Source organism: Mesocricetus auratus, unplaced genomic scaffold (assembly GCF_017639785.1).
Source record: "Mesocricetus auratus isolate SY011 unplaced genomic scaffold, BCM_Maur_2.0 Super-Scaffold_100020, whole genome shotgun sequence".
Classification (NCBI taxonomy): domain Eukaryota; kingdom Metazoa; phylum Chordata; class Mammalia; order Rodentia; family Cricetidae; genus Mesocricetus; species Mesocricetus auratus.
Window position 1 is genome coordinate 25339967 of NW_024429201.1, and position 130050 is coordinate 25470016.

Here is a 130050-nt window from a genome sequence, read left to right on the forward strand (position 1 = left end):
AGACGCTAGATATACCACTTAGCCCAGGCTTTACATGTTGGTTTGTTTGTTTGTGTGATTTTTTATTAATTGGGGTTGGTTTCACTATGTAGCCCAGGGTAGTCTCTATCCTTCAAGCCTCCTGCCTCAGACTCCCAAGTGCTAAGATTAACAGCATGCATTGGTACGTCTGGTTCATTTTAAAAAATACTCCTTTATTTTGAGATTATAACATATAATTACATCTTCACTTTGCTCCCTCCAAGCCTTCCCCATATCCCTCCATGCTCTCTTTCAAATTCGTGCCCTCTTTTTTTATTAAATGTTGTTATGTATGTATGTGTGTGTATGTGATATATATATCACATATGTGTTATATGTGTGTCATAATATATATGTGTTTATATATATAAATACATACACACAAACATATATATTCCTAAATACATAAATACAATTGTTACTTGTATACAATTGTCTAAAAACATACGCACAATTGGATAGCCAATTGGTGTGCTCTTCCCTTGGAAGACTGTTTCTCCTGCTGTCAGCATCCCCAGTTGCTGATAGCTTCCTGAGTTTCCCCCATCCATTTTGGCATGTCTATTGTCCTTTGTCAGCTATGCTTAGGTGACCACACTGGCGAGACATCATGGGTGTAGCTTCTGACATTCTTAGGAGACAGTGTCTCACAGCAACCCCCTTGTTGCCATAAGAAAAGAAGCTACAGACCCTGTCTCTTAAAACCAAAAAAAGAAAAAGAAAAGAAGCTACAGTAATTCTCAAATTTAACACCTATGACTATAAAATCTCTAACATGTAGCAAAGTATAATTTTCATAAGAGTAAGTTGGGATATGTATATGTATTTGGCTATATACACATCTATCATTTCTCAGACAAGCTTAATGTCAACTCCCTTTGGAATCATGTTGGCTTCTGTTAAAGATTGACTTGAATCTTACACAGACATGATAGAAAGGAATTTTTGCTTTGAAAGACCTCAATGAGTTCCTTCTTTTAGTCTCCAGTGCTATAAACTTACTCTGAGCATTTTCAGACTAAGCTGATCTTTCAATATTTATGTAATGTATGTAAATAACACATGGCTCTTCAGGCAATGATGCTAACATTCCAACAAAGCAAGGACTCCAAGGACCTAGTGTTGTCACTGGTGTCTCAAGGCTTCGGGTTCAAGTTACCCAGTGACTGTGGGCACCACCCTCATCCTATTGGATTCCTTATGAATAACACAAGCATAAAGACTCTTATAATTAGCTACAGTCAAACAACCCTCTTTGAAGTTCCCAAGAGCCAACTGTTCTGGGTGCTTATCCACAATTGTTTATTAGTTGGTCAGATTACAAAGCATATCTTAATTTACTCAAAGCAAAGCAGCATTCTTTCATGTTTTAAGTCTAAGTCACAGTATCTCTAACTTAAACATAGAACATGCACATAGACTCTGTTTCCATGGGAAACAGCACCATCAATAGATTTGAACATGTAACTACTTTTGTTTTTAAGAATGGCTACTAACATTGGGAATGGTCAAGTCCCACCAAAGGAAAAGATATTTTCCTTGTAAGGTATACCGTGCATTTAGGTGATGGTGACTCAGTACTCAAAGCAAACTGCTGATCTTAAAATGGTGGGGAAGGAATATGGGGTACACCTGTAATTCCAGCACTTAGGAGGTTGAGGGAGTTGTTGGTCAGTGTTATCCTCAGCTACACAGAGCATCTAAGACCACTCAGGCTACATGTGACTGTCTCAAAACAAAACAACAACATAAAGTTGAGTAAGAGTGATCTGGGGACGCTGCCATCTAAATTCAGCTTTGCTGGCTACTCCTCCTCCCCCACTGCATCAAGTCTTAAGCTCCTTCTTTTGTTTTGAAAGTCTTTGTCTGGGGCTTCGTAGTGACTCTATATCCCAGTTTGTTTGGGTTTTTCCCTCAATATATGTTTTTATTTAAATTAGAAACATGCTTGCTTCACATGTCAATCCCAGCTCCATCTCCCACCCCTCCTCCCTTGTCCCTCCACCAGCCCCCCCACCCAATCCCCACACCATTCCCCATATAGGGTGAGGCCCTCCATGGGAGGATCTCCAGAGTCTGTCATTTCATCCAGGGCAGGACTTAAGCCCTTCCTATGTGTCCAGGCTGAGAGAGCATCCCTTCATGTGGAGTGGATTCCCAAAGTTCATTCGTATGCCATAATAAACACTGATCTACTACCCAAGGCCCCAGAGATTTCTGTGGCCTCCTCACTGACACTACATTCAGGGAGTCTGGATCAGTCCCCTGTTGGCCTCTCAGCCATCAGTCTGGGGTTAAGAGCTCCCCCTTGTCCGGTCAGCTGTCTTTGTGGGTTTCACCAGCACGGTCTTGACCCCTTTGCTCATCACTCCTCCCTCTCTGTCACTGGGTTCCAGGAGTTCAGTTCAATGTTTAGCTGTGGATATCTGGCCCTGCTTCCATCAGGTTCTAGGATAGCATGTAAGGTAGTCATCAATCTTATAATCAGGGAGGGGCTATTAAGGTAGTCTCTCCGCTATCGCTTAGTTTGCCAGTTGGTGTTATCCTTGTAGATCTCTGGAAATCTCACTAGTGTCAGCTCTCTCCTCAAACCTATAATGGCTCCATCTATTATGGTATCTCTCATCGTTCTCTCCTCTATTCTTACCCTGACTCAACCTTCCTGCTCCCCTATGTCTTCTTCTACTCTCCTCTTATCCCCCTCTCTTTTTCCTGGTTCCCTCTCCCCTCCCGCAATGTTCCCAATCTGCTCAGGAAATCTTGCCTCATTCCACTTGTCTGGGGTATCATGCATCTCTCTTGGGAACCTCCCTGTTTCCCAGATTCACTGGCACTGGGACTGTAGGCTGACATTCCTCTGTATATCCCACTTTTTTAAAGATACATTTTAGTTTTAGTTTTGTGCCCTTGTGTGTATCAGAGAGGGCTAAGTGTACGTAAATACAGATACCGTCAGAGACCAGATGAAGGCATCAAATCCCTGAACCTGGAGTTACAGGTAATTATTACTCCACCCTCTGCAAAGGTAGTACAGGATTTTACCCCTGAGCTATCTCTCCAGACTCTACATCCTATTTTTATATAAGAAATTTGATATAAGAAAAAAATTCCATGCTTATTTTCATCTATCACCATAGTAACTACACATCAACAGCCCTGTAAAACATTAGACCAAGACAAAAGTATATAACCAAGAAGCAGGTATTTTCTGAGCATTGACTCTCTGAGCCATTCTGATGCATGTGATGGCCAAGCACAGTCTCCACTCACAGTAGTGGAATCGACTGTACCATTCCCTCAGTCCTTGAGAGACAATATGAAGTCTGTGTGGAACTGTGCACTATCCCAGAAACAAAATTAGGGCCAAAGAGATGGCTTGGTCAGTAAAGTGCTTGTCACACAAGCACAAGGACCTGAGTTCAGATCCTAAGTTCCCACCAAGGTATAGTGGCCACATCTGTACTCCCACCCCTAGGAAAGCAGAGGCAAGAGAAGGGGCATTCCTGGGGCTTACGGCCAGCCAGCCTAACAGAACTGATGAGCTCCAGGTTCGGTGAGAACCCTGTCTCAAACAAGAAAAAACAGGGATGGAAAAATAGCTCAACAGGAAAAGGTACTTGTGGCCAAACCTGACGACCTGGATTTGATCCCCAGAAGTCCAGTGGTGGGAGGAGAGAACGGACTCCCTCAAGTTGTCCTGTGACCTCCAGGTGACTCGTGTGCAGCTTCTGCACCCTCTCCAGTGCGCCCGCCAACAAAATAAATATGTATATTTTTAAAAATAAAGTAAGCTGGGTAGGGTGACCCACACCTTTAATTCCAGATTTAGGACTCAGGGACATGTGGAGCTTGGTGAATTCTAGGCAGCCTGGTCTGCACAGCAAGTTCCAGGACAGCTTGGTCTACACAGCAAGTTCCAGGACAGCCAGGGTTACATGGTTACATAAAGAGACTATCTCAAAAAAAAAAAGTGAGTAAAAATACATGAATAAAAATGAAGGTGGGAGGGGTGAAGAGATGGCTCAGCAGTTAAAGCACTTTTTGCTCTTGCGGAGGACCTGGGTTTAATTCCCAGCATCCATATGGTGACTCCTAACCACCCAGAACTCCAGTGCCACGGGATCTGACACCCTCTTCTAACCTGAGTGCCAGGTGCATATGTGGTACACCTACATTTTTGCAGGCAAAACACTCACACAAAGTAAAACAAATGACTCCTTGGAAGGTATTAGTGTACAATCATAATTAGGTGGAAAGCAGTTGAGGAAGACAGCAGACAGCCCCTCCGGCAGCCACACGCACATACACTGGCGGGCACCTGGACCGAGAGCCAAAGGGAAGATACACTTTGCTATCGGGTGTGTCATAAGTGGCTTCCCAACATTTAAGGACAGCTATTAGTTCCATCGAGGGAGCCATTCCCCCTCTGCAGCAGGAAAGTCACTGGAACTCCCATGAATCACTCGTTGACATGAATGTGACATCAGCTGGCATCCGCAGTTCAATCCCATAATTTTTCCATGTGCTCTTAAAAGTCAGAAGGGATGATCCCGTGTGCTGCGCATTCCTCAGATAAAGATGACAGACTTTACAATGTTATGCAGCTGAGCAGCAGTCATCCAGGGGCTGGCTCTCTGCCTGACAGGGCAGATCACAGTGGCACAGCCTAGTCACTACTGCATTTATTGTGCTCCAGTCTCCCCACCCACCCTCAGAATGTTCAGGTGTTATAACACCTCGGCTGTTACAACATGCAGATTGACAAAGGTTTATGCAAATGACGAAGCCATGTTCTCATTGACAAATGCTTCAGATAATTAAAATAAAAATAACAGTGGTGAAGTTAGTAAGCGGAACCTAACAATAAGGAAAACAAAGGTTTACAGTGTAGAGAACAAAGGGGCCAGGCCTAGAGTCATAGAATCCTACAGATAGACATCGTGTTATAGGATATCTAGTTTAACCAGCCATCTGATAAAGATACCTTTTTCTTCTTCTTTTTTGTTGTTTTTTTTAAGACGGGGTTTCTCAGACCAGGCTGGCCTTGAAGTCAGAGGTCCACCTGTTTCTGCCTCCCCAGTGCTGAGATTAAAGGTGTGTGCCACATGTCTCTCTCTCTCTCTCTCTCTCTCTCTCTCTCTCTCTCTCTCTCTCTCTCTCTCTGTGTGTGTGTGTGTGTGTGTGAGAGAGAGAGAGAGAGAGAGAGAGAGAGAGAGAGAGAGAGAGGGAGGGAGGGAGGGAGGGAGGGAGAGAGGGAGGGAGGGAAGGAGGGAGGGAGATCTTCTGGAGCAGCCCGATGTGAGTCCCAGAACAACACTTTGATACTCTGCCAAAGCTGCAAGTGCTCTGAGGGGCTGAGCTATCTCCCCAGTCCAGGCACCTTTTCCAATACTCTCCTTGACAACAGGCCACTTGGCCTCTCCTTGGCCCTGTGTGAAGAACACACCACCGGCATCAGGTCAAATTCCACTTTGCTGAGTCTTCCTCTCACCAGCTGTTCCCACCCTCCCTACAGCAGTTAAGTTGTTTTTGGTGTGTTTGTTTTATAAAGTGCATCATGGTGGCATCCGTCCCCTGCTGTCCCGGATAGAATCTTACCCCAGCCACTGGTTTTTACTTTCCTGATTTCTGTGACTCCCAGTTACATAATCACATCTGAAGAGCAGACACAAAAATAAAGATTCTGAGCTAGGATCCATAAATAAGCAAGAACGTGGTGTTTGCCTTTCTGGGTCTAGGTTATCTCACTCAGGATAACATTTCTAGTTCTATCCATTTCCCGGGAAACTATCTTTTTGCAGTTAAATAGTGTAATGGTTACATACCACACATTCACTATCCACTCGTTAGTTTGAAATGACCCGCATGAGACATTTGTTGAAACCACACTGATTAAGCCTCACTGTTTCAAGTCCTTTGTATTGATGGCCAGACCAAGAGATGTGCCTCTTAGTGCCCAGCTCAGGGATGCAGAGTTTCAAAGACAAAACCACTAAGACCATAATTTACATCAAAGTTAAATGAGGGTCAGCATAACCTTGAACTGTTCATTCCTGGCAGAGCATGGTAGTTATTTTAGACATAACTTGTCAATTATTTTTGACTTATATCTTTTCTTGTTATTTCATTTTTCTTAATGATTTTGGTTAATACATCTGGACCATGGTCAAGGCCATGGAAACCCCAAATGTGTTGCCAAGGCAGCCGTGACTGCTGAGGGAGGCAGGGTAGAGGGCTGAGAAGTGTCTAAGCACACAAAATGGAGTCAGAACAAGGTGACACTGCTTTAGTCATTTCAGGTCACAGGACATTTAGGTTGTTTCCACTTCCTAGCTATTGTGACTAGAGTGTCAGTGAGCATGGTGAGAATTGTCTGTGGAGTAGGATGTGTAGTCCTTGGGCATATGCCAAGGGGTGGCATAGGTGGGTCATATGGTGGATCTACTTTTAGCTTTGTGAGAATTCTCCACATGATCTCCATGGTGGCCACAACCGTCTGCAGTTCCATCAATAGTGAACGGGTTCTCCTCCCCACGTCCTTGCCAGCTTGTTGTCAACTGTTCCTTTAGCTGCTGGCTGGGGTGAGAGGAGATCTCAGGATACTTTTAATTTGCATTTACCTAATTATTAAGGTGTTATGAGAAGCTTTCCTTGAGAGAAGCCGTCCCGCCCGCCTGGTTCCAGATCCGCATCAGTCCCAAATAAACACACAGGAGGCTATATTCATTATGAAGCTGTTGGCCTTGCTTGTCTCTTACTGGCTAGCTCTGCTTTAAGTAATTACCCCATAATTGTTAATCTAAGTATGTCTCTTACCGGAGAATAGTTCCGGGGTCCTACCTCATGGTGTTACATCTCGACTCTCTTGTGTTTCTCCTTCCCAGAATCCTCCTGGACTCCTAGCCCCACCTATCTAGATTCCTATAGGCTCAACAGTACTTTATTGACAAATAACAGGACTTCCCCCAACATCTCCTCTTTTCTGTTTAAACAAAAAGAAAGGTCTTAACTTTAACACAGTCAAATTGTATATAATAGAACAGTTATCAAGTAAGAACACAGTTACAACATTTTGTCTATTAACATTTAGCAAGATTTAAAGAAAATATCCATCCCATTCTTGTGAGTCCAAAGTTCTATATGTAGCTTATCTTTTATCATAACTAAGGAAAACTATAATTATAACTATCTGTCTTCAACTCCATCAAAGACCACAGAAGGATAATACATAAACACTAGAAATGACAGAGACCTCTTACTGCCTGGACAGTCACTCGAAGTTTCTCTGTAATGTTGGGGCATCCATCTTCAGCCCATAGGCCACAATGTGTCTGGAACACTTCTCAGCAAAGCAGGAAATTTCAAACTGTCCATCTGCATTGGCAGTCTGTCAGTCATTTTTCTTTGTCCTGCAGAAAGTCTCGTAGACTCTTCATGAAGCAGGAACCCTGTAAGACTGAGTTCAGTAGTCACTTTCCTGTGGGTCCTGCATGTCCAGTTTATACAGCAACAGTCAGTCTAGGCAAGAGCAGTTTCTTGCCCAAATGGCTAATCTTGCCATGTTGAAAGTAAACTCCATAACAAGTTTCTTCGATGCCCATCTTCCTCTCAAACATAATTGGTGCTGCCAGGAGCAGACATTTCTCATTGTCAAGAAAAACCCTAAGCCATTTTAAATGCCATGTTCTGAAGGTCTTTGAAAGGTTTGAAGACTATCTGTCTGTCTCAAATACATCTCTATATATCTAGAAAACCTAACTTACCTAACTATAAATTCTGACTATTATAAGTAACTATCTATTGTCTGTATTTAATTATGTATTACATTTTAAAAGAACAGTATAAGTACAATACTTAGTCAAGAGGAGAAATATACTTATCACAAAATTGACCTTGAATTTGTATCAATAAATGAAAAACAATACCCATACCATACTTTATTGACAACAGGACTTCCCCCAACATTAAGGAGGTGCTAAGAGAGAGGACAAAAGAAAAACGGGGGGCAGTCTTTAAATTGGGGAGAGGGAGTGAGGGCTATACAGAGGAAGGGAAGAGGGGTAAATGGCACTAAGGTTGTTTGAAAATCCATAAGGAAACATTTCATGTTTAATATATATATATATATATATAATTCTGTATAAATATACATTTAAATTATATATTAAAACATTGTACAAGTTGTTTGACTTTTTTGTCCTCAGTTCCTCAACTGTCTAAAAGGGGGCAGGAGCAACCATAACGTCTGCCTACTAGAGCTGAGGAGACTGAATGCCAGCATGTGTGATGTACTTAAAACTGTATCTAGTGTAGCCATTTTGCCTGACATGGTGGGACACACTTTTAATCACAGCACTTGGGAAGTAGAGGCAGGTAGATCTCTGTGAGTTCAAGACCAGCCTGGTCTACAGAGTGAGTTCCATCCAAGCCACAGCTACACACTGATACCTTATCCCAAACAAACACACAAACCACACACACACACACACACACAAACAGCATGTAACACATGAATAAGCAGCCAGCAATGTTACCATTATTTATTTAGTTATTTCTCTTTCTCCCCACTTCTCCATCTCTCTATCTCTGTCTCTCTCCAAATACTGGAATTAAGCCTGGGGCTTTGCACAAGCAAGACAAAAATTGCCACTGTCTTCGTGAGGGTTTCTAGTGCTATGAAGAGACACCATGACCACAGCAACTCTTATAGAGAATATTTAACTGGGGTGGTGTTGTGGGATATTTGTACACCGTGAAGAGGTGTTGCTGTGACTGATTTAATAAAGAGCTGAATGGTCAATAGCTAGGCAGGAGAGACTGGCGGGACTTCCAGGCAGAGAGAGGAAGAGAATAATCGAGGTGTGCATGACACCATGGAACAAATCAGACACACAGAATGGGAGAAAGGTAAAGGCCATGTGGTAAAACATGGATTAATAAAAATACCGGTCAATTTAAGTTATATGAGCTAGTTGGACAAGCCTAAATTAAGGCCAAACTTTTATAATTAGTAAGTCGCTGGGCTGTTATTTGCAGGCTGGTGGCCCAATGGAAAAATATACAACCACAGGCTAGCTCACTTAGTTTCAGAGGTTCAGTCCATTATCATCATGGCAGGGAGCGTGGCAGGCAGATGTGGGTGCTGGCTACATCTTGGCTTGCAGGAATCAGGAAGGCACTGAATGATATCCTGAGCATAGGAAACCTCAAAGTCTGCCTCCACAATGACACACTCCCTCCAACAACACCACACCCACTCCAACAAAGCCACACTTCCTAATAGTGCCACTCCCTATGAGATTACGGGGGCCAATTATATTAAACCACCACAGCCACCAAGATGCAAATTCAGCCATTATTTCTATAGTATGTGTATATTCATGTGTGTGTGCACATGTGTGCAGGTGTAAGGACACAGTGTGTGTGTGTGTGTGTGTGTGTGTGTGTGTGTGTGTGTGTGTGTGTATGTGTGTGTAGAAACCAGAGATCAGTGATGGAAATTTAATTTTTATCCATCTTATTCTTTTTGTTGAAACAGGCCTCTTATTGGGTGCTGGGTCTCACCAATTAGCATAGGCTGAGTGGTTAGTGAGCCCCAGGTATTCTATTCCCTCTACCTGCCTGGCATTGGAATTACAGGCAAAGGCCACCATGCCCAGCTGTTTCCATGGATGCTGACACTCACTTTGTGCTTGCCAGACAAGCATTTTCCCTCCTGTGCCATCTCACTCCAGCCTTTGGCCATCGTTTCTATTGTGCCCCAGTCTGGCAGATGAGGACACTGCAGTGAAGACATTGGGTGACCTAAGTATGGTAGTGTCAATTATTGTCAAATTACTACAAGAATCAGCATTTTACCTCAAGCCTTTACTATTTCTTACATATTTGCTGTTCAGTTAGTTTTTCATGCTAGCTTTGCATATTGGTCTATTTTAAAATAGATTCCATTCCAGAATTCCTTTCAGTGTCTGGTGTATTCTGAGTTTGGAACCAAAACTATGGCTTCTTCCTAAGAAATGCTCCTACTAGTATAGTATACCACTAAATAAAATTATCTACTATTAACCCAAAGATGGCAAAAGTATATTTGGAAAATAGTGTCTTATAAAAATGCACCAAAATTCATACAACTGTGCTAGGTCTGCTGAAGAATTCTTGTAATCTTAATGTTCAGGAGACTGAAGCAGGAACATCACAAGTTTGAGGCTAGCATGAGCTACATAGTGAGTTCCAGCACAGCCTGGGCTACTCATCAAGGCTCTGTTTCAAAAAGTAAAATAAAATTAGCCTTTAACATTGATATATTGGTTTAGCAATAACAATATAAGCTAAAAATGCATCTATGCCATGGAGTCTCTACTTGACTTACAAATTAGAGAGCCCCATGGCTCTCCAAGCAAACAACAGCACAGAGAACCTGGCGTGTGCATTATGCAAGAGAGGAAACCGAGCCCAAAAGGAGCAGGGAAACAGTACTATTTAGATTGTTACACCAGCAGCAACTCAACCGAAAATGACACCCCCGCAGTATTGTTTTCTCCAGAGAGTGAGTTTCACAAGCCCTCTGTGTACAGCGCCGTGTCTGCACTTGTGGATGCCTCCTCCTCTGCCCCTTTCCGACTCTAACAAAGGAAAGGAGAGAGAAGCCCATCTGTTGGCGCGCTTGTCAGATTTCCATGGTGCCGAGCCAGCGGATACAGTGGCAGGACCGCTCTAAGAGCAAGTAAGGAAGAGAATCACCTGTCTTCAGAGGCCAGGGCTCTGAAGATGGCTTTGAAGTCGTGGGCAGACGCCAAGGAGGCTGCAGTGGCCCGTGCCTCACACTGGTTAGAAGAGAAGGCACAGGGTCCTGCAGCCGGTCCCTCCACCCACGAGCTAGCTTTGGGCCCTCAGAGGCTATCCTCTTGGGCGCTTGCCCACGGACTTCGGTCTTCATGTTTACGCTCCAAGTTTTCTTCAGAAATCAGAATATAGAGACACACTTAGGAAGAGAAAGAAATATGAGGGGTTTGGGGGTTTTTGAAACCAAGTTTTGCTTTGTAGCTTAGGCTATCCTGAAACTCACTATGTAGCCCAGGTTGGCCTCCAGCCCACACTGGCCAGCCTGACTCAGCCTTCCAATTGTGGATTACAGGCATGAACTGCCACACCTGGTCAAACAAATCTTTTCCTGGAGGTGGGGAAGCCAGGGTCTCACGGTGTAGTCCCTGGTTGGCCTTGAATTTGCTTCCATCCCCTGCCTATGCTTCCAGAGTGCTAGGATTACAGGTATGTGCCACCACACTCAGCAAGAAGTCCCTTACAGCAGAAAATAATAAAACACAGTAGACTGTATATTTTGCATATATACTGTGCATTATATGTATGTACATATACATATACATATACATACATACCTACACCAGGCGATGGTGGCGCACACCTTTAATCCCAGCACTCAGGAGGTGGAGGCAGGCAGATCTCTGTAAGTTGGAGGCCAGCCTGGTCTACAAAGTGAGTTCTAGGACAGTCTCCAAAGCTACACAGAGAAACCCTATCTGGAAAACCAAATAAAAAATTATACATACCTCCATATACATACATGAATACACACACACACATACACACACACACACACACACACACATATATATATATATATATATATATATATATATAATATGGGTACTTTTATAGAACACAGAGACACTCTCCTTTACACAGAGAAACAGTAGCTCCCAGTTCTACTGTGGACTGAAGTTTCTCATGGGCAGAACCTGTAATTTCAGACAGGCATTCAATTATTTGTGTTGGTGAACTGAGAAGTCCGTGATCACAGCATGCCAGGCAGTAGCAATATTTTTATGAAGGGCCTGAGAAATCCCATGTCACAAAGCTTAGCCACAGAATGATGGAGAGAGGAGAAGGAGCATACAGAATGAAGACAGCATTGCTGACATTCAGGTTAATAAAGGACCAGGCCTGGCTGTGAGGCACATGCCTTTAATTGCAGTAGTCAGGAGGCAGAGGCAGGGGGATCCCTACTAGTTAAAGGCTACCTGGTTTACATAGTGAGTTCCAGGACAACCAGGACTATACTGAGAAACCCTGTCTTAAAAAAACAAAACAAACAATCAAAAAAAGAACCAAAATGTGTAGACCTTTGTTCTTGGGTATTGATGAAACCTAGGGTCTTGTGTTTGCCAGGGAAGCAGCCTGCCTCTAAACCTCCCAGCCCTCAACTGTTCAGTTCTGACAGTACAGTAAAATATTCAGACTATGGGGGAGACTAAAGAAAGCCTTGTTCATAAATAGCGATTTCCTTTCCCCAGGAGCTTTTTTTTGGGGGGGTCAACAGTCAGCTCCTTTAGCCCCTTTGTGAGAAGACTCATTGGAGAAAAGACCACTGCACACCGCCTAGAGCAGAGGAGCAGTGAATTCTGAGGCATCACAGATTGTGTAATGTAAACAAACGTGGGCAGAAATGGGGAGGGTAAGAAATGCCACACTGCTACCGTGCCCATCTCATCCCAGAGCCAGAAACAAAAGATGAGAAGAAAGCTCCCTTCCAAGAATCATTTTGATATTAATTAAATTGGCAGATACACTCAAAAGCAACAAACAAAAGTAAAACACAGCTATTTGAGCTTTACTGAAAAGGCAGGGCTTGCCAGATAGAAAAGACCTCAGTCAAAGCAGGAAGATGGTGCTCAGCCTGTCAAAGGATGCCGTCATGATGTCTGAAGCCAAATTTCCGCTCCACAGAGCAACATGAAGAAAGGATTTGTGGTTCTAGTAAACACTGTAGTCATTTGGAAAGGGAAAAAATAGGTATTTTTTAATGGCTCATGCATGCTAGTGATTTTCTGAAACGATACGGGAAAACATCTAACAAAAATGTATCTTAAACTCGGTCACTGGGGCAATGACTGAACAAGACTGCAAAAGCTTATGCAGCCTCGTGTCTCCAGAGGCCAAGACCAGTCGGACCAGTTTGCAGACAGAAATAAACATAAGTGAGAAAGAACAGATCAGAGGACAAGCACTGTATAGAGCTCGTAGAGCCTGTCAGCAGGGAAAATGGATAATTCGCAACGCAGGAGAAGCAAGTACATCCTCCTTTTAAAAAGAAGTCAACTAAAAACTCCTTAAAGCAGACAAATTAAACAAGCCCACTATCAACCAAGGGTCAGCATAGACCTCTTGGGCCGGTCACTCCACATTAGAAAGAGAACAGCTCCTGCATGTGAGTTCCATATGAAGATGTAAAAGACGTTATTTCATTAACTTAATACCACGGTGAAGAATTAAGGGGGGGAGGGCAAGAGGGAATAGGTGGGCAGCAGCTGAAGGACAGGCACAGGTGACAATGACTCTAGAGCTGATGACCTAAGCACTTCATCTGAATATGACCGAGCCAAAATTGGGAGAATAAGTTGGTGAAAAGAAGGAAAATAATGAGTGCTTTATCAGAGGTAAACATATGCATTCTAGAATACTGTTTCCTAAATTCGGTCAAAGGCTATGTTCAAGTTGTCTTCACTTGTGGAACTGAACACATCCGTGGTGTTTTTTTGTTTTTTTGTTTTTTTTTGAGACAGGGTCTGCGTAGCTCTGGCTGTCCAGGAACTCATTATTTAGATCAGCTAGCCTGTAAATGGCAGAGATCTAATCCCTGCCTCTGGATTAAAGGTGTGTGCCATCATGCCTAGCTCTTGAATATATCTCCTACATAATCATTACAGTGTAGACTTTTTTTTTTGAAACAGGAGCTCTGTATAGCCCATCTTGGCCTTGAATTCAACATTCCCCTTCCTCTGCCTCCCAGAGCTGAGATCACAGTCATACACCACCAAGCCACAGTGGAAGTCCCCTTTTGATATCTCACCCCCACAGTGTCACGGTTATCAGTGGGGACTTCACCCTAGTGATTGTACCTGTGATATCCCACACACACACACACACACAGTGTCACGGTTATCAGTGGGGATGTCATCCTAGTGATGGTACCTGTGATATCCCCCCCCACACACACACAGTGTCACGGTTATCAGTGGGGATGTCATCCTAGTGATGGTACCTATGAATTCAGATTTCTGTTATTTGTGTTAGTCTTTGCTTATATTTCGTTTTGAGACAGTCCTCCTCCCTAACCTTCTCTGCTATCTTGATTCATTAATAACTTTAATTGTGGCTGGGGAGGGGCAGTAACCATACCCTTTCATTGCCATCATTTCCGAAAGAAAATGTTTTACAAGGTCCACTTCCATGCCAAAACTCTACAGACAGTATTGTTCATTGTTTACAAATGCTTCTTTTCCAGACACTGGGTTGAACAGGGGAATATTTCTGAGGATGGACCCTGCCCAGACCTCCAGCTTCATCGTGACAGGATCATGCCTTTGGGCTGAGGGGCAGAGGGTTGGGTCAGAAACCGAATTCTGATTTCTCAGAGTTTTAAGAATGGAAGGACCTTAAGAAGAATACAAGATACAGACATTCCCAATACTCCAAACCTTGCAAAGCTAGAACTAAAACCATAGTAAATTCCCACAGCGTGCCTTTCAGAAATAATGGTTAGCAATTATTGAGCACCAAAAACCATAAATGTTTCCAGATACAGACTTCAATAAGACCAGTTCCCCTCTGGCAGAGCAGGACACTGTCAGCGTGTCCACATGACTTCATGGTGACACAGCTTCCCAAGACCAGATGCTGTAGGTGGAGAAGATGGGATCTGACCTTGTAGGTCCTGACCCAGACTCTGCCTAACACCATGCCGCTCCATCACTTGTCTTCACATTCTAGGACCTCTGCAATGGAGTAAGTACTGTGGAAGGGACCTTCTCTGTGATCTACTGAAAAATTCACCTCAGAATCCTGGATTAGCCCTGTGAACAAGGACACATGTCTTAGCATGACCCCTTCCAGTCCCCAGGTCCCCTCCCCTCTAAAAAGCATTGACAGGAATCATACCACAAGGACATTTGCTCAACTATGTTCATAGCAGCATTATTTTTAATATCCAGAACCTGGAAACAACTTAGACGTCCCCAACCAAAGAATGGGCAAAGAAAACGTGGTTCATTTGCACAATGGAGTACTATTCAACTATAAAAAATGTTATCAGAATTTTTCAGGCAAATGGATGGAACTAGAAAAAAATCATATTGAATCATATTGAGTGAGGTAACTCAGACTTAGAAAGACAAATACAGTATGCACTCACTCATAAGTGGATACTAGATGTAAAGCAAAGGATAGCCAGACCATAATCTACAGCCCCAGAGAACCTAGGTGACAAGGAGGACCCTAAGAGGGACACACATGGATTGCCATATGAAGGGGAAATAGATGAGATCTCCTGGGTAAACTGGGGGTGGAGGCAGGGGAGAGGATGGAGGATAAGAACATGAGAGCATGGGATAGCTGAGTTGGGGGAGAAATGGAGAGGGAGAGCAATGAAAGAGACATCTTGATAGAGGGAACCATTATTGGGTTAAGAAGAAACATGGCACTAGGGAAAATCCACAAGGATGACCCCAGCTAAGAGTCCTAGGAATAGTGGAGAGGGTACCTGAACCAACCTTCTGTAATCAGATTGGTGACTACCCTGATTGTCATCACAGAACCTTCATCCAGTAACTGATGGGAGCAGTTGTGGAGATCTACAGCCAATCACTGGGCTGAGCTCCTGGGGTCCAGTCGAAGAGAGGGAGGAGGGATTATATGAGCAAGGGGTCTCAAGATCATTGTTTTTTATTCTATCCCTATGTTGGAACACCAAAATGTTGTTGTTGGTTTCTATATTCTTTACTCTTTGGTTCTGGGGGGGGGGCATCACCCAGCTCCAAATAAATCACACACAGAGTCTTATTCTTATAAATGTACAGCCTTAGCTTAGCTTGTTTCTTGCCAGCTTTTCTTAATGTATATTATCCCCATTTTCCTTTTGCCTCCAGGCTTTTTCCTTTTCTTACTTCTATATATCTTACTTTTGCTCTTATTCCACAGCTGGCTGGCTGGCTGGGTCGGCCTGGGTGGCTGACCTCTGGTGTTCTCCTCTCCTTGTTCTCTTTCTCCCCAGATTTCTCCTATTTATTCTGCCAGCCCCGCCTGTCCTTTCTCCTGCCTTGCTATTGACCATCAGGCTCTTTATTAGACCACCAGGTGTTTTAGACAGGCAAAGAATCACAGAGCCACAGTTGAGCAATTTGTATTGCTTTACAAATACAGCATAGACTAAAGCAACACATCTTTACAACATTAAGCAAATGTCCCAGATCATAAACAAATGTAACAACCTTAAAGTAATATTCTACAGCACATCATGATGGGGAGACGCACAGAGACAGCTGACCTGAGCTAGTGGGAGCTCATGAACTCTGGATTGACAACTGGAGAGCCTGCATGGGACTGAAGTAGGCCTTCTGAATGTGTGTGATAGTTATGTGGCTTGGTCTGTTTGCAAGACCAGGATTTATGCCTGACGCAGGAACTGACTTTTTGAAGCCCACTCTCTATGGTGGGTTATCTTGTTCAGCTTTGATGCAAATGGGAGGGACTTGGTCCTGCCTCAACCCTATATGCAAGGCTTAGTAGACTCCCATGGGAGGCCTTACCCTCTCTGAGGAGTGGATAGGGGATGGGGGGAGAGGGGAGGGGGGATCAAGAGGGGGGGAACTGTGGTTGGTATGTAAAATGAATAGAAAAGCAATTTGCTGGCAAAAAGGATGGGGGGAAACACCCTGAGCAAACCATGGGGAGCATGTCAGTCAGCAGCACTCCTCTGTGGCCTCTGGATCAGTCAGCCTCTGCATCCAGGTCTCCACTTGAGTTTCTGTTCTGATTTCCTGCAGTGATGGGAATGAGACCTTAGGCTTGTAAGCTGAAATAAACCATTTCCTACCCCTCCCCAAAAGCTGGCATGAAACTGAAGAATCACAAAGTCAGACCAGGCTTAGTCACACCTGTGACTCCAGGACTTGATAGGCTAAGGCAGGAGGATTTTGAGTTCAAAGGCAAGACTATACAACAAGTTCAAGGCCTTGAACGTATACAAGCCCAGTGTGGTAGTGTTTGCTCGTCGAGTTCAAAGGCAACCTGGCCTACAGAGTGAGTTCCAGGCCAGATGGGGCTACTTAGTAAGACCCTGTCTCCAAAGGAAAAAAAAAAGAAAAAAGAAAAAAGAAAAAAATCATTTTAAGCATACATTCTAAACTAAAGAGTATGTTACAACTTAGTTGTTAACAGTTTTATGTGTACAGGTATCTTGCCTACACGAGTGTCTCTGTACCACTTGCTTGCCTACCCATGGAGTCCAGAGAGGGCATTAGATCTGGAGTTACAGACAGTTGTGGGCCACCATGTGGGTGCGGGGAAATTAAACCTGGGTTATTTGGAAGACTGGTCGGAGCTCTTACCCATGAGCCACCTCTCCCGCCTCTTAAATTACAATTCTTAGCCCATAATGCCCCTACTTTTGTACCTTATAAAAAAGGTTTAGGATTTTTTTAACTCTCATGCAGCCTTTACAAAAAGAGTCTAGTGTTAATCCCACTGGTTGAGAATAAGACCACTTCCACAGGTGGACTCTGGCTAGGTCCATATCCCGGTTCCCAGGAAATGGCCCTGAAATCGCAGTTTACAACAGCTTAAAGTATTTCCCATCAGGTCCAATTTGGGACAAGAATACATTCTGATATATGTCCTACCCGTGAACCCACACACACACATGCAATCAAGCACATCTGCTGCAGATGGGTCAAACAAACTTGTTTAGGGGGATGGAAACATGTGGCTTGTTATCTCCCATAAACAATAGCCTCCATCATTTCAGAAACTATCTCTCCTTGGGCAAGGGGCTTGCAGGTCAGAGGCATTTTTGTTTCATGATCTCTTAGCATAGTGATTAAAACTTAAAATGTAACTTTGACTCTCATACTAGCTGTGATAATGCCTTGTATTCATTAGGCACTGGTGGAAGCCAGGCAGAGACAGGAACTTCCTGCAGTGGTCTCAGGACACCTCCCTTGGCACAATGGCCTACAGATGGGGGACAGTGTTGCTAGCACTGGAGAGTAGTGGAGACAGAATTCAAGAGAGTGAAGGGTGGGGCAGAGCCGAGGGAGGGACACTCCCAGCTGCCTGGGATTTTAGCAGCAATGGCTTTGCATAAAGGAGACACACCTTTACATGTTACCCTCTAAGTGGTTCCTGACACACAACTGTACTAGCCTGCTCAGCCCTACCCCTCTTTCTTCTTTGCTTGTCCTGCCTGACTCTTGCCTCTACCTGCTTGAATCCCTGGGCATTTGTTGTAAGTTTCCTTGGGAAGCTACTACACAGTCCAGTGAGTCCACAACAGACCAAAGCACAGACATCACGGAAGTCCAACTTTGTGAGCAATGAGTTTTATTGTGGTCACTTACAAGAGAGTGAGGGGTTCTTAGAGGAACAAAGATGACCCAGAGACAGCTGCATCACCAAAGCCCACTCAGCATGGCTGACCGCTTGCTCTCAAAGCTGGGCACCTGGAGCACACTGTACAGCCAGCAGGTAGCTCAACAGGTTCGGAGCGTGCCTCTTCCCGGTGCCTCGGTTGGTTTCTGCTTCTCCCAGGCAGCAGGGCTGGTCTTAGAACCCTCCTTGCTGCTTGGCCTCTCTCAGAGTGACTCTCAGCCACTTGCCTTGTTTACTTTTGGAGAAAAAAAAAGGGCATAGTGAATCTGGTTGGTTTCAAGGAGTTCCTGAAACTATTTTGAATTGTTTACTTTACAGCTTATGAAGCTTCCCTGAAGGATGGGTTGTTCTAATCTTGGCGTAAATGCTGTTGTTACACAAAAATTGAAAGGCTCCTTGGACAAGAACAGGAACAAAATGGAGTTACAAAAAAACCAAAAAACAAACAAAAAAAACCCAACTACCCTCCCCACTTATATTGGGATATGTAAGAACTTTGAGCAATAAACTTAGTGTGGGTCACAGTATTCACTGGATACTCTCCCAACTCTAAAAACAAAGCAAAAAATTGACCTTTTAAAAACTTATTTATTTATGTGCACAGCTACTTAGCTTGAATGTATACATGTATACCACATGTGTGCCTAGTTTTCACAAAGGCCAGAAGAAGGCATCAGATCTCCCAGACTGGATTACAGGTGTTTAAGAGCCATCACCTGGGCGTTGGGAATCAAAGTCAGGCCCTCTACAAGAATGAGCACTCTGAACCACTGAGCCATCTCTCCAGCCCTGGAATTCTGAAAGAATAAGAACTAGGACCCAAGGTGCATTGGCAGCTCTAAATATTCTGTGTGTGAAACTGAACGTTGGAATTATACATAGAGAGATACCAGAAGCTAACATTTAGCCAAACCTGGTGGCACATACTTGTAGTCTCAACACTCAGGAGACTGAGGCAGAAGGATCACAAGTTTGAGGCCACCTTGGCCTATAAGGAAGATCCTGTCTCAAAAATCAAAACAAAACAAAGTGAAACAATAAAAGCTAACATTGCCAAGCACTTACTAACTGCTGGGCTCTGTTCTACAATATCCTGTGAATTTATGGTATCTATCTATCTCATAGGTGTGTGAAGTAGGGATTTTTAACTCAGGTGAGGAACGGACATGATGACAAGGTCGTATTCCACAAGGCTCAAGGGAGAAATGAGATACAAGCTCATTGAGTGGTCTGGTTTCAGAATCAAACAGCTCCTCACTGTCAACCTCTCGGTCTCAATGTGCAGATTATTCTCTGAAACTCAAATTCCATCTCACAGATGGGGAGCCTGAAGACCAGAAATATTGACACCCGCCCACATCCAGACAGCTGCACAATAGCCGAAAAACCCCATCTCTTCGAATCCATTAGAAATTCTTCCACCTTTTGCTGACCCTGACTCAGACTCAGACAGAGGACCTGAAGGGGTAAAGTTCTCATTTTCTTGTTCCAGGTCCTTGACAGTTCTGTGGCTCTTCTCTGTATGATTCTGGCTTTCCTGTGATGGGGAACCTAGAACATTCTATAGTTGAATATCTGCATTAGTCTAGGTCTAAGGAAAGGTCCTTTATCCCGCCTAAAACAGTTGCTAGCAGCGATGTCAGAAGCTCGCAATGACTGTAAATCCAGCTCCAGAGGATCTGACACCCTCTCTTGGTCTCTGGGCAACTGCGTGCACACACACAGAAAACACACACACACACACACACACACACCACATACATATGGGATCCTGAGGCAGACCACACAGGACTACATATCAGCTCTATCAACTATCACTGAAAAGTTACCTAACTTTTCCATGCCCTGGTTTCTGCCTTACTGAAGATTATTGGCTGCATGGGATCATTGAGCAAACTGTCCTGAATCAAACATAACAAACACGCAATGCTAACTGTTGTTAGAGACAACACATATTAACCCCCCTTGAGAGACGGTTTGTAAATGTGAGAAACTTCTCAAGTCCGATCACTGTGTGGCAATGACACATCTGACAGCTTAGGGCAGTGAGCTTCAAGCTTCCAAGAATGGAGCCGCTCTGCATTGGACTCAGTGTAGTCCAAAGACATCTCTTCTGAAGCATCATGGGGTGTGTAATGTGAAAAGTAGCACACAGAGAGGATATCTTTTAAAGATAAACAATGATTTTAGAGGCAGAACACACACAGAAATGTATAGTAAGACAGCACAATAGTCCACGTGTAAGATGACTTGCAGAGACTCAGCTCCCCTTGGAGATGGCATATCATATTATCACTTAGCCGTATTCCCGTATGTTTACTGACCTAGTTCCAAGCTTCTAAACAAACCCAGCTTATCATCTACAAGCATACTAAACAACAACAAATCTGAACTCTTAGTTTCTTCTAGATTCTACAGCAGCATACCTCTCGTGTCCTATGTTAGTTTCTGCAAAGGAATGATCGCAAACATGAGGACGCAATGCAGTGGCCGGTGCCAAGGAGTCGGGGGGGGGGGGCAGGGGTGAAAGAGCAGTCTAGAGGTCTATTAATAGCAATGTATTTGAGCACCCTTAACTTTTTTCTGTATGTTTTGCTTTAATCAAATGAGACATTTACATGTCACCATTTTCCTGTGTATTGCTTGATATATTAGTGTAGTCATAAAATATGCCAAATAAAATAAAAAGATGTTGATTCAGAAGTGATTAAATCTCTCAGTGAACTCACAACTATTTATTTGAACTGCTTCATTTTCCTGATTAAACAGCAGAAATAATTTAATAAATTATCTGAGCAAATCACTGCTTGAAATGAATAGTGCAGGTCTTCTAAAACTGAATCTAGGTTTATTTGTGAGTGGAGAGCAATAAGATGGCTAAATTAAAGAAGAGAAACGAAGCTGAAGTCAAACTTATTATGTTCCCCCCTCCCTTTCTGAGTGGTAATATAAATTTAAATAAATTTTACTTAAATTAATTCCATCTAAATTGCCTGTATCAGTGCAATCATCTTGAATGGTAGATGGAGCAGAATGGAAAACACACACACACACACACACACACACACACACACTCAGAGATTCTTAGGATGAAGAGTAAAAAACAAACCATCATCTTGTTCTAATTAGAAGAAACATCAAGGATAAAGTAACCATTTAGGGAATGTACGATATCAAAAACAACTCTATGACCCCATAAAAGAGACACCATAGGAAAAGATCCTTGAAACTACTGTTTGTCCAAACCACCCAATCAGACTCCCTGGACTCTGTGTATCGGCTATTGATACTTATCAACTAAAATCCATGAAAAGATTATATATGGAAAGTGTAAAGATAAAAACTCTGAGAAGTTAAGAGGATTGTCAATCCGCACGCTAAAATCTCACCTTGTTCCCACCTCGTCAGCCTCCCACATTTAAAATCCATACTTACCCTACCATATATGGCAGCCTTTTATTCTAATGCCATATCATCCAAATCACTAACCTGTGTGAAATAGTCACATGAAGGTCTAACTCACAGGACACGTTTGTAGAGTGGCTGATGGAGGCTCACAGACGTATAATCCCAGAACGTGGGAGGTGGAGGCAGGAGAAATCCAGAGTCTGGGATACATAAGTTCCTGTCTACAAAGAAGAGAGGGAGAGAGGAGAGGAGATGGGGAAAGAGGGAGGGGAAGGGAGAGAGACACACACAGAGACAAAGAGACAGAGAGATTCCTGGTGAAACGGCTTGGGCGTAAAGAAGCCACCACTCTCTTTGGAGGTAAAAGAAGTTCAGATTCCTGCTCTGTCATAATTGCAGATAGCACGGGTATTTATAAAGCTAAGATAATACGATGCCATTTTTTTAATCATCAGCACCAGAACCTCATTTCATTGAGTTTATTTCCATTCTCCTGCTGGCCTGTGACCCTCATGGCTCTGTGATGGTAGGCTCCTTTGTTTGCTCTGGGCGTGGTCTGACACTGGAGCAGAGCAGAGCAGGATGCAGGTGGATGACAGGAATGCTGGCTGGTTTACAGGTGTCCTACCCAGTGGTGTTTCATGTGAATTTCCTGTGATCTGGTGCTTTCGGTCTGAACTGTCCCCCTGCTTTAGCCAGCGGCTGGAGATAATACGGGCCATGATCACCAATGAGTCAGTCTCACCCTCCAGAGGCCACTGTGCACATTGTCAACAGCATTCAGAACAGAAGTCAAGTCAGCCTCCATGGACGGGTTGTTTGGTAAAGAAATGTGTTTTCTTCAGTGAGACCGCTGCAATGATAGCTCATCCAGGGACTTTATTGGAAAATTGTGTTTTTTAGGGGTATGGGGACAGGTTATCAGTATGTAGCCCAGGCTGGAATAAAACTTTGGATTCTCTAGCTTCAGCCTCCCAAGTACTGATGCTACAAGGTGTGTACCACCACACCAGGCTAGAAAGGCAGCCCTGAGCCCCACACCCCAGCTATCGACTCAGAAACTCCCAGAGGCCCAGCAACTTGAGTATGAACAAACCCCAGTGATTCCAACATACACTAAAGTTTAAGAACCACTGGGCTCTCAATGCTCTAGTTTATTTTGTGTGTGGGAAAGACTTGATTCTATCACAATGCCGTCGAAGCCTCAGCTTCATGCGTGTATTACTGTGTGTCAAACACGCCTGTGAAAACTTAGGGGGAGTGAGCTGTAGGGAAGATTTGTAGGACAAAAAAGGAGCACATCTAACAACCAACACTGTGATTCTAGGCAAGGAGTCTTCATGGACCAGGATACGAGCCTTTCCGACACAGCTTGCTGAGAAAGAACAGCTTTCTGACGTTCCACAATCATCTTATGGGACTTCTTATTGTCACTGCTGTCTAAATACCAAGACAGTTGCATGTCACGTAAGGTCCTGAGTCCCAGGTGCAGGTTCACAACCTTCTAGGTCTGTGGGATGCCTGTCCCTTCCCGTGCTAGAATCTAGGTCTCTCCTCCTCACCGTGGCCAGGCCCTAAAGCCAGAACTGCAGCCAAGGAGCAACACACACCCTCCCGCCTTTCCCTTCTACCCTTTTCAAATGTTCCAACTTCTTCCTCTGCCCAGCCTCCAAGCTCCTATCTCCTTCTGGGCTTTCAGAGCCTGAAGCAAGACAGAGGTGGGCAGGGCCGGGTGAGCACAGCACAGTCTCTCTCCAGGCCTTCTCCAGTGTTACAACCTGCTCCCTCTCATTCTCCACTGCCCGCTTCCATGTCTCTCCTCAGACAAGGAGCCTGAGTGTGGGGCCTCAGAGACCACGGCTAGCTGCCGGCCTGCAACTCTCTAGGTTCTCTAGAACTGGCTTTGGTAGCCTGCAGCCTCCAGCTCACTTCTCCAGGGCCTTCCTGGCTCTCCTGCCCCTGTTCCCCACTCCTCTCGCACTCTCCCCCTCTCTCTGCCCATCAGCAGCTTCTAGAAGTTGGGGTTGCTCTGTGCTTCACGTTGGAGTCTAGGCTAAAGGTGACCGTCACGACCAGCAGCAGGGCTGGATATAGGGGAAAACACATTGAGTTTCTTGCCTTTGTAGATGTATTCTGGGCTCAGCTTAGCTCTCATGTGGGGGGGGGGCACATCAACGGCTTCAGGACTGTTCCTCTGTGAGGGATTTGAATTTAGGGATCTCGGTTTTGGTGAGGTAAAGTTTCCAAGGGTAATGTTTGTCTCAATTTTTCTGTAATCACCTTTCTGCCTCCTACTCTCACAAGCAAAAGGCTGCTTTGAACTTTCCCATCATCCAAAGAGAGCTGAACAGGATGAGTCCCAACCAGGACTTCCTGTTGAGCAATTCATGCATTTGGGCCTTTGAATACACCTCCAAGTCCCTTCCAGCAGTATCTAAACTCATATGTGATTGCTTCCATGAAAGAGGATGTGTCCAGCTCCCACTGGGACAGGAATCACAAAGGGTTCTGAGTCCCCAGGTCCTACCTGCAGAACAAGTTTGTGGAGTCTACAAATAGCAATCACAACCTCTGGATTTCTTTTCTATGGCTGGGCATGGTGGTACGTGTAATCCCAGCACTCTAAATTCAGAACTCTGAATGAAGCCAAAGGATCTAAAATAGGTGAGCCTGGGCTACAAACAAGTCAGCCAGCTGCACAGCGATGATGCCCTGCTTAAAAACAAACAAACAAACAAACACCAGAGTGGAGGACAAAGCCACATGTTATGTGACTGATCCCTGACTGGGAAACCGTTTTCTTCTGCCTGGAGTTAGAATAATTCTGGCATTAAGGCAACAGTGAAACTGTATTCAGTTTTCCCAAGCGAGACTACGGATGTAGTTCAGGGGCTGAGCCCCTGAAGTGTGCTTTATGTGGGTGCTGAAGGCCCTCACTTAGGTCTTCACGCTTGTCACTTTACCCACAGAGTCATTCCCCAGCGCTGTGAACTGAGATAGTCCCTCATTAAGCAGCCTCGGCTAGCCTGGAACTCACCATGAAGGCCAGGCTGGCTTTGAACTCACAAAGATTCTGCTGCCTCTACTTCCTCAGTGCTGTGATTAAAGGTGTGTGCCCCCAAGTGACCCTAAAAACATGTTTTTTGTTTTGTTTTGTATTGTTTTTTGAGACAGGGTCTCTCTATGCAGCCCTGGCCATCCTGAAACTCGCTATGTAGACAAAGTTGGCCTTGAATTCACAGAGAACCACTTGCTTCTGCCTCCCTCCCAAGATCTGGGATTAGACACATGTGCCATCATACACAAGCCCTAAAAAAAAAATCTGATCCAAAAGCATTTAGAAGGTAGACTTACTGTATTCTTGGGGCTACTGGATATGTCCCAAAGAATATGTTTTTTTGTTTTATAGGAAAAGAATAAAATTTTATGTTTTATAGGGTTTTATAGTTGGCTCTATCAAGGACATTTTATATAGATATAGATATAGGTATAGGTATAGATACAGATACAGATATAAATATAAATATATGGATGTATATGGGCCTAGAGGAGCAGAACTGTAATTCCAGCTAATCTGGAGAGCAAGGTGGGAAGATCATAGGTTCTAAGACTGCCTGGGATACAGAATAAGTTAAAGGCTGGCCTAGGTAATCTAGAAAGCCTCTACCCCCTCAAAAGAAAAAGTAAAAATGGGAGGAAGGGGAGGGTTATGTCTCTCAGTGACAGAGCTTGCATGTGGTTCGAGATTTGATCCCTAGCACTGGAACCAAAAGCATATACATTATTCATCCTTACAATGTCGGGATTAGGTGACTGAGGAAGGATACCAATGGATCTAGAGTGGGGACAAAAAAAGAATCCATTTGTGCCTCCTTTATACCCAAGCTGAAGAAGTTGGATCTGAAAGCGACCATTAGGAAGTTGGGTGTCAAGACCAGCAAGGATTTTATATTTTTGCTTTGTTTCTATTTTGAGATGGGGTTATTTTGTGATGTTACCCAGGCTGCTCTCCAAATCTAGATCCTCCTGCCCCTGAGTAGCTGGGATTAAGATGAATCTCCATGCCCAACCAGAATGGGTCTTTCAACTAACTCTTTCACCATTACTCTTAGAGCCAGGCTAAAGTTCTTAGTCTGCCCCAGAATTAGAGAAAACGAATCAACTAGAGAAGTAGCACCATTGTAGCTCTGGGGGAAGAAAGCTGATGTGTAAATACAGCTATGAGCCCGTGGGGCTGTGCAGAAGGGAATTGGTGAGGCAGCTGGCCCTCGGTCAAATGGCCTCACTCCCAGAGACAGGCCCAACCCGAACCCTTCAGTCAGCCTCTGTCCTCTGGCCCTGCTTACCCCGATCTCTCCAAACGGAAAATCAGGCAGTGGGCTTTGCCAGTCTCGTGTAGGATCATGGTGAGGCGTGATTAGCGCTTCAAAGCATTGCCCTCCCAGATTGGTTTCCGCGTTTTCTCGGGATGAAAGCCAGGTCATGGTGGAGTGCTAGGGGCTAAGGATTGTCGATGTCACTTGAGATGCACTGCATGGAGAGGGAACCATGAAACATCAAACTGCGGGGCTGCTGGAGACGTCAAGAAGAACCACAGCACCAAACAAGCCGCAGAGCTCCCCAAAGTGGGGGAGGAGGCCTCAAACGTCTGCAAAGCCCAAACCAGAAAAGTCATGTGTGTTTGGACTCTGCGAGGGAGGGCAGAGGGTGACCCACAAGCAAGGAACACTGACAAGCTGTGAAAGGCAAATGCCGTTAGCGCAGCACACCACCCGCCAACATCTGTAAAACAAGCTCCCGGGAGTAGAGCGGAAGCAATTGGCTGAGGAGGGTCCACGGGTTTGAGCGCTGATGGCAGAGAAGTACAGTGACACACGGGCCTTCCTGACTGACGAGGACAAGCAAACAGATGCACAGCCACCCCCTCCCAAATACACACACCAAGTGTCATAGCTTTTTACTTTTGTTTATTTATTTGGTTTTTCCAGACAGGGTTTCTCTGTGTAGCTCCTTTCTCTTGTAGACCAAACTGACCTTGAACTCACAGAGCTCTGTCTGACTCTGCCTCCCAAGTACTGGGGTTAAAGTTGTGTGTCACCACCGCCTGGCAAAATGTCATAGCTTTACGGCAAGATCTCCATGGAGTCCTTGGATGGCTACTAAGCTAAATCTTATGTCTGGATTCTAACTGAGACATGTGTGCTCATTTACTAACATTTAAAACTGGAGAAATACAGCTAATAGCTCAGCTTCTCCAACCTTCCCCATTCCCAGCAACTACAGTATAATTGCTGTGACAGATGGACATATTTGCAAGAGATTTCTATTATTGTCCCCAATTACAGGTAATGAAACAGAAGACTGGGAACACCCAACCCAGGCTTTCAGGAAACGAGCAAAGCTCCTGCATGTTGCACCCAGCCCTGCACACGCCTCACACCACCAGTTGCCAGTGTACCCAGTACCAGGGCACATCAGGACCAGAACCTCTAGAGCCAGCTGTACAAACAGGTTTCCTATCCAAAGTCAGATTACACGGGAAGCCAGAAAGACTGCAGTCACTACGAGACCCACTCATTTGAGCACTGCACACCCCACCATCAAGCAGTTATTGAGATGATTGTCACTGAAGTCTGGGTACCATCAAGCAACTATGGGGACTGAGGAGTGGGGAGCAAGAGCGTCCTGGTGTGACTGTTTTTCCTGGTTGTCAACGTGACTATATCTAGAATGAACATGAATCCAGGAATGGAGGGCACACTTACGATCTGGATCTTGAGGCAAGAAGACAACATGACTTTGATCTAGATCTTGAGTCTGGATGACACAAGCCTTTAATCCAGACCTTGAGGCAGGAAGGCACACCTTTGATCTGTGTCACACCTTCTGCTGGAAGGACAATGGAAGAAGGAAAGGGGAGTATTCCTTCTTGCCTGCTTGCCAGTGCCTTGTCAGCACATCCTTTTACTTTGCTACCTCATTGGGATGGATCGGGCTTCTTTTGATGTGGATCGGGCTAATTTCTGTCAGCCCTTCACCTGTAGTCAGATGGCCTTGGCCAGTAGGATCATGGGGTCTTGTGTGCATGTGTGTGCTGCAGTAGGCATTATGAGAGTTTGATCCCACAATGCCACATCGGACTTCCACGGTAGACTGTGGTGCCTGGCAGAGAGGATTGCTTGGAACAGCTAAAATCAACTTGGTTCTCCCTTAACTCTGGCCTATAAGGGCTGAATCCTAAAACAAGTGTGGAGCTGGGCACTAGAGCAGCCTTGGCTCTTTGCAAAGCTGAATTCAGATATTCTGGGATCGTGGTCGCTTTAATGTTCCAGGTTTGCCATAACCCAGCCTGAATGGCGCCTTCTCATTCCCTAGGCCTCTCCCTGGCTGCTTCTATCCCCCACCCCATCTTGCTGAGGAAAGACACTATGAGTACGTCAGTCAACTGAAAAGATTTCAAAGATCAGGGAATAAATAACTACCACATGCATGCCCTATCACTGAGAAGGAGGAGAAATTCAAGGTGCGACCTGACACTGTAAGGTGACTTCAGAACATAGCTTCCGAACAGGAATCAAAATACCTTAAAGCACACAGGAAAAGAACTGTATCCCACCCACCTGATGCTGACCACAGGCCTCAGGGTGATGAACTAGAGCAGAGCCAGATTGGGGCATCAAGAGAAAAGAAACTGTGAAAGACCCTTCCCAGGAAAGTGTTGAAAAAAGAGATGGAGGTCAGGCAGCAGTGGCACTCGCCATTAATCCCAGCCATCAGAAAGCAGAGGCAGGCAGATCTTTGTGAGTTTGGGGCCAGCCTGGTCTACAGAGTGAGTTCTAGGATAGCTTGGACTGTTTCACAGTGAAGCCTTAGAATGGAAAGGACAATCACAGCACCTCAGCACCTGGCTTTTCAATGCCGGGGCCAAGAGAGTGGACGTAGGGGAGTGACTGGACAGTGACAATCAGCAGTATATGCCAATTACAGAAGCAGACTGTGAGGCTAGTCTTATTGGGGACCAAAGGTAGGATGTGTCAAAGCAGTATATGTCAATTACAGAAGCAGACTGTGAAGCTAGTCTTATTGGGGACCAAAGGTAGGATGTGTCAAACAGAAGCAGACTGTGAAGCTAGTCTTATTGGGGACCAAAGGTAGGATGTGTCAAAGCAGTATATGTCAATTACAGAAGCAGACTGTGAAGCTAGTCTTATTGGGGACCAAAGGTAGGATGTGTCAAGGCTTCAGAGAGGATCAACAGGCTGGGTATGGTGACACAGGCCTTGGAAGGCTGGTGAGTCTCTGTAGTGTGGTGTACATGGTGAGGTTTTTTAAAAAATAATTTATTTCTCTTTATTTTATGTGCATTGGTGTTTTGCCTGTATGTATATCTGTGTCCAATCTCCAAATACAGAGAGTTGTGAGCTACCATGTGTGTGCTGGGAATTAAACCCAGGTCCTATGTAAGAACAGTCAGTGCTTTTTTTTATTTAAATTAGAAACAAGCTTGTTCTACATGTCAATCACAGTTCCCTCTCCCTCCCCTCTACCCTGACCCCAACAGCCCCCTATCCCATCTCCTTTCTGCTCCCCAGGGAGGTTGAGGCCTTCCATGGGGGATCATCAAAGTCTGTCATATCACTTGGAGCAGGACCTGCTCCTCTGTATGTCTAGGCTGAGAGAGTATCCCTCTATGTGGAGTGGACTCCTAAAGTCCATTCGCATACTAAGGATAAATACTGATCCCCTACCAGAGGGCCCATAGATCACCCAGACCTCCTAATTGACACCCATGTTCAGGGGATCTGGATCAGTCCTATGCTGGTTTCCCAGCTATCAGTCTGGGGTCCATGAACTCTGCCTTTTTCAGGTCAGCTGTTTCTGTGGGTTTCCCAGTGTGATCTTGACCCCTTTGCTCATCACTCCTCCCTCTCTTCAACTGGATTCCAGGAGTTCTGCTCAGTGTTCAGCTGTGGGTATCTGCCTCTGCTTCCATCAGCTACTGGATGAAGGCTCTAGGATGGCATATAAGATAGTCATCAATCTCTTTATAGAGAAAGGGCATTTAAGGTAGCCTCTCCACTATTGCTTAGATTCTTAGTTGGGGTCAATGTTGTAGATCTCTGGACATTTCCCTAGTGCCAGCTTTCTCTTTAAACCTATAAAGACTCTCTCTATTATGGTATCTCTTTTCTTGTTCTCCTCTATTCTTCACCTGACTCAATCTTCCTGCTCCCTCATGTCCTCCTCTCCCATCTTCTTCTCCATTCTCTTTCTCCTAACTCCTTCTCCCCTTCCCCTGGGAACCAAGAATGTCTCTCTTAGGGTCCTCCTTGTTTCCTAGCTTCTCTGGTTGTGAGGATTGTAGGCTGGTAATCCTTTGATCTATGTCTAAAATCTATATATGAGTGAGTACATAGCATGTTTGTCTTTTGGTGATTGGGTTACCTCATTCAGGATGGTTTCTTCTTGTGCCATCCATTTGCCTGAAAATTTCAAGATTCCATTGTTTTTTCCACTGAATAGTACTCCATTGTGTAAATGTACCATATTTTCTTTATCTACTCTTCATTTGAGGGGCATCTAGGTTGCTTTCAGGATCTGGCTATTACAAATAATGCTGCTATGAACATAGTTGAACAAATGTTCTTGCTATATGAATTGCATCTTTTGGGTACATGCCTAAGAGTGGAATTGCTGGATCTTGTGGTAGACTGATTCCTATTTTCCTGAGGAGCCACCATACTAATTTCCAAAGTGGCTGTATGAGCTGGCACTCCCACCAGCAGTGAAGGAGTGTTCTCCTTTCTCCACATCCTCTCCAGCATAAACTGTCATTGGTGTTTTTTATTTTAGTCATTCTGAAAGGTGTAAGATGATATCTCAAAGTTGTTTTGATTTGCTTTTCCCTGATGGCTAAGGATATTGAGCACTTTCTTAAGTGTCTTTCAGTCATTTTAGATTCCTCTATTGAGAATTCTCTGTTTAGTTCTGTACCTCACTTTTTAATTGGATTATTTGGTGTTTTGGTGACTAGCTTCTTGAGTTCTTTGTATATTTTGGAAATAGCCCTGTCAGATGTGGGATTGGTGAATATGTTATACCATTCTATGGGCTGCCTTTTTGTCTTGCTGACTGTGTCCTTTGCCTTACAGAAGCTTCTCAGTTTCAGGAGGTTATTGTCAATCTCAGTGTCTGTCTGTGCTACAGGTGTTATATTCAGGAAGCTGCCTTCTGCACCAATTCGTTCAAAAGTACCTCTTACTTTCTCTTCTAAGAGTTTCAGTGTGGCTGGATTTATGTTGAGGTCTTTGATCCATTTGGACTTAAGTTTTGTGCATGTCGATAGAAATGGATCTATCTGCAGTGTTCTACATGCCAGCATCCTGTTATGCCAGCACCACAGTCTGTGCTTTAAACCACTGTGCCATCTTTTCACACCCTACATAGTGAGTTCTAACCCAGCCAGGACTGTGATTGTACAGTGAGATGTAAATGAAGTAGATCATAGATAGTCACCTATAACAGTCAAAACTTATAGTTATGTTAGTTAGGGTTTCTAGATATACAGAGATGTGTTTCAAATAGATAGGTATTCTTCAAAATCTTTCAAAGACCTATAGACTATGGTATATAAAATGGTTCACTAGGATTTTTCAAGACAGTAAGACACATCTTCTGGCAGCACTAATTATGTCAGAGAGGAAGGTGGGCATTGAAGAAACTCATTATAGAGTTTGCTTTCAATATAGCAGGGATAGCCATTTGGGCAAGAAGTTTCTCTTGCCTGGACGGTTTGATAGCATGCCGTCCAAACTGGACAAGCAGATTACAAAGAAAATTGATTGCTGAACTTGCCAAGGGACAGGGTGGTCTGTCAAGGTTCCTGCTTCATCAAAAAATCTGACAGACATTATGGGCCTATAGACTGAAGAGGGATGCCCCAATATTACAGAAGAACTTTGGGTGACTGTCCAGGCAGCAAGATGTCTCTCTCAATTCTAGAGTTCATATATTATCCTTCTGAGGTCATTGATGGAGTTGAAGACAGAAAGTTACGGTTGTTTTTCCTTAGTTATGACAAAAGATAAGCTACATATGAAACTTTAGACTCACAAAGATAGATAGATGATAGACTATTTTCTTTAAATTTTGCAATATGTTAATGGACTAAATATTGTAATTATAATTCTTACTTGATAATTGTTTTGTTATATGTAATTTTACTATGTGAAAGTTAAACCTTTTTACTTAGACAGAAAAGAGATGATGGGGGATGTCCTTATGTATGCTGTGAATATATGTTTTTCTTATTGGTTGATGAATAAAGCTCTTTTGGCCAATGAACAAGCAGAATTTAGCCAGGTGGGAAATCCAAACATATAGAAAAGGTGGTAGGTGGAGTCAATGAGCTGATGAGAAAGGAAGAGGCCCAGGCATCACTGGTAAGCCAAGATTGATAGATACACAGATTAATAGAAATGGATTAATAATTAAGAGAGATCTACCCAATAAGAAGTCTGAGCCACTGCCCAGTTTATAATTAATATAAGCCTCTGTGTGTTTATTTGGAACTAAAAAGCTGAAGGACGGGGTGGGACAGAAACTTCTGTCAACAGTGAGACCCTGGAGAGAAGGAGGAGGAGAAAGAGGAAGAGAGAGAGAGAGAGAGAGAGAGAGAGAGAGGAGGAGGAGGAGGAGGAGGAGGAGGGGGAGGAGGGGAAGGAGGAGGAGGAGGGGGAGGAGGAGGAGAGGGAGAGAGAGAGAGAAGGAGGAGGAGGAGGAGGATGAGGAGGAGAGAGAGAGGAGGAGGAGGAGGAGGAGGAGGAGGAGGAGGAGAGGAGGAGGAGGGGGAGGAGGAGGAGGAGGGGGAGGAGGAGGAGGAGGGGGAGGAGGAGGAGGAGGAGGGGGAGAGGAGGAGAGGGAGAGGAAAACCTACGATCTGAAGGTACTTTAGCATTAGCAAAGGCCAGAAGATGAATAAACTCCTTATTTTCTGAGTTTGACTATTTCACTCTCTAAACAGATTCCAACCTCTCTGCTCCTGTGACCCACAGTATTCTTCCTTTGTCACATCTGTTTAAAGGTCAGCTGTTTTCTTTTGCAATGCCTGTGGCAAACAGCTTCACTCTGATGTGGTTCTTTTTTGTTTGTTTTTTTGGCCCAGCATAGGAGGTTAGTTCAAAGCAAGAATTGTAGTTGTTTAACTGCCTTTCCTAGTGATCTATCACTTATAGTCTCAAATTCTTTTAATTATTACTTTTTATTTAATGTGTATGGGTGTGAATGTCAGGAGATGGTCAGATCCCCTATAGCTGGAATAATAATAGGTGGTTGTGCCATGCTAGGAATCAAACCTGGGTAGTCTACAAGAGCAACCAGTGGTCTACTGCTGAGCCATCTCTCCAACCTTACAGCTTCAAATTTTAAACAATACTCCATATAAATCTATTTCACCCACTTAACAACTCTTAAAGCTCAATTCAGAATTCTTTCATTTCCTTATGTACTTTCTCACAGCATCATAAAAGTGAATTTGTTATTATTAATTCGAAAATCTGTTGATCTTAATTTTCTTAAATTCAAGATTATTTTTATACTAGCATTAGATTAACAGCAAAACTGGACAGAAACTGCATAGTCCCCACATTTGTTCACTGACCACCCACAGCCTCCTCCACCACCAAAATCCTGTGCCTGTATTACAATCCATGGACCAAGGCATTGCAGCCAAAGTTCATAGCATGTAGATTTTTTTTTTTTAGACACAGGGTTTCTCTGTGGCTTTGGCTTTGGAAGCTGTTCTGGAACTCGCTCTTGTAGACCAGGCTGGTCTCGAACTCACATAGATCCACCTGCCTCTGCCTCCCATGTGCTGGAAATAATGGCATGCACCACCACCACCCTGCCAGCTTATAGATTTTTTTAATTAATTAATTTATTTTATACACATTGGTGTTTTTGCCTCCATGTATGTTTGCCTGTATGTATGTCTGTGTGAGGCTGTCAGATCCCCTGGAACTGGAGTTACAGACAGCTGTGAACTGCCATGTAGGTGCTGGGAATTGAACCAGGGTCCTCTGGAAGAGCAGTTAGTGCTCTTAACCACTGAGCCATCGCTATAGCCCCTTGTAGTCTATATTATAAAAGCTCCCTTCCTTCCTTTTCCTTCTTTCCTTCCTTTCTTTCTTTCTCCTTCCTTCCTTCCTTCCTCTTCCTTCCTTCCTTCCTTCCTTCCTTTCTTTTGTTCTTTCTTTTTAAGGCAGAGTCTTAGTCTCACTCTGTAGTCTTGACTAGTCTGGAACCTACTATGTGCCCAAGCTAACTCCAAAATCAGAAATCTGCCCGCCTCTGCCTCTCAACTGCCAAGATGTGACCACATCTGGCATATTAAGGAGATTTGCTCACATTGAACAAGTCATGGATTTTAACAAAGGTAATGACTTGTATTTATCATTTACTATGAGGAAAATACTTTTGCATTTTATCTTTTAATTAGGATATTTTGAATTCATTCACTCATTCATTAGCGACGAGGTTTTATTTTGTTGCCTAGGCTGATGGGGAACGCCTAAGCCTCCCCTGCTGAGTGCTGGCCTCTCCATGAGAAAACAGATTAAGGGACTAAAGATGTGGTTTGTTTCTTTGTTTCAAGTCAGGGTTTCTCTGTGTAGCCCTGGCTGTCCTCGAGCTTGCTTTGTAGACCAGCCTGGCCTTGAACTCACAAAGATCCACCTGCCTCTTCCTCTTGAGTGCTGGGATTAAAGATGTGCTCCACCCCTCTCCCACCCCCAGCCCCCCACCCCCCCACCCCCAGTGTGGCTCTTTTTTAGAGTGTTTGTCGAGTATGCCCAGAGCACTGGGTTCCATCTCTAGCTCATGCCTGTTGTTGTTGGTTTCTTGTTTTGTTTTGTTTTGTTTACTCTTTGACTGTTTGGAGGGCCTGCCATCCAGGTCGCAAATAAATCACAGGGAGGCTTTTTTTTTTTTTTTTTTTTTACGAGACAGGGTTTCTCTGTATTGTTTTGGAGGCTGTTGGTCCAGCCCGGCCTTGAAGTCACAAAGATCCGCCTGCCTCTGCCTCTGCCTCTGCCTCTCCTGCCTCCTGCCTCCTGCCTCCTGCCTCCTGCCTCCTGCCTCCTGCCTCCTGCCTCCTGCCTCCTGCCTCCTGCCTCCTGCCTCCTGCCTCTGCCTCTGCCTCTGCCTGGGATTAAAGGCGTGCGCCACCACCGCCCGGCCCTTATTCTTTTTTATAAATGCTTGGCCTTAGCTTGGTTTGTTTCTAGCCAGCTTTTTTAAACTTAAATTATCCCATCTTCCTTTTAACTCTAGGGCTTTACCTTTCTCTGTTTCTGTGTTCTATCTTTCTTTCCTTCTTATTCCATGTCTGGCTAGCCCCTTCTTTTCTCCATCCTTCATCTCTCTCTTCCCAGATTCCTCCTTCTATTTATTCTCCCTGCCTGCCAGCCCCTCCTATTTCTCTCTCCTGCCTAGCTATTGGCTGTTAAGCTCTTTATTGGGCCAATCAGGTGTTTTAGACAGGAAAAGTAACACAACACAGCTTCACAGAGGTAAACAAATGCAACAAAAAAGAATGCAGCACATCTTTGAATCATTAAACAAATGTTCCACAGCATAAACAAATGTAACACATCTTAAAGTAACATTCTTCAAAACATGCCCACAGAAAACTCAGTCCTGAGATGGGAAAAAGCACATAGTCTACTCTCCCTCCCTTCCTTGCAATACGTCTTGAAAATATTTTTTTTTGAGATTAGTGAAATTTAAGATTTCTGGGCTGTTTTCCAGGCTAAGGTAAAATTCAACATTGTCAGTCCTGCCTTTGTTCAAAGTGAATGGTATCAGTTGTCACTGCTCAGCTCAGGGTCATTAATCTAAGTCGGGTGACGTAGTGTGTAAAAAATAGTTTCCTGAGGACTCCAGCTGACTGTGTTTCTTACAAAATCAGTGGAACCATCTGCTCAGGGACGATGGGAAAGGTCAGTTGTTCTAGGGTTAGACGGCTTCCAAAGGGATGCTTACATGATTAACAACTCACTGGTCGGGAATTTGCCTAGTAAAAGCCCTCAGTTCAATCCTTAGTACCAGAGGCGGGGGTGGGGTATTTACAGAGTACTTAGTCATCTTCAGGAATAAGGTACTGTCTCACAGACCACGACAGCTTCTGAGAACGGGCTTTGTTCAGCGCCAACACAAACAAAAAATAAATAAGTTTTTAAAAAGGAGATAAGGAATGTAAGGCTGTAATAAAATCTCAGAGGTCAATGAAAACCCTTTGAGGATGCAATACTGTAGAGTTCCTGCAAGCGAAGCCATAGGAGATCTCGGTGATGCCGTCTGCCGTTGTGGGGGGTGACATCTCAGCTAAGGAAGGCATGACCAGAGCGTTTTTTGTCAGACCTCTTTGGTGGCCCCCACAGCCGGCCCAGCAGAGGGCGGGCGTTGCGGCTGAGGACTCTTCTGAAGTACTTACTGGGCTTTAATGGTCAGTGCTTTTTTTGGATCTAGGGGAAAGGCCAACTATGGGCAACCTGGACTTCTCGGCTAATCTGAACAGTGTGAGTACTGAGTGCCCAGAGACATCCTGCCAGGAAGGAGGAGGGGGAACTGGAAACACCATTTTGGAGAGCAGTGGCTAGGAGATAGCAAAGAAACATGGAAGTGAATTGAAAATCTGCTATAAATTGGCAGTGAATAAACTGTAACAGGGTTCAGTCCAGTTTACAGATAGGCATCGTGTTTGGAGACGTCTTTCACATTCATAGTCATTTGCTGTTAACAAAGGGGTGCAGTGTAGTTCAAATACGACAAACAGGGCAGATTCAGATAACCTGCAATTGTGCCAGATCGTTTTCTACGGACCACAAAAGATATACATCTTAGCAGCCACTTCCTTTTATCCAGAGGATCCCGGAATAATTTTTGGTTTAAGGTCTGAATGTTTGTTTCCGATATCTTAGTTATAAACTCCATAGCAGATTTTCAGAATTACCCAGCTTCATAGTAACAGTCACCTACAGTCTCTCCAGGCAGGAGACAGAGGCAAGGGCATTACGAATTCACTGGCAGGAAAGGGGAACAAGTGAGGAGAGACATGTATCAAGTAAAGGGATCTGAGATTTATTAGTCTATGTTTTTTAAACTAAAACAAATCATTATGGTTTCCATAATTTAGAAGAGGGGTTTTTTTTTAATCTTTGTGTGTGGGCCGTGCACACGCCATAGTTTACCTGTGGGAGTTAGCAACCTCCCATGCTACTCCTGGCCTTCCATCTTGTTTAGGGACAAGGCCTCTTGTTGGCCACTGCTATACCAGGCTAGCAGGCACAGGCTTCCAGGAGTTCACCTGCTTCTACCTCTTGTGTAGCAGTGCAGGGCCTACAGGCACATACAATGATACCCAGCTACATGTGGGTCACCTCCTGACTCCTACACAACAAGCACTTTACCCACTAAGACAGTGATTCTCGACTCTGCTAATGCTGTGACCTTTTAATACAGTTCCTCTTGTGGTGGTGACCCCCAACCATAAAATTATTTTCATAACTGTAATTTTGCTACTGTTATGAATTATAATGTAAATTTTTTGGAGATAAAGGTTTGTCAAGGGGGTACTGGCCCACAGGTTAAGAACCATTGTGGCTAAGCCATCCTCCTCCCCAGGAAAGAGAGAGTTCTTGGTTGGGTGGAAAACTTTCTAAGCAACTTTCTGTGAATCATTTCCTTTAGAAGTCTGGGTTATCTTTGCTCGTTTTTTCTGTAAATCTGAATTCACCAAATTGAATTTGGGGTTGATTTGTTTTGGTTTTGTTAGTTTGTTTCTGAGATAGGTAGCCCTGCCTATCCAGGAACTCACTCTATAGACCAGGCTGGCCTCTGCCTTCCTAGCCCTGGGAGTAAAGGCATGTGCTACCACTACCTGGCTTGGTTTTTGTTGTTGTTGTTGTTGTTTGTTTGTTTTTGTTTTGTTTGAAACAGGTCTCTGTAGGTAGTTCTGGTTGTCCCAGAACTTACTACGTAGACCAGGCTGCCCTCTAACTCACAGAGATCCACCTGCCTCTGTCTCATGAATGCTGGGATTAGAAGTGTGCACTCCCACGCCTGGCTCTGAACCAGGCTGCCCTCTAACTCACAGAGATCCACCTGCCTCTGTCTCATGAATGCTGGGATTGGAAGTGTGCACTCCCACGCCTGCCTCTGAACAAGTCCTTCTGCTTCAGCCCCCAGGCTGAGCTCCAGGATTTCAGGTCTGTGCTTTCTCTGCTGTCTCCTGGCCTGGCTGAGGTGACACGTGTTCTGTAGCACATGCTTGAAAAATGAGAAAAACCAATCTGTTGGATCCAAGGTTTGTTTAGCAGTTTCTTCCAGAAAGAAGGCACCTCCTTCTACCTAGGCCCCCTCATTGGATTTGTCCTGATCATTGCAGCAATAGACATGCACTATGGTAGACTTAATTTTTTTTCAGCTTGTTTTACAGGAAGTTTCCAGAGGGAACCTGAGAACTGGCTTCCTACATCATGTCTACTTCACACACTGGACCTTGTAGACCTAGACCTTGTTCCTGTGAGAATAGATTTTATTTAAAGTAGGAAGTTTTATTGTGGGGAAGGAAGGGAGTGGGAAAGGAAAAGGAGAGAGGGGAGAGAGAAGAGAGAGAGAGAGAGACCTGTCTGCCTCTTTAGAGAAACAGCAGAAAGAGAGACAAGAAACTTAATTTTTGCTTAACATAGAGCTACAGGTTTCATTGTTGTTTTCATACATATCATTATATTAATACTTTGGTTTTATTTGCCCTATGCCCCTTGCCACATTCCTTAACGTGGGCTTCTAAAAATTAGCCAGAGACATGGTGGGTGGTTCCACCATGAACTAGCCACTAGACTTCACCTGTAGTACTTTTAGATTTGTATGATGTTCTTTCTTCTTTAGGTGTGGGAGTGTTGGGTCTTTCTATTCCTGACTGTCCTGGAGCTTGTTATATAGATCGGTCTGGGCTCAAACTCACAGAGATCCTCCTGTCTCTGCTTTCTTAGTGCCAGGGTTAAAGGCATGTACCACCATGTCCAACCTAGTTGTTGTTGTGATGGTGGTGGTGGTGGTGGTGGTCATCATCATCATCATCTTCTTCTTCTTCTCCTCCTCCTCCTCTTCCTCTTCCTCCTCTTCCTCTTCCTCTTCTTCTTCTCCTCCTCCTCCTCTTCCTCCTCTCCTCCTCTTCCTCCTCTCCTCCTCTTCCTCCTCTCCTCCTCTTCCTCCTCCTCTTCCTCCTCCTCTTCCTCCTCCTCTTCCTCCTCCTCCTCCTCTTCTTCTTCTTCTTCTTCTTCTTCTTCTCCTCCTCCTCTTCCTCTTCCTCCTCCTCCTCTTCCTCCTCCTCCTCCTCCTCCTCCTCTTCTTCTTCTTCTTCTTCTTCTTCTTCTTCTTCTTCTTCTTCTTCTTCTTCTTCTTCTTCTGCTTCTGCTTCTGCTTCTGCTTCTGCTTCTTCTGCTTTCCGCCCTTTGGTTTTTCAAGACAAGGTTTGTTTGTGACTTTGGAGCCTGTCCTGGAACTCGCTCAGTAGATCAGACTGGTCTTGAACTCACAGAGATCCACTGGTCTCAGCCGCCTGAGTTCTGGGATTAAAGGCATGCTCCACCACTGTTCCTCTTAGTTCTTTCTTCTTAAGGTCCCCAAAATATCATAAAGATCCTCTACCTCCAGAACATGACCTTCCTTTGTCACCTCTGAGGCACTGCAAGCCAGTATCTCACCATACCTCTCCTTTGAGCGTATATAAAGAAATGTCTGTTGGTCCCTGATAAGGAAGGGACCAACAGACAAAGAAGGGTTCTGGTGAAGTCTAGCTTGTTGACCAGTGAGTCTGTTGGGTTACTTACAGGACCATGTGTGACTCAGAAGCCACTGCATGACCAAAGAGTTCCACCCTAGTCCATTGTTTACCTCTTACATAAAACTGAAGACAGGTATGATGGCTTGCATGAAAACTCTTCCCCAAAGTCTCGGGCACTTGAGTACTTGGTTCCCAATCATCCATGATGTCGTTTGGGGAGGTGGTGCAGCCTTCCTAGAGGAGGTGCATCACAGGGGCAGGCCTTGAGAATTCATCACCTCATATCACTTCCAGTCTGCACTCTCTGTTTCATGGTCGGGCTTGAGGATAGGATCTCTCAGCTTCCTGAGCTGGCTGCCTACTGCCATGTCTTCCTTGCCATTTTGGACTCTGTCACCTTGTACTGTAAGCCACAATAAGCTCCTTTTCTCTTAGGTTACCACAGCAATAGGAAGTAACTATACAGGTGCCTCCCCATACATGCCTTGTGAGCCAGCCCCCTCTCTCTGAGAAGGGAGAGTTAATAGGCTCAACTTCTCAAAGATAGGAGTCTTCTGTTTGTGGCCACAGTTGCTCTGATTCAAGATGACCATAATCTGGAAACTGATATACAATATCTGGGTACTAGAAAGATAACAAAAAGAGCATTGCTGGTGTTAACTTCATAAAATTTACTGCAGCTCTTAAATGTTCTGGGTTGTCTTTGTATCTTTGATGCTATAACTTTTTCTCAACTGTGACAATTTTGTTTGTTTTCATTTTTTTTTTTACTTTTTGAGACAAGGTCTTTATATATACATATATATGTGTGTGTGCACACCCAAGCATATGTAAAAGATGGCTGGCCTAATATGTATTATGTTGCCCAGAATATCCTCAAATTTGTGACAGTCTTCCTTCCTGACCTCCCCAGCATCAAACTATTGATTTTTGTAATGTCTTGAAGTTTTATGTTTAACTTTTGAAGACTCAAATGTGAAACAAAGACTTAAGAAAAATATAGCATTCAAGCGAAGGCCTAGTGCCTTCAGGAAATTGAGGGTTGTAGTTTCTGTCATTGGTGACCTTGGTTCAGTACTGATAATTAAAAATTTTTAAGAAAATCTTCCATAACCACAAAGACAGACCTGTATGAAAGTTAAACAATTTAAACTCAAACCAGTAAGAAGCAAATTGATAAAATCATGAAGTTATGCAACTTTCCCAAAGTCCAAACAGAAGAAAATTCCCTAGCATTATGCCAGAAGAAAATGATTCAAAATGTTTTGTTTTCTTCTTTACTGTCTTAATTTTATTGTTGCTTGTTTTCAGGCAGGCTTTTGCTGTGTAGCTCTGACTGACCTGGTACCATATAAGCCAGGCTTTCTCAAATTCTAAGCAATCCTGCCTCAGCCTTCCAACTTGACCACTCTGAGTTTTTTCTGAGTGCCTTTTGTGGGTGAAGGGATAATGGTATTGGAGATCAAACCCAGGGCTTTGGGCATGCTAGCAAAGTATTCTGCTACTGTGCTACATCAATACACTTTTTTTTTGAGACAGAGTCTCACTATATAGTTCTGACTGACCTGGAAGTTGCTACATAGCCAGGTTGGCCTCAAACTCTCGGCGATTCACCTGACTCTCCTATCCAGTGCTGGAATTAAATGCATGCCTTATAATGCCTGGCAAATAAATATTTTTAAATTAGTACTTTCCCTTCCTCTTTCTTTGACAATGAAGTGATTTTTCAAAAGAATGTTGTATTTGTTCAAGACATTTTTCTAAAACCTTAGTGCTCAAAAAAAAATTGGGAGCCTATTACAATATATGTGTTTGCTTCTCAGAATCAGACAAGAGATGTCTAATACTCAGACGTAAAATAAATTTTAAAAAGTTATCACAAGACAGCAACAAAGCTCAATGGTAGAGTGATTGTCTAGCATGTATGCGGCAATCACCCTTAGAATCAAGAAAAAAAGTGATTTTTTTTTCTTGCAGGGGTCGGGGGGAGAGGTTGCTTGAGCTAGGAAGATTGTTCAAGACCAGTCTAGGCAACATGACAAGGTCTTGTCTGGTAGGAGGGGGTTGCCAGGCATTACGTGGGACATGTTAAGGCAGGAGGATCTACAGCCCAAGGTCAGCCAGGGACACACAGCAAGACCTTGTAACACAGCTGAATGTCTGGTCGTACAGTGCTGGGAGTACAGATATGAATCTCCATGTCCAGCCTTGTTACATGGCCCTAGGGTTGGAGCTAGCTCAAACTCGCTGATCTAGTGCATGGCAGGATGCTGTTACCACCTGGGGGCGGCTGAGAATGTGGAGTCTGAGCACAACCCCACCTCCTTTCTAAGTCCCTGTTCCTCTAAATGCTGAGGCTGTAGTGAGTGAAAACAGCCTGGGCTATATAGTGAGTACCAGACTAGCCAAAGCTACACTGTAAGGCTCTGTCTTTAAAAAAAAAAAAAAAAACTCAAACCAAACAAAAAGTTAAAAGTTAAAGACTAGGAGCTGGGGATGTGTGACTCAGTTGGTAAAGGTCTTGCCTAGCATGCATGAAGTCCTGGGCTCAGGCACGGTGGTGAGTTCCTATAACCCCAGCACTTGGGAGGTAGAAATATGAGGATTAGAAGTTCAAAGTTATCCTGGACTACATCTCAGGTTCAAGGCCAGCTACATGAGACCTTGCCCCTTCCCCAAATACATTGTGTGTGTGTGTACATATATAATAATAATAAAAAATAAATAAAAAATCAATCTGAGGTCAGCCATTTGAAACTTTTGTGGCATTCTCCCCTATAGAGCAGGAGTGAAAATATGGTTTCCCTAATATCTTGGCAAAAATTAGCACTATTTTGCATGAAACATCTAGACAGTGTCTAATCCTGAGTGAGCCAAAGATGTGTTATGTGCAGTTTCTTGTTATCGTTGCTAATTACTTCACCATATAAAAGGAAGCTGGAAGAAAGAGTCAGGATAATGTTTGGAAAGCTTTCATGAAGAAGAGGAAGGAGACAGCTATAAATGTGTCCAAAAGCTCAAAGAAAAGTGCTGGCGCTCAGGACATGCTAACGCCGAACATGGCACCATGGCATCAGAACAGCAGAAGCAGGGGGGTCTCATTGCCTTTATCCTGTGAAGCAGGTCATAAAACTTAGTTCCCAGGCTGCCATCCCCATCCTGGCAGGAAGGGAACATGTTTATCCTCAAAGACACAGAGACGCCCAGAAGAATCTGAACAAACAGGCTTGCTGAGTTCGCCCTCAATTATTAGCATGAGCTCACACTTTGTTTAAACACACCCCTGTACCCCCCCCCACACACACACTCATCAAACCTAGGCCTACACACAGAGTTTTCTCTTTCTTTGGTTCTTCATGGCTCTCTGTGTCACATAAAATTGGTAGTAATAAAGTTGTTTGTTTTTCTTTTATTAATCTGTCTTTTATTATGTGTTCCACAGTCTTACCATGGGTAAAGGAAAATGTTGCATTTCCTCCTCTGTAGAACCAAGGGGAAGACATTGTAAAAACGCATCCCTGGAAGTAGGTAAGAGGGTTTTAGAATGATTGGCTGCCAAGAGAGCTCTTTTACCACGGGCCTCCTTTAAATGCCTAGAAATGTGTTTGGTAAGAAGGTTGTAAATTAGAATCTTGTGAAGGTAGAAGAGGCTTTTCAGATCAGAGATTTATTGTTGAGGTTTCACGGAGGAACCTTGTCTCCACATAGACCGTATTTAAGGAGCTCAGTGCTAATTTAAGTGAACAAATCGGTGAGTTGACTCAACCATTCCTCTGTGTCCACAAACACCCCATTCCTTCCTTCTACCTACCTTGGGTCTGTAGTCCGAAGGCACCACTCATTACAGATGTTCACTTCTATTTCCCAGTCTTCTCCATTGCTACCCTAGGACACCCTCTCCTAACCTTGCCACCTAGTCGTGAATATAGTGGGGATTTCTCTTTTAATTTTTTGTTGTCGTTTCTTGAGACAGGGTTTTGTATGTAGTCCAGGCTTGCCTTGACCTTGTGATCCAGCTGCTCGGCATCCCAAGCTCTGTGATTATGGATGTGTGTCACCATGCCCAACAAATACGGCATCAGCTAACCCACCTCCTCAACTACCTTTTAATTAAAGTCACCAAGCAAATAAAGGCACATGTTAAACTAGGACAAAAAACTAACACTCAGTAGGGAAACAGGATTGGATATGACTGCAGTGTGCATGATCATAAAAATCTAAATAAGACACAGACTTGGTAGAGCAGCCCTGTAATTCCAGATACTTAGGAAGCTGAGGCAGAAGATTCACAAGTCCAAAGCCAGCCTGGGAAACTCAGTATGCCCTTTCATAAAAAATACAAACTAAGGAAGAAGAGTTGGGGCTATTGTTGAGTTGGTAGAGTGTTTGTCTAGCATTTATGAAGCCCTGGGCTTGCTCCTTGGTACTGCGTAAACAAATCCCTGCAACTGGGATACAGAGGCAAAAGGATGAGAAACCCAGGGTCATCCTCAGCTGCCTGTCAAGTTGGAGGTCAACGCCAGTTACATGAAACCTGAGAGGGCATTAAGGATGGAGCTTAGTGGCAATGCACTCACCCAGCACGAGACCTCAGGTTCATTTCCCAATACCTAACAGAAGAAAAACCCAAAATCAAAAAACCGAACATGTTCCCTCGTCAGCTGTCAACTCGACATAGCCCAGAGTTATCTGAGGGAGTCTCATCTGTGGGCACGTCTGTTAGGGACATTTTCCTGATTGCTATTGGTGGTACTCTCCTTATGTTGGGCTGGGTACTAGGCTATATAAGAAAGCTAGCTGGGGGGCTGGAGAGATGGCTCAGCGGTTAAGAGCACTGATAGTTCTTCCAGAGGTCCTGAGTTCAATTCCCGGCAACCACATGGTGGCTCACAACCACTTTGAATGAGATCTGGTGCCCTCTGCTGGCATGCAGGCAGAAGAATGTATACGCAATAAATAAAATATTAAAAACAAAAAAAGAAAGAAAGAAAGCTGGCTGGGCGTTGGTGGCGCAAGCCTTTAATCCCAGGACTCGGGAGGCAGAGGCAGGCAGGTCTCTGTGAGTCCGAGACCAGCCTGGTCTACCAAGCGAGTTCCAGGACAGGATCCAAAACAATACAGAGAAACCCTGTCTTGAAAAACCAAAAAAAAAAAAAAAAAAAGAAAAAGAAAAAGAAAGCTAGCTGAGGAGAAGCTAGAAAGTAACCCTATGTACAGCATTCCTCCATATTTCTGTTCAAGCTCCTGCCTTGTCTTCCTATAGTGACTTCCTTCAACAATGGACTGTAATCTGTAAGATGAAATAAATTCTTCCCTCCCTGAGTTGTTTTTGGTAGTGGTGTTTATCACAGCAACAGGAAATCAACCCCCCAAAGACACTGGTACCAGGAGTGGGGTGTTTATCACTGCAACAGAAAGCAAGCTAGGACAGACAGACAAAGAAACCTTATGCAACTCTATTGTTTAGTTGGTTTTACCTCCCTAAGTTTGAAGTTATTTATTTATTTACAGGGATCAAGTCCGGAGTTTTGCTCAGTCTAGGTCAGTGGTTCTCAACCCTCCTAATGCTGTGACTCTTTAATACAGTTCCTAATGTTGTGGTGACCCCCCCCCAACCATACAATTATTTTGTTGCTACTTCATAACTGCAGTTTTGCTACTGTTATGAGCTGTAATGTAAATATCTGATATGCAGGATATCTGATCTCTAGAGGGTCACAACCTACCAGTTGAGAACCACTGCTCTAACAGCTTGTTAAAAAAGATACATTTTTGCACTGGCAAGATATCTCAGTGGGTAAAACACTTGCCTCACAGGCCTGGTGATCTGAGTTCAATGCCCAGAGCCCACATAAAGTGAAAGGAGAGGACTGACTCCACAGAGCTATCCTCTGACCTCCACCATGTGCCGTGGCACGTGGACATACCCTATCCCATCTCCCAAGGCCCGACAATCATAGCAAATACTGAGAGAGGCGGGGGAGGGGGATTGCTTCCTGGCTTTTACTCCAAAGATGGTTTTCATTTAGATGTGACCTGGGAAGCACACACCCAGCAAGCTTTCCAGAGACTTCTGACACATACTGCCATCTGTGTTAAGTTTCTATTGCTGCATGACAAATCACCCAAATTCCGCCACTTAAAAGAACACACATTTATTAGCCTTCAGAGTTCCTGGGACTCTGAAGGAACTGCAGAATTTTGGAGCAGCTTGATTGGATGGTTCTGCCTGGGGGTTTCTCACAAGGGTTTGGTTAAACTGTCTTGGAGGATCTTTCTTCCAGGTTCATAATAATGCCTGCTGCTCGGAGGTTCAGTCTGCACCACGTGGGCCTCTACATAGGGAAACTCACAACACAGCATTGTACTTCTTCCAGGTAAGTGAACATGGATGGGAGGAGATGACAGAGACAGACCAGAAGCAGGGATAGAGAGGCAGGGACACAGAGAGGCAGGGACACAGAGAGAGGCAGAAATGGAAGGCCAGAAAAGGAAGACTCCATAACTGAAGCCCCAGTCTTTAACATCCTACCAGTGGAGGGGACATACCTGGGAGCAGGCATAGCCATTAGTCACAGAGACCAACACAGACAGTGTGGCAAGAGACAGGACAATGCTGTGAACAGCCAGGGGCCATCTTGGAGGCTAGCTGCCCTATCACATTTGAGAAAGCTCCTTCCCTCCTAAAAAGATTGCCACCAGCTCACTCTAAGAGACACTGCAGGAGACAGTAGATAGGAACAGACCTAGCAAGGGACCTGCGGTTGCGGGGGAGGGGAGGAAGCTTAGAAAGCATGGCTAGGACAGTGGAGTGGCACAGTGGTAAAGCCACTTGCTGTCACCCCTAATGACTGGAGTTTAATCCTGATACCTAGTGGGTAAATGAGAGACATGACTCCTGCATAGTGTCCTCTGACCTTCACACACGTTCCATAGTATGCTATGGTGGGAGTGAAGTATGTGTGCTCACATGCTTGCAACATGCGTGTACATGCACACACAATAAATTAAATTTTAATTTAGGTGGCTGGAGGGATGGCTCAGCAGTTAGTAGCACTTGCTGCTTACTGCTCTTGTAGAGGATCCAGGTTCAGTTCCCAGCATCTACATCAGGAGGCCCACAACTGTCTGTAACTCTAGTTCCAGGGTATCTAAAGTCTTCTCCTGGCCTCTATAGTTACCTACACAACACAGTGCACACACATACATATACTCTGGTACTTGCATGAATGTGGTGCGCATACATACCCCACACATACACAAACAGAAAACGGAGAGGGAGAGAGGAGAGAGAGAGAAATACACATTTTAAAATGTAATTTTAAAAAAGGATATGCTAGGAATAAACTTTCCCTCACTTTATACTGGTGACACGGGTCTGAGCTGAACTGGTATCCTTAGAACGTAATAAAACATAAAATGTGTTACATAATAGGTTGGGTAGTTTTCAGAATAAACAGTGGGACTAGAGTTATGAATGGTCATTCATCAGGCAATTAGGAAAACTCAGTCTATATGATATTCTTTTTGACATCGTAGAGCAGCGAGTGCACAGCCCTACACAAAGGCCTTTTGTGGCCTCTCAATGAGACACAGAAGTGGATGCCAACATCAGGGCATCCTTTTTGGCATTATTGATTAGCGAGAATGGCTTTCCCTAGGGCCATCAGAAACTGCTGGCCCCTGGCCACCTTGTTCTTGCACCCTATGGAGAGATGTATCACTCTCTTGCTCTTATTTCCTCTAGGCTTTTAGACAAAATGTCACTGTGTGATCCAGGTTGACCTCAAATTTCAGGCAATCCTCCTGCCTGCATCAGCTTCCTGAATCTGGAATTACAGGCAAGTGCTAACATATATGCTATACACAGCTCACATGCATGCTCTGTCTGTCTGTCTGTCTGTCTGTCTCCCTTGCTCCCTCTCCAGGGCTGCAGGCATGTTCCCCCACATCCAGCCACCCTGGTCCTTTGGCTCTCATTTTCTTGTCTTGAGTTTCCAGTGCCAGGGCCTGACCTTACTGATTAAGATCTGACTTTCTGGCTGCACAGCCCTCTGATGCTCACTGCCTTGTCCTTGCTGCATTACCCCAGGACAAGTTTTCCTCTACCCGCCCTCTGTAGGCCTGGTGCGTGTAATTCCTCCTCGTTTAGACAAAAGCGGCCAGCTTCACACAGTCTATTTTTTAAAATGATTTTTGTGAGACCTAGCCTTACCATGTATTTCAGGCTGTCCTCAAACTGGTAATTCTTCTGCCTCAGCTTCCCAGATACTGAAATTACAGGCATCACAGTTGGCCATAATCTGTTTTTTGTAGGGGGTTTTGTTTTAGTGTCAGATACTGAAGATCAAACCTAGGGTCTCACGCACAGTAAGCAAGTACTCTTCCATTGAGCCATACCCTAAAACCAGCGATTTAAAAAAAATTGTTTTTTCTGTCCCTTCCTCTATCTATCATCTCTCAATAACCCTAACTAATATATAGTCTCATCCACTGACTGCCTGTCTGTGCACACTTGTTCACATATGCTGTTCCTCTCCACGAAGAGTACATTCTGTTTTCTTTTTCTTTGAATCTGGACTTGCCTATGGTTTGGTCTGACCAATAGCATAAGGCAAAGGGGTCCTCTGCTAGTCCTAGGACAGGACTGTAAAAACTAGAGCTTCTATTCTGGCTCTCAAAGTCGTGGAGCCATTGTATAAAACAGTCCAGCTCCTCCACTGAAAAAGAAGGCAGTGGCGGGTGAAAACATGAGACATTTTATTGAGTCCCGATCAACCCATCCCTACCGACACTGCTTGGAGCTGAGAGCTAAGATCCTCAACCACTCCTACCTAGCCCACTGCAACAAAGACACAGTTATTGTTGTAAGATACTAAGTTTTCAGAGCAGTTTTCAATCGGACAATAAATATCATACATTAAATTGGGAAGCATAGAAACAACAAGCATGAAACTCCTAGAAAGTTACCAGAGCCAGCGTGGGCATCTACCACTTTAGGACAAAGTGGTATTGAATTGAGTCAGAGAAGTTACTGGTTTCAGAAAAAAAATGGTGGCTCTAGAGCCAGGCCTGGTGGTGGTGCGTGCCTATAATCCCAGTACCTGGGAGGCAGAGGCCGGCGGATCTCTGAGAGTTCCAGGATGATCATGGCTGTTACACAGAGAAGCCCTGTCTCAAACAAACAAACAAACAAACAAAAAACAAAGCAGAGACTGATCCAGGACTAGGGATGCTGAGGCATGAGGACTTAGATAGATAGGTAGACAGATGGACAGACAGACGGATGGACGGACGGACGGACGGACAGCAGAGGCTGAGAGTGTGCCCCTAGTAGTACAATGTTACTTAGCCTGATTGTGGTGGTTTCAATAGAAATGCCCCCCATAGGCTCTAGGGAGTGGCACTACTAATAGGATCTGTAGCCTTGTTGAAGTAGGTGTGGGGTTGTTGGAGGAATCACGTTATCCGGGAATGGGCTTTGAGGTCTCAGATTCTCAAGCCTGGCCAGGGTGTCTCACTCTTTTTCTGCTTGCTACCTGCAGATCCAGATGTAGAACTCTCAGCTGCCTCTCTAGCATCATGTCTGTCTGTGCGCCACCATGCTTTCTGCCAGACAACAATGAACTAAAGCTCTGAATGGTAAGCCAGCCCCAATGAAATGTTTCCCTTTATAAGAGTTGCTGTGGTCATAGGGTCTCTTCACAGCAACAGAATACTGACTAAGACACTGGTCAAAGCTCCAGGTTTGATTCTTAGCACCCAGGAGTGGGGAAAGTAGAAGACTCTGTCCAGTTTGTAGGGAATTGAGGGGAAACTGAGTCACAAAGAAAAAGAAGAATGCAGGTATAGAGCAGTGATCCCAGAAATTGGACTAAGCCAATTTCAATTCTGTCAGTATATTAGAGTCACTAGAGGTACTTTTGACAGCACAAAGCTCTCAGTCCCACCCTTTATCATCCTGTTTTAAATGATGTGGATGGAAGAGGAGTGTCCCGAAATGCCACTGAGGTTAAGAATAAACAATGACAAGTAAATAAAGGGCTGAGGATATATGGTTTAGTTGGTAGAGTGCTTTCTTTGCAAACCTAATGATCTGAAACCTAAGGATCCAAATGCTGCAGTGTGTGCACAGAATCCAAGCACTAGGGAGACAGAGACAGGAAGATCTCTGGGTCTTTCTGGCCAGCCAGCATGGCTGAATCAATGGGAGATCCTATGTTCTATACCGTACAAAGAATAATCTATGGTAGCTATACTTTTCATTTCAACGGGTGGGTCAGCCTAACTCTAGATAAGGGGGATGCTTGACATAAACCCAAACATGCTTAGATCTGAGGAGACAGGACAACTGTTCCCAGAACCAGCTTCTCAATAGACTCAAACAGTACCATGTGGTGCACACACACTCATGCAGGTGAAACACTCATAAGCATAAAATAAATAACTCTAAAATACTTTTGTGAGTCTGAGGCAGTAGAGAGAAGTTAAAGGTCAGCCTAAGTTACATAATGAGATCTTTCTGAAAATAAAATAATTAACTTATATGTCATCTTTTGAGACAGTATCTCATGCCACTCATACTAACCTAGAAATTTCTGTTACCAAGAACGACCTTAAATTCCTAATCTTCTTGCCTCTACCTCTCAAATTCTGGGATTAAAAGAATGTGTCGCCATACTGGGCTCAAAACATAGTTTTAAAATAAGGCTTAGTATGAATGGAAAATAAGAGGAACATTGGTACATGGGGATGTGTGTGTTTCCTCTCTCAAAAAACATCCTTTTAATATGTAGTCATTTGAGCTGGATGTGGTGGTGTATGCCTTTGATCCCAGTATTTGGGAGGCAGAAGCAGGTGGATCTCTGAGTTAAAGGCTAGCCTGGTCTACAAAGTGAGTTCCAGGACAGCCAGGGCTACACAGAGAAACCCTGTCTCGAAAAACCAGGAAAAAAAATAGTTATTTGGGCTTGGAGAGATGGCTCAGCAGTTAGGCTCCTCTTCTAGAGGACTCAGGTACAATTCCCAACACCCACATGACAGTTCACAACTGTAACTGCAGTTCCAGAGGAGCCAACACCTCACACAGACACACATGCAGGCCAAACACCAATGCACATAAAAGAAAAATAAACAAATCATTTAAAATTTAGTTATTGTGTCATATCTAGACTCTATTCATATCTGGATTTACTACACCAGGAAAAATTAGTACACTAGTGCCTATGCAATGAGAAAATGTCCAAACCCTATTTTGTAGTTACCTTGGAATCCGGGGGGGAAAATTGCAAATGAAACAAAGAACCTTTATTCTGGCAATTAGCCTTGGGATGCTCTGAAAATGTGGCTATTTTAATTTGATGAGACTGTCATGCTAATCCACCAAATCGGAGTTGATGACTAGATAGTAAGTGCCGTCCGTGATCATACTCAAAATTGTGAGGTCGGCACGTCATGAATCAATGAATCAGTAGTAGAAGGCACAGATGGTGTTCATGGCAGCAATGAGAATGAGCCTCGGATTTCTGAGCATAAGCAACAGATGCCCAGGCAGCTGCTTTAGGATCCTCCAACCTCTCCCAGGCTCCCAGCCAGTGATGGAACAAGGCAAGGGGACCAGGCAGGCCTGCTCCTATGAGGCCTGGAAACCGTCAGACAGTGGCCTCTTGAAGACCCCTACTGTTGTACAAAAAATAAAAACCCAGAGACAGATATTGGGGTTCAAGCTGAAAATCAGAAAAGCAAAGCAGCCAAGCTACTAGAGAGTTCTTACCTCTACCAAGGTTCAGGCCAAAGGAGGTCGATCCTGTCCTCAGAGTGACTGCAGACTGCAATGCTCTCCACCAAACCTCAGACGGCACCAAGCTCCTGCCTTATACTCCTCTCTAGTGCTGAGATTGAAGGCATGGGATCCCAAGGGCTGGGATCAAAGGTGTGAGCTCTGTTTCTCTTCTAGACTGATTCACTCTCATGTAGCCCAGGGTGGCCTTGAACTCACAGACATCTGGCTGCCTCTGTCTCCCAAGTGCTGGGATGAAAGGTGTGGCCACCACTGCCTGTCCTCTATGGCTAACTAGTGGCTTAGGTGTGTGGCTTCGAGTGGCTTAGCTCTGCACTCAGATCTGGCAAGCTTTATTTGTTAGATGACAAAGTATCACTACATCCCACACTGACCTTGCCGGAAAGTCGGTAGCCACATTCCATTCTAGGATGCTTTGTGAGACCTTTCTGTCCTTCCTTTCTTCCCAGAGTTCAGGTGGACATCTCAGCCCCAGCACCCTTCTTTCCCTTGTCAATGCGTTCCTTTCAAACCTCTTGCACCTCTAATCCCACCCTGTGTCTGTTGCCTAGAGGATTTTTAAATAACAGTGTTTAAATATCTGAGTTTCAAAGGATCCCCTAGACAGGATGTAAGAAGGAAAACACATAATTAAGGATGCACACTCTAAATGTCCTGCTCTAGATCCGATCCCCAGCAATACACGTGTGCATGTGCACACACACGTGTTCATTAAACGCCCTAAATGGCTATTATTATGTAAAACTTTACAATGGAATTCTCTTTGGACTTTGTTTTGTTTTTGAACTTGGTATTGCTGTGTAGCCCAGGCTAGCCTCTAACTTGCAACCCTTCTGCCTCTGCCTCCCCAATACTGAGATCGCAGGCAGGTACTACCACATTGCATCATGAGTTCTTTTTTTAAAAATATTAATACAAATAGTAATGTTTTAAAGACACATTAGGCAAAGAATAGTTTACAGAGTAGTATTTACAATGGGATCTCATTTTCATGTAAATAAACAGAAACAGATGTAATAAGACATACACCAAGGGCTTTTTGTTTGTTTTGTTTTTTGTGGTGTTGAGGTTTTGGGCTTGCTAGGCAAGCATTTTAACAACAAAACTGTTTTTTCAGGCCTGTGGCAGAAATTGTAAAGCACTTGTCTCTGGGAAGCATTTAAATTTTCTTAGGCAGTGTGTGGTGGGTATGCATTTAATCCCAGCACTCAGGAGGCTGCAGCAGGAGGATCTCTGTGAGTTCCGGGCTAACCTGGTCTACAGAGTGAATTCCAGGAATGTTGGGGCTGCACAGAGAAACACTGTCTGAAAGGGGGTGGGGTTTCTTGTTTTGATGAGGCTGGAATGATGTCTCAGCAATTAAGAGAATATTCGATTCTTATAGAGAACCCAGTTTGAGTTCCCAGCACCTACACAATAGGTGTACATGTGGCACACAGATGTATATACATGTGGGCAAAACATACATAGATTAATTAAACAAACAAAATTTACTGTTTGGGGACTAGAGAGATGGCTCAGTGGAAAAATGATCAAGTGCATGCCCCCCCTCTCCCTTTCTCTCTCTCTTCCTTATGAGATGGGGTCTCACTGTGTAGCTCTGGCTGTCTCCAGACTCACCATGTAGGCCAGACTGGCCTTGAACTCACCTGCCTCTGCCTCTCAAGTGCTGGGATTATATGTGTGCCATCATACCTGCTATATACTGCCCTTTCAAGGATGATCTGAATTAAGCTCTCAGCAGCCAATTCAGGTGGCTTGCAACTTCCTGTAACTCCTGCTCCAAGGGATCTAATGCCCTTTCTTGAACTCTGCAGCACCTGCAATCACATGTGTAAATACCCACACATAGACACACACATGCATGTAACTTGAAATGATACAAATCTTGGGCCAGGTGTGGAGGGCATGCCTTTAATCCCAGGGTTTGGGAGGCAAAGGCAGGTGGCTCTGTGAGTTTGAAGTTGGCCTGGTCTGCATAAAGAGTTCCAGGACAGCCAGGGCTATGTAGAGAGACCTTGTCTCAAAAAAACAAATGTCAACATGTATATATCTTTAAAATTAAATAAAATTTTGTTTTGGTTTGCCTGTGATTTCAAATATATATGCATAAAACACACATCCTTTTTTGCAAGAAGAGATTTTTTAAGCTTTAAAGAAACAGTCAAGTCTGTGACTATGCATTTCATAGGTTTTATTGGATGTCTCTTTCCTGTCTTCTAACTCTCCATACTGACGATCTCCCTAAAGGCATGCATGGCTTGTGCTATCCCACACTGCCTCAGTGTTTCTCTCTCTCTCTCTCTCTCTCTCTCTCTCTCTCTCTCTCTCTCTCTCTCTCTCTCTCTCTCTCTCTCTCTGTCTCTCTCTCCTACACCCCTAACCCTCTCTATCCCCACAGATTAGTGGCTGCAGGCTTGGCTCAGGGAACCTCTCTGACATGGGAACCTCTCTCCCTCATTCCCAAGCTCGGTTGTGATCCTGATCTTCTGGGCACAGGCTCTGTCTTCCTAAAGCTCTTCATGGGGTGAAACTTGACTCTGGAGACATGGATGTAGGAAGGTAACAGCCAGACACATCCCACATCCTCCTTTTCTGCTTAGTTCCAGTCACTTCCCTGAGGGTGATTTTTCTATCATTCCAGTGCCTCCAATGTGGAGTGTGGAGGAAGCCTGAGTGTGTTAAGTTCTGAGTGGGTGTGTGTGGCTGACAAGAGCCAATGTCTCAGCCCTATGGGAGTGCCAAAGCTCATAGGAATGCCACAGCCTTCCTTAGATCTGAGTGTGAATGTTGATAGTGTGAGCAGAAAATGCCCACCATAGCCTTCTCCCCATGATGCACAGCTTTCTCCCCATGATGCACAGCTTTCTCTCTAGGATGCGCAGCTTTGGTCCCATGATGCACAGCTTTCTCCCTGGGATATGTGCCACTTGAAGACTGCTCCCCTATAGAGATAGCTCCTCCTGAGATTAGGTAAACCAGCCTCCTAGTTCAGCTGTATATAAGAAACACACTGAGCTTCTAGGGCTGCTGTGGCTTTTCCATCAGAAGGCCCAGACCATCTGATTCGCCTTCTCTGGGTTGGTGTGCCCATTCGTGTGTGTCATTCCCTTGCTGCCCCAGTTAGGTCAATCTCTGAGACTGTGTAGAATGTGGCATTCCCACCCATGCCAGGACTTTGAGGCACCATTTTTTCCCTCCTCTCATTCTGTCCTTTGTTCCTCAGTGTCACTGCTTGGGATGTCAAATTAGAATTGACATATATAGAGCACCATGAAGGGTCATCAAGGCAGATGTGGACAAGCACTGTACAGACCTCCCCATAAGTAGAGACTTGCTACCCAGTTGCATGAAATAAGACAAGCACCTTAGGATTCCAGATTCATCTGATTTTTCTTTCTTCCTTCCTCCCTTCCTCCCTTTCTTCTTCTTTTTCTTTTGATACATAATTTTGCCCAGATGACCTCAAACTTGAAGTTCTCTTGCCTCAGTCTCCTGGATTATAGATGGCCACCACAACAAACCAGTTTGTCTCAGTTTTTATCTGAACTCAAACACGTTTTGTTTGTTTGTTTATTTGTTTTTTTGTTTTTGAGACAGGGTTTCTCCAGTGTAACTTCTCTGGCTGGCCTGGAACTCCCCGAGATCGGCCTGCCTCTGCCTCCTGAGTGCTGGGATTAAAGGCGTTCACCACCATTGCTCCACTATCAAACACTTCTTGAGTGGTTTTGGCCCATGATAAGTTGTGACAACGGCTGCCGAAGTCACGTTCTTCTTGGGGTGGTCCCACGCAATGACAGAGCAAGGCTTTCCTACCAGCGCCTGGCCATTCCACCAGTTTCTCTAACAGTCAGCGCTGCAAGCCTGCCCTCTGGTTTGACTTCTTGCTTTGAGGTCTGAGTATAGGTAGTTGATGCCTCTGTTCAACCCAGTCTCCTTTTTGCTTTCATAGATGTTCATGTATAAATGCCTATATTCTTCACTCTCTTGTAGCTTGTTTCCCAGAGAGCCAACTAGCGAAGGTGACACTAGATGTGGTCCCAGAGAACAGAGAGGAAGGTGGATTTGGGGGTCTGATTACTTGCCTTATCTGAGACAGGGTCACACTATATAGACTTGGCTGATAAGGAACTCATTATGTAGACCAGGTCAGCCTCAAACTCACAGAGATCTGCCTGTCTTTGTCACCCCACCCAGACAAGCACCAATTTTTTTTTTTTTGGTTTTTTTTCGAGACAGGGTTTCTCTGTATTGTTTTGGAGGCTGTCGGTCCAGCCCGGCTTGGAACTCACAGAGATTCGCCTGGCTCTGCCTCCTGAGTGCTGGGATTAAAGGCGTGCGCCACCACCGCCCGGCCCAAGCACCAAATTCTTAATGGTAAATGGAACATCAGCGTTCCTGATAAAAGATAATAATCCCTAGGTGGCTCAGCTGTTGACTAATTGCTTCTCTTTGAGAAGACTAGAGTCTGGCTACTAACACTCATACAGCATCTATAACTCCAGTTCCATGGGAACCTTTATCCCTTTCTGGCCTCCCTGGGTACCAAACACAAAAGGTGCACACACACATACAGGCAAACACAGCATTCGTAAAATGATAGTCCCATTTCTAAATGTTCGCTGGTGGTGAGTTGAGACAATGTACCAGGGAGAGGAATGCCCTGCTATGTTGTTTTAAGGATTTTAAAATGTAGATGGATGCCAAGCATGGTGCAGAGGCCTAGGCAGAAGGATGGTAGGCTCAAGGTCATCTTGGACACCATAGCTAGTTCTTGTTTCAAAACAAAACTCAAAGCGGGAGGTAAGAGAGATGAGAGAGAAGATGGAATCATGCACTCATTGCTGCTATTGGCCACGACTACGTATTCCCCAATATGAACATTGCTGGAATACATGACCATTTGACGTGGGGTCGTCCCATGTCTACCTGTTGTAGAATTTTCTCAGAACTGGTACAACTTGAGTACATTAGGATGCCCTGTGTGAGTGAATTAGATTCTATTTACATTAATCTCTTACCCAGGGATGACCATGAATGATGGCAGAGCTCATGAAATACATCCAGTCATCTGCAGTGTGAAAGGAAAGGCACAAAGTCAATCTGCGTATAGATTAGTGGGCAGTGAAGGGAGGTCAGGAGCCTGGAAAGAGAAAAATTGGAATATTACAGACAAGAAGGGAGGTACAAGGACACGGGAATGGGCACGAGGCATGAAGGGTTTTAAAAACCACATTAATGTGCCGGGCATTGGTGGCGCACACCTTTAATCCCAGCACTCGGGAGGCAGAGGCAGGCGGATCTCTGTGAGTTCGATGCCGGCTGGACTGACAGCCTCCAAAACAATACAGAGAAACCCTGTCTCGTAAAACAAAAACAAAAACAAACAAACAAACAAACAAACAAAAAACCACATTAATGCCCTCTAGAATGTACCTGCACAGCGAGGGCATCAAAACAACTCAGCTGATGATAGGCAAGTGAATGACCACAGTGACAGACACAGAGTTTGTGTATGGTTTGAAAAATGTGGGTTATGCCAGGCATGGTGGTGTATGCATTTAATATCAGCGTTTGGGACCTAGAGGCAGGCAGAGCTACTCAGCAAGTTTCCCACCTGCTAGGCCTACAGAGTTACATGGTTAGGCCCTGATCTCCTCCCACCCCTCTCTCCAAAGTGTGTGTGGAAAACATGCATCCATGGACTCCTCACCTACTGAGACTGACCTAATGAGCCTTATTAGATGGCTCACCTTATCAGCAAAATAAGACAATGCTGAACCCCTGTGTAACACTATTGTTTGAGAAGTTTGTACTTGGAAGAAGGTGGACTATTACATGAGAGCCCTTTTCTTTATTTGGGAAGAGATTTTTCCTTTTTTTTTTCTTTATAGGAATAGATGTTTTATCTGAGTATGGGTTTGCCTTTCCTGCCTTCCGAGTCTTAGCCAGCACCAATATCAAGCCGCTCATACAATGTGTGGTCTACAGACCCAACACATCATAGGATCCAATCAGAGGACCTGCTTTGCTGATGTATTATAAATGTCTTCTCTAGAAGTTGCTGGGTAGGTGCAGTATTGGTGTGTGGAAGGCACAGGGAAAGTACTGGGTTCACAGCCATTGTCTGTCACGATACAGACAATGAATTATGGACATTTATAAGGCATTGTGTCTCCAGTAGGTAGAGTGCATCAGTCTGAGAACCAAGAGAAAGAAGCAAGAATGGACTCATTCTCTACACTCTTGGAGACTCCCAGGAGTCACCACAGTTCTGGATTCTGCAGGGTCAGGGATTTATTTATGCCAGGGACATAGCAAAGGACCCATTGAACTGTAAGGCAATATCTTCACCGGATATTTTGATTTCTTTCAACCAGAGCAAGACAAAGAATCAGTGGCTCATAAGAGCCCGTTGACCATGACCAGTAGGAGGCGAGAGATTGATGGAAGCAGGAAGGAATACATACAGAACTCAAGTGATGCACTGGAGTGGCTGGCCCTGGTAGACTTTTTCCCCTTTGGAAACTCCTGATCCACCTACCAAATGCCAAGATTACAGGCATGTGTCACCATGCCTGCTTAATTATAAGATGTATGGTGATGTAATAATTGGGATGATATATGAATAAAATTACCAGGATTCCCACCTCACAGGAAGGAGGATTTGGGACATAGCACCAGGTGAGCAACTGATGCTAGCAGGGAGAACTCGGGGCTCTGGAATGCGAAATGGAGGAGATAGCAAGGTAGGGTATGTCCATGAAAGCAATTAAGGTCATAGAGTCTGTAATTAGTCCTGCTTCTATGTTTTTCCTCAAAAAAGAGGCTTACCGAAGCCCCGGAAGAGCAGCTCCCCAGATGTTTTTATGGAAAGGAATCATGTGGCTCACAGGGCAAACTAATGTGATAGACATGAAGATGTCTGAATTAAGTCCTTTTAATCTCAGCACTTGGGAGGCAAGTGGATTTCTGTGTGTTAGTGGCTAGCCTGGTGTATATGGTGGGTTCCAGCGTGGCCAGGCCACCCTGTCTCAATAAAAACTAAATAGTTAAATAAAGAAAGAAATGGAAGACCACTCCCTCACAGCTACAGGCTGAACATACGGTGGTTCACATCCACAATCTCAGGACGGTTGAGGTAGGAGGTGGGTAAGTTCAAGACCAGTCTCAGCTAAATAGTAACTAAGCAACAACAGCAAAGGCTGACTCCAGCTGTAAGGAGTGACAAACTGACAGTACTCAGCAGTTAGGGTATTCTGAGCCAATTTCAAGTTTTCATCTCACGCTTTTCTCAGGTTTGCCTAAGACCAAACAAGGCTTAACATTTCCATCAGAGTTGGACCCCCTGAGAGACAGTCTCTGTCCTGCAGTTTTACAAACTGCGCAGTAAGGTGCCAAGTCCCACTTCCGCCTCTTGTCTTTCACAGATATTAAAACTCATGTCCCGCCAGGCGGTGGTGGCGCACGTCTTTAATCCCAGCACTCGGGAGGCAGAGGCAGGCGGATCTCTGTGAGTTCGAGACCAAGTCTGGTCTACCAAGCGAGTTCCAGGACAGGCTCCAAAGCCACAGAGAAACCCTGTCTCAAAAAACCAAAAAAAAAAAAAAAAAACCCCAAAAAACAAAAAACAAACAAAAAAACAAAACAAAACAAAAAAACTCATGCCCCTGGTCATCCCAAGTCTTTATATTCCTAGTTTCTTCTTAGGGTCTATTTCTGGGAAAGGCCAGTGAGGCTGGCAGAGGGTTTAGAGCCTGCTCTCTTAACTTGTCAATCACTCCCCAACCCTTGGGACTGATCCCAACTGTCCAGAGCTCCTGTTTTCTCACATGCAAAGTTAAAGTTACTCAACCCTTTCATACCCACATTGTACCGCACTGTGGGGATGGATATACTGTGTGCGGAAATGCCATTAAAAATCACAATTAAACTACTCAAGTTTCTATTAAAAGGCCTAAAGCGTTAAAGTATTTCCCAGATTACCAAACAACCCCCAGTAGTTTCAAAGCCTTTTCAAAGTTAGTATAGTGTATTTTTTTTTCCCCTGTGACTTAGTTTATTCCCAGGGAGTGATTTACACACTTGACAATCAGATACAGACCTAAATAAAGAATTCTAGAGTACTACAGTAACCTGTCATGGGAATTTGGTTTGTTTCTTTTCACTTCTAGGAGAACAATGACTAAGATAGGGGAAACATGAAACATGGAGACTTATTCTTTGGAAAAGCACAGTGGCCAAGAGTGTTAGGAGAAAGTATAAACCCCCTGTGCAGCCATGAACCCATTTTTCCCTTGCTGCTTTGTGATAAGATGCAGTTTTATAGCTGTAGATACACATTACAACTAATAAGTGTACATACATAAAATGCTCTGTGAGGGACAGGGCTTAACTCTGTAGTTTAGGCTGGCTACAGAAGGCAATCTTCCTGTACCAGCCTCCCAAATGGTGGGATTACAGGCATGAGCCACCAAGCCTGGCATGGGTTTCTATTAAACGTATTTAGCTCGCATTCTTCAGGCAAAATGCATTGAACAAAGACAGCTAGTGATCATGTCAGTAACTGTACTAGAAAAAACTTAGTTATATTTTTATCAAGATGAACAGTTTTGTGTAATATTAACATATTATAGGCCACCACACCCAACCCTCTTTTCAAAGGTGTATTTTTGATTTGCAAGGGGAGCTGACATAAATGCACATACAAGCTTTGAATATATACAGTTTCATACAAAGTATGCACCATGTTGAAGTAATTCTCAACTTTTTTTGCGCATCTTCCTTTGAGTGTCTTTTTTTCAAATCTGAGAGGAGGTATGTGCTTCAAAGCAAAAGTGTAAGGTCTAACATGTTCAGCCAAGTGATGGGGCTAAAACTTTTGACGATTAATTTAGATGTCAGGGCAATACAAGGCTGAGTGAAGCTGACAATGCGAGGGTAACCCAAACATTTTTATACATTTTAGAAATGTGGCTTAAAGTAAAACTAATTTTTATTTATACAGATAACTTGAGCATCGACAGGAAATATGACATCAATAATACAAACTGAATTATAAACCTACTAGGCAATGTTGGGAATGTTTAAGCATAGTTTCCTATGAATAACTAGATGTTTATGGCTTGTTTTTGAAACAAAGTCTTTTGTAGCTGGGGCTGGCCTTGAATTCCAAGATCCTGTTGATTCTACTAACAAGTGTTGGGATTATGGTCATATACTGCCATGCTGGGCCGATAAAACTTTTTGTTGTTTGCGTTGTCTGAGAACTCGAGATAACTGAATACAATTTCAAAAAGGTTTTAGCCCAGTGTCTGCTCAAGGAGGTTTTCATAACAGTACACAATGATGAAAGCTGAAGCAAAAAAAACAAAACAAAACGGATATATTGAGACAAATGTTCACACATGACTGAATTTTTCTATCGTTCTAGTGTGCCACCGAGTTGTCTTCGGATACTTGTTTGTAGTTTTGTCTCAGGGATGTGAGGGGAGACGCGAACAGTTTGGCTTAACCTTGTGTACTGCGTGGCAAGAGTTCCCGTACTGTTTACTGGGTTACTTTTTGAACACAGGCGTCCATCCAGATTCCTTCAGGATTAAGGGAGGCCCTGGAAAAAATCTTAGCGTCCCTCTGCCTTTGCTCCCCTTGCCCGGGGTTCAAGGCCACTCGTGTGTGTGTCTGGCAGCCGCTGTTCTCTCCTTTTGCAATACAGCTAGAGCCTGCAGCAGCCACTAGCTCCCGGCCGGGAAAGTGGAGGCGTGGCGCGGGCCAGGAGCGCGGCGGCGCGCAGGCGCTGCTGGGGGACGCGGAGGGGCGGGGCGCCGGCGCGCGGGCACGACGCGCGCCGCCTCCGCCGCGTCAGCAGCGTGCGGCACGTGCCCGTGTTTACGTCCCTCGTGGAGCCGTCGACGTCACAGCCGAATGGCAACATTGTGGCGATGCTGAGACGCCGAGTTTAGGAGTCTGGTCTCGGGTTCCCGCGGGCTCGGCGCGGTCGGCGGGAGGCAGAGCAGCGGCGGCGGGGAGGTCGGCCCCAGCGAGCGGCGGACGGGACGCGCGCCTCAGCGCCTCACGCAGCCCCGCGGCCTCGCGCAGGCCGGCCCGGCGGCCCAGGGCCCCGCGCTGCCGCAGCGAGCGGCTTGTAAACAGATCCGGCCGCACGTGACCATGTGAACTACCTGCTCCGGGCCGCGTATTGTCTCTTCCGAGCGCCGCGCCACAAAGGAGCCGGCGGGAGAGCGGCCCGAGCGCTAAGATGGCTGAAGGCGCCCGGCAAGGGTGAGCTGGGGGCGCGGCCACCGCGGGGACTCGGCCGGGGACTGGAGCTACCATGTCGTTCGCGCTGGAGGAGACGCTCGAGTCCGACTGGGTGGCGGTGCGGCCCCACGTCTTCGACGAGCGCGAGAAGCACAAGTTCGTGTTCATTGTGGCCTGGAACGAGATCGAAGGCAAGTTTGCCATAACCTGCCACAACCGGACGGCCCAGAGACAGAGGAGCGGCTCCCGGGAACAGGCGGGGGCTCCAGCGCCGGATGGGAGTCGCGGGCCTGGCAGCCCGGCCACCAGGGGTCGGCCCGAGGCCGCTGCCTCTGCCACGGCGGTCCGGAGCCCCGGGCCGCGCAAGAGCCCGGCCTGGGCCGAGGGTGGCTCTTCTCCGCGCAGCGCGCGCAGCACGAGGGGGGATCCTCCCCGGGGTCCGGCCGGCAAAGGACCCGAGAGTCCCCTCCGTAGCCCCGCGCGGGCCAAGGCCAGCCCGCTTCGCAGAGGCGCGGAGTCCCGAGATGCGGCCGCCGCCACGCCAGCCTCCACGGCGTCCCCGGTGTCGTCGGTGCGGGTGGTGAGTGCCTCCGGGGCGGTCTCCGAGGAGATCGAGGTGCTGGAAATGGTGAGGGAGGACGAGGCGCCACCGCCGCTCCCCGACTCGGAGCCTCCGCCGTCCGCCGCGGAGCTGGAGTCCCCCGCTGAAGAGTGCAGCTGGGCCGGGCTCTTCTCCTTCCAGGATCTGCGGGCCGTGCACCAGCAGCTGTGCTCTGTGAACTCCCAGCTGGAGCCGTGTCTACCGGTGTTCCCCGAAGAGCCGTCCGGCATGTGGACGGTGCTGTTCGGGGGCGCCCCCGAGATGACCGAGCAGGAGATAGACGCGCTGTGTTACCAGCTCCAGGTCTACCTGGGCCACGGCCTGGACACGTGCGGCTGGAAGATCCTCTCCCAGGTGCTCTTCACCGAGACCGATGATCCCGAGGAGTATTACGAAAGCCTCAGCGAGCTGCGGCAGAAGGGCTACGAAGAGGTGCTTCAGCGGGCGAGGAAGCGCATCCAGGAGGTGAGTGTCTAGTCCCCGCGGCCGTCCTGGCTCTGGTGGCTCACTGTCAAGGGCCGAAGCCTCGGTTTGGGATGTGCGCAGGGTGTTCTGTCCACGAGAACAGGAAGAACAGGAGGGGTTCCCGAGCCAGCTTTCTTTATCTGTCTTAGCGAAGGACTTTTGGGAAGCCTTTAGGGTTTCTCCCCCCCTTTTTTTTCTCTTATAAATGCCCAGTTTACTAAATATAGATAGAAATGAAAGCATAGGAAAATGGGTGTTCTGTAAACTTGAACTCAGTGTATGTTACTCTGCCCCTAAGCCACAGTAACTTGCCCGGACATCAACTGTTCTTTCCAGGTGTCATGGTTATGTATTCAAGATAGTTGACTTATGGAGCAAAGTTGATCTCCTTTTTTTGATCCTCTTGTAGGAGGCTATGAAATTTTACCTTCCAGTGTTTTGCGGTGCTGAAAGTGTACCCCTGAGCTACACCCCAGCCTTAAATTCATTTTTAAGTGTGTTGACTTGTCCAAATGACAACTGACACAAATTCTTAGACTATCAAGTCTTTATAGATGGCTCAAGTTTCACTCTTGTTTTAGGGAGAAGAAAGGTCACGGGCAGGAATGCTCATTATGCTTTGTTTGTTTGCTTGTTTTGATTTGTGTGTGTGTGTGTGTTTCCAGGACAGAGTTTCTCTGTGTAACAGTTGGGGCTGTCCTGGAACTTGATTTGTAGACCAGGCTGGCCTCGAACTCACTGAGATCCTCCTGCCTCTGCCTTTGTCTCCCAAGCACTGGGATTACAGCATATGCCACCATTGCCCAGCTTCATTATGTATCTTTTGTTTGTAGTGTGTAAACTTTTCCATACTCTTTAATTCTTTAAATGACAGGAAGTAAAAGGGGGATATACCTGAATGACCATACGTACGGATTTCTGCAGTGTGTTATAAAGTCACGCCTCTTTACCAACTTCTGTTGAAACTTTTTCAAAGCAATTTACTATTTTAATGTCACTATATATCGTAGTTGGATTTGGGATTGAGAAAAGCTCCTTTTCATGGATTTTTTTTTATTCCTGACTTGTGTGTGTGTGTGTGTGTGTGTGTGTGTGTGTGTGGGGGTGGGTGGGTGGGTGGGTGGTGTGTTATATGTGCTGTTAGGCTAGGAAACTGAGACATTCTGGGTTTCTCCATATAATATTAGGTGTTTCTCTTTGCTAGACTGAAGTATTTAGCAAACACTTGTTTCTCACTTACATCATACACAGTATTTTTACAACTTCCTTAATCAAGACTCTTCACTAGTAGGTGCATCTTCAGTTCCAGAACTTGGGACTTCCTCAGGAGGCAGGGGCAGGTGGATCTTTGTGAGTTGCGGCCAGCCTGTTCTGAATAGTGAGTTCTAGGACAGCCAGAAACACTTAGTGACACCTTGTCTTGAAAGGAAAAAAAGGATTCTTTACTCCTTCCCTTTGGTTTAGTGTATGGTAAACATCATCCATAATAATCTCATCCTAGAGTTCAAGGGATCTGTTTTCATTCCCCCTTTATTATCTCACTTTGGAGACTACTACCTTGATATCTTTTTGGACAGAAGTGACAAGTATTCTTTCTAGTGTTCATGTTAACCTCTATTTTAATTTTCTAAAACGTTTTTTTACTACTCAATTATGTGTGTATGTGTATGTATGTTAGTTTCTCCAACTAGAAATTATAGATAGCAAGTGTTTTCCAAACTAGAAGCTTTTTAATCCCTAATTTAGAGATGTCTCCTTCAACTTTAGTGATACTCAAAGGTAGCTAACAAAGGTGGTTGTTTTTGCTTTTTAATTTTTTTTTTTTTTAGGAGACAGGGTTTCTCTGTATTGTTTTGGAGGCTGTCGGTCCAGCCCGGCCTCGAACTCACAGAGATCCGCCTGGCTCTGCCTCCCGAGTGCTGGGATTAAAGGTGTGCACCACCACCACCCGGCCTGCTTTTTAAAATTTAAATGGATCAAAAATGAGCTCCCAAAAACTTTAGTTTGTAGAACTCAATTTTGAGAGTTAGTTTTTTTTCTAAAAGAACTTTATTAACTAATTTTTTGTTTTGGTTTTTTGTTTTTTGAGATAGGGTTTCACTGTGTAGCTTTGGAGCCTGTTCTGGAACTGGCTTTGTAGACCCTTGGCCTCCAACTCACTGAGATCTGCCTGCCTCTGTCTCTGGTGTGAGTCCCAAGTGCTGGGACTGAAGATGCACCTATTAGTGAAGAGCTTTGACTAAGGAAGTTGTAAAAATACCGTGTGTGATAAGTGAGAAACAAGTGTTTGCTGGGATCTAAGGTGTGCACCACCACCGACCGGCTTATTTTACTCTCTTTAAGGTGTTTTTTAACTTTTTGGTAATTTTTAAAGTAAGGTCTCATTCTGTAGCCAAAGTGGATTGGAAATTTACCAATATGTAGCTCAAGTTGGCCTCAAACTCTTGATCTTTCTGACTCACCTCTGAGTGCTGGAATTACAGGTGTAAACCACCACATTTGACAGCTTTATTTTCTTTAGTAGAGGAACAAAACAATAAAATATTTTTAAAGCCTTTTTTTCCTTCGGAAACAAGATATTTATTATAATTCGTAAACAATCCTTTACCACTGAACCACATCTTCAGCCCTCCCCTTAAAAAAAGTAGCTAGGTCATGTTGGTATACCCCTTTAATCCCAGTACTTGGGAGGGAGACAGAGGTAGGCAGATCTCTGTGAGTTTGAGGCCAGCTTGGACTATACAGAATGAATTCCAGGGCAGCCAAGGCTGTTAAATAGAGAAAACCTATCTCAAAAAACCAAAAAGAAAAAAAGTGTAAAACAACATTGTAACAAATGTCAGTGACCTTGACACAGTTGAATTCCTTGTTTTGCTACCACTGGTTCAGAGCACTCAATATTATGGGTAAGGCATATCCTTTTCATATCAAATTGTAGGTGAATGCAATTTTTATAAGTTGATACATGTATATTCTTCAGAGAAGATGATTTAAAACATTAAAATTCTCTTAAAATCGTTAGTTTTTAGATTTTGAGGCTGTCGTTGGGTTTATGATCCTTCTCCCTTAGCCTCCTGACAGGGAGAATGTGGGGGTCCCAACACCTGGCTTGTTAACTTTTAAATACCAAAAAAGAATGGGGGCTGGAAGCCTAGTTTATGGAGTGCTTGCCTGACATGAAGCCCTGGTTTCAGTCCCCTGCACTGGAACCTTGGTGTAGTATCCCTTGCCTGCTGTCTCAGCACTTTTGAGTGAGGGGCAGGAGGATCAGAAGTTCAAGGCTACCCATTGTGTAGCAAGTTGAAGCCAACCTGGAATTCTCGAGACCTTGTCTCAAACATAAAAATCAACAACAACCAGAACAAAAGCCACTATTGCAAATAATTGGCTGTGCTATGTAAGGTTGTGACACTTGAATTGGAGTTTTAGCATTTGTAATACCCTTAAAGTTTAATATGAGTTACCAGGTTTTTGGTGTCAGCCACTCAGGGAGGCCAAGGTGGGAGAGTCACAAGCTTAAGACTTGCCTGAGTGAATTTAAGTGGAATCCTATCAAACAACTAAAGAGCTGGGGAGATAGACCAATGGTAGAGCACTTGCGTACGGTGGGCGAGACCTAGGTTAATTCCTAGTATGGCAAAAAAAAAAAAAAAAAAAAAAGGAAGAAGAAAAATTGGTATGGGGGAGCTGTTGGAAAGTTTTTGTTTATAATTCACACCTGGAGGTTATAGTTCATGAGGATTTACATGTTATACGAGAATACAGTATTAATTATTTTTAGGTGACAGACACATTCTAAGATTATATACTAAAAGCCTCAGTCTAAGTAAAATGTAATATTTGTTATTTGTATTTTTGTCTTGAACTTTTTACATGGGTTTATTGTAGTATCTGCTATTTATATGGCATACAGGCAATTTTTATATGAATACAAGGACTACCAAGGCCTCTTTGAACAGTGTAGTAGTAGATCTTGGTAGTTGTTCAAAGCTAATGTTTGATTACTGTGTGTGCACACAGGTAGCTTCGAACTTAACTTGGACCTAGATTTTTAAGTAATGGTTTCTTGTATAATCATAACTATTTTTCAGGTGGTTCATTTGGGCATTTTAGCTCAAACCTCGATTTTGTTAGAGGCTTACTTAAGATCTAAAACTCTGTTTACTTTGGAATTGATTGTTATGTAAATATACTGAATTCTAACTGAGTTAAATCCATTGAGAGCAGAAAGTGCTTCCAAAGAAGCACACTGATCATCTTGCCAGGGTTTGGAGTCAGAGCAGTCTGAATTTGATTAGGACTCATTACTTCTGATGGCATGCTCAGCTATTTAGTCTCTTAAGTCTCTTGCAAGTTAGGACTGCATGAAATCACAACTACCTGGCATTTACAAAGGTGGCTTCTAATAAGTATGGCGTAGGTGTCAAACTCTGAGTATTCCTGGTGGAGCCCAGCTAGACAGTACTCTACCATTGAGTTACATCTTCAGTCCAAGTGGATGTCTGCCTATATAGAAGCTAAAGTTGAGGCTTAAAATGGTGTTGGGTTTGGCAAAGTTAAACTGTTAAGCAGTGACAGAATTCAGATACAGACCTAGGCCTGTTTTACCAACTTTGTGCTTTTTCTGCCATAACGTGCTACTTGTTTGGTTTCTTTTTCTTGCTTCCTTTCCTTGACAAAAATAAAGTAACTAGAAGGGAGCCCAGGCTGCTCTTGAATTCCTTATCCTTCTGCCTTTATTTTCCCTATGCTGGAATTACAAAGGTAGCCTACCTGGTTCTTTTGAATTTCTTGATCTAAATCAGTGGTTCTCAACCTACCTAATGCTGTGACCCTTTAAAACAGCTCCTCATGTGGTGGCCTCCAACTGTAAAATTGTTTTTTTGCTACCTAACTATAATTTTGCTACTGTTATGAAACATAAATATGTTTTCCATGGTTTCAGGCAACCCTTCTGAAGGCATCCAGACCCACAAGTTGAGAACCACTTATCTAAATGCTTCCACTCTTTGAATCCTTTAGAAGGGGTTCAAGGGTGCATAGTGCCCAGTCAAATTAGTTCACACATCACATCTGGGTTTGATTCCTCCTTTCTAAAACAGGGCCAACTTGTACAAAATCCTTAGTAATATGATGTATATGTTTGGAAGGGAGAAAGAAGGTGTGGGTTATAGTTGCCTTCATTTCCTAAACCTTTACCTATAACTTAATTGGTGTGAGTATTCTCCATTATTATTAACTTGGCCTTTTGTGACTAAAATACTATTACCAACGGAAAACAAAAGGTGGGCTATCTGTTGTTTAAATATCTGTGTGCTTGTTTTCTTGTAATGAGAAATTTCTTGTGGCTCTTTACTCTGTAAAAGACTAAGATGTGGTTCCTCTGAATCTGCCTAGTTCTCTGCTACTGATAGGATTGATTTCCAAGGTTAAGATGAAGGCATTGAAGACTTAGTTTTTACTGTATTGCCATGAGGGATGCTTGACACAGCAACTTAAAAGAGGAAAGATGTTGGCTCACAGTTCCAGTTCATGGTTACTCGTGTTTGAACCTGAGATAAGGCAAACTGTCATGACGGAGAGGGGGTGATGGAGCTGGGTTGCCCATCTCAGATGGCCATGGACAAGATACATCTTTCAGAGGCACACTACCAGTGACCGTCTTCTGGAGAGCCTTCACCGTCTATTAGCCCATTCAACTATGAGTCTATCAGTAGATCACTTCTAAATAGTGACACTGTCTGACAAATCCTTAAACACATGAACTTTAAGTGGCAGGCCATATGCACACCACAACAGACTATAAATAGTTCTTGGGGATTTTTGGTATAGTTCATAAAATTATTTTTGCTTTTCTAGTATTTTGTCACACAGTATCTAACTTCTGGAAACAGCACAGGGTCAGACATATTGAGATACCAGGACTGTTACATATGCTGGAACAAACTACCTGTCAGAAGCATGGATGGGTGGAAGGATTTCTTTTCTTGGACAGGTTGCTGTTAATCATGGTGGTGAAGCCATGGCAGCATGAAACAGTTGGTAACATTGCTCCCTTGCAGTTGGTGAGCAGAAAGGGGAACACTAGCACTCAGCTTACTCTATTTTTATACAGTCCAGGATCTCCTGAGTGCTGGGATTAAAGGCGTGTGCCACCACCACTACTGGGCTGCTTGGTAGATCTGAAAGTGGGGTGAGAGATGTCTCTTGTCTTGTTTTTAGTTTGAAGTCCTCCTCCAAATTGCTTAAGTGCATTTTTTTGGCAGTAGGAAATTAAATAAAAAGATAATAGCAAGTAGCGTTAATGAAGGCTATAAAAATATGAATTAACTTTGTAATAGCAATATTAAACCTTGAAAACTTAAAGGGAATAATATTTGTTATTCTATTAAAAGGAAATTATGTCCATGTTGATACTGCTTTTGTAAACAGCTTGTTTCGCTCTGGCTCTCTGGAGTTCCTCAGAGTTGACTCTTGAGCTGGTTTTCTTGGTTAAGTTATGTGGAACCTGAAGCTAGTTTATTAAAGTTGTTTTATTTGTCTCAGTGAAAATTGCCTGACATAGATTAGGTAAAGGAAAAGGTCTTGTCTTAAGCATCAGTATGCTTAGAATTTATAGATTGAAATTGGGAGGAATCCAAAAGTAAGTATGTTTTTGTTCTTTTCAAATCTTGTTTAACTCTGCCATTTTCCAGTTGCCCCATTCCATTTACCATTTTTCACTCTTTAAGAACAAACTGGCCACGAGTACAGGCCATATGGTGAAGTATAGTTAAGAGCATGAGTTAGTCTGGGAGCCACTGATAACTTTTTCCTGGACCAAACTTTTGGGAAGTTATTGAACTTTACTTCTGGTCCTTTTATTTCTGAAGTGCTGTAAAATTGTACCTGCTTTATAACATAAGGTCATTAGTGAGATGTACTTGCCTTATGCCTAATAGATAGAAACTCACAGTAAATAAAAACTACCATTTACTTTCCCCTAAGATACTTAACACTAGTTGACTGTTAGATTCCTTTGAAATCCAAACCCATTTCTACTAAAAACCAGGTTGGTAATTCAAAGCCATGTTTGTGATAATGAAGTTGGTCCCACAAAGGTAAAATATTCCCATAATTGTACAACATCTTAATAGAATAGCAGGTTGGTCTTGTCTTTGTGCATTATCAGAAACTCTTCCATGGCTCCCAAGACACATGTTGCTGGTACCTATGTATCTAATTATTTTGGTTGACTTTATAGGATATGGTGGTCCTTTTGGTACAGTTGGTTATAATTTTAATTCTTCCCACCCACATCCCAGAGCTTTTTTTCCTGTCAGGCATGCACTCTACTTCTGAACTAAGTCCTTGACACCCCTTTGATTGTTTGGATTTTAGTTTTTGAGACAGTTTTACTGTATCTTAATGCCCTATTGCTGTGGAGACACCATGACCATGGCAACTCTTATAAAGGAAAACATTTAATTGGGGCTTGCTTATAGTTCAGAGGGTTAGTCCATTATTGTTATGGCAGGAAGCATGATTATATGCAGGTGGATATGTTGCTGGAGAGGTATTTGAGAGTTCTACATCCAGACCAGCAGGCAGCAGGAAGGGAGAAACCACAAAACCCACTCCCCACAATAGACTTCCTCCAACAAGGCTACACTCACTCCAGCAAGGCCACACTTCCTAATCCCAGTCAAGTAGCATCACTTCCTAATGACTAAGCATTCAAGTATGTGAGCCTATGGGGGCCATTCCTATTGAACTCCAGGTCTCAAATGATCTACCCCAGCGTTCCATGGAGCTGGGACTACAGGTGTGAACTACTTTGCCTGACAATCATTATTCTTTAATAATTTCTTATAAATCTTATCCATCTTTTCTATACTTTCCTTTTACTTACAAGCATATCAGACAAGCTTGATTACATTTGCAGAGGGATAACTTAAATACTGACCTAGCAGTCCTTAAATTACATTCCCTAATTTATTCATTAAATAGTTTCTGGAATAGGAAGTGTAGTTTGGTGACAAAGCATATTTATAACATGAGTAAGACCCTATGTTTGACCTTTAGCATTATAATCATTAATAGCTAAACAATTAAATAATACTCAAGAGTTCTCTTGTCAGTACCTAGGCATAGCTGATAATACAAATGCCCCTTAGCCAGGCATGGTAGCCTACACCTTTAATCCCAGTACTAGGAGAGAGGCAGAGGCAGGCAGATCTCTATAAGATCCAGGCCAGCCTGGTCTATATGATGAGCTACAGACAGTCAGTGCTGCATAGAGACACTGTCTCAAAGTAAAACAATTAAAAACAAAACATAAAAACGACAATGTAGCTGGTTGATAGTGTCATACACCTTTAGTCTCAGCATTTGGAACAGTAGTGGGTGGATCTCTGAGTTTGAGTCTCCAAATCAAGTTCCAGGACAGCCAGAGAAACCCTGTCTTGAAAAACCATAACCAAACCAAACCAAAAAATGTAGCTCCTTAAACTTTACTGCACATTATTCCAGTGGTTCTCAACCTATGGGTCTCCACCTTACATCAGATATCTTGCATATCAGATATTTACATTACTATTCACAACAGCAGCAAAACTATAATTATGAAGTGGCAACAAAATAATTTTATGGTTGGGGTCGTCACAACATGAGGAATTGTATTAAAGGGTTGCAGTGTTAGAAAGGTTGAAAGCCACTGCATTATACTCATCTGTTCTAATTTTTTCCTGCTTTCTTCTTTTTTTTCTTTAACTTTTATCTACATTTAGTTTATGCTGAATTTATTCCAGTGCTGTAAGTTTTTGTTTCTTCATTTTTTTCTGGGATATCTCTTCTGTGCTTTGGAACAATCTGTTCCTTTTCCGTGAGGATCATCTCGATGTGGCAGGGGGAGCTCATGTATGGGTTAATCCGGCCGTGAGCTCTGTAAGATTGTCGATGCATCTTAGGTGCTTTGTTCACCTGGATGTGTTCGGTGACCAGAGAATCTACGTCTAGACCCTGTGTCCAGCCCCACCGTTTGGCCTGGGCGCACCTGCCGACTCCACCATTGTACGGCCGGAACGGCACACATTGCTTCTTCAAAGTGACATCCTTCAGACATTTAGTGGCTTTCCAGATATGCATACCCTTGATGGCCTGGGCAGTTTCACGGGTATTCTTAAAGTGAACCTGGAGATTTGAACCTCTTGACTTGCATGATTTTGTAGGGTTTTCTGGGTTGAGAAAGTAGCGAACCATCTTCACAGGTTACCTCAGGTTGCTTACAGGGAGAGCCGTACTTTCTACTTTTTAAGTGCTGGCTGTTTTCATCAGTATTTTATTATTTGCTCTTGCAAAATGTTTTGTTTTTTTAAAATTTCACTTATACATGTTTACCTTGGTCTTGAGTAGTCATGGATTGTGCAGTCAAAAAATACTGTCTTTGTGGGAGAATATATAATGTGCCTTTAGGGTATGACTTTTCTGAGAGTTGAGAACTCCCTGTAATTGACTTCCATCTTTACTTTTGGCATGCTTTTCAAAAGAGTTTTGTTTAGAGACAGGGTCTCATATAGCCAGAGGTGACCTTGAACTTCTGATCCTCTTGGCTCTATTTAGTAGACGTGCTCCACCATGTCCAGCCCAGTTTTATGACTTACTTAGTTTACATTATATACGTGCTGGTGTGTGTGTGTGTGTGTGTGTGTGTGTGTGTGTGTGTGTGTGTGTGTGTGTGTGTGTGTGTGTGTGTTTGCCTGTGGAGGCCAGAGGTCAGTGCTGGGTGACTTCCTCAGTTGCTCTCCACCTTACTTTATGACACAGGCTAAGCCCTTGAGCTTCAGGAATCTGTGTCTTTGCCTCCCCAGCGTTGGGATTATAAGTGCATACCACCAGGCACAGACTTTTTGTCTGGGTTCTTATGTGGGTGGTAGGTATCTGAACTCAGGTCCTTTGTTTGCATAGTTGAATGACTGAGTCATTCCCCCAGAGTTTTATGCTTGTGAAGCGTAATTTTATATGTCAGTTTCTTTGAAAGTATCTTCCTATTTGGGAAGGAGTGGTATAAGTCAGTTTCTTACACTGTCCTTACATAAATGTAGGTGTTATTGCACTGTACACTTAAGCCACATGCTGTGGTCTGTTGCTTCTAAGTTACATTCTGCATAACATACAACTATATGGAATTCAGTAACCAGTTATAACACAATGAACATTTGTGTATCCAAACAGAAGGGGCACTGTAAAAATGTGTCTCTGTGTAAGGCAGTATCAATGAATGGGTCTTGCAGGATTAAAAGTTGTGTGTGAGTCAGTGATGAGTATGAAAGCTTAGGGTGTGATGGCATTGTAATTGTGCTGGGATTGCTGCTGTCTGTGCCAGTTTTTTTTTTTTAATCATAGTGACAAAGTGTATCTCATGTAGTTAGAAAGATGATTCTAGTACCCATTTCTGAAGAAAAGAGGCAGTTGTTTCTTTTATTCTCAATCATTATGTTTCTATGGCACTAGCTAGTAGTTTGGTACATTTATATATTACATACTGATCTAATACGGATATTCAGGTATCATCTCATACATTTAGTTCTTTAAAATCTTTGTTATTTTGGATTATATGAACCTGTAGTAACTACATAGTAGTGACCTATGTAATAGAACACTCATTTATTCTTCTGTGACTTTGTACCGGTTTCACTGTCTCCCCGTCCTCACCTTTTTTCCTTCTGCTCCTCCTTCTAGACCCACTCTTCTCCTTATTAGGTCTGTGAGCTCACCTGAAAAAGAAATTTAAGTTGTTAGCAACTCCTTTAAGAAACTAAAGGAAACTGTATGTCCTTGTGTTTGAGGAATTTTTCATTAAGCAGACTTTAGACTTAAGGTTGAAATCTCTTAGGGTAAGAGCCATTCTTAACAGGATTACTGTGAGATGGAAACAAATTGAAAGATGTCTAGAGGGGTTTGATGCAAGCTTGTAATCCCAGCTGCTTAGGAGACTGGAGTAGAATTGCAAGTTCAACCCCTATTTGAGCTACAGGAGGAGCCCAAGTAACCTAAAGACTTTGGCAGAACAAAAAACTGGGGAGTGGGGGTGAACATGATGGTTCATCTTTAATCCTACCACTCTTAAGGAGGCAGAGGCAGGAGGATCTGTCTACATAGCAGGTTAGCCAGAGCTGTGTAGTGAGACCCTTTCAAAAAAAGCTGGATATCTCTGTTGGCAGAATGCTTGTCTCCGGTGCAGAAAACCCTGGGTTCAGATGCTCAGTGTTTGGGAGGTAGGGGCAGAAGGATCAGAAGTTCAGCTCAAGGTCCAGTTTGGATGCTTAGAGAGTTCAAGGCTAGTCTGAGCTGTATGAGACTGTCTCAAGGACAAAGGGAAGAAGGATTGGAAATACAAGTAAGTAATGAAGTGTTTGCTTAGCTTGTGTAAACAAGGTTCAACCCTCAATCACACACACACACACACACACATATTTGTTTTACTTATTAGGCTTAGGTAGTTATGTGTTATGCTTGGTAAATTTTTACTTTGTGTCTTATGTGTTATGCTTGGTAAATTTTTACTTTGTGTCTTCTCTGTTTGTGGAGTAATTCCCTAAAATTGCTGAAGAGCTTTGTCAGTAAAAAAACAAACCCCAAACCTTTATTAATTATGTTTATAGGTGTTCAGCCTGCTTGTATGTCTGTACCACCCCGTGTGTATATAGTGCCTGTGGAGACCAGAAGAGAGGGTATTAGATGATGTAGGTCTGGAGTTACAGACACGGGTGGTTTTGAGCTGCTGTGGGTGCTGACTAGGGGCCCTTTGGGAGAGCTGCCAGTGCTCTCCAGCCTTCAAGTCAGATCTTGAAGCAGAAAGAATACAGAGCTTTACTTTCCCGCCCCCACTTCTCTACTTATCTCTTCTGTTGCTGTGTTTGTGCTGATTGCCTTTGAGCCCTTAGAAAATACTTCGCAGGGATGTTTTACTCATATCCAGGTACAGCTGCATTCTTGGTGTCTCAGTGAATGCTTTCAAATTTCTCAAGCTTTTATTAGCCTCATTTAGATACTTCTCATATTTTAAATTCTCTGTTCTTCTGTATCCCTGACAGCCTCAATAATCCAAATATTCTAATTGTCATGATTTCTTTCTACTCATGTGTATGTCACAGTTTATAACCTGCGAGTGTCCAAAGCAGTGTGCTTATTCTCTGAACTTTTCCAGTTTTTCCTTAGTTGAATAGTGCTTGCCTTCCTTCCCTCTCCTTTTTTTGCTCTCCTGTTCACTGTACTAGGTATATTGGTGAGCACTCACCCCATGTGCCAGTTCTCATTGAATTCCTTTATCATGAGTTACAATTTCAATTGTGTTGTGGTTTTAAGCGCTTTTCATTTAAGATTACTTAGATTAAACTAGAAATATAATTGAATTTAAAATGCAGTTATCATTGCTTTTAAAGAAATCTAGTGTTGGAAAAACATGAAACTTTATAGCAAACACAGATTAATAAATTAGTATTGTTAGGTGAGATGCCCTGGGTTTCTGCAAGAGTATTACGTTTAGTTGCTGCATTGTTGAGTATTGCCCTGTTAGAGAGTAAAAGTCATGTCAGGAAATGCTAGATAAGTATTTTAATACTTGAAAACTGATTTCTGCCTTAGTTCTTGTACATTTATTTTGGCAGAAAGTAGTATCTGTAAGTATTGGCACCACATTGACTTTGGTGTTCTTGAAAGCAGAATTCAAAGAAGCCTACTTAGTAGCTGAGGTTTTCTAATTTTGAATTGTTGTAGATTTCATAGTTAAGTAACAATGAAGGAAGAGGGAGAGTTTTGTTACTTAGACATGTTGCTGTCATTTGTTTTTTCTCATTTCTTATTTTGGTGTTTGTGAAACATGGTGTTTAATAATTTTAACAAAAGTGTTTCATTTTCAAGTAGAATTAAAGATAAAATTCATCTACTTTTTCTTTCAAGGATTTATTGCCTTTGCAGGTATAAATGAATAGCTTATGATTCATTAAAAATTTAGGATGCCTGCCCCCACCAAAGAAAGTCTGGTTTGATCCTTCCCTACTGTTTTTATTGTTTCTGATGTGTGTAGCGGGCAGCATCCTTGGAGTGGTAGGTCATGGTGAAGGTGGGCACTCTTGACTCAAATTAGAACTCATTGCTGGGGTCTGAACAGAGCTCCTTTGTAAGAACAGCCAGTGCAGAGCCATCTCTCCAGTCCCTAACTTAGAGTTTTGAGAGCTTTCCAGCTATTGTAATTTCACTGTGTGTGTTTTTTTTAAAGTTCTTAATACTCTAGTTCTGTTCTGTTCAGTTTAAAACTTATTTATGGCCTAAAACAGGTCTGTCTTGATACTTGGAAGGAAGGTGCTGGGGTTTAGCTGTTACTTTTAGCTGTGTGCGTACTTTGTGCTGGTGGTAGTTTTTGACAGAGGAGCTCATGTAGCTGAGGTAACTTTCCCACTCACTCTATAGATAAGGATTACATTAAGCTTCTCCATAGCTTCTGCTCAGCTACCTTATTAACTCAGGCCCGTTGTCCAGGATGGCATCGCTGAGCCTCCTGCATCAATTAGTAAGGAAGAAAATGCCCCCATGGACATGTCCACAGGCTAGTCTGATGGAGGCAATCCTCAGTTGAGAGTCCTTCTTCCCAAATGTATGTAGATTTGTGTCAGCAACTCACCAGCACAGTAATAAAGTGGTTTTTTTGATATTATTTTGTTTCATTATATGATTAGAGAGCACTACTAGATGAGGATTAAAGACAGGAAGGTAGTATGTACTCCTTCACCCCTAATGAGTCAGGTCTCTTATATATAGTAAGACACTTAAAATATGGAGAGGAGTGATAACATGCAAATCGTCTGTTTAGTAACCTCTTGATTCTGGGTCAAAATCAAGTACAGTATTTATTATCGGTTACCGGATTTAGTTTTCTTAGCATTGAAACTTTTTGTTTGCAGCTCTTGGACAAGCACAAGACTATAGAGAGCATGGTGGAGCTTTTGGACTTATATCAGATGGAGGATGAAGCCTACAGCTGTCTTGCAGAGGCTACAACTGAACTCTACCAGTATTTACTTCAGCCATTCCGAGACATGCGAGAGCTTGCCATGCTGCGAAGACAACAGATCAAGGTAGTTTTTTTTTTTTTTTTAAAGCATAAACTGTAACCACTCTAGTTCTGAGGCTGGCTAGCTAGTTACATATTTTAATTACGAAAGAAGCTTTTAAATAATGCAAACAGATTCTTGGCTTTCCTTGCTAAGGTCCTTTGTTGGGACAATAAGTACACGTATTGTTGTACTCTTACTTGAACTTCTGAAAAATACTGAATTGCCAGTTATTTTAAAATAAATTTGGCACTTGGATTAAAAGGATGTCAGAAACCCTAGACTGGATATTAGAATTTACGCTTAAAAATCAACTGAAGACATTTTTTTGAGAATCTACCCTGAAAGGTGTCCCCAGTACTGGGCTGCTTGCAGTATTTGCAGACATCACTTTTGTAATTCAGCATTTCTGTTTAAATTTTAGGTTTGCTCTTAGAGTTATAGTAATTAATTAACACGTGTGTATTGACTATTCATTTGAGAAAATCTATAGACTGAATGAGTGGGCTATTTATCGCTGCTTATTCCATTTTTCTTGGGAAACTGAGGAGAAACATATTTAGTTAATTTGTAACTTTCTTTAAGGTACAACGTGGTATTTGACTTTATTTGTTACAGGTTATTGGTTCTCACACCATCAACCACTACTATTTTATTTTTTGTGCTTATGAATGCTTGTTACATGCAGGCATATTTCCTAATAATTTACTACACCTAGTTAGTGAGTCCTTATTGATCCAGGACTGCCAGCCTAGGGATGGTACTACTTACAGTTTACATAGAGTGTCAGATGAATATGTTAAGAGGTACTATTACACAAATTACTCATGTCCTTGTCTGTGGCTAGTAATAATCACCAATTTAGGTGACTGTAATTCTAAAGAATGTCTTAAAATTATTTATTATTGCTAGTTACTATTAAGTTAGAAATATACACATTGTAAAAAAGGAATTATAATTGCTTTGACAAGGTATTTGTTGTAAAGTAAAAACTAAAAATAATTGCTAATTACATAGTATCACGTGGATATGATATTATTTAGTTATTAGCATTTCTTTTGGTGTGATAAAGCACCATGACTGAAAATAACTTTGGAAGAAGAGGACTTTTTCAGCTTAAAGTTCCCCATCACAGTCCATCACTGAGGGAAGTCAGAACAGGAACTCAAAACAGAGCAGGAACCTGGAGGCAGGAGCTGATGTGAGGCCATGGAAGGGTGCTGCTCACGGGCTTGCTCCTCATGGCTTGCTCAGCCTGCTTTCTTATAGCACCCAGGACCACCAACTTAGGGATGACACTGCCCACAGGGAGCTGTGTCCTCCCATTCCAGTCATCAATCAAGTAAGTACACTAGAGGTTTACCCACTGGATAATCCAGTAAGGGGGTGTTTTCTCAGTTGAGGCTCCTTCTTTCAAAATAACTGTCTTTGTATCGAGTTGACATAAAACTAACTGGCACAATAATTGAGACTTTGGATTATAACCAAGCTAGCTATATCAATAAAATTTTAAAATCCCTGATTACAATTTTTTTTGCAGTGGTTAAATTGAACCTAGGGATTTATGTTTTAGACAGCCCCTTTACCACCTTAATTCCTAGAAATTATTTTATCTTAGTTTATGAAGATAAATTATTACCTAAAATAGAGGTAGAAACATGTTTCACTCTGACCCATTGGTGCAAATGTGTATTGTGTGTAGAGATAATTACAACTTTAAAAGTCTTGAAGCAGGGGCTGGAAAGATGGCTAAGCAGTTAAAAGCACTGGCTGCTCTTCCAGAGGTCCTGAGTTCAATTCTCAGCATCCACATGGTGGGTCACAACCATCTGTAATGAGATCTAAATCTGGTGCCCTCTTCTGGCCTGCAGGGATACATGTAGGCAGAATGCTGTACAAATAAATAAATATTTTAAAAAACTGCCTTAAGAAAAGTCTTGAAGTAGGGAAAGTAGTAGAATATATACTTTCCACTTTGCTATTACTAACACTGGAATTTATTCTACAGCTACATTTTCCTATGCATTATGTTATTGAATTGATAGTTTTTTTGTCCTTACAAAGAGTAATTTATTTAGAATATTAAGAGATTAATAATAGTCATTATTCATACAAATAAATAACTATTGATAAAGCTGCAAGCCCATATGCCTCCTAATTATTCCTAATTGTCACTAAGAGACTAACAGCCTGGGAGCAGTGGCTCAGGCCCATCGCCTCAGTACTTTGGAAGGTGATTCAGCAGGATTGCCAATGTCCAGGCCAGCCAGGGCTACACATGAATTTCAGGTCAACTAGAGTAAGAAAAAAAACTTTCCATATCTACAACATAATAACACATGTTGTATGTATAGAAAGGATCAGAAAATGCCAATCAGAAGTGTTTAGAAAGAAAGAAGACTTTTCCCTGCCCCTCCCCATTTTTCCTGAGAGAAAGCCTCACTGTGTAGTTCAGGTGTCTTTGCACTCATAATCCTCCTGCCTCAGCCTCTCAGCTGCTGGAATACAGATCCACATCATCACATCCTGCTAGAAATGAGGCTTTTTGTAAGTGAAGCATAGGGCACTTCTCAGCAGATGTGGTGGTGCATGCCTTAGAGGCCAGCACTCTGGTGACATGGGCAGGCGATCTATTCTATACAGAGAGTTCCAGGTCAGCCAGGGCTATAGTCAAGCCTTGTCTTCACAAATAAAACAAGACAGAAATTGTTGCTTTTGGAAGCTGATAAATCTTTGGAATCTGAGTTCTCTGCTGTACCATTTTGGGATAATTTGAGGCAATTGGTTGAAGAAAGGACTGAGGAAAATGAAGAAATTCTCCACTTCCAATCCTGTTCCTACCTTCTGGGTTAGGACTGAGGACTGGCACCAATGCACTCACGCCCCAACTGGGAATGCAGGGGGACAGCAGGAAGACAGTGACTTAGTGTGGGTCAGCTGCTGTGGATCAGCAGGCCCTGTCCTGGAGACTGAGGATGAAGGGCACTGCAGGAGAAAGGCTGACGCTGCAGTGAGGACATGGACAGGGCAGACACAGCTGCTGTCAACACCATCCTACAGACAGTGGGCACAACCCTCCTTTGCAGGCATCAGCGGAGTGAACCCCTAGTGACTTCCTGTTACACAGGCTTCTCCGCTCAGATAGCTCACAGCAGAAAGTGTTCTACACTGTGAAATCTGATGCAGCATAGACCCACGGGCTGGCACACTCAGAAAGAGTGGTAGAACACATGGTCTTCAAAGATCTGCTCCTCTCTCGGTGGAAAGACTTTGCCACAAACTGGACATTCCAAACAACTGATCTGCATTTGCTGCTTCTCCAAGGTCTGCTCACGGATTTTATCAACAAGTGGGCTGGGAGGAGGAGGAGAACTTTCTTGGATACCAGAATACGGGTTTCCGTACACAAGGCCTGGGTTTTGCCTACTAGCTCCTTAATCTGAAGATTTCATTTGATGTGGCGAAGAGTCACTTTGGAGGCACATCAGTCTGGTGGGCTTGAGAGATGGCTCAGCCGTTAAAGACTAGGCTCAGAACCAAAACTATTAAGAGTCAATAATTTTTATAATTTTTTTCTTTCTGGTTTTCTGCTTCCCAAGTGCTGGGATTAAAGGCTTGCTCCACCAATGCCTGGCTTAAATGTATTTTCTGCCTGGTAGTTTATAGAGGTTTTGGTTAGTTCAGTCTGTATTGCTTTTGTTCCCATGTTTCCAAAAGGGTTGCCTTGTGTGGACCTTACTGTACTTTGGGTGGACTTCTTAATGTTTCTGGGAGAACTGACTTTGCTCTTCACCCTTGACAAGACATCAGGTATGACACTTGAAGCTCAGAAATATTTATGACAGTAAGTATTTGTTAGAGAGGGTTCTAAAATAACCATTGAAGGTTCATGGTGAAGACACTAGAAAAAAACAGTGGTAGAGGGTTTAGCTCCATAAAACAAAAGTGTGTTAAGGGAAAAAAAGACCAAAAAGAAGATTAAGAATAAGTGTGAAACAGACAAAATTTAGACAAAAGTCTGTGAAACCTAACCCTGGCTAGGTTTTGGAAACTTTGTCTAAATGTTTGTTTTTTGTTGTTTTTAAGAAAGTAGTAGACATATATATTGTGTGTGGAGAGAGAGATTGTTTTGTTTCATTTTGTTACAGGGTCTCTTTTTATGTAGTCCTGGCTGTCCTGGAGCTTACTATGTAGACCAGGCTCAGAATTTCCTGCCTCTGCCTCCGGAGTGCTGGGATTAAGGCATGTATCACCATAGCCACTTCCATTTCAGTCCCCTCACACTTCTTTACTCAGTATTATTCTAGAGGCCTAAGCAGTCCAAAAAGTCTATAAAATAATATGTGAAAGTATAATACAAAAAAGTTATAATAAAATACAAAAACGTAAAAATACTACATAAATTGGAAAAAGTGAAAAGTCAGTTCATTTTTTTTTTTTTTAGAAAGATCATGTAGAAAGTTGTAAGGAACCTTTGTATTTTGTTTTTTTTTTTTTCAAGACAAAGGTTTCTCTGTAGCTTTCAAGGCTGTTCTGGAACTCGCTCTGTAGAGCAGGCTGGCCTTGAACTCACAGAGATCCACCTGTCTCTGCCAACCGAGTGCTGAGATTAAAGGAATGCGCTACCACTACTTGGCTAGTTCTAAGGAACTTTAAAGAGCTGTTAGAAAGAGTATGTAACAGTCAATATGAAAGATTTGCTTGCATATTGTCTTCTAGATGTGAACAATTCAAAATTTTAAAATGCCACTTACATTAGGAATCCTTGTACATAAAACTTTCAGTAATAAATACTGAATACACTAAAATACACGGAAATACTTTAGAGTAAGAATTGTAAAATAATGCTGAGGTCACTGTAGTAGAGTACCTGTACCTATTGCCCTGGGATCCAGTCCCCAGTAGCAAAGAACAAATAAGCACGAGAACTTTGCAGAAATTATAGAAAGGCTAACTTTAGAGGTGTTGCACATTAATAGATTGGAAGACTCAATAATGTTTATAGTATGTCAGTAGCTGGTCTGTTTTCTGTTACTGCAGCAAAATGTCCAAGACAGGCTCCTTTTAACACCTAGGAAAGATGAATTAGTAGTCTAAATCATGGTGCAGGCTTTGGTAAGGGCATCAGTAATATCACCTTTTGGTGGTTGCAGTAATAGGAGTGCAAATATGAGCATAAGACCATGCAGTCAGTCAGCCAACTCACATTCTCTCTGAGGGTGGGCTAAGCTGAACTGAGAGACTCTTGTTAGTCCCCTCCCCATCACCATCACCCTGGGAACCAAGTTTGCAACAGATGAACCTTTGGGGATTAGAAAGACATAGTAGTGAGATATCATTTAATTAGTATATTGAATAAAATCAATTTTAGCAGTGCCTTTACAATTTATTTTTATTTAAGGTTAACATTTAACCTAAGAATAAAATTTCACCTACAGTAATAGTTTATATTTTATTTATGCGCTGTACAAGGGCTAAATTGGGCGTGGTGGTGCATACTCTTTTATCCCAGCATTCAGGAAGCAGAGGCAAGTGGATCTCTGAGTTTGAGGCCAGCCTGGTATACAAAGCAAGTTCCTAGACAATTGGGGATATTACACAGAGAAATTCTGTCTCAATAAAAACAAACAAAAAACAATTAGAAGGACTAAACTGAACTAGTTAACATCTTATATACTTTACTAAATTTTGGTGAGAACACTTAAGATTTGCTGTTATGTTTTTAAAAAATATTACATATTGGTAAATATATTTTACTGTGTTGTAACATCTCTTTAACTTAGTCTTCCTAACTGAAATTTTGTGTCCTTTACTTAAATCTTCCCTAAGCCTCACATCGCTCTCTTCAACACGAGTTAGTACCATTCTACTCTTTGTTAAAGGCTGAATGACATTTGTGTGTGTGTGTGTGTGTGTGTGTGTGTGTGTGAGAATACATATGCATGTCCATGTTTCCTTTATCCGTTTGTTGATGGACACACGCATTCATTCCATCTCTTTACTACTGTAATGCAAAGTTAACACTGGAACCTCATATCTCAGCATGCTGCCATCAAGTCCGTGGCCATATACTTAAAAGTAGAACTGGAAGAACATGTGGTCTGTTTCTAATTGTCTGAGGAGTTACCATAATAGTTTTAACAGTAATAGTTCCCACCAACAGTTTGCAAAAACCTACCCTTTTTTCATCTCCTTTCTAACATTTGTGATCGTTTGTCTTTTGGATAATACCCATTTAAATAGGAGTGATATCATAACTCATTATGGGTTTGACTTAATTTCCCTGATGACTAGTGATATAGAATATTTTTCATGTGCCAGTTAGCTATATGTCTTAGGCCCTTTGCCCATTTTAATTGACTTCTCATATTTGGATACTAGTCTTTTACAAGGTGTATGGTAGGGAATCAAATCCAGGGTCTTTTGAAGTCACTCAGATACTTTGCCACAGAGCTGCATCCTCAGCTTTCCACTGCCCATTCTGGCCTTGAACTTTGTATCTGCTCTGCTGGCATCCCAGGTAGCTAGGATTGCAGGTGCATCTATTTACAGTCTGGGCTGTGTATTCAGAAACTCTGATGGGGCTGGAGGGAATGCTTACTGCTTTTCCAGAGGATCTTAATTTGGTTCTCAACACCCATAATGGTGGTTCATAACCACCTGTAACTCCAGGGGATCCAATGCCCTCTTCTGGCCTTCACTGGCACTCTCTCTCTCTCTCTCTCTCTCTCTCTCTCTCTCTCTCTCTCTCTCTCTCTCTCTCTCTCTCTCTCTCTCTCTCTCTCTCTCTCTCCTCTCTCCTCTCTCCTCTCTCCTCTCTCCCACATTCACACACACACTCATACACAAATTAAAAAATGAAAGTAAGTCTTTTAAAAAGTTCTTGATAATTGCTTATCATTTAATAGGCAGCCCCAGTGCCTAGAAAAGTTACATTGTGCTACACTGTCAATAAGTATATTCATAAATCTGTGTTGGCATTTGCTTCATCAAAGAATCTTAAGCTATATTTTCCCAGTATCTTAACAACACACAGAAATATTATAATAAAAGCTTATAAAACCACAGTATCCTAGCAATGATGTACTTTTATAATAGAGAGTTCCATGCCAGAGAATTTGTATTTATAAATTAGTCTTATTCTCCTGGCTACCTAAACTGACACACACCTTTTTCCATGTTAAAACAGGCTCTGTTTTCTTTCTAGCCTTGAAATTCCAAACAGAGCTGTCATTGTTTTCAGCACACAATCCAGCTGAACAGGGCTGCTGCGACATCTTCCAGTTTCCCAAGTTAGGAAAAGAAGTTAAGAGAGGATTGTTGCTCAGTGCCTTGAGTACAGGAAAATGATTAGACAAGGTTTCTAGCAGTTGGTTGCAGCATTATAGCTGCTGAGTTCAAAAGCCATCCACCAAGCCACAGAAAATATGCAGTGCAGGAGGTGTGTGTGTGTGTGTGTGTGTGTGTGTGTGTGTGTGTGTGTGTGATTGTTGTTGTTGTTGTGAGGTGAGGACAGGCAAGTGCTAATCTAGCAGTGGGCAAGCTATCTTCAGATGAATAGACTGTTCTGTTTGGTTTTTAACCTCCTCCCACAAAAACCCCAATTAGAATCTCAGTTTTCTAGGTGTCCATCCTTTCCTTTTGCCTGTTGATGGGAGGTATGACATTCATTCATGCAGGTGGAAATGATTTCCTTCCTCACCTCATGTTCTGAGCTTTGAGTTAGGCCGTTTTTTGTTTTGTTTTGTTTTTTTTTTTTGTGTTTATTGAGTTTCTATTCTGTAGTTAAGTCTGTTGGGGTTTGATCAGAAAATCAAGATAGTAACTTTAACAGTGAGTGTTCTAATACTAGGATTTGTTAACTAGGCATAAAGTAAAGCAGGCAATTAAGGCAAGAAAGTAAACTACCTCAAAGGAAGCAATTATAAAAAGAGCCACCACTTTTAGAGGTGAAAGAACAAAGGAAAGGGACTGGATTTACTGAGTTAAGCACAGAAGGCTGATCCCCTGGAGCCACGTCCTTCTAAAAAGGATGTTGCTTCTTATAGTAGCCTTGATGGAGAGATCCAGCTCACTAAGGATACGGTACTTGGTGTGCTGGTACTGGCTGTCTTGGTGGAAATCATAAAGTTGCATTATGAGGCTGGGGTTGAAAAAGCTGCAGCTTGATTTTGTTGTTGAGGAAGGAACTGCTAGTCCTGAAGTATAAAACCAAGGCTGAGATGATGCCTACAGGCACAACAGGGTTAAAGGTATGCAGAGAGAAGAAAGAAGGGCATCTCCCTCCATCCAACCTTTCCATTGACAGGACCTGAAAAGGGTTTGCAGATTCCAAACTGAACATTACAAGATAGTAGGAGGATGGACTTGAAGATGAGTCGAAAAGGCCTCTGTAGCACCCGGCATTTCAGCATGCCACACCATGATCATTTAAATGCATTATTGATTTGGTAAGGTATCTGTGAACAGTATTATGGTTAATTAATAACAACCATGTCTTCTGATTTTGCAAATAAGTAAATAAATAAATGAATTCTGCATCACTAATACATCCCCCTTTCATTGTATTATAAATTCCTGTGAAGACTACTGCATCCTACTCATTTTTGTACCCTTTGAATCATCTGGTACACTGGTGTGTTGCATCCCCCCATAAACTGATGTGTTTTATTTTTTATTGCATTTTACATGTATGTGCGTTTGCTTGCATATATGCATGTGCACCATGTCTATGCTTGGTACTCATGGAGGTCAGAAGAGGGCATTGGCTCACTGGATGGTTATGGATGGTTATGGATGGTTGCAAACTACCATGTAGGTGCCAGGAACCACACCCAGGTCCTCTGCAATAGTTTTCTTACATGCTGAGCCGCCTCTACTGTCCCCTCTGTGTGAAAAGCTCCAGCTACTCCTCAAGCTTTCTTCTTCAACCTCTATCTCAGCTCTTTATGCAGTTGTTAGCTTCTCTTGCTGTTGGTTATCTTTCTCTAGTGAACATTGACTGTATGTGCACGAGTGTGTGTGCATGGGTGTGTACACCTTAGATGATCACATTTAACCCTCCTAGAACATACTCTGTAGACCAGGCTGGTCTTGAATTCACAGAGATCCACCTGCCTCTGCCTTCCAAGTCCTGGGATTAAAGGCATGTGCCACCGCTGCCTGGTCTAACCATTATGGTTTTATAAATGCTTTTTTTTGTGTTGTTAATGCCCAGATTTGGCCATGGCCTTTGAAAATTAATTTCAGTACTCACAAAGTAAATCTTAGGTCTTTTCTTTTTTAAAGTCCCACTTCCCTTCAAATGAAGGGTATTAAATTCCAGGTGATTAAATTTTATTTCAGTTTTAGGGTATTATGTTAATTTGTGTTTCTTGCTTTACCTAGAAAATATGACTTGTTTTATTTGTACCTTTGAAATTCATTAATTATTTTCAGTGATTTGATTGATGCTTGTTTTCATTTAATGTATATGGGTATTTTGCCTGCATATATATCTGTATACCACATGGGTGCCTGGTACCCACAGAAGCCAAAAGAGGGTGTTAGATCCCCTGGGACTGGAGTTACAGATAGTTGTGAGTCACCATATGGGTGCTGGGAATTGAATCTGGGTTCTCTAGAAGAGCAGCTAGTACTCTTAACTGCTTAGCTGTCTCCAGCTCCCCTCCCCCCTCTTTTGAGACAGAGTCTTTATATGTAGCCCTGACTGTCCAGAAACTTGCTATGTAGACCAGACCGGCCTGTCTTTGCTTTCTGAGTGCTGGTTTTAAAGGCACATGTTAACACTCTTGGTTTTCATTATCTTAACAGTATTATTACTTTTCGTTCCCCTCATGCTTCAGCCTTTAAAGAGCTGGGGTACTGGGCCACCATGCCTTACTTAAATGTTTCTTATTTAATTTCTTAATCTGTCTTCTGTATGTGATGATAAAGCAGGATTGTATGTATACATAATTCATTTCTGTTCATTTTATTGTTTGTGACTTTGGTACATAGCTAGTTTGTTTTTATATTAAAGGGACAGAGTGCTTGCTTGGGATATGCCAGGCCTTAGTACATGAAAAAGGAAAATAATAAATAAAAGAAAATTTATTAGAGTATTTTCAGTATGTACATGGGCAGATTTTTAGTGTCATCAGTCTTAAAATCTATATTTTAATATATTTAATGGCTTTTAAGTATAATTACTACACAAATAATTATTAACCTAAAATATTACTATTGCAAAAAAATAAATTGCTCATTATCACAACACTCAGAAATGACAAAAGCTTTGCTATGTATTGTTCCCACACATGTAGAAGGAAATGGAGGGTGGAAGGAGGGCAAAGTCCCATGGCAGGTATCTTCAGCATGGCTATTAAGTCACCCAGTTTGTATCACTCATGTCTCTCTTAGAGCAGGATACAAGTAGTGTTCAGACTAGTTGCTGTCATATAAACAAACATTCATTAAATGTTTGAGGAATGAGAGAGAGGTTTTCCCCTTTTTCTTTCTGCAGATTTCCATGGAGAATGATTATCTGGGACCTCGAAGAATTGAGAGTCTACAAAAAGAGGATGCTGACTGGCAGCGAAAAGCTCACATGGCTGTGTTGTCTATTCAGGATCTCACGGTCAAATACTTTGAAATAACAGCTAAAGCTCAGAAAGGTAAGCTTTTCAGTAAGATTCCTTAGGTGTTTTTTGAAGATGAGTAGTTAAGTTTTATGTTTAGACTAATTATAGAGTAAGTGTGGCTCTCTGCAGCAGAGAGTAACCATTAGTAGCAAGTCAAGGCATCCTTTCAGCCCCTTCTAGGCACATGTATGGCCTGCTCGCAGAGTACTGTTGTGGGGTAGCCTCCAGAGAATACTTCTCAAACGTGGGTATAAGTCTGTTTTAGCCAGTTGTCAACTTCACTTGGTGTTAGGGATCCTGTGTAGTCCCAAGCCTTTCTCAGGGTGAGCTTTTAAGCACAGAATCTATGTTCTGGGTTGACAAATATGAGTTAACAAGAACAATTAGCCAGAAGTGGAATTGCAGAAGCCAAAAAGCAAGGTTAGTACATTTAGAGACATTCTCAAAATTATGGGATTTGATGGATTGGGTCTTTGTTTTCATTTTGGCAAGTGGTACTGTCTGCATGCTGAGTTTTATGGTATGAATGGTACTTCTATCATAGAGTTAGTTGTGCTAAGATCTGGAGGCCAACTAAGGACCGAGGCTCTGTTACAAATACAGAAATAAACACAGTAAGGTTATTTAATCTTGGATAGAACCAATTACTGGGAAAACTTCTGCCTTAATTAGGTTTCTATTGATGTGAAGAGATACCATGACCACAGCAACTCTTATAAAGAAAAACCTTTAATTGAGCTAGGTTACAATTTCAGAGGTTTAGTCCGTTATCATTTTGGCAGGATATGGCAGCTTGTAGGCAGACGTGGTTTGGAGAAGGAGCTTAGAGTTCTGCATATTGATCTATAGGCAACAGGAAATGAACTGACTCACTGGGAATGGCTTGAGCATATGAGACCTTAAAGCACACCTGTACAGTGAGACACTTCATCTAATAAGGCCACACCTCCTCCAAAGCCACACCTTCTAATAGTGCCGCTTCCTATGGGGGCCATTTTCTTTCAAACTACCACAATTCTATATTGTAAAGATGGTTAGGAGAAATTAACAGTACAAAATTAATCACCTTTTAAATTATAAAAGAAGGTACCAGTGAATATATCTAATATTGCATTTTGAACTAATCTAATTGCCAATATCTGTAAGAAAGCATCTATCATTTATTAAAGTGTGATTGGGCATAAAGATACCACTGTCAATGCTCCTACCAGTATTTTCTTTTTTTTTTTTTTTTTTTTTTTTTTTTTTTTTGCACATCACTCCTTTATTATACTGATCTGGAAAGAGATTTAGTAGTTATGCCCAAAACGAGTTCTGAACCCACATAGTAGGGCCAAGCAGCTGGAACATGATTCAGACAGTGAAAGACAAAACCTGGACATGATCAAGGGGCACTGCACCTCTCCAAAGCAAGGCAGAGGTAGCCTAACACAGCGTGAAGCACTCCTGCCCCTTGAGGACACGGAGTTTATCCCATCTGATATGAGGAATGGCTTATTTTCTGGTGACCACATGGAACTATTTCAATCACCACTAGAAAAAGCAGAGGGGCTTTTTCTGCTGATAAATACACATGTACCCTTTTTTTTTGTAAAAGTAAATGTAACAACACAGACTTGACAGGATTGATCCCAACCTTCCAGGGCCAGCAGCTCCTTTAGGATCAGATAGGAAGGTAGTATGTTTAAATCTCCATGTGAGTTACCTTCACCTTCTACTGGAATGGCTACAGCCCCCAGTTACCTAACTGGGACAAAACTTGGCTGCAGCTTCTCACTGGTTACACCACTGCATGGTTCTTCCTAAAGCTGACCCTTAGTAAACACAGGACTAAGAAAAGTAATCACTACCTCTCACCTCTCCTGGTAAGAGGCGCCGTCCCTGGATGTGGACCAAGAACCTGCACCCCAGAGGTGTTTTTCTGACTAGATTCTATGAAGGGAGTGGGTGCAGGGGATAAAATACTAAATGAAAATGGGAGCCATGGGTCCCCATCTGCAACTACAACTTAAACTTAAGATTCTAAAGATGTAGTCAGTGTGGCAGGTGTTGGGGGAGGGTGCAGGAGGCGTAAACAGGCAGGGAGGAGGGTGTTAGGGTAGGAGTCTGCCTGCTCGCCTTCACTTCTTGACCTTGCCCTGAGCAGCCACAGCTTCCATGGCTTTCCGCACGGTCTCTTCATCTCCCAGGAACTGCATGGGTTTGACAGGCTTCAAGTTCTTGTCCAACTCATAGACAATGGGAATGCCTGTTGGCAGGTTCAGCTCCATGATGGCCTCTTCTGAGAGCCCCTCCAGATGCTTGACAATGCCCCGAAGGCTGTTGCCATGGGCCGCAATCAGGACTCTTTTCCCCTCCTTGATCTGAGGGACAATTTCTTCATTCCAGAAGGGCAGAGCTCTGGCAATAGTGTCCTTGAGGCTCTCACAGGAGGGTAGCTGGTCCTCAGTAAGGTCTGCGTACCTGCGATCCTTACTGATGTTGCTGTAGAAGGGATGATCAGGCTCCATTGGAGGCGGTGGGACATCGTAAGATCGCCTCCAGATCTTTACCTGCGCCTCACCATGCTTAGCAGCAGTTTCTGCTTTATTGAGACCAGTCAGACCCCCATAGCGTCGCTCATTGAGGCGCCAGGTCCTGACCACTGGCAGCCACATCTGGTCAATGGCATCCAAGACTGTCCAGAGGGTCCGGATTGCTCTCTTCTGCACGGAAGTGAAGCAGATGTCAAATTCATAGCCAGCATCTCGCAACGCCTGTCCGCCACGCTTCGCCTCCTCGTGGCCCGCCGGGCTCAGGTCGGCGTCGTACCAGCCGCTGAAGCGGTTCTCTAGGTTCCAGGCGCTCTCGCCGTGCCGGATCAGCACTAGCTTGTAGGCGGCCATGGCGACAGGCAGGAGGATGCGGCAGAGACTCCTACCAGTATTTTCTTTAAAAAACTTTATTTATGTGCATATATCTATGTGGTTTTGTGAGTGTGTATGTATGCATGTATGCATGTATGTATGCATGTATGTATGTATGTATGTATGTATGTATGTATGTGTGTGTGAATGCAGGTTCCCATGGAGGCCCAAGTCATTGACTCTCCTGGAGCTGCCCAAATGGGGGTGCTGCTAATTGACCTTGGGTCCATTGGAAGAGCAGCAGGTGCTCCTATTCGCTGAGCTATCTCTAGTTCTGCTGTTTTCTTTTTTCTTTGTTTGTTTTTTTGTTTGTTTTTGGTTTTTCGAGACAGGATTTCTCTGTGTAGCTTTGGAACTTGTCTTGGCACTTGCTCTGTAAACCAGGCTGGCCTCGAACTCACATAGTTCTGCCCGCCTCTGCCTCCCCAGTGCTGGGATTAAAGGCGTGTACCACCACTGCATGACTTAGTCCTGCTTTTTTTTTAATTGGAAGATATTAGCTGTCTACCAACAATTAGCATCTGAGACAGGCCTATGTTATTACAAACTAAGAAGTTCTTCCTTTCTGGGCAGTAGTAGCTCAAACCTTTAATCCCAGCACTTGGGAGGCAGAGGCAGATGAATCTCTTGAGTTCAAGGCCAGCCTGTTCTATAGAATGAGTTCCAGGACACCCAGGGCTCTTAAACAGAAAAATCCTGTCTTAGAAAACAAAACAAATAGAAAAACCCAAGTTCTTCTTTCCGGGGAAGGAAGAGGGCTGTGCTCTCTTATCTTATGGTTCCATTTTTACCTTCTGGATGAGAACTGAACTAGTGTGTGGTGTTAGTTCCTCCTGCATGTGGTTCTCACAAAATTTTCAGCCTATACAATGATAAGCCATGGAATGTAGGATTGACTATTTAGGGCATAGAGTTCAGCTAATCCATATGTACTGTATATATGCATTTTGATCATGTTCACCCAAATTCTTGAATGTTATTTTTCTTGATTAATTTATTATTATTTTTGTTCTTGTTTTTTGAGACAGAGTCTCTTCATCTAGTCCTGGCTGTCCTGTAACTGACTCACTATGTAAATAAGGCTGGCTCCAACTCACCATGCCCAGCTTTAAGCTACATTTAAAAAATGATTTATACCTATTTTCTATTTATGTCTGTATGTAAGTCTGTGTTTATGTGTACCACGTGTGTATGGAATCAGAGGAGGCCAGAAAAAGGCGTCTGCTTCTCTGTAACTAGTCATTACAGGTGGCTGTGAACTGCTGTGTGGAATCTGGGAACCAAACCTAGGTTCTGTGCAAGAGCAGTAAACATGCTTATCTTCTCAGCCCGCTCTATCCCATGTTGAAGGTCGTTGCTTTGTTTTGTTTTGTTTTAGTCAGTGTCTCACTATGTAGCTGTGGCTGTTATGGAATTCACTATGTAGACCAGGTTGGCCTCAAACTTAGAGAGACCTGCACCATTGCTTGAGATAACAGAGAATGAATGATACTATTGAACTATATTTTAGAGATATTAAATAATTTATTGTGAACATCAGTGAAATGTAAGAGAGACCTCATGTTCCTTAGTGTCTAGTAGTTTTGTGCCTTACTATTTCTACAAAATTGTTATTACCAGCTGTGTATGATCGGATGCGAGCAGATCAGAAGAAATTTGGCAAAGCATCATGGGCAGCAGCTGCAGAACGCATGGAAAAACTCCAGTATGCAGTTTCTAAGGAGACTTTGCAGATGATGAGAGCTAAAGAAATTTGTCTGGAACAGAAGAAACATGCACTGAAGGAAGAGGTAAGAATAGATAAATGTGAAAAGTTGGGATTTGCATATATTAGGTTCTTGGTTTTGATAGATAATATCCCTCCATCCTCACCCCCCACATTTCTCTGTAGCTTTGGAGGCTGTCCTGGAACTGACTTTGTAGACCAGCCTCAAACTCACAGAGATCCTCCACCTGCCTCTCCCTCCTGAGTGCTGGGATTAAAGGTGTGTGCCATCACTGTCTGGTGATAGAAATCTTTTTTGATATTATTTTTATATAACCTTTTCTTATTACACTGCCATTTTTTTAATGTCTGTCTGTGTGTGTGTGTGTATGTGTGATGCATGTGTTTATATGTGCATGCATGAGATGTATGAGGACAGTCAGTCTTGGGTGTCATTCCTCAGTTGATGACCACTTTGTTTTTTTTGAGAAAGAATTTTTTTCAGTGCCCAGAATTAATCAATTGAGCTGGGCAGGCCAACCCAAAGGCTCCACCTTTCTCTGCCTCTCCATCCCTGGGATTTCAAACATGTGCTACCACACTCAACATTTTTATATAGTTAGGCCCTGGAGGTCAGGATCTTAGACTTGAATAATATCTTAGCTTCTTTCTGATGCTATGATAAACATATAGACTAACAGCAACAAGGGAGAGGAAAGCATGCCCTTAACAAAAGGCTATCCTCTGATTCAGGGCAACAATTAAGTTGTTTCTGGAGATGGAATTTGGTGTTCTTGGGGATCAAATTCAGGTTTCCAGACTTTCAAGACAAGAGCTATGACCCTGCACATAGCCTTTTTAAAGCTTTTGAAAACATGAATAAGATTTGGTCATAGAATATAGTGACATTTGAAAACTACATGTGAAAATGATCTGTGAGCTTGATCAGATTCAAGGTGGACCATTGGAGAAGTAGAGAGCTTAGACTAGAGAGTTGTGGGCAAGACGGTTGGTGTGCTAGGAGAGGTTAAGAAGCAAAGTTGGAAAAACAAGAGTGTTTGCATGTTCTGCCAAGAGTCAGATTTTATCCTTAAAACAACATGTCTCAGCTGACCTGAGCTTGTGGGAGCTCACAGACTGCGCCAACAGCTAGGAAGCCTGCATGGGACTGACCTAGGCCCTCTGCATGTGTGTGACAGTTGTGTAGCTTGGTCTGTGTGTGGGGCCTCTGGCAGTGGGATCAGGACCTGTCCCTGCATTTGAGCTGGCTTTTGGGAACCTGTTCCCCATGCTGGAATGCCTTGCCCAGCCTTGATGCAGGGCTTGGTCCTTTCTCAACTTGATGTGCCTCCTATGGGAGGCCCGCCCCTTTCTGAACGGAGGAGCAGTGGATGGTGGGGGCAGTATAGATGGAAGGTGGGGAGGAAGGAGGGAACAAGAAGACAGGAGGGAGGAGAAACTGACTGGTATGTAAAATAAATGAAAAAAACTTTGATAAAAAAAAGAAAAGACAAGAAAACAGCAGCATGTCTCCGTTGTAAGGAAAAAGTAAGATTTATTATATATGAACAGTTGTTCTGGCTAAGTATAGAGGATGCATTTTAGGCGATCCTTCTATGGAGAACTAGACTTCCCAAACTTGATTTCAGTGTCAGTAGTAGAAGCCAAGGTATGAATCAAAAATGAACACACACAATTCTCTCCTCTCATAATTTGGACCTTTTGTACAGTAATGGATGAAGTCTATATTGAAAGCAATATGGAATTAGGAAAACATAAAAACTACATGTAATGTTCTTGTAGTCTGAGCATTTGGTGACAGTTCCAAGTTTGCAACACATTCATCTTGAATAGATTGGAAAGGATGGTAAAATGTATGTTTTTATTGCAGAGTGAGCTGGACAAAGGTGACTGAATTTCTATTAGTTATTTTGAAGAAACACTTATACTTCAAGGATTAGATAAAATAGTTATTTCATTCATTTTTAGATTTGTGGGTTTTGGTTTTTTTTTTTTAATCTATTTTGTATATAGCAATACAGTTTATACTAAATAATACTTGGGGTAGAATTATTTAAACAATGAAAGGAAGAGGCAAATTCAGAATACAAATATCTTTTCCCCCAAGTTTTTCTTTTTTATTACTTTTTGTAAGTGTGTCATCATGACAAGTGTGTTCAGACTAATCATGTCCAATTCTTACTGCTCTAATGGACAGTGAAATTGGAAAGCAAGCCCAGCTTTCATAATCACTGCCTCAAAGGTGTAACACATGTTAGTTTCTTCTGGAATACAAACATGGTTCTTGCTGCTTTAACACCCAGACAGTTGAAATCAGCATCTACCAAAAAATGGAAGGCTGCAAAGGAGTCAAAACTAAGAAAAAAACATAAAAACAAAACAATTCTCTGTGTAGCCCTAGCTGTCCTAGAACTCATTCTGTAGACCAGGGTGACCTTGAATTCAGAGATCCACATGCCTCTGCCTCCCGAGTACTGGGAATAAAGGTGTGCACAACCACTGCCCCCCATAGAAATTTTTTTCTCATCATCTAATAATACCCTCTCTTCATTTCCTTTCTTGCATTCTCAACCCACACTCAAACCAGTGTACATTGATATATGTATACATTTACAAAGCCATGCACATTTAAACCCATTTTATTAAGGAGTGTAGCTCAGTGGTGGAACTCTTGCATAGAATCATATGACGTCCAGCAATAAAATAATAATGAAAAGTTAAATAAAGCCACTCAGATAGTCACACAACATAGGATAATCTAGCCATCACCAGCCATAGTGTTTACCAAGAGCTGTATAATAAACAAAACAACTAATAAAACTTGAGTCATGATGCATTCATTTCTGGGTCATATTTTTATCCCCGCTGGTAGTGTACAGTTGTTGGAATGTGAAAAACAATGTGTATTTACTTTTAAGAAGTGTCTTTTCTAACTCTTCTTTTTTAAGGAATTTTTAAAAAAGAATTCTGCTTATTTTCTGGATTCAGGCCTGTTACCCAATACACAACCGCTTTTCTCTCATTCTCTTGGTTACTCATTTTTATTTTTATTTTAAAATACTAAATATGCAGCCAGGTGTGGTGGAGCATACTCTTAATCACCCTAGCACCTTCAAGGTAGAGACAGGAAGATTGAGTTCAGTTCATCCTCAAATGTGTAACAAATATAGGCCAGCCTGGGCTATATGAGGAGATCCTGTATCAACACCCTCATACCTCATGTATTTGTCAAGCTGTTACTCTCATGCTTACTTTTAATAGTACAGGTTGAAATTTTTTCCACTTGATGTCTGGGTAGTGGTGACACACAACTTTAATCCCTGTACTTGGGAGGCATAGGCAGGCAGATCTCTGTGAGTTCCAGGCTATGGTAGTGAGTTCCAGGACAGCCAGCACTGTTAACACAGAGAAACTGTCTTGAAAGAGAATTTTTATGTATATGAATGTTTACCTGTATGAGTATATGTATACTATATAGACACTTGGTACCCATGGAGGTCAGAAGACATCTGATTCCCTGGGATTGGTGTTAGGGAATGTTGCCTACCATGTGGGTGCTGGGAACCACATTGGCTCCTTTCTTAACTGTGGAGCCACCTTTCCAGGTCCCCGTTTTATGTAGAACATGTTGCTTTTTCAGGGCTAGAGAGGGACGGATCAATGGTTAAGAGAACAGCTAACAGCACTCTGTAGCTCCATGTCCAGACAGCCCAGCACCCTCTTCTGTTTCCTTGAGCACTGCCTGCACATCACATAGATAAGCATGCAGGCAAAAATACTCATACACATGAGAGCTTAAAGACTGTTATTTATGAATCTGTTAATGGTTTGAGTATCCTGAAATGCTCCACAATGGCATTGCTATTAATTAATTGTTTTGAAATATAGGGTCTCACTATATAATCCAACTGCCCTTGAACTTGATCTTCTTGCCCTTCCCTGTTTCTGTGTGCTGGGATTGCCAGTGGATGCCAGCACTCTGGGCATACTGACACTGTAGCAAGGTTTCTCTGTTAGTTTGAAAAATATCACATGAAGTAAACTCTGATACCTCATAGCTGTACGGTAGAAAGCAGTCTTTTTGTTAGTAGATTAAATCATGATTTTTTTTTCCTCCTCTTTTACATTTTCCCCCCCTCACTTTTTTTTTTTTTGGTGTGTTTTTAGAACGCAAAGCTGGACCTTGTCTGGGACAATTTGCATTTTGTATTCACCTCTGAAGGATTTCAGTCCCATCCCATGTTCACCTGAGGCATTTCTACTGTAATTTCCCTTTAATGAGCTTGCACCTTCTTGTTACTGGCTATCAGGATTTCTTTTCAAATCCCAGCCTGTTTATTGCCTTTTCCAAGTAATGGTATGTCTGACACTGACCTGCTCTGGCAGTACAGGGTGCCTAGGCAAAGACTCCCAACTCCTAACTTAGAAAGTGCAGTTTCTTTAAACAGGTCTCCAATGGCAGAGGACAGGATGGGTGAGGCTAACCTAGAGCTCTCTACAGTTTGAGTCTGTGTGGTCATTTATAGGCCACATCTGGGGTTGTAATAGTCTGCTTTTAAAAGTCTTGCATTATGTGTCTGAATTCTTCAAAGGATTCACAAAGGCCAGTTAGTCATTCTTGCCAGGTTTATGCTTGTATATATAATATAGGTCCTGTGTTTTATATATATTTAGCTGTGATGATGTACAGTGTCAGTTTTAATAGCCTTAATTTAATTTAAGGTGTCTGTATTACTCATGAGAAACAGAACACATATAAAATATTAAACCCATCCCAAATAAATGCTTTGCCCCTGCAGACTTCTGTTGGTAACACAGCCTACTGCAAGCTTTAGAGTAAGGGGAGACCTGAGACGACCTCTCCCCTCCCTCCCTCCCTCCCTCCCTCCCTCCCTCCCTCCCTCCCTCCCTCCCTCCCTCCCTCCCTCCCTCCCTCCCTCCCTCCCTCCCTCCCTCCCTCTTTCTCTCTCTCTCTGTTTGTTGAGACAAGGTCTTAATTTTAGCCCTGGAAATTGCCTTACAGAACAGGCTGGCTTCCTGAGTGTTGAGTTTTATTCTTAAAATGTCTGTACTTCAGGGCTGGAAAGATGGCTCAGAGGTTAAGAGCACTGGCTGCTCTTCCAGAGGTCCTGAGTTCAGTTCCCAGCAACCACATGGTAACTCACAACCATCCATGGGATTTGGTGCTCTCTTCTGCCATGTTACAACACTGTGTGTGTGTGTGTGTGTGTGTGTGTGTGTGTGTGTGTGTATAATCTTTTAAAAAAGGTCAGTATTACCTTTTAAATTAGGAAGAGACAATATGATCCAGTTCTAAAACATTGTGTTGAGGAAAACATTGAAGTAGTAGAAAAGTACCTGTTAGAAAATAAAATTATTGTTAATCATAAATAAGTCATTATGTTTATCTACTTGGCTTATTTTAAAGACAAATTTCTTGATATAAAAGTAAATCATGAGATTAAAATTATGAATTAATAGAAATAGGAGTACTTTTCACTAGATTAATGATGAACTTGAAATAAAATTTCCAAATTAACATGTAGCTATCACTAATCCTCTATTTGGCATTTAAATTTTATTCATATTTAAGACTACAGTGGTTTTAATAAGAATGACCCTATAGGCTCATATTTGAATGCTTAGTCATCAGGGTGTGTTGCTACTTGAGAAGGATCAGGGAAAGAGAGGCCTTGTTGGAAGAAATGTGCCCTTGCAGGTGGCCTTTGAGGCGTCAGAAGCCCAAGCCAGGCCCAGTGGCTCTTTCTTCTGCTGCCTGTGGATCCAGATGTAGAGCTTCCAGTTCCTTCCCCATGTGTGCCTACATGCTGCCATGCTCCCTGCCCTGACAGAGTGATGGACTAAACCTCCAAAACTATAAGCTAGCCCCAGCTAATGTTTTCTAAGAGTTGCTGGGTCATGGTGTCTTTCACAGCAATAGAGCGTTGACTGAGGCAAAGATGAAACAGTTTCTTTTGATTTGACTTTAATTTGTGATTAGGTTATTTTCTTTATAGTTACTAAGTGAAGAAGATACTAAAGTTAAGGTACCAGCATGAAGTCAGTAATAGAAAGCAGTTATAGCTCAGTGGTCCGTGAACTTTTGTCTGCTGGTTAGAAGATGAATCAGAGAGCTCCCAGAAGGATCTGCCTTTGTATATAACCTGCTTCTCAGCATTTTCTCCTTCTTCAGAGAGAATTTAAACCACCTCTGCTGCTTTCGAGTCCCCGAGCTGTTCTGTGAATGGCAAGCAGGAAACTGCTAGCATGTTGGGCTAAATATTGTATGTCAGTTTTGGGGCCAACTCATTGTTTTTTTGGCTAAGAGCATGTAGGCAAATTATAATTAAGCTTATATTTCCCTATTTCAGTTTTACTTTAATACATGGAATATTGAGCATTATTGTATGTGCCTATTTAAGATCTTAATTTATTGTCCATCCTGCAATGAAAGAATCACATTTTTACTTGAAAAACAAAACAAAACAAAAAAACACTTGCAGCTAGTCGCTGCCATGCTGAACAGAAAAACTGTGGGTCTTAGTTCTGCAAGCTTATTTCCTACTTTTATGTAAAATAGTAATGTCTAGTCCCCGGGTATCATGATCCATGAGTTGGTATATGTGAAACATTTAGCAGAATGCCTGGCATAGAAGGAAAACACAGTGTTAACTAACACTGTTCTAATTTTGTGTAAGTACTGCGAAAGGGACTACAAAAAGAAGGAAGATATAATTCCTGTGCTTAAGCTATTTACCCACCTTTTCAGTGACCACCAAAGGATGTTATTGAAAGGTGCTGTGGCATTCGTATGGGTCTTGTCAGAAAGCTCCAATCCCAAGTAGATGGGAGACTGGGGTCCTTTCTTTAGTCCTCGAGATAAAACCCAGAGTTTCATATATTCGAGGCAAGTACTCACCACTGAGCCTTTTTAAAAGCATCTATACTTTCAGAACATATACATAGAACCAAGGAAGAAGGAGAAAGGGCACCTCCTGAACATCAGGAAAACAAACAACAACCTAAAAACCTGAACCAGTGGTAAATCATGAAATAGTGAAAAGTTTTAACATATCTTACCACAAAGCAAACTTTTAATGTTTATACCACAGATCGTTCATATTTAGGGTAACAAGGTTTATATTACTTTAATTTTTTTTTTGAACTTATCTGCCTGCCACCATGTCTGGCTTACTTTAGTTTTTTGCTATCTAATTTTCTAAATTTTTTTGCTATTCAACAGCAGCTACCTAAGAAAGGGTAGTTTTTTTTTCTAAGTTTTTTGTTTTTTTAGTTTTTCCCATTTATTTATTTTTATGCATACAAGTATTTAGCCTGCATGTTTGTCATGAGCATACTAAGTTTTGGTGCAATTCAGAAGAAAGTGTCAGACCTCTGAGACTGGAATTAAACCATTGTGTAAATGGACCACATTTTCCTTATCCATTCTTCAGCTGTGTTGGCATCTAGGTTGTTTCTACATTCTGGGTATTACTAATAATGCTGCTATGAGCATAGTTGAGCAAGTGTTCTTGTGGTATGATTGAGAATCCTTTGGGTATATGCCCAAGAGTATTACAGCTGGGTCTTTTGGTAGATTGATTTCCATTTTTCTGAGAAACCACCATATGGCTGTACAAGTTTGCACTCCCACCAGCAGTGGAGGAGTGTTCCCCTTACTGCATATCCTCTCCAGCATAAACTGTCAATTGTGTTTTTGACCTTAGCCATTTTGACAGGTGTAAGATGGAATCTCAGAGTCATTTTGATTTGCATTTCCCTGGTGGCCAAGGATGTTGAACAGTTCTTCAGGTGTTCCTCAGCTAGCACAATCTAAAATCTTGTTTAAGACATCTTTTTGTGCTCTCATGTGTCCATTAACTTGAGGCAAAAGGGATCATTCAACAGTGATATGAATCCCCTGTCTTTCTGCCATAGGCTTTTCTAGAGCAATCGTCAGATAATCTCCCTTATACACTGGAGACCCAAGTGGTGTCAGCCTCATGTGAGTGAGACTTTAAAAATTCCTTTCTGTTCTTCCACTCTTGCCTTTGGTAGTTGCTTTTGCAAAGTCACTTGAAACCTGGGGTCACTTATCCTGTGCTACCAGGATCTCCAGGGCACATTGATGTCCATGCAAGGGTCCTTGTGGGTCAATGAAAGACAACCTCAAAGGAGCCACAACAGCCATAGATACTTTGGAAGAAATGCTCTTAGAAGAGTGCTTACAGGCTGACATGGGCAACTCCTGAGAAAGGTACATCACTGGAAGTAGTAGTGTTGGGAAGCACTTTCTGAATCCTACTTTCTCTGTCGTTGATTACTTCAAATATGACGAAGGGGAAAGCCCCTCTCTCAGGGCCAGCCACACAGACCTCATACAAGACATCTGCCACTTCAGAACTTATCCCCAGAAATTTCAGGTTTCCCTTAAACTCAACAATCTAGGGTCCCAATTTCATTTCTGTTAAAGATAACACACTTTGTTACCAAAGATAACAGTGGCGATCATCCATAGACTGCAAGGACGTTTCACATCTAAAGTGATTCTCTCAGACTGACCTGCTTCACATACACTCACCTTACTCTCCAGCCTGCTGATCCAGGAAGCTTTGCTGCAGCAGAGAAACAAAAGGGGGCCCCAGATGTGTAGAGTCATTGGCTTTCCTACTTGATGTTTTGTATGTTTATTGTATGTATCTATAACTTAGCATCTGCTTTTGAACTGAGAAGAGAGGCCATTGGGATTTGTGTCAGGATAATAATACATTGTTACCCTAAATATGAATGACCTATGGATTTAAACATTAAAAGTTTGCTTTGTGGCAAGTTACATTAAAACTTTTTTTCCACTGTTTATGACTTACTACTGGTTTGGAATTTTTGTTTTTGTTTTTTTTCCCGTGTTTAGAAGGTGACTTTTCTCTTTTTTTCTCGGTTCTGTGTTTATTTTTTAAAAGGATAGCTGCCTCCCCAACCTCCTTATGATAGTGGAAGTGAACCTACATAGTGATATTGTAGAGGTGCAGACTTTGAGAGCTGAGACATCCTGGCTGCGTTTACTTTTCTACTTTGAGATAAGTGTCTTCGCAAGTTGTCCAGACTGACCTTGAACAAACTCTTTAGTGGGCTGGCCTTGAGTTGACATGCTAACAACAGTCTAGAGCAGCTCAAGCAGCTGTCCTTGTCTAGACTAGCCTCAGACTCCTGCCATAAGTGGTCTTGTGCACTACCAGTGCCACACCCAACTCAGAAGTGTGTTTTTCTTTCATCAGGGTTTGTTTCTCTGTGTAGCTCTGGTTGTCCTGAAACTCATTCTTAAGCCTGGGATTAAAGGCATGTGCTACCACTGCCTGGTACTAATTGTTTTCTTGAAGAAGTTGCTTTTGGGACTTACCATATTGGATTTGTATTAACATCCAGTTGACTTTTTTCCTTTGTCTGCACCAGTTAATAGCAGTGTTATCATTTTCACTGCAGATGCAAAGTTTACAGGGCGGTACAGAAGCTATAGCTCAGTTGGATCAGCTAGAGGCTGACTACTATGATCTGCAGCTTCAGCTGTATGAAGTACAGTTTGAAATCTTGAAGTGTGAAGAATTACTATTGACTGCACAACTGGAGAGCATCAAAAGACTTATATCAGGTATGGTATGCATTTAACCACAGACGTCCACAAAAGGTAGAGGACCTGGAGAAAGTGTACATGGATCCCAACTGTGTTTTCCTAAAACTTAAAAACGTGGTTCTTGAACTGGACTGATTTTTGTGAATTCCGCAGTTCAGGCTGCCATGTTGCTTTTGAGTATTTTTTGTAACATTCCTACTTTGTTAAAGGATGCTTCACCTGAAATCAGAAGTTTTGCAGTTTTGCATGGGTGGAGTGTGTAGAGAGAAGAGTTAGGTCTTTATTTATTGAACACTTACTGTGTACCAGACATTTAGAAATTTTGTACATTTAGCCTGAGGTCTATTTCCTCTTCTTTTAATCACTGTTTAATAAAGAAGCTTGTTCCTAACCACAACTCTGTGACAGAAAAGAGAGATGAAGTGGTGTACTACGACACTTATGAAAGCATGGAAGCCATGCTGGAGAAGGAAGAGATGGTGGCGTCTGTGCATGCGCAGAGGGAGGAGCTCCAGAAACTGCAGCAGAAGGCTCGACAGCTGGAAGCAAGAAGGGGGCGGGTCTCAGCCAAGAAAGCCTACCTCAGAAACAAAAAGGTATGCAGCCCTTGTTTGCAGTGGAATCGTGATGATTTATCATCATTGCTTCCGGTTTTAAATCTTAATAGCCATTACCTCTTCTCAGCTTCTTACATTAAACATTTGTGTTTCTCTGAGGGTTGACCTCTGACATATGTCCTAACAGCCAGTGTTGGTTGTATTCTACCTGTTCTGAGGATGACTCACTAAAGGACATGGCTACAGGCTCCCCTGCAGTGCATTGAAATGATTGGTGATGTCAGTATCCTTAGTCTTCTCTAGTGAGGTTGGAGTGTTAAGAGAGTGGACAGAGGTACCATGGTTAGGGTAGACAGATCTTAGTGGCCAATTCTGAATCTCTGGACATGTATGATGGGTTTTAGTGGTTTATGGTAAAGGAGGGAGGAGCTAGTCCTCATTACTCTGTGCTTCTGAATAAAATGAGTAGATAAACTTTGGCTCCATCTAAGTCTCACTTTTAATTAAAACACATTTTATGTTTTTTTTATTTTTCTAGGAAATTTGTATTGCAAAACACAATGAAAAGTTCCAGCAGCGTTTTCAGAGTGAAGATGAGTATAGAGCCCATCACACAGCACAACTAGTAAGTCAGGAGACTTGGAACAAAATCTTACATGTGTCTGAAAGGGGTAAAAAAACCCAGAGTGTGAGAATTGTGTCACTAGATGTTAGTGACTGTGAATGTATATAAATAAATGAATGAATGAATGGATGAATAAATGGTTGTTTGCTTAGTTTTTTTTTTGTTTGTTTTGTTTTTGTTTTTTTTGGTTTTTTGGTTTGGTCGTTTTTTTTTTCCCCCCCTCAAGACATGGTTTCTCTGTAGCAGTCCTGGCTGTCTTGGAACTTGTTTTATAGACCAGGCTGCCCTCAAACTCACTGAGATCTACCTGTCTCTGCCTCCCAAGTGCTGGGATTAAAGGCGTGTGCCACCAAAGTTGGGCATGAATGACTATTTGTATGAATAAATGAAAGAGATCTAGTTTAGAAAAAAATTAATGGTAAGTACAATAGTTCCATGTACCACTCCTAGCTGCACCTCCAGCTCTTTCTGTACCGTGTGTCACAGTTGGCAGCAAGTCAGTGTTGGCACGTCATTGCTGTCCAAAGTCTGTGGATTGTGTTGGAGTTCTTTCCTGGTGTTGTGAGGGCTTGATGTATTTATTTCACTTAGTAAGGCAGATGTAAGGTTTTGATTGTTGAACTGTGGGGTAAGAATAAATGTGCTAGTTTGCACTTAGCAATAAATGAGAGCTCTACATTGTCATACCCTCTCCAGCTTTTGCTCTTGTGAGAATGGTAGCTGTTCTAATGGATAGTAGTGTCTTAATGGTTTTAGTTCATATTCCTAGATGGCATGGTGCTGAGCATGGCTTTTATATGCTCATCTGCCCCATGTGTATTTTCTCTAGTAAAGTGCTTGTTCAGACTCCTTGCTCATCTTTTTGGGTTGTTTGAGTCTGATAGGGTTTCATGTGGAGCATGTGAAGTCCTGTGTAGCTGACCCTCCGCCTCCACCTCCCAGGTACAGGCGTGCACCAGCACTGTTGTTCACTTGGAATTAAGCTTTTCCGGTCTTGTTAAAAGTCCTTTATCAAGTGTCTTTTGCTTAACCTCTCATTCTCTAAACACTCCTTTTCAGAGCTTTTACTTGGAGCAATATCCAAACTCACTGTTGTTGTTGTTTTCTGCTTTGCATTTTACAGTTAGATCTACGACCTGTTGTGAGTTAAATGTCATGGGCTGGCTAAGGTCATTGTTTGCATTCTCTGTTGGCATGTGCATGTCCATGTCCACTTGCTTCAGTTCCGCCGTCCAGCAGACCGTTCCACTGCACCGCTTTTGCCCTTTAGTCAAAGGCCGGAGTTTTTTGTCTCCATGGGTCTGTTTGGAGACTGTTGTATTAATGTATGTGTTTTAACCTCTAGATCAAATTGAGAAGAAGTAATCTATTTTTACTGAGTTTTACTGAATATATACAAGGACTATTTAATTTTCTTATTTCATTTATCAGAGTTTTATTGTTTTCTTCATTTAAATCTTGTAATGTGATAGATTTTTGTCTTTGTGGGGATTAGCAGTGTTTCATATTTAATTTCAAATTCTTGTTGGTGGACTAGGAATTGTTCAGAGCATCTCTGTTCTAATGTTCTACTGTTGTTTTATGTTGGTTTTCTTCTCTGCTTTCTATGTAGTTTTATTTCTTGCCAATGTGTGTAACTATTTCCTTTTCTTGTCTTACGGCGTTAACTTGGATGAGGGGAAACACACCCTTTTCCAGTTAACAGAGAGCTCTAGCTTCGTAGCATGTGAGATGTCATGTCTTCCTAGGCTGCTGAGATAACCATTTATTTTATGTGAGCTACATCTTCCTTGTCATCATCGCACTTCATCTCACTCGCATACAGTGAGTTCTCCAGTTTGCTATATCCATATTTAGTCAACACAAAAATCTTATGAGTTACTGAATATCAAAGATGTTAGCATGACTATTTCTCCCTCCTTGCTTGTTGTAAAGCTTCTTTTCTTTCTTTAGCATCACCAAAGGTCAGTGGACTTGTGTTCATTTCTAGTTCTTTGAGCTAATTTGGTGCAGTTGAACTGAAGCTGCCCCTTATTATCATAATTACACGGGGATCTGTCACTTATCCTTAAACTATATGGCTCTTTCTCTTAGAAGCCAGAAAAAAGCAAATTAATGAATGCCCTTTGTTTTTCACCTTGTCTGTGGGTCAGAAAGTGTTGTGTCTGGTTAGGCAGGGATCAGATGGGGAGTAAGCATGCCCTGCTTATTTGTTCCTGGGTGATTAGCTTCATTACTGACATTCTACTCACAGATTTGTTTATTTGATGTGATTATTCTGGTTTCTGATAAAATGCCAGTATTTTAATGGATTAAGTAATTTATTTGTTGCTTAAAGAATTTATGAAGACAAAGAGAGGTAAAATAAATAAAAAACTACAGGATTCTCAGAGATAATTGTTATCTTAAAAATGAGCAGACATCAGCATTATATAGAATACCTGATGAGACAGAGGAAAACAGTAGCAAAGTAACTCTTTCTAAAACATTTATAGCTCAGGGGAAAGGAGAGTTGTTTTCAGGCATGTTCATTTTGAATTATCTTAAAAATCAAATTCAAGCATACCATCATCTCCCTCCATCTCATAATGCTGTAAGTTTACATTTTTTATGTTGGATCTTAGAACTGCCTTGGATGCATGCAACTTCATTTGTCTCATAAGCCTCAGGTTGTGAGTGCCCAGAGCCTTAGATTACAGTTGTTTATTGTCTCACAAAGCCTGTTTTGAAGTTGAAGTTATCTTTATTGGAATTTCTTGGGTGATATATTATTTCAAATATAACTTTCTAATAGATTAATTTTATTGTTTTAACAGTTTTCCATAGAAACCATGCAAATTAAATATGCAGGTCTAAGGTGGTCTAACATCTAATATTAATTTTAAAAAAATGAGCTGAAGAAAGCACGGTGTTTACTTGCTGAACATTACCACCCCTGACAAATGGTAAACAAGAAAATTGTGATTAGAAAAAAAGTTATTTTTCCCGTTAAAAATATCCCTCACAGAATTATATGGTGATACACAACTATAGTTCTAGGACTTGGCAGACAACGGCAGGGAGGTTACTGAAAAATTGAGGCCAGCATGGACTACACAGAAAGACTGGTTTAAAACCAAGACAACATGGGCCTGGTGGCATATACCTTTAATCTTGGCAGCACTCCGGAAACTGACACATGAGGGGTCCATATTTGAGACCAGGTGTGGCTTCAGGCATGAGAGCCTGGTAAAACTGAAAATGTTGAAAGCTCATACCAGGCTGGGATACAGATGAGTGTCTTGATGAGCCCTCCCCAGAGCAGCTGCTGCTTCTTAGTAGATAGGAATGAACAAAGAGACCCACAGCTGGACAGCAAGGGCCTCTGGGGCACTCAGTCCTCTGTGGCTGTTCTCTTCAGAGCCCCCTCAAAGGTTCTTCCAGATATAACAGGACGGACGCACTTAGGAATGGACAGAGACTGTGGCGGCACTCTCAGACATGCACAGGCTCAAGCCAGGTAGGGTCTCCACTGGGAAGGGGAAGTGGATTTGGGTCCCACCCTAACCAAGAAACCGTCGGCAATTGATACTTCCTGGCAAAGGAAAAGTCATTAATCATTCCCACTGGGTATATCAACCACGCTCTCCATGTTCTGACTATGCCATAGCCAATCCCTATTCTCAGATTCTTTTTCCCCTTTTTTTCTTTTTTTGATTTTGGTTTTTTGAGACAGGGTTTCTGGCTGTTCTGGAACTCACTCTGTAGACCAGGTTGGGCTTGAACTCACAGAGATCCACCTGCCTCTGCCTCCCAAGTGCTGAGATTAAAGGCGTGAACCACTACCACCCTATTCAGATTATTTTATCACAGTGCATTATTGGGCTGGCAAGATGGCTCGGGGAGTAAAAGTGTTTGCCATGAGTCTGATGACTTGAGTTGATGCCTCAGGTCCTACAGTGGAATGAAAGAACTGACTCTAAAGTTATCTTCTGACCTCCACTGGCATTGTGGTTACTGACGTGTACTCCAGGCCTGACATTTAGGGGCTGTGCTCTTAGAGACAGTACTTACCACATTAGGTTTTAGGTTATAAACATTATACTTCTCCAAACAGCCTTGCCACTTCATATCTCTCAAGCCAGATTTAGATGCTAACAGACTTGACTTTGAATATACCAGCTGACAGATCAGCAGCATGATTAGTTCATTCTTCTGAACTCTGTCCATCTGACGGGGAGGGGGGCAGGATGCAGGCTCACAGCGGAATCTCCATTCAGGTCTCTTGGATGATAGTTTTTTCTTAGCCATCTCACCACCAGTGCTGTAGAAAACACTTCTGTAAGCAGAGAGATCTATTCACTGCTCTTCTGCAAGCTTCAGAGTCTGCTCTCTTGGGAATTCATGGCATGTATCTGGATGTAGGAGAATGCAAGCTGACCCCCATATTCTAGGTGGTTGCCAGATGTCCACTAGGCTGGGAAAGTTCCTTCATTGACCAACTTATTGGAGGGTAAACATTTTAGCTGTGGAACAGAAGTATGGAGAGCAGGGGGGCAGTAGGTGGGGTGTAGTCTTAATTCGATGTTCTTAAGCAGTTCTGGACTTTGCTATCCAAGGAAGAAGGTATGTCTGGAGCTTTACAATGTACTTTTTCAGTTTTTAAAGACAGGGTTTTTCTGTGGCTTTGGAGCCTATAGACCAGGCTGGTTTCAAACTCACAGAGATCCACTTGTCTCTGTCTCCCAGGACTGGAATTAAAGGCATGCACCACTACTGTCCAGCTTTATATTTACTTCTATTGTGGAGTTTAAGGCAGTTTTTCTCTTTGTTTTCCTATCTGGAAATCTTGAAGATGATGTAGTGAGTCTGTATCTGAGACTTAGGAAGAGAGGCCTGACTTTTGTATCTAGTAGTAAGTGACTCAGCTAATGTAATTCAAGTGTGCTGTTTTTTAATCATTCATAATTCCTTGTCCCTTGCCATATTCTATAGAACTAATGTTTATCCAAAGGATCTGCCTCACTACCAGATTCCCTAATAATCAAATGAATCTGTCACCTTCCCTTCAATCAAACAGTTAATAAAACACTACTTCAAACTGTTCATCCTCCTGCCAAGAGTGTCATTTAGAGTCATGACGCTGTTTGAAGCTTGCTATACTTGCTATTTGCCTGCACGTTTAAGAACTTTATTCATTCATGGGTTAAACCCACTGTTCTAAAGTTAGTGTCTGTTATCAAAGTTCCTTCTTGCCACATATCTAGGTATCTTAAGTTTGTCCATTCTGCTCCCTAACCCAGACCTCTTTTCTCTTGCTTTCCCAATCTAAAGGGTGGCATTTTATCCTCTGCTTCATTATTGGCCAAATTAGACAACTTGTACTTTTCTTTCTCACCATGGTGATGCTTCAGCGTACAGATCCCATGTTGGTTAAACTTGTGTCCTGCCTCTGTGGAGAAATCCCCACTCTAACTGATCAGAATGCATGCCTGTGAATTCAAGGCCAACCTGAAGTCTGTTGTGAGACCTTGTATCAAAAAACCAGGATTGTGGTTCAGTAAAGCCCTGACCTAGCATGAGATAAAAGAAAAAGGAGGCCAGCCCCACCCTTTTCCTGATGTGTAATGTAGTGTGCAGTTGACTTATAAATCAGTAAATGACTGGAATTAGTTGTTCTTAAACAGACTCTTACTACTTTGGATATTTTAACAGGTTACATGACTTTTTCTAGTGCATGACTTTGAATGTTTCTTGTATAAGTAAGTTTTACCCTTTCTGTGTTTTATGTCTGTGTATAAATTTTGACCATACATCAGATATTAACAGCTGGGTGGTGGCGGCATACTTTAATCCCAGTGGATAGTTACACAGAGAAACCCTGTCTAGGAAAAGAAAAAGATTTAAGTTTATTATAAAGTTTTGATTTAACCTCTTGACAGACTCTGCTTTACGCAGAGTCTGTCTGAATCAGTTGAAAACCTTATTGTGTATAATGTATAAAGTGATACATGATCATCATAGGAGAATAAATTAATTGTTGCTACTTTGAGCAAGACGCCTTATTCGTGACTCTGAAAGAACTATTAGAATTTTACAGAGTGTTGGGACCAGTGCATCGGGCTGTGGAAAGGAAAGCAACTGCTGCTGCCCTGCTTTCTCACAGCCCCCTTTCCAGTCAGTATGCTGTGCATTTGGATGTGAGCATACCAGAAAACTTCTATGTGGTCATTCGTGTCTCTCAGGCGCTAAGATTCAGTTTTAGAATTAAGCAAGTTCATTGCTTATCAGCAGTCATCTGCTGCTTACTTCTTTATTTCCAAATATATTTTGTTCCTTTTGGAGTGGTTAAGGTTTCATTAAGGTACTGTTTAAGGAAAGTGCTCTGATATTTTCTTAATTCTTGCATGTTTGTGGAATGTTTTCTTGTTAGTTTTCTGATAGACTAGACTGGCCTTGTTCACAAGAATCTCTCTGTCTTGGCTTCTCAAGTCTTGTAGTTAATGTATCTCCCCATGCCTTGGCTGTGTGTGGGGTGGGGAGGATGTACACATGCACACGGGAGCTGTCTTGGATGCTGGAGGTCAGTGTCAGTTGTCCTTCTCAGCCACTCTCACTCCACCTGTCTGTGACCTAGCAGTTCACTGGCTTGGCTAGACTAGCTGGCTGGCCAGCAGGCTCCAGGAACATGGTTTTTGCATGGCTTCTCAGGGCTCGTGGTTTGCAATATGAACTCTGCTGACTAAGCCATCTCTGCAGTCCCACAGCTCCTTTTTTTTCTTTCTTCCTTTCTTTCGGTTTGGTTTGGTTTGTTTGTTTTGACATAAGGTCTCTGTACATAGCCCTGCTGTCCTGGAACTCACTCTGTAGACCAGGCTGGCCACAGATTCAGAGACCCTCCTGCCTCTGCCTCCCAAGTGCTGGAATCAAAGGTGCGTTTGTTTTGTTTTACCAGAAGAGAGAAAAATTACATGATGAAGAGGAAAGAAAAAGTGCCTGGGTTAGCCAAGAGAGACAGAGGACCTTGGATAGACTTCGGACATTTAAGCAGGTAATAGAAACACACTCTTTTGATTGGTTTTCATTGCTTTTCAGAGAGAGCCACTCTATTAGAAGATTTCAGTTTAGAATGTAGTCCATCCATAGGTGGTTCCCTTTCCTGTGACTGAGTCAAACAGTAATATTCTTTTGACCCCTGGTGTACAACTTCAGGAGTATAAACAATGGACAAAGTGTCAAGAAAGCCTGAATTGTATTTAATCAAAAAAACTTCAGTGCACTCTCCCCCTTCTATCATGATATCATTATCAGGCATTTTTTAAAAGTGCCTTGCAACCCCCCCCCACCTTTTTTTTAAAGGTTTCAGCTTTTTTTATATATATAAGAATTTGAAAATAAACAGTAATAGTTTCTTGGCTTCCAAGTACTAGTCATATATAGATAGAGACTGTCTTGAGTTTTATATACTGTTTTTTCCATTGAAGAGTTAAAGTTATGTAGCTGGTTTTCTTTTTTGCTTATGAGATTATATATATATCTTGCCTTGGCTAGACTAGAATGTATGTAGACCAGGCTGGCCTCAAATTCATAGTTATCCGCCTGTCTCTGGGATTAAAGGCAAGTGCACCCTAGTGCCCTACACATGATGTTTTTAAGCAATTGGCTTAATTGGGTAAGAGGGAACAGGATTTATTATCTGATAGCAGATGATAATTGTTTGAAAGGTACTGAAAGTTTAGGCATTGTGTTAAAAGAGCAGAATCAGTAAGCATTGGTTGGCAGTTATTTTAATATAACATACTTACACAATAACTCTGGTATTTCAGAGGTACCCTGGGCAGGTCACCCTTAAATCAACCAGACTAAGAGCAGCTCATGGCAGAAGAAGAAGTCCAGCGAGTCCCGTGCCCTGTGACCAGCAGTGTGCCTCTCTAGCAGGAGAGCCGCAAGGAGAGGAGGAGAAGGCTGAGGTTGGGGAAGGAAGAAGCCAGCATGAGTCTTCAGAGGCGGCGGAGCCCCGGAGCCTTGCCCATCCTGAAGGCTCTTCATCAGGACAACTTGAAGCCACTTCATTACCTCCCAGTGCCGTTACCTCTGGACTGCCTCCCCCGCCATCACTTCCCCCTTTGACCAGTAATGACCTCAAACCGTGTCCTGCTACAGTGGATCCACTTCCACCCCCTCTTCCTCCGCCCCCGCCCCCACCCCCACCCCCGCCCCCGCCCCCACCTCTGCCTGTTGCAAGGGACAATGGTGCCACCACCACTTCAGAGACACTGGAGAAAGACGCACTTAGAAAGGAGGGCAGCGAGAAGAGGATCCCAAAGTCAGCCAGCGCCCCGTCAGCACAGCTCTTTGACAGCAGCCAGCTGGTCAGCGCCCGGAAGAAGCTCCGGAAGACTGCTGAAGGGTTACAGAGGAGGAGAGGTGAGTGGACAGGACCTCTCTGACTCTGGTGTAAAGTGAAGCCCGGGGAAGGAGCTTTGCATTGAATTCTGTGTTGCAAAGCCTTAGAGACTGTTTTTGAACGTGATTGATAGCAAACAGGCACTCAAGGTCACAGCAGAGAATTCTTATCGTCTCACTGCACGTGCTTGCAAATGTTTACCTTCTCCTGAGCTGTTAGGCATGTTGTTAAAATATCCAAGTGACATTTGGCCTGTTTGTTAGGTAGTACTTTTTGTGTTAGGAAAAACAACTCTGATTTTTTTAAACTTGAATGGTAAACTGTGCCTGACTGGAGAGTCTAGCATAGTGGTGGAGCTCATATGCTATTGATGATGGTGGTGATGATTATATCATATATAAAAAAGGGTATGAAGCCATTAACAAGATCACAGTTTAATATTGAACACTTAAGAGTGTTCTTACAGTTTTTGGTTGTGAGCCTAGCCTTTATTGGCTGAGCCATCTTTCCAGCCCTAATATTGAAGACTTAAGAATTCTTATATAAAAAGACAAGAGCAGGAGGTTATGTGTAATTTATCACATGTCCAATATACCTCAGTAAAGTCATTTCTAAAAATAACACATTTTTTTGCCTTTGAGGAATTTTCAGTTTGCATGGGGCAAATAATACACTACACTACACACACAAATAGATAAGACACACACACACACACTGTAATCTTGGTTCATTGTTGCTGTGCTTTTTCATTTAGTTACTTCACATATGAGATATTTTACAAGATATTCTCAGATTAATATGTAATATGCTCTGTATTATTTGCCCCATGCAACAATGAACCAAGAGTAAAGTGTGTGTGTGTGTGTGTGTGTAGCCACAGTCAATTTGAGTATCTTCCTCAACTGCTCTCTGCCTTACTTTTTGAGACAAGGTCTCACTGAACCTGGAGCTTACCATTTCAGCTAGACTAGCTAACCAGTAACCCCACTTCAATACCTCAGGCACCACTTGTCACCATGCACTTCCCAGGGATGTACCACTGCGTCTAGCTTTTATATGAATGTTGAGAATCTGAACTCAGATCCTCCTCTCAACAACAGCAAAGATGCTACCCACTGAGGTGTCTTCCAGCTCCATTAAAAAACAGAACAAACAAAAACAGGGCGGTGGTGATTCATGCCTTTAATCCCAGCACTCAGGAGGCAGAGGCAGGTGGATCTCTGTGAGTTTAAGGCCAGCCTGGGCCGGGTGTTGGTGGCGCATGCCTTTAATCCCAGCACTTGGGAGGCAGAGGCAGGCGGATCACTGTGAGTTCGAGACCAGCCTGGTCTACTGAGCGAGTTCCAGGACAGCCTCCAAAGCCACAGAGAAACCCTGTCTTGAAAAAAACCAAAAGAAAAAAAAAAGAAAAAAAAAAAAGGCCAGCCTGATCTACAGAGCAAGTTGCAAGTTCCAGGACAGCCAGGGATACACACAGAGAAGCTCTGTCTTGAAAACGAATTGATTAATTGACTAATTAAATATAACCAATCATTACCTTACTTTGGGTTGGTGGTGGATGCAATATGGGGGTCCTTTGGGAATCTATCATATCAAGACCATTTCCCAGCTTTATCGGAGGTCACAACGTTTGATGTTAAACACAATCATCCTAACTCTGATTGTTTATTTTGTTTTCCAAAGTGAGTTCACCCATGGATGAAGTGTTAGCATCTTTGAAGCGTGGTAGTTTTCATCTGAAAAAGGTTGAACAGCGGACTCTGCCTCCTTTTCCTGATGAAGATGATAGTAATAATATCTTGGCACAGATAAGGAAAGGGGTGAAATTGAAGAAGGTTCAGAAGGAGGTTTTGAGAGAATCCTTCACACTCCTGCCTGACACAGACCCTCTGACGCGGAGCATCCATGAAGCACTAAGAAGAATTAAAGAAGCATCCCCAGAGTCGGAGGAGGAGGATGAAGCTTTACCTTGCACAGACTGGGAGAACTAGCAGGTAAACGACCTGCTGTCTTTGGTAGCACAAGCCAGCTATCCAGCTTCTACGTTGGCCGATGAGCTCCAGCGTATCTTCTTGTCTGTGGCCTGTTCATTATGTGGCTCAGATAACGTCAATTCCAGGTTTTAACTACAAAGCATTGTTTTATTTCCACCTGGATATTTGATTTGCTTAGTGTAATCATATAGTGATATTGATGGTATGTTTCTAGAGGCACATTCTGTATCAGTGGTTTGTTTTTATCAATGCTTGGTTACTGTATGTACCTTTTAGAGTAGGGTCTGTCTGTATCCAGGCTGCTCTGGAACTCTGTGTGACTCTCTTGCCTCGTGGTGGCCATCACACCTGGCCAGGAAAGTGTTTTGTTCTTTATTTCTGATTTTGTGTGTACGTGTGTGTCTGCATCAGGTTTGTGTACATGGATGCGGTACCCACAAGAGACCAGAAAAGAGCATTGGATCCTTTTTCAGGCAGTTGTGAGCCTGAACACATGTCCTAGGAACTCATTTCAGGGCCTCTTGCAGAGTGCCAGGAGCACTTAATCACTAAGCCTTTCTCCAGCCCCAGAAGGCTTTCAAAGGCAGTGGCCACGGAAATGCTGTATGATTGGTTGTTTTCAATCTTGCTTATTAAAAATATCTGCAGTGTAGTTATATTCCAAGTAAAGAGACAGTCTTATTTTTATCTTCACCAGAAAAGCCTTTTTAACTGAACTACTTAAATTAGGCATATTGAAATTTGATCCTTTCTCCTTTCTTAACTGCTTATAATTATTACATGGCTTTCTAAATACTGAAAACTATTCAGTCAAACCACTGTTCCTTTGTTGTCATAATAAACATAGTTACATTTATAAATACAAGTTATAATCATCTTGAGTCCTCTGCACGATAAGATTGTATTTGGTTATACATATACATCCTGATACTTGAAGTCTGCTGCTTGCTTGCTTCTCTCCTTATTTTGTTTTTAAGATGGGCCACGCCATGTAGCTTTAGCTGGTCTGGCACTTGCCTCTGTCTCCCTGAGTGCTGGAATTAAAGGTGTGTGCCACCAAGCCCTCTGCTGCTTTTAAATCGCAGAAGTTACACTATGTTAAAAGAATAAAGCAGTTGTGGCATATGCTGTAAGTTATATAGTTAAAGGATTGGCAGTGGGTTCAGCTAAAATAAGATAATATGTGCAAAATGTAACATGTTCTGATTTCTGATAGACTCCGTGGTATTTATTCAGACAGAAAGACTTAACTAGACTTGGTTGTGCAGTTCTGCAATAAATACCCAGGCAATGTTCAGTATGTGGAGGCAGAAGGACCATGAATTTGAAGCCAGCTACGATTACATATTAAAACAAAAAAGCAAACCCCAAGAGGGAATACTCTTTCTAAAGGGGATATATGCAAGATAGGTTTTTTTTTAAAGCCAGGTATGGTGGCACACATCTTTAATCCTAGCACTCAGAGGCAGAGGCAGGAGGATCTCTGTGAGTTCAGTTGAGCTTGGTCCACAGAGTGATCTCCAGGACAGCCAGACTCTGTCTCAAGGAAGTGGAAGATAACTTATTTTTAAGTGATTTTCTAGCATGGACATATCCAGGATATATCTTTGAATGGGAAGGTATACAGTGATCCTGACTATATAGGATCTTAAGAATAGCCTAAGTTATTTACTAAGTGTGGATTCCTGTCTTTGACTCCAGTCTAACTAAATGGATTTTTTTTTTTTTTTTTTTTTTTTGGTTTTTTGAGACAGGGTTTCTCTGTATTGTTTTGGAGACTGCCCTGGAACTCGCTCGGTAGACCAGGCTGGCCTCGAACTCACAGAGATCCGCCTGCCTCTGCCTCCTGAGTGCTGGGATTAAAGGCGTGCGCCACCAATGCCCGGCCTAAATGGATATTTAATGTATCTGCTAAGCACAATGAAATGTGACCAAGTCAAATAGAGCATTACTACTAAAGCACTTCTGCCTTTTCCTCTTGGACCCAGGAAAGGAGGAAATGCTGTCAGGTCCCTCTGCATCAATGTCTGTCTCAAGCTTCACAAGGTTTCTACCACCTTCTCTATAGTACATTGTCGTGTGTTATCTAACCTTTGATTCAGCCACTGTGGGTTCTGACTGGTGTTCTCTGTTGTTGCAGTTCCTCTTAATTACTTTATAGGGAAACCCTGGCATTTATTTCCTTAGAGAAATGTAGAGGAAGATAAGTATCAGTATTTCTAACTAATGGGCTAATATTCAGAGACTCAATTGTCTTTCACAGTAGATGCTTCCAGATCATTTCCCTCCTTACAGCTCTTGCTCCTGCTGAATTGCCTCCTGCTGAGCTACCCCCTGCCTGCCCCATTTTTTCCAAGACAAGGTTTCTCTGTGTAGCTTTGGAGCCCTGTAGATCAGGCTGGCCTTGAACTCACAGAGATCCCCCTGCCTCTGCCTCCTGCATGCTGGAACTAAAGATACCACCACCACCTGTCAGTAGTTTCTCTTGCCATTTAACCCTGTATCTCACCCACTCACTGCTGATTGGATAACTCCACAACTATATTTGTATGAAATGAATTTTGTTTTTACCTCTTAAAATATAGACATCGCTGGGCTGAAGAGATGGCTCATTGGTTAAGAGCACTGTACACTCTTCCAGAGGCCTTATGTACAAGTTCCAGTATCTCCATGGCAGCAGTCACAGGGGATCTGCTGCCCTCTTCTGGCCCCCACAGGCACTGCAGGCGCATGGTGCATACATTCTCAGGCACTCATACACACAAAATAAAACTAAATAATAAAAATTATAGACATTTTTGAAGGAAATCCTATACCATTAATTGTATAGGTGATTATTACAAGAAAAAAAGTAATTGCAGATATTTTAAAAGCTATGAGGAAACAAACATATACCCTACCTTTAAGAGGCATATTGTCCTAACACATTGTGTCATTTTGTTTACTAACAGGTGACTTAACAGAAAGAAGAAAATTCCCGTGAATGAAGACTGGGTCTGATTCTTTTTGGGGAAAAGTTTAAGCTCTTGGTCCCATATTGGATTCCATTAGACCCTGAGTATATTGGCAAAGTGATGTGGAAACAAGGAGGCGCAATCGGAGGACATTACTGTTGAGTCGCTCTCACTGGTAGTGCTGACGTCAGTTTTATATGTGCAATGCTCCTGACTGCCGTGAGAAGGCTTCCTGAAGACGCCTGTCTAACACACCTTCCCTTCCCGTCTGCCCATCCGTGATCTCACAGTGGCCAGTCACACTAGGGGTCACTATGAACTAGAAGAACACTGGGTTGGCAGAGTTGTACTCTGTGAGCTACTTTGGGATTCATCTTTCAGTGAACTGAGAAGATACTTGCTGAAGCAGCTGCTCCCACGTCAGCTTCTAGAATAGAGTGACATGCTACAGAGGACACTTGTCATAGCACTTACAGTCAGGAATTAAAAGGAAACAACATGGAATACACTTAAGATTTCCACATTTTCCATCTCCAGAGATGTTCAGTATCTGAGAAGCTAATGGAGATAAACCCATTAATGTGTGCACCAAACATTTTTTAGAGGCCATCGTCTTACATTTTGTAAGAGTTTGAAGTTAAAATTTCCATGCCTTTAAAATAGTGTTTCATAATTCTAAATTTAGAATAGTTTGAATTTTATGTGCACCGTTTATGAGAAACAATGCTTCATAGTTTGATAATGTTTCAAATTATTTTTAGTCTTTTTGTTTGAACTACTGCTTGATTACTATAACTCATGACTTTCCTATTGAATCAAAATGAGGATTCAACAGTAGGGATACAGATTTACGACTCTTTACATCATGCACCAGTTTTAAGTTTTTATTGTTGTGCTCCATGGTGAAGAGCCTGTGCTCAGTAAAGGTCCACAAGACAGCCATTCCCAAAAGCTTCCCACTGGCATTCACTATTTTCTTAGGATTTGGATGGGCTTTAGGGGAGCACTTGTTGCTGTCACTAAATCTTTAAACTTAGATACTTAGGTCGAGTGCTGACTTAGGTGTATCTTAAAGGGTTCATTTATGAGTGGAGCTGGCATGCTTGTCAGTGGGATTGTGTGGACATGCATGAGGGGAGATGGCTGGGCCGCTTTCAGCACATTGCAGTGTGTGCTGATGATGAAGATAGATCTTGGCTTTATATGGAGGAATTAAAATACCAAAAAGGACTTCATCCCTAGAGAGTTCTTCCCCAGCTTAGCCCAGAAACCATCCTCGAGTGAAAGCACCTCATGTCCACCACTGGTTTCCTCTAGGAACACAGCTACTTTTCTTGTCATTTTTAAGAGATATTTTTCTTTAAATTAATTATGGGGAAAAAAGTCTGTCGATGGGTTAAAGTAAACCAAATCTTTGCACTTAAGTATCCGTACCATCTTTATTGATGAGACTGTCAGCTTTTGTAGCATTTTATTTATATATTGGTTTCAGTCCTAGCACAATTCCCATATCTTCTCTGGGACAATTAAAACAGCCCTGATATACAAACCTCACCCCAAGATGATAATGTGGGTCCTGTATACCCCAGTAAAGCATCAGCATGTGTTGAACCCCAAGAGTCATTAGCTAGATAAAAAAAATTAGAAAAGTTGCACAGTTCACAAGCTTCCTAAAAATTGCCCATCACTTATACACTTCCAATATTAAAGATCCACGTATCAGTGTTATATTCATCCTGTGTTTTTATTTATTTACTTTTGAGACCAGGTCTTGTTCCGGAGCCCTTGCCGTGCAGACTGGATTTGCAGCCGCCTCCTGCCTTTTCCCTCTCCAGTGCTGGGATTGAGCTGGTGTCAAGGTGCCTGGCTCCATTTTTTCCTGTCTTTAAAGATTCTTTTTTTTTTTTTTTTAATTATGTATGTTTCCAGAGGCTCTTGCCTGGAGCTAGATTTACAGATCCCTCACATGGGTGCTGGGAATCACACTTAAGTCCTCTGAAGGAGCCATTCATGCTCCTAACCCTTGAGCTATTTCTCCAGCCCATTTTTCTTTTAAACTTTAGGAAAATATGACATATAATGTTCAATTAGCAGTAGCCATTGTGTTGTAATCAGTCTTAGCACCAAACTCCTGGCCTTTTTAGATGGGGACCACAGCAGCTCTTGGCTCACCTGTCATAGCTCTCCAGGAATGACTTTATTCTTGACAATCCCCGGCTAGAGCACCGGGACCCTTCAGCCCATTTTCAAGCAAATGGTTTTCTCCCAGCATGCTGGCTTTCCTGCCTCAAGATTCTAGTTCTTGTACTGGAATGTGGCTCAGGAGTACGGTTCAAGGCTTATGTTCCATCTGTAGCATTGCCTCCTAACCCCCAAGAAAATACTTCTACTTGATAAAATCACACCCCATTGGAGTTATCCACAATAATTTAAAATTAGTATACAGGTATTCAATAAATCACTAGATTCAGAGCCCCAGAAAAATAGCAATAAGTATGGTTTTTTGTTTGTTTGTTTGTTTGTTTTCCTCTTCTATTTTAGTTCCCTAGACAATAAAACAAGGACCTTTGGCTTAATATTGGAAGAAGTCAGTAGACCAGAAGTGATGAGCTCTGGCCTTCATAGTACAGCCATATGTTTAGTTATCATGGCACTCACAGTCAATGCTTCTACAGTTACCCCTACTGTGTCATTCAGTATCCACAGACCCTGCTTGTTTGTGCTGTTCCCAAATACTGTATATTGAAGACAGGAAACAAGTAGATGACTTGGGGATGCTTAACTTAGTGTTATCATTCATATTGGAATGTCAATTTCAAATATTCAAATACAACCGAAATTGTTTAATAGCCAATGTAATATGTATACAGAAAGGTATCTCTGATGATTTAAAGTCCTAATTGTATTTTAGCAGTAAGAAATTGCTGGAGAACGAGGACTTTAGGAGATAAGCAATGACCTTATTTCAGGATTGCTTTACAGGGGGTATGGAGTTCAGAAAAACAATCATTCCTTAGCTGTTCATTGCACTTAAACTTTTTTTCCCTGAGACAGACAGTAGCCCTGACTGTCCTGGAACTCACTCTGCAGAACCAGGCTGGCATTGAACTCAGAGATCCACCTCCCTCTGCTTCTTTGAGTACTGGGACTATAGATTTGCACCATGACACGTCATACCAATTTCATTTTTAAAAAAGACACTGGTGTGGTGGCCTTTTTTGTAATGAACACTCACTAGTCTACCATGTGTTTGGAGGTTTCTTTTCTACAAATCTGAATGTAGAACGATACTTGGTACCACAGTATGTCCTAAATTGTACAATGTATCATAGACACCCCACACTAAGAATTTGAAGTCCAGTAGGATGCAGCCTCACAGGCAGCATCCATGTTGCACAGACACACACATTGATGCAGTTGCATTCTCTATACTCCCTGAGACTTCTTTTTGGGACTCATTCACAGGATGCATTTGTATTTATTTAAATCAGTGCTTTTAGTCTAGCTTTGTAATATGCTCATCACCAGAAACCAATCTGCATAGTGACTTTGGGTCTTTAGCAGACCTGTCAGGGAGTTTTGAGGTTATATTTTTACCAGGTAAAAGAGAATAACTAAGAAATTCTGACCAACTGCAGAACATTGCAGACAGCTGCAGATAGCTTAAGACAGCCATTTGACGGGAAGTGGAGACTTTAGCTTTTGTTCATTTTTGCACTGAATATAAATGATTATATAATACTAAATGTGCATATTGAACACTTTACTTGTGCGTGGCAATGCCAGTGACCATCGAGACTTGTTTTAGGTGGAAGGGAAGGGTGAGGGAGTAGAAGCACCTTACTCTTGAGCATATAACATTATGTCTTCTACTGAACACCCATAGTCATGCCTGAACTTCCCTTTTTTGTTAAAGCACATTAAAATTCTGCCTAATTGCTTTGGAAAGTGAAGCAATGATATTTTTTATCCTATAAATATAATGTAACTTAAAAAGTTTTCATACAAAATGAGTTTATATCCTTGTCTAATCTGTCATGTATTTAAACAGAGGCTTTTAACAGTGGGAGGCACAGAGAGCGAGAGAGAATGTGTGTCTACTAAATGTTCCTTGAGTTATGTTAAAGATGCTATTATTTTAAATTTTCATTTTGCCCACAGCAAACACACAAGTTGGCATTTGTAGAACTGAATTCCCGAATTTAGAAACGTCCCCTCTCTTCAAAGCACATTTACAGGGTTACTCCAAGGTGCAGGTACAGCAAATACCTCTGAGTTGATATGCTAAGCATTTGTGATTGCTGTTTCACACAGACCCTAAAGCAATCATTTGTTTTGAGAGGAAGAGGAAGTTTCATTTCTTTTTTGTTTGTTTTTGTAGATTCAGTTACAGTTAAGAGTGACTCAGTTTGGGGCATTGAAAATATGTAGGAAAAACATTGAGAAATTTAAAAGCAAAAGTGTGTGTTAGAGTTGAGTTTTAACAGGAGAAAACATTTTTACTTGCATGTCGTATAGTCAACTATCAAAGGGTGTATGTGTTGCTTTAGGTTTCTCCATGCAAATTCCATTGTCTTTACTACAAAGTCTTCACAATTACCAGTGGTATTCCCTTCATTTGTGTGATGTTACAAAGGTTGGACAGTGTATCCCATAATAGTAACATCGATGTCTTTGACACAGTCCCCACTGCCTTGTTGAATCTCTCTCTGTATTGTATGCATCGCCAAGTGTGAAACCATAATATGTAGTTTATTGAGAAATGGAAGGCCACAGGTCATTTTGCATGAGTACAGCCCGCTGGGGCTAAAGAAACTGACCCTTTTTCCTTTTACCTGTTTTAGGTAAATGAAAATTACAATGACAAACTGACTCACCACTATTAGCTTTGTGCAATGTTATAAAGGCAGAAGCAAAACACTAGTGCACTGTGCTTGGCTTTACAGGATGGCTTTCCCACCATTACATTAAGTGGATTGTCTGCATCATACTGTAAATGCCATTTCTTGCAAATTTATATACTTAAATATGCTCAGTTAACATTCTAAAGTATTAAAAATACAAAGAAAATACTAAGCAGGCATTTATAGCAATACTATGAAATCAACAATAATTGTTTTGACTATTGCCTTTGCTCTTTAGTGCAATCTTTCTGCATTGTAATTGTTGTGTTGCTTTCTTTTTTTACATTTCACATTCCTGACTTCAGAATTAACTACTTGCTCACCCAAAATTGCACTCACCTTTCTCTTATTGTACATGCAATGTAACACACAGTTTTGGTGCTTAACAATATTCTTTTTTCTTTAATAAAGGATATTTATTTGAATTATAACTTAATTTTGTTTGCTTTAAATACATTGTTGGTATTTTCATTTCAAAAAGGAGCATACCAATATTGCACATTTTTAATAGTATGTGTTATCTTAGTTACTTCCTACTGTGACTAAATACCTTGACAAGAGGCAACAGGGAGAAAATTATTTTGACTTAAGAGTTCAGGGAAAGCCGGGCGGTGGTGGCGCACGCCTTTAATCCCAGCACTCGGGAGGCAGAGGCAGGCAGATCTCTGTGAGTTCGAGGCCGGGCTGGACCGACAGCCTCCGAAGCAATACAGAGAAACCCTGTCTCGTAAAGCAAAAAAAAAAAAAAAAAGAGTTCAGGGAAGTTTATGTTCATGGCAGCCATGGTGAGGAAACAGGATCCTGTGTTCAGCTTGGTTTCTCCTTTCGTTCAGTCCCGGTAACCAGGGGATGATGTCCCCACGTTTACAGCAGGTCCACCTCTACTAAACCTTCCTGACAATAGGTATTCCCAGCACTGTTGATTGAAGATTAACCATCATGGTTGATGTAGACCCTGACCCATAGGTAATCCATGCCAAACAGCGTCTCTGAATGAATGCTGCTGCTTCCATGGCAGCTTTACTTGAGCTGTTTATTGTATGTGCTGTTTGTATATATATGTACAAGGCTTCAATGTGTTTTCCAAAACTGGGAGGTCTTTTAATGCCTTCATTTCATGAGTTTGTTCATGATTATCTAAATAGAGAGAAAGTGCCTGCAGACACCAGCCGGTTTCTGCCAGTCTAGTTTAATGGGGTGAACGGGTGGAAAGGTACTCAATCCCCAGGGCACGGGACTCACTGGCAGCAGATGTTGTGTGTAAGTGAATGAAGATAGGAGTCTGAGGCAGAAGAGGAGAGTCTGGCTGCCTGGATCAGCTTTGTCCGGTTAGCAGCGGCTCCCTATAAACGGACCTCTTCACACTAAAAGATCCAGACCTCTGATAGGCCAGCTTTTCCAGCCATTCACATTCCTTTCTCCATTATTTGCTCTCCCACAGGCCGGGCTGCAACCCCCTTTTCAGACACAGGTTAGCTTCTGTTCACACACAGGGCTTAGCTCTATGATCTCTGAGTCTGGATATAACTCTGCAACTCCCTAAAACTGTCAAAGGAGGCAGCCATGCTGTTCTGTGCCTCTATCTGTATTCACATAATTTTTGTTTTATTATTTGTGTGTGTGTTTGTGTGTGTGTTTGTGTGTGTGTGTGTGTGTGTGTGTGTGTGTGTGTACACCACCAGTATAGGGGTCCTACTGGTTCACAGAAGAGCAGTTGCTTTATCAGCAATTTGATGGTTCCACCGGATGCACTGTACAGCTCAGTCTTGTGTACCCACCTGGACACCCCAGAGAAGGCCAGTCCTCTCCCCTCCCAGTGTCCCACAGTGGGATCTGGACACCCACATCAGATCTACCTGTGTTATCCACAATGCCTCCTGGCATCAGAAGACAACCTTTCAGCATCAGGAAACTGATCTTGCTCCTTTTGCCAGGCTGATTTCCACTTCTTGAAGTCTTCCTCCTCAGGTTCCCACCCTGATTCCTAAGCTAAGCTGTAGATCATCTGCAACAGGGCACTCACCAGGTTACCACAAGTGCAGATACCCTAACTCCAGCCTGAATCCTAGGCCCATGTCCCCTGCAGTGTTACCTGAGTGGCCTGCAAAGGGAGTAGCCCACCAGTCCTGACAGCCCATGCCGTCTGGGGAGGGCAGAGCTAAGCTGCACCAGGCAATTACAAAGGCCTCATTTACTCCCTATCCGTGACTGATTCACTGCAAGAATTTGATTCTCCTTCAATCAAGAATGTGCTGGCATGAAATATAAAATACTTATTTCAATAGCCACCAAGAAGAAGAAAACGTATGGAGAAAAGCATTAACAATGGAGCAACATTTCTGACTTAGAGACTGCTTCTACCCAAAAAGTAGTTTTGTTCTATTTCTGTACATGTAAATCTGAATGGAAATTTAACACCACCATTTCTACCATGCAAAGGGCTTTTATAATTGCTGCCACGTTCTTCAATAGTCTAAGTCCTCACTGATCCACAGGCTGAGGTGGCCCTTGCATTACCTCACAGCAGGCAGGGCTGAGGAGGCACCAGCAGTCTCAGTCATTTTACAAATGAATTCGTGTGCAGAAAGCAGCGGGGACACTCCCAGAGAGCAGTGACTGTACACCTTTCCTGTCACTGTTGTCCTCTGTGCCTCAGTTGCCCTTCTGAGATGTAAGGCTGTACTGCATCTGAAGTTTTCAAATCTTCCCTCATATTTCTTTGAGCCGTGCCCACTTAAAACAGTCTACTGCAGGTGACCATTAAAATAAGAGTGTCCTGTGACCTCTGGCTCCTGCCTAACAGGCAGACGGAGATGGACTCTTACACAGAAGTGAACAGATGCCACCTGGGGACGACTGAAAGATGACAGGGAAAGACCAGAGGTTGTCTGCCACCGTCCAGGGAGCTGGCTCTCGCAATCTGATGCCCTGTGCATTGGATCAGCCAGACCTCTGGGGAAGCAAGCAACACAAATTCGTGTGGCCCAGAAGAACTTGCCTTCAGAGTGGGCCAAGGCCCAGAGACATCTGCCCAGCAGCCTGTCCACTACAAGTTCATGGTAGCAGGTTCATTTTCTCAAGCCTCAGCTAGGACTTACGAAGACCATCTAAGACAGTTGGCCATGCAAGTGTACCGCCTGAGCCCATCCCAGGAATCCACATGAAGTTGTAAGGAGAGAACACAAAGTTTTCTTCTGACCTTTACGTGACTTTTTTTTTTTAAGATTTATTTATTACATATACAGTATTCTGCCAGAAGGGGGCACCAGATTGAACTGTAGATGGTTGTGAGCCACCATGTGGTTGCTGGGAATAGAACTCAGGACCCGGGGAAGAGCAGTCGGTGCTCTTAACCTCTGAGCCACCTCTCCAGCCCCCTTATGTGACTTCTTTACTCCAACAACAACAACAAATCTTTTAAAAAACATTTATTCTACCCATCAGAGGAAAACAAGGCTTTTGCCAGCCAGTATGCAGGCTCTCTTCTCCACCTTCTCCGGCATTTATCTAAGTTCCATGGCAGGGTGAAGGTTCTTGGTGGGAGACTGGACGTGCGGTGAGACCCATCCATCCATGCTGCCATGTGCAGGAACAATTGTGTTCTAACACTCGCTCTCTTTGTGTCCTAGACCACCCTGGTGGCCATGTGTGCCTCATCCTGACGTCGTCCAGGCACAGGAGCTATTTTACCCATTTTTAAGGGCTGAGCAAGGCCTTTTCAAAGCTGATCCGGTGCTGGCAGAGGTGAGGGCTCTCAGGCTGGAATATTGCACACTCACAATCTCTCCTCTATGGAGAATTACTGTTAGGTCAAGCCTGGATGCCAAGGCACTCTGTTTACTGACCAATTCCAGAGCCTATTTACCCTCCATCCTGTGGGATGGGAAGGAGGCTATGGCCAGGTCCTACCTAGTGACTTCAACCCCAAACAGACTCCCTTCTTCTGTCCTTATCACACTGGTGTCCGTTTTCAAAAGGTCTCAGGTGACAGAAAAACTCAAATGTAGAAAACTAACCTCTGGGGACTGCAGGAATCACTCAGTCCTGGGAGTTCTGGATTGGGGTGGAGACTGAGGAGAGAAAGGAATAATGCCAGGCAAGAAGCGGAAACTAAAAATGCCAAACGCCTTCCTGTCACTTACCTCGTGACTGATCCCAGTGTTTTGTTCATCTGGTTGTATTTCCAGTTTTTCTTACCTGGACTGCTACAGTTAAAAGCCTTCCTGAATCAGAGCTTGCAGGAGTTTTGAGTCTTTCTTGAGTGTGGTCCAATGACTTAATTTCTCTCTAGTGTGACTGCAGTCACTTCATGTTACTTCAAGGGTTTCACTGATTGTCCTCTTGGCAAAGTGGGGCTGCTGAGGACGAGACAAGTCTGCAGTCTGGGTTCTTCCTCCTTGCCCAGCCACTGAATGTGTTCTCATTTCCCCCTCCTCACGAGGTTCAGGGGGCAACTGTCCCTCTTTTACACAGTTCAGACGCTGCCTTCTCAGGATACCGCTCCTTTCCCATGTGCATCCCTTTCCTGGTAGCGCTGTAAGACCCCTGCATGGCTCCCTCACCAGTCTGTGCTCTCCACGGGAGGACTGGCCTTCCAACGCACACCTCATGGGCGTTCCTGAAATGGTGGCTTACCGGCCAACTGGCATTAGATGCTACCAGAGGCAAAGTGAAGGAGGTGACAAGAGGCTCCTGACCCAAGAGGGAGACACTGTCTGATCCACAACAGCCCTAGCATTTTCCTATTTCTTTCCATTCTGTTCCATCTTCCTGTTTAAGGTCTATAACTACAAACTAGGCAGCCTGGCTGTCTTACAGTGTCTTCAGACGCAGGACTGGCCCCGGGGAAGAACAAAGGAAACCACAGCCTTCCACTGACTGCACTATGTTCCCCCACCCATTGCAGCAGGATTTCGCCAGGCCTGCAAACAGTTTCTTACAAGGCAGTATAACAACTCATGAACGTGCAAAACTGGGTTTAGTGGGTTAACAGTGCTTTCCTATAACCTGCAGCAGAGTCCATGTAAAGGTGGAAGGAGATGGTGGCACTGCTTCAGTTCCTGGTCCTGACCACAGGCAAAGATGAAGAATGACAGTGTGCCCAGTGAGTCAAGCCACTGATGGAGTACTGTCGAACACGCTGCGGAACAGTGCTACTATAATTTAGGAGTTTCATCAAGGAAAGCTAAACATTTATTTTTTTAGCTTCCTGAGTTAATGCTTTCTAAAAGTACAGGGTTTTAGAGGCACTGTGGGATATCTGGTAACTGGGTACTAACTAACCCTAAATACCCCTAAAACTTATCTCTGGGTAAAGGAAAAAAATACAGAAATACCTAACCTGATGTCCAAAATAGAGAACTCTATGAGGAAGAGAAAAAGAGTAAGATATCTATATATACCAACTTGGACACATCCAATAGCCTAAAACAAGGAAATAGTAGAGGGAAAAACCCATGCCTTATGATGCAATTTACCCCACAAACTAGAGGTCTCCATAACTATATACACATTGTATATGCATGCATATGACACACTGAGAGAATGGCATTGAATGCATCATAGCAATGACATCACATTTTGCTTTATCTGTATTATTTACAAATAGAAAGCACATGGTGCATTCATTGAGATAGTCCAATGGTGTCCTGAACCCATAAAGGCAGAACTGACTCCACATAAGCACTGAGGCCCTCATGCCCACACAATAATAAAAGCTATTTTTGAAAGCACACGAGCCACTTTATAATTAGACAAATCTCCATTTTTAAAAAAGGAGAGGTAGGGAGGTTAGAGATACAATAGCACATGGGATGGAAAACAAGCCACCCGATTCCCGATTCTTCCTGGCAGGTTGATAAGTGCCACATATTGATAAATTTATACACTGCCTTTTAAGAAAGTATTTGTATGGCATGGTTCAAGCATTCCACCATGGATGGGCACAGTGCTGTAGAAAGCCTGTGTTTTCCTGGTTACCTCTCACCAGGCCGGTCCCCAACTCCCCATTTTACAAGTGGAGGGGACAAAAATACTTTGGTCACAAAATTGCTGTGAAGACTGTGTGTTGAGCTGGCCACACACCACGAAGCGCCAGCTGTGTGTTTACACCCATATAAACAGCACTGAGAATTCACTGCGTGTGCATACACAATGCTTCTTCAGGAGACCCAGATTAATGAAACAGAAAAAGATGAACACGAGTGACTTTAAAGTTATTGTTTATTTGACAATTCCCAAGTTGACTTGAAATTTTTATAGGATATTTTGAGCAAATTGTGGACCCCAGTGGCTCCTTTTTCCTTCCTGCAATGTCAAACATGCTCAATCTAGTGCCCAAGTGACAAGTTATGCCTACTCAAGGATTTCAAATTAATTTTAAATGTGACTCAAACTAGAAATAAAACTCAAATACCACACCACACTAGACCAAAACCAAGTACAAAGAACAGTTTTTTTATATCATTTGAGATTATTTCTACAAGAGAATAATTTGTAAGTAGTAATGCTTATGAATTAATAAGGAGGAAGAGGACTTAGGACAACAGAAACGTAAAGTTTCTAAAGCAATGCAAATGTGCAACTACCTGGTCCTAGTCTTGAATTCAGTATCAAATTCACAAACCGAAAGACACACTTAAGCCCTAAGAATTTAGCCCTGTGAGGCAGGGCAGCCGCAGGAAGGCAGTAGTTAGCTTCTTCTGGTTGTAGCCTCAGTGCCACACCCCTCCCCCATAACAAGATGAAAACCAATACACACACAAACAATGTCACAGAGTCTTTTATCAGTATACCACTGAAGAAAAGAAGCTGTTTTCCTAAGTGCTAAAGCAGGTCTCTAGAAGACAAACTTCACCTGCAGATGAAGGACTGTGTTTCGGTTCAGCTGGCATACTGAGAGCCCTGATTCCTACAGAAACTGGCAGCAGACTTGCCATACTATTCCAGGAAAAAACAGTTCACCTGGATTTCATTAAATGTTATACATATGAATCTGAGTTTGCTAAGGTAGCTTATTTCAGTTTGTTGTTTTTTTTATTCCTTTAATCCTAAACCATCAAATAAAGGATAGCAACAGAACACATTTTAAACCATTACCCTGAGACATGAGTTGGTTTGTGGCTGCATTTTTATGTGAATTATGGCTTTCCAGAACTCCACTCTAGGCTCCCACAAGACCCACTATTTTGGCTGACACACCCTTCTTGTCACTCTTCTGCAAGCTGCATCTAGCCTAGATTTTCACTTTCACTCTGTATTCCCCCTATCTTTAGGCCCTCAACTGCTACCACACACAGGACAATTCATAAGTAGCTATTTCCAGCTCCTGGATTTTCCCTGTTTCACACCTAGACTCAAAACTCTCACTTGGGTATTTTTCCATGCACACTACATTCTTTCAAAAGGAAACTCATTTACTCCAGTAGTCCAGCCGCCACTCCATCCTTTCACACAAGAGGAACAGAGACTAATCCACACATCTGGTTTCTGCCTTCCCACTTTCCCTCATGTTGAACTCAGCCTTCGGTTCAAGACGCATTCTCCCAAGTCATCCAAACCCTACCTCCCAAATCCTCTTCAAACACATCATTGCGTAGTTATCGTCTCCAGCACCATAGCTGTCCAGAGTCTCTCAGTACTGATTACTGCCATTCACATAGCTGCTTGGTCTTATAAAACATTTTATTGCATTACTTCTTTGCAACAAAACCCCCTCTCTCCTTTACCTGCAGAATGAACAATGCCCCAGCCAAACCTTGTGAATGTTCCAATGTGCCTTTTCCCCTTGGTCATGCCCTTTCCCATGTCTACGCTTCATCTGCACTGACCACTCTAACCTCGATGATCCCCATGCCTTTCTGTCTGACCCCGTGCATACGATACACTCGGTAATTCTTTTCTTATGTTCCTCCAGCAAGAACTGGGGAGGGCTCCCCTCCCACCCCCCTTCCCGGGGATGTCCCCTTCCAGAATCCTCTTTTGCTACAGCACTTATAGTATAAAGAACTTGGTCTTATACTCAACTATGGCCCCCTTCCTGTAATTTCTATTTCATAACAGAGCCTGGGTCATAGCTGGTACTTGATAACTGTCTTAGGAAAGAATATGTAAAAGGCATGTGACTGGCTGGTGGGACACCCAGGAGATAAAAGCGCTTGCCACGCACCCGACAGCCTGCATTTTCCCCATGACAGCACGAAAGGAGAGAAGCAGCTTACAAAAGCCGTCCCCTGACCTCCACATGAGGTGCACACACACCTTAAAAGAAGGCGTGTGGGTCACATATGAACCCGTTACAAAACGCCAGCCTATAGTTTCCCTGCAAGCTTACACACCTTATCCTACAGGCTTTTTTGCATTTACCCAATTCAAACCTAATCTTTTGCTTGTTCCTCATAGAGTTATACCTAGAATTATCACATGAAATTCCTATTAATATCCTAGGTACACACGCCCAACATGTAACATAGAGTCTGACGTTCTAGCACACAATGTTCACAGCAGCATTATTCACAATGACAGGAACAACACAGCACCCATCAACAAATGACTAGACAAGTGAGGCATAGCTGCTGTCCACACAGCAGTCTTACCAGCCTCAAGGAGCAGTGGAATTTGAGACATGCCACAACATGAACGGACCATGAGATCCTCATGCTAAGTGAAAAGAGTCAGACCCCAAAAGACAAACACTGACTCCTTAGCATGCAAGAACCCGGAACAGGCAAATGCACAGAGGTATAAAGTACATCACCAGGGATGACAGAAAGGCAGACAGTGGTGACAGTAACACCATGAAAGTATTTAAAGCCACAG

The 130050-nt window shown here is 42.8% G+C and overlaps 2 protein-coding genes and 1 long non-coding RNA gene across 3 annotated transcripts; 1 reads left to right on the top strand and 2 right to left on the bottom strand.

Annotated features, from left to right (window-relative positions):
- Positions 1-18397: 18397 nt before the first annotated feature.
- Positions 18398-22258, bottom strand: LOC121133145. The gene is made up of 2 exons (XR_005869903.1): positions 21952-22258; positions 18398-18697 (listed from the first exon to the last, which is right to left on the bottom strand). It is a non-coding gene; the product is annotated as an uncharacterized LOC121133145 (long non-coding RNA).
- Positions 22259-61405: 39147 nt separating this feature from the next.
- Positions 61406-121664, top strand: Jmy (junction mediating and regulatory protein, p53 cofactor). The gene is made up of 11 exons (XM_005065652.4): positions 61406-62841; positions 76782-76955; positions 87436-87586; positions 92080-92249; positions 101666-101831; positions 102222-102409; positions 102909-102995; positions 109930-110025; positions 110801-111401; positions 113065-113375; positions 116327-121664. The coding sequence occupies exons 1-10, from the start codon at positions 61849-61851 to the stop codon at positions 113370-113372; spliced, it is 2934 nt and encodes a 977-aa protein (XP_005065709.1). The 5' UTR covers positions 61406-61848; the 3' UTR covers positions 113373-113375; positions 116327-121664.
- On the bottom strand, positions 89145-90462 carry LOC121133188 (phosphoglycerate mutase 1-like). Its single transcript, XM_040729080.1, has one exon. It carries the CDS (start codon positions 90436-90438, stop codon positions 89674-89676), a length of 765 nt encoding a protein of 254 aa, XP_040585014.1. The 5' UTR covers positions 90439-90462; the 3' UTR covers positions 89145-89673.
- Positions 121665-130050: the final 8386 nt, after the last annotated feature.

Bases quoted from the DNA above. Each gene is read 5' to 3' on its own strand.
- Jmy (XM_005065652.4), top strand. From the start codon at position 61,849: ATGTCGTTCGCGCTGGAGGAGACGCTCGAGTCCGACTGGGTGGCGGTG. The intron at 92,250-101,665 runs GTAAGAATAGAT...TTTTCACTGCAG, and splicing joins AACATGCACTGAAGGAAGAG to ATGCAAAGTTTACAGGGCGG. The intron at 101,832-102,221 runs GTATGGTATGCA...ACTCTGTGACAG, and splicing joins CATCAAAAGACTTATATCAG to AAAAGAGAGATGAAGTGGTG.
- LOC121133188 (XM_040729080.1), bottom strand. From the start codon at position 90,438: ATGGCCGCCTACAAGCTAGTGCTGATCCGGCACGGCGAGAGCGCCTGG.